Source organism: Salmo trutta, chromosome 18, assembly GCF_901001165.1.
Source record: "Salmo trutta chromosome 18, fSalTru1.1, whole genome shotgun sequence".
In the NCBI taxonomy this organism is placed as follows: domain Eukaryota; kingdom Metazoa; phylum Chordata; class Actinopteri; order Salmoniformes; family Salmonidae; genus Salmo; species Salmo trutta.
In genome coordinates, this window is record NC_042974.1 from 28,339,636 (window position 1) to 28,483,814 (window position 144,179).

The 144,179-nt window shown below is 43.9% G+C and overlaps 2 protein-coding genes across 7 annotated transcripts in view; both read right to left on the reverse strand.

Annotated features, from left to right (window-relative positions):
- Positions 1-1,026: 1,026 nt before the first annotated feature.
- On the reverse strand, positions 1,027-72,437 carry opn4a (opsin 4a (melanopsin)). Its single transcript, XM_029698219.1, has 10 exons — positions 72,190-72,437; positions 51,770-51,915; positions 50,942-51,075; positions 35,731-35,934; positions 33,859-34,030; positions 33,528-33,692; positions 28,995-29,102; positions 14,731-14,926; positions 14,468-14,638; positions 1,027-1,551 (listed from the first exon to the last, which is right to left on the reverse strand). Exons 1-10 carry the CDS (start codon positions 72,376-72,378, stop codon positions 1,303-1,305), a joined length of 1,734 nt encoding a protein of 577 aa, XP_029554079.1. The 5' UTR covers positions 72,379-72,437; the 3' UTR covers positions 1,027-1,302.
- Positions 72,438-88,985: 16,548 nt separating this feature from the next.
- Positions 88,986-144,179, reverse strand: part of usp54a (ubiquitin specific peptidase 54a) — a 61,868-nt gene continuing 6,674 nt past the window's right edge. The window contains exons 1-21 of one of the 6 annotated variants that reach the window (XM_029698224.1): positions 132,096-132,127; positions 131,668-131,760; positions 125,685-125,819; positions 124,261-124,374; positions 124,021-124,103; positions 118,833-118,938; positions 115,966-116,112; positions 115,253-115,402; positions 113,130-113,298; positions 112,670-112,849; positions 110,057-110,233; positions 108,985-109,579; positions 108,708-108,841; positions 106,938-107,099; positions 106,181-106,300; positions 104,094-104,301; positions 102,190-103,169; positions 101,927-102,048; positions 93,478-93,609; positions 92,493-92,724; positions 88,986-92,156 (exon numbers count right to left, since the gene is read on the reverse strand). In XM_029698224.1, coding sequence (XP_029554084.1) covers positions 91,528-92,156; positions 92,493-92,724; positions 93,478-93,609; positions 101,927-102,048; positions 102,190-103,169; positions 104,094-104,301; positions 106,181-106,300; positions 106,938-107,099; positions 108,708-108,841; positions 108,985-109,579; positions 110,057-110,233; positions 112,670-112,849; positions 113,130-113,298; positions 115,253-115,402; positions 115,966-116,112; positions 118,833-118,938; positions 124,021-124,103; positions 124,261-124,374; positions 125,685-125,819; positions 131,668-131,700 — 4,608 coding nt within the window. In that variant the 5' untranslated portion in view covers positions 131,701-131,760; positions 132,096-132,127 and the 3' untranslated portion in view covers positions 88,986-91,527. Of the gene's footprint in view, positions 92,157-92,492; positions 92,725-93,477; positions 93,610-101,926; positions 102,049-102,189; positions 103,170-104,093; positions 104,302-106,180; positions 106,301-106,937; positions 107,100-108,707; positions 108,842-108,984; positions 109,580-110,056; positions 110,234-112,669; positions 112,850-113,129; positions 113,299-115,252; positions 115,403-115,965; positions 116,113-118,832; positions 118,939-124,020; positions 124,104-124,260; positions 124,375-125,684; positions 125,820-131,667; positions 131,761-131,842; positions 132,032-132,095; positions 132,128-144,179 lie in introns of those variants that run through there. The other 5 variants (XM_029698223.1, XM_029698220.1, XM_029698222.1 and 2 more) reach the window with 5 other exon arrangements.

Here is a 144,179-nt window from a genome sequence, read left to right on the forward strand (position 1 = left end):
TATTTTTGGTTCACCTTCTTTGCCAACTAAATAAAAAATAAGTTGAGTGCACATTTCCCCGCTGCGTCTTGGTCCGCTTTATCCGACAACTGTGACAAGAATACTTTATTACCATCAAGAAGGAATTTGTCTTGCACAATTAAATTGCAGGTTCTATCAAATTCAGCCCTGAGTTGTGGATTTATTGTGCAGCGTCCTACACATTCTAATGCTCAAGATATTTAAGGCCAGGGTATTGATGGAAGTTCTTAATGTGGGTCCAGGTTGTAGTCAGCCCAGATTCTGTCACACAGGCCAGGGGCCTCGAGAAAGAATCTGGGCTGACTACAGCCTGGACCCACATTAAGGACTTCAATCAATACCCTGGACCAGTGGTTCTCAAACCTCTCCTCGGAGAACACCAGACTCTTCACAATTTTGTTGTAGCCCTGAACTACTGTAACTCACCAGGTTCACATAGTCAAGGGCTTGATGATTAATTGACTATTTGAATCAGGTGTGCTAGCTGTGGAATAGTTAAAATACATTGAACAGCTGGGGGTCCCCGATGAGAGGTTGGAGAACCCCTGCCCTAGACAGCCTGACATTTCCACCAACCACTGGCAGTGTCTCCCAGCTAAGATAGATCCCTCAGATAGCCATTTCCAGCTCAGCCTTTTTTAGTCATGTCTGCATTACTTCACACAATAGTTCTATTTAATCGGTTTCAGCCTTTAGCAGATCTTAGATGAGGGGTCTTGGGCTAGGGGAAATGTTTGAAATGGGTTTGAAACAGTTGGGCTGCTGTCTGATTTTACAGACTTCCTTACGATTGTAGCTCACTCAAGAGGACCAGGTGAAAGCTTAGCAGACAACACAACCAATCTCATTTCTGTACTTTGTCTGGTACCCAGGGCCGGCTCTAGCCTTTTGGGGGCCCTAAGTGGGATTTCGTCGTCCCCCCCCCCCCCCCCCCACCCACTGTGGCCTCCCTGTTGATGGCAGAGATACATTGATTTAGTTTTATGGTACTTTTCCTAGACATTTTGCAATGTGGTGTAGAGAACAGTATGTTGAGACCTGAAATTAGTTCCTGGTTCGGGGGCCCCATGGCGGCCGGAGCCCCAAAGCGACCGCTTACGTCGCTTATGCTTGGAGCCGGCCCTGGTTGTACCACATTAACAAAGAGACAAAACAAAACCTTTTCAGTAGAGAACATACAGCAAGAGTATTCACATGGGGGTTAACTTGACTTGCAGAAAAGTTTCATGTTGAGTACAGACCCTGGCATTTGTTATAATTTATCATGTACTGTGGTTGTGATCAGATGAGTGGTGTAGAGGCGTCACTGTTAGAGGAGTTAGAGGGAAGTGTTGACCTCTGCTGGACACTCTCCTGTGGCTCCTTAGTAACAGACCCCACATCTATTCTGCCATTGGATGGCCTTGTACTGGAACCACGGGAACTGGTCCTAAGGACAGGTAAGAAAGGGCTGGTCTCGGAGGTGATGACGATGCTGGGAATCTGGCCAATCATTCCTCTCGTTACGATGGCTTCTGACGAATCACCAGCCTGTCGAAGTCAAACAAAAGGTGAGATGAGAAACAATGAACATAAGATGCCAAATGATAGATTTTTGCACCCAATTATCTATGCAACATGGCAATTTGGATTCCTGGTTTAATATTATTTTCCCTAAAAGATGGTCTTGTATCCTTCGAAGCAAATCTCAAAGATCTCTTTTCCTTTGTCTCCAGCCAGGTCATGTTTTTGGGGTATGGGAGAAAAGGGACAAAAGATAGAGCTAGAGACCCCATATTTTATGACAAACAATTTATATACAGTATGTCCTCTACTATTAGCAACTGTAATTTCCTTTCTAGGGTAAATTAGTTGTAATTAAATACACAGAGAACAGAACGACCGGAACATTACTTTTGTGCCTGACGGTGGGGCGAGAGTTAAAGGCGCTGCATGGTCAATCCGACATCTGCATTGGCCATGCAGCATTTACGGTGATGCAGCCTCTACAGAAGTCAGGGCATTCATACTTATTGCGCTGCGCGGCGCAGCGCAGAGCTGTGGAGTAGAACTGTTGTCAAGGAAGTGAGTTCGTGTTTATATAGTACCACCCACCCCCACCTACCGTCAACCAATCATGTCAATGAAGAGCAATACGGAGCCCTCCGCATTGTTACAACACTTGTGAGACGCACAGGGATACGTTACCGAGTTCAATTTGGCCTCTGCATGCCTCCAGAGGCTCCTCAACTCCTCAACCTTCTATAAGGAGCGTCAGACCACATTTTCGGATCAAGCTTAAATTGGCTTTAACACAGCTTTGGGACGGAAGTAACAGCTGTCAAGAAGTGCACAATATCTGTCTTATCTCCATGTTTGTGATTTGTAATGCTCATTACTTTCAACAAATGTACTATTAGCAATCATTTCATGTTTGTGTCGATTTGAATAATTCATGCTGTAGGTTAGAAATGTTAATTTAAAATAAACCATGTGTCAACATCGCCTTACAATATTAATTGGACTGAAATTAATCACATCATCTCACTTCAATGGGAATGTAGTAAGAGATGTTTTTCACCATTTTCAATTACTATTCATGCTTAGCCCTACCAATCAGGTGCCCTCCAGTTGTCCTTGCCCATGCGCGTTACTCATGTCTTGATAGAATAAACGTTTTTATACTTTTCACAAACGGCAAACTCATCATGCTTATCACATTTCTATGGTTTGACCCCCAGAATCATAATGAAATATATTTTTAACCACTAACCTGTCCATAAAAGCTTATGTGAGAAGCTGATCGATCAAGTCAATTGATTAAGGCATTATTCTAATGATGCCATATATCATTTTCAAACATTCAGTCACTTGTTGATATTTTGCTAACTATACAAAAGGAATATGAACTAGAGGAGACAATGGCCTGTGCTTAAATGTTATTTTATTCCAGGTCATCAGTTAACATTGTGTTACTTTCGTCCCACCCGCATCTCCTGTAACTTCTACCAGGCTAACACCCAAGAATAACTATTATAATACTTGAAACCTATGCTGTCATTTAGTTAAGAAAATTACATAAGAAAATGTCAGTTTTGTCAACAACTCTACAACCAAAAAACCCTTCCAAGTCCGTTTTGTAAACTTTTTTTAAACTCGCTCATAACCACCTTTTGTTGATCATTTGGCGATACATGGGTGGACTGGGCTGTTTTTTTTTGCAGGGACCTCGTCCTCCACATTAGGAAGGGGCTGACTTCACTATGTCATTCTAGCTTCTATGTTATTTGAGAAAAGTGTTATTTTCGCCCGTGTTACTTTCATCACGACTCTCCTCTACCTACAATCTGTATATGTAATAATGCTCTGGTTACTTAAAGGGATACTTTGGCAATGAAGCCCTTTGTCTACTTCCCCAGAGTCAAATGAACACATAGATACTATTTTTATGTCTCTGCATCCAGTATGAAGGAAGTTAGAGGTAGTTTGACGAGCCAATGCTAACTGGAAGCCAGTCATTGTACTAACAGTATTTAGCAATTGCGTAACACTAGTTAGAAACTTTTAAAATAAAATGTAACCCCTATTTTACCAGGTAAGTTGACTGAGAACAGATTCTCATTTACAGCAACGACCTGGGGAATAGTTACATGGATGAATGAGCTAATTGTAAGCTGGGGATGATTAGGTGACCATGATGGTATGTGGGTCAGATTGGGAATTTAGCCAGGACACCAGGGTTACCACCCCTACTCTTATAATAAGTGCCATGGGATTTTTAGTGACCACAGAAAGTCAGGACACCCGTTTTAACATCCCATCCGAAAAACAGCACCCTACACAGTGCAATATTCCCAATCACTGCCCTGGGGAATTGGGATATTATTTTTATTTTTTTTGACCTGAGGAAAAGGTGCCTCCTACTGGCCCTCCAACACCACTTCCAGCAGCATCTGGTCTCCCATCGAGGACCAACCCTGCTTAGCTTCAGAAGCAAGCAGTGGGATGCAGGGTGGTATGCTTCTGGTAAAGCAGAGACATACAAGTGGTATCCATGAGTTCATCTGACTCTGGGATAGTAGGAAAAGGGCTTCATTGCCAATATCCCGAAGTATCCATTTAAGACAGAAGGTTACTTAATACAGAAACAACAGTAGGGAGGTTGGTCGGGGTGAATGGGTGGGCACATAATGCAAACTTCTAGCAACCCAAAGGTTGCATGTTCGAATCGTGTCAGGGACAACTTAAGTGTCTTAGCTAATAAACAACTTGAGCTAACCACAACCATAACTATTTGCAACTACTTAGCATGTTAACTAACCCTTACACCTAACGTATCTAATGTTAGCCACCTAGCTAACATTAGCCACAAATGCTAACGCAACAATTATACTGTATGACTACTAAGACGTATGATACTGTAAGACTGCTAAGACGTATGAGACTGTAAGACTGCTAAGACGTATGATACTGTAAGACTGCTAAGACGTATGATACTGTGAGACTGCTTTTCCACCACCGGACCATTCGTAACATATCATACAGTTGAAGGAAGTACTGTAATATATCATAAGAAATGGAGGGACACAAAAAAAACCATAATATAATGCGAATGAGTGTGAGAAAGTATTGTTGTCTCTGCAGCTCAGAGTGAAAGTCTGTCTTAATTATAATCTGCCACTGCCGTTCCTGCTCTGACATTATCAGCACTGACTATAAATTAAAGCGCAAGCGGCAATATTTCTCCCCCTGTAGGCCTAGCCTGCCATGAGGCATGTCACAGAACAGTTAATTATGTCTCTCATTGATAAGGCTGGTTAATCTGCTGTGACATTTGAGATTAAACTGCAGTGATTTAATAAGGCCGTGCCATCCACATGCCTGCTGACTGCTCATGGCCAAACCCTGCCAGACCTCACAGGAATGCATTAGCATCCGTCAACACACTGAGGCTAGGGCGGAAATAAAAATGATGAATCGTCTTTGGCTAAGGAAGACACTATGGAAGTCCATTACCTAGCTGGGCTAAAGAGGGTAAAAAAACAGGGAAGACATGTAATGTTGTACTGCAGACTCAGCCAAGGTTTAGTAGGGCACTAGTGCTGCTCTTTTGTCTATTGGAGGTAGGTAATGGCCACACTGGTCGATACAAAACAAGCGGAATTGAATGACACTTTTGACTCATTATGAGTACTTACAGCTAGAGGCAAGCTGCAGTCCCTGTGGCCCTATACCTGTCATGGAAATGTCATTCAGAGCTCTAGAAGATACACATTTCAGGACTTTGAGGTTGGTTCCTGCTATCATAATGAGTGACAAATTGTAATTATGCTGTTAGTCACTTCAATGTTACACTCAATTAAATACCAGTCACATGTAAGTAAAGAGTTTCTAACACAATTTAGCCTTCATCAAATGTTTGATCTTGAATGGGGGGATGGCGACCACAACAATCAGTCCGTGTGACACGGTATTACGCATCTCCAAACATCTATCAAGTCACACCACAGATCACTTGTTACCAAGGCCCAAAGCTTTTAGTCCATCTAAAAACACTCAGGTTTACCTCAACCATTAAATTAAGAGGCAAAAATGATTTTCTAATTCAACCTGAAAGAGCGAATGTCCCTAAAAACCAACTAATCCCTTTGAAAATGGCCTATGTGGCATCAATATGAGTCCGAAACATTTATTCTGGTGTAAATATTGACTACAAAGTGTACTGTAAATAGGATCATTTTGGTCATAAAGTCGTTCTCGTCTAAAACAGAGTTTGGAACGAGTAAATGAAGGTTGGTTTTGGATTACAATTATGTCAACAAATCATGCCCCCTTTTGCCAAGCACAAATCGCCACTTCACTTCCCTTCATTGAATTGGGCTCCGTTGATTCACCGCCCCCAACGTGTTCAAAGGATCATGGCCGTTTTAGACTGAAAGCCCTATACCGAATGACCATGCAATGCAGGATTTTGATTATCATTATCACTATCATCGCTAGCATGGCTGAAGTTCGCTATCTAGTTAGCTAGCTGGCTAATGTTAGCCTACCTCAACACAACTCAGATTTTGCTTGGAAACATGATAACATTTCAAAATAATAATGTTTTGTTATGATTGTGATGTGGCCAGATTGACTTTAGATGCACTATAACTTTAGCCAGCTAACTAAGATTGAGGGGACCACTGTATTTTAGCTAGCTAACATTAGTATTGCTAGATATTTTTGACTAACTTTGCTAGTAAGAGTAATGGCAAAGTTGTTTCCTACTAATTTGCCTACTTTAGCAATATCATCGTACTTCCATGTCACTAAGTTAGTGTAATTTAGACGAAACAGTCACATTAGCCACCGAGGTGCAACCCATGTGAAGGGCAGAAATAAATATTGAATGCAGCCATGTTGCCACTAGTTAACTCATGTCTGACTACAACAGTTGACTAACTAGCAGCAACAAACTCAAACCAACCCAGGGCCATAGCAAAATATGTCACAGTTGGTTGCATTGTGTAACGGCTTCACCGGTGGGTATCATAACATGTCTGTCAATGTGATTTCAACCGTTTACCGACCTCCGAAAATCATTTCATTAACTGTTTCACTTGCTATTTTCACAACTTGTCAGAAAAGACCTCAGAATAAAAGTGTGTCATGCGACACAAGTACCCTTGTGACACCTCCTCCGTTGTCTCGTTCGACTCTTATGAAAAGGACACGCCACTATGAGGCCTCTGATAGTGACACCAACAAGGGCAGGTCATTTGTCTTGTGTAAAAAGTTGTATAAAAAATTCCCGGCTTGATTAACTAGTAGGTTCATTCCCCAGCCAAGCAGATACAACTAGTAGAATACTTTTGGTTGTGAAGTGTATTTGCAAAAAGCGTTGTCCTTTCTAAAGAACAAAATGTAATTTACCACTTGGCTGTCTATTTTATCATCCTATCACAGGTCCTCCCAGTCAACCCCACCTCATAAAATTGTCTTCTGCAGTTGTTCGAGAGATGTCCAGTTTGCAGCCGAACATGCAGCATAGAGAAGACCAGCAAGGTGCCCTCATCAGCATCATGCAGACACCCTCTCTGTGAGTACTCTTATGAATGTAACAGTAACCACATGTTGGCAAGTATCCAGCCAGCAACCTTCACCTGTCAGCGGCAACAGCTTTCACAGGGTCAAATACAGAAGGTAACCCACTTAATTTCTTTGATACATTTGATAACCCAATTGTGAAACAATTGTGAAACACAATTTAATCTAAAAAGACGCTATTTGTTTTTACTTGTTAGATGCATATAATGTCCAGGGCATAACCTAGTCTGGTGGAACCAGCCTGATCGTCTGAAGTGAAATAGAAAGGTAAACAAAGCGATCAGGTTGGTTCCACCAGGTTATTCAAAACCACCATTGATAATGTGATCTCTCTGTGTGTGTGTGTGTGTGTGTCACCTATCCCTAACTGCCATTGGTAATAGAACAGTGACTGTGTTCACAGATGCATGAGATGCAGCGAGACCTGGCACTGAACACATCCACAATGAGGTGATTACTAATAATACAGTACAGCACAAATGTCCTGTAATGGCAGCTCCCTTTTTTGTGCGTCACTGCTGAACACTGCCTCAACTCTGACTATTTCTACAGATGGACTGGAGATGCTTTTGCCAGTCGGCAGCCTCAGTTGTTTGATGGGGAGACCATAATTTAATAGGTTTTACCTGTTTTTACAATATGTTTGTGTATCAGATATCACATATCCCTAACTGCCATTGGTAATCCAACAGTATGTGTCAGTGGAGGCTGGTGACTTAAGAAAATTGGAGGATGGGAGACCCACGCTATAAGCACGGACCGCACAGAGACGACAAAGCATGTTTCAAAAATTGTGAAAGACTCATTATTTTAACCTAAAGCATTTAATAAAAACATTTATAGTACCATATTATGGGGAATAGGAATGAGAGGGCTACTTACACTTTGTTGGGAAGGGATCACAGCAGTGATTGTATGAGGGTTTGAGGCATGAGTTGAGGTGTTCAGAGGTGTGATTTCATTTGCAGGACAGGGTTTGAGGTGACCAAAAGTATGTGTACACCTGCTTGTCAAACATCTCATTCCAAAATCATGGGCATTAATATGGAGTTGGTCCCCCCTTTGCAGCCTGCACTCTTCTGGGAAGGCTTTCTACTAGATGTTGGAACATTGCTGCGGGGACTTGCTTCCATTCAGCCACAAGAGCATTAGTGAGGTTGGGCACTTAGTGGGTGATTAAGCCTGGCTCGCAGTCAGCGTTTCATTTCATCCCGAAGGTGTTCGATGGGTTTGAGGTCAGGGTTTTGTGCAGGCCAGTCAAGTTCTTCCCCACCGATCTCGACAAACCGTCTAAAATGTAATTGTATGCTGTAGCGTTAAGATTTCCCTTCAGTGGAACTTAGGGGCCTAGCCCAAACCATGAAAACCAGCCCCAGACCATTATTCCTCCTCTACCAAAACTTTACAGTTGGCACTATGCATTCGGGCAGGTAGCGTTCTCCTGGCATCCGCCAAACCCAGATTCGTCCGCCAGACTGCCAGATGGTAAAGCGTGATTCATCACTCCAGAGAACACGTTTCCACTGCTCCAGAGTCCAATAGAGGCGAGCTTAACACCCCTCTAACCGACGCTTGACATTGCGCATGGTGATCTTAGGCTGGCTGCTCGGCCATGGAAACCCATTTCATGAAGCTCCCGTTATTGTGCTGACGTTGCTTACAGAGGCAGTTTGAAACTTGGTAATGAGTGTTGCAACCAAGGACAGACGATTTTTAGACGCTATGCGCTTCAGCGCTCGGCAGTCCCGTTCTGTGAGCTTGGGTGGCCTACCACCTCGCGGCTGAGTTGTTGTTGTTCCTAGACGTTTCTACTTCACCATAACTGCACTTACAGTTGACTGGAGAAGCTCTAGCATGGCTGTGTGCTCGATTTTAAACACTTGTCAGCAACAGGTATGGCAGAAATAGCAGAGTCCACTAATTTGAAGGGGTGTCCACATACTTTTGTGTGTATAGTGATAGGCTACAAAAGCTATGGGACATTTATTTATACTAGACCTAATAGCCTATTCGGGGAAAGAAGCAGGCTTCCTCTTGCCAATTGCTGAATGTAAAACAGGCCTACAGCAGCATAGAAAATGCATGTCGGGGAAAGTTGAGGAGAGAAAGTGCATTGTTGTGATAACCTTGTACTGATGCATTGCAAATAGTTGCACAGGACATACAGAGATGAGCACAGTGAAAAAGAAGACCCAAAGGAATTGACAAGCTTTAGAAAAATGGAAATCACTTACAAACCACTTAAGCAATGAGGCAACGACATGCTGTGAAAGATGCAGGCTAAATGGCATTTTTTGCTTTTGAATTGTTACATTTATATAAGAGTTACTATATTATTTTTCATTAAGCCTATATGTACATGCATCCTACTGCATTGAAGTATTATTTGCAGTTGTCACTACGACAATGAACACTGAAAGCACTGAATGGTCACTCTGAACCAGTATCTGTGTGTTAAATGCTGACTAGTCCGGGGCCACGCATGCGTCCGCGTGCAGCATCCACACCAGTCGCAATCAGAACATGCAGGTTGAAATATCAAAATGAACACAGAACCAACTATATTAATTTGGGGACAGGTCGAAACACATTAAACATTCATGGACATTTAGCTAGCTAGCTTGCTGTTGCTAGCTAATTTGTCCTGGGACATAAACATTGGGTTGTTCTTTTACCTGAAATGCACAAGGTACTTTTTTTCTGTATCTTTGTAGAATTTTTACCCATTGAGTCAACACAAAATCGTGTGTTCTCTACTCCAACAATGAATCTACAGATAAAGGGGAAACCTAGTTAGTTTCTAGTAATCTCTTCTTCTTCTGTGGACTTTATATGGTGGTTGGCAACCAACTGTAAGGTACATTACCACTACCAACTGGACTGGAGTGTGGACCTCAGTACATATTTCAATCACTCACGTGGGTATATGCTCCTAAAAACCAATGAGGAAATGGCAGAGGTGGGACTTGCAGCACGTAATGCATAAAAAATAGAACCATGTTCTATTTTAGTGCCTGGCTACGCAACCGCACACGAGCAGTTTGGATGAAATGATTGAATAACATGTATTTGTACATTTATTTTGCAATGCTCGCGCACGCAACGTGTTAGAGACCTCATGAATATCTTGTGGTACCACCTTATAGGCAGAGGCAAGTAGGATGCATTGATCAGTTGATTGACAGGTGCAGGACTCTAAAAGGATAAACTTTCCTCTAGTGTGGATGCTCACCAACGTTATATAGTTATGTAGCCTATAGTTTATCATTATCGTTACAGTTATTGGCTTGCTGGATGGCCTGGGCCTTAAAGAACTTTACCACAACACAGCTAACGTTATTATCATAACAGAACTAGCCTACTAGTAGGTTTGTCTAGCTAACGATAGTGAACTTGAATTAAATAAATATAAAATTACACTTATACACTTGTTTATGTGACTTTTATACTTTATAAACGGACTCTCAAATAATTTAATCTGGCAAGTTTGCCACCACCACGCTGCAATAGGGAAGTAAAGTGGAAGTCGAATCCATCATTTCCATTGTTTGGCTGTGCACATAGCACATACAGTAGGATCTGAGGGCCAATGCTGAATCTTTTCAGCCTCCTAAGGTGGAAGGGTGTAATGCAGGTCGTCTAAAGGAGACCAAAATGCGGCGTGTGAAGTGCTCATATTTACTTTTAATGAAAACACTTCGCAAAATAACAGAACAACCAACAACAGTCCCGTCAGGTACAAACAACAAAACGGAAAACAACCACCCACAAAACCCCATGAAAAGCAGGCTGCCTAAGTATGGCTTCCAATCAGAGAGAACGAAAAACACCTGCCTCTGATTGGAAACCATACCCGGTCACAACATAGAAAATACAACATAGAACGACAATCTAGACAACCCACATAGAAAACAGAAAACCCAAAATTCATAGACAAAAACACCCCCCTGTCACGCCCTGACCAATCTACTATGGAAAAATGATCTCATACTAAGGTCAGAAAGGGGCATTGTCGTGACCTCTTCATGACTGTGTTGATGTGTGTAGACCATGATAGCTCCTTAGTGATGTGGACACAGAGGAACTTGAAGCTCTGGACCTGTTCCACAACAGCCCCGTCGATGTGGATGGGGGTGTGCTCGGTCCTCCGTTTCCTGAAGTCCACGATCAGCTCCTTTGCCTTGCTGATGATGTGGAAGAGGTTGTTGTCCTGGCACCACACTGCCAGGTCTCTGACCTCCTCCCTGTAGGCTGTCTCATCGTCATCGGTGATCAGGCCTACCACCGTTGTGCCGTGTGTAAACAATGATTGTATTGGAGTCATGTGCGGCCATGCAGTTGTGGGTAAACAGGGAGTACAGGAGGGGACTAAGCACGCACCCCTGAGGGGCCCCTGTGTTGAGGGTCACCATGGTAAATGTGTTGTTGCCTACCCTCACCACCTGGGGGCGGCCCGTCAGGAAGTCCAGGATCCATTGCAGAGGGAGGTGTTTAATCCCAGGGTCCATATTTTAGAGATGAGCATGGAAGGCACAATGGTGTTGAACGCTGAGCTGTAATCAATGAAAAGCATTCTCACATAGGTGTTTGTACAGGTGGGAAAGGGCAGTGTGGAGTGCAATAGAGATTGTGTCATCTGTGAATCTGTTGGGGAGTTATGCGAATTGGAGTGGGTCCAGAATGTCTGGGATGATGGCGTTGATGTGAGCCATCACCAGCCTTTCAAAGCATTTCATGGCTACAGATGCTTGGGCTATGGGGTGATAGTCATTTAGACAGGTTACCTTGGTGTTTTTGGGCACAGGGACTATGGTGGTCTGCTTGAAACATGTAGGCATTACAGACGGTCAGGGAGAGGTTGAAAATGTCAGTGAAGACACTGGTCAGCGAGGACATGTCCTGGTAATCCGTCTGGCTCTGTGGCCTTGTGAATGTTAACCTGTTTAACTTTTTACTGCAGTGGGCTAAATCAGGGTCACACAGAGTATTTCTTGGTAGTCTTAAACACATTTATTTTGAAACAAAACAAAACACCTCAGACATATGGTTATGGGCTTTAAAAAAAGAAGACACCTGTACCAGATATAGAGTTGAATGTATTACATTTTGAGTTTGCATCCCAATAATACACATCTCAGAAGACTGAAATATAACAACACCGTTTGACATTGAAACACCGGATTTTCAGCAGCTTTTTTGAGAGAACGTTTATTAATTATGAAATTATGAAAAATATTAATAATGTTTCACCCATGAGGCCACTAGGTAATTTTACTGCAGAAAAGGGCTTCGGTGACTGTGATCACACAGTAGTCCGGAACAGCTGGTGCTCTCATGCATAGTTCAGATCGAGCATAAACCAGCATTGGCCGACATCCACTCAGTGGATGTTTTGGCGGTATTTTAGGTGTAACTGCGGTATGGCGCTGACAACTCGATGAGCAGTTGCTCTGGTGTGTCATCAACCACTCCACTCCCTTCCTTCCTTTTTATTCCTACCGCATTAGAAGTTCAAATGGGAGATAGAAAGTGTAGGCTCTATCGATGATAGAAATAATGACAGACTAATGCATGTTGTCGTGTGAATTTGGATGGGGGGGAGCGGTTTATAGCCTATCAGTCTAATCAAAGTGTAGACAATAGAACATCACGCATTTGAGTGTTTGAGTGTATAAAGTCGGCTGTGGCTTCGTTACCTTGTCATGAACACTGCATCCAATGGCAGTGTCTGCGATAAGGAAACGCAAGGAGCCATTTGTGACGGCTCTAACACGGCTCCACCTCCAACACATCAACTGATATGTGGATGTTGGCTAGCGCGGATCTGATAGAATCTAGCCCTAAGTGCCTTGGGGGGTCAAACCTCTGAATACTGTAATAGTGCGGCTCCAACCCAGATGAAAGACAGCTAAAACTGATTCGACTTTTCAGAGTGAGTGAACAAGGGCAAATGCACCAAAGGGGGACAGTTAATTAACAGTGAGATCGAATCTCTATCAATAATTGTATCATCATTTTATAACAATATGTTGTAAAGACATTTGGCATTCCAAGCCAAAATATGGTTTAAAGACGGACCGGTGTGTCAATCTAAGAAACATTATAAAAAATCCCATCAAAATCCATCCGTTTAAGTTAGATAGCTGTTTTTTTTTTGCATGGGCTGCGTCTCAATCCACCACATCCTCCTATGTCGCCCTTCCGCATCTGCTGTGGAAAATGGCAGAGCTACAGCGCTGTTTGTCAGACCAGAAGACATCCCGAAAATCTGTATTCACACGAAAACGTCTGTAGCATTTGAGCGGTTTGGCCTACTAATATGACCACTCTATTGAAAGGGGAGACTCTCACAAACATGGTGGTGTTCGCCGTTTTGTTCTACGATCCCCACAAGCCCTACAGGACTCGTCTGAAGTCGATAACGCTGATGTGCCAACTTTTGTCTGTAGCATCCAAAACATTTGGGCTACAAACTAAAGGTAACCCATACAAATGAATGGAAGTATGGAAATAGTTTTGTGCCAACAAAAAAAAGGGGTTAAATATTTCCTGGGCTTTCTTATATCTCCTAGATATAGGACATACACTTCAAAACCTTATTACTTACGATTTCTTTTTGCCATTTATGAATGTGTTATTCAACACTTTTCTATGGGCTATAGTAGTAAAGGCCAAATTCAATATTTTATAAAGGCCAACAGCTTAGAATTTAGATTTGTGGCGGATTAGAGAGAAATCCTTTCTGATGGAAATTTGGACTTAGTTCTTGCCTAGTCTTATTGCATTACAGTAAAGACAGATTGGTGCAGCTGTTTTCAAGGGTGTTACTGTTTGATTAGGTGTTTCTCAGGTAGAGGCACTGAATATTAGGTACCATTGGTGAGATTAACGTGTATTGATGTTGGGAGTAGAGCATGTGATAGAATTAAAAGTGTCTTAATAATAACAAAATAATAATACAGAATCATAATGTATACCAGTAAGTAATATGCTATTCATTTATCTAAACGTTGATAATATGATCTGTGTGCTCTATTGTCTGATCTGAGTTTGATTGGTTATACCTAGGAATTCATATAGGGGCGCATGGGGCTTCCCAGGTCACTCACTACAAGTGACTTGAAGCCGAAGCTACATCTCTGTGTGATTTATTTCTATACTTCAGGGTTATAACACATAAGTGCAAGTAAGGTGAGATTTTTTTTTTAAACTTGATGTTGACTCTTACTGACCTCTACTGTGTTAGACAACCATTCACACCGTTCTGCCTTTAGAGCCCAAAATATCTTCCATGCATTCAGAACATTGTCAAACATGCGGAAGGGAACAGAGAGTAGACTTGCCGCTTGACTTGCCCTTGCCCTGATGTGTTAGTTACCTTCTCAAAAATGCCAGAGTCGTGGCTCTTCATCTTGGAGTTGAAGCTGGAGGAGCTGTAAGGCTTGAGGGCTGGGAGCTCGGTTGTGTCCTTGCTGATATCACAGGACACCTGGCGGCTAGCCGGCCTGGAGCCCATACTGGAGAGGTCAGCCTCAGTATCTGTCCAGCCCTGGGAGAAGGACCATTACATAACCATCAGACAGACACCTGGACAGACAGACAAACAGACACATACAAGTATCAGGACATATTTCTCCGTACCGATTCGCTGTCGGAGGCGGAGGAGAGGCGGGACTTGACGGTGCTGGTGCGGCGTAAGCGATCGCTGATGTCGGAGGTCTGGCTGGTGACAGTGGAGCGTCTGGTGGACATGAAGCTGCTGTCGGCGGAGCGCAGGTCACGTCTACGTACACACAGCAACACACCCAGACACGGGATGTACTTGGCTATGGCCATCCTGAAGACAGAATGGAGCGGGGAAAATAAGGAGATGCACCCACATGAAAAAATACTACAGTTTACTATCGAATACTACAGTACTTAGTATCCCTCGATCATGTGTAGAACTTTTATTATAGAATTTCAGTATACAGTAGAACAGTGTTTCCCAACCCTGGTCCACAAGTACACCCAACAGTACACATTTTTGTTGTAGCCCTGGTCAAACACACCTCATTAAGCTCATTGAGGGCTTGATGATTAATTGACAAGTTGAATCAGGTGTCCTTGTCCATGGTTGCAATAAAAAAATGTGCTGTTGGGGGTACTCGACGACCGGGGTTTGGAAACACTGCTGTAGAATACTACAGTAAATACTACTGTATTATCCACACAAAAAACACTGTAGTAAATACTACAGTAATGGCCGCAAAAACAGTACACTTTTTAAACTATAGTAAATATTGCAGTATTTTATTTGCAAATACACCCCATAAGTGAGAAACTTACATGCCACTGTACAAAGTGTCGTGGAAATTGCAAGATTATGTTATAATGCTTGTATTGCATTATAATGGTTGTTTTGACAGAATAGAGTATTCTGTTAACTATTGTGTGTGTGTTCTACTGAGGAGGGCCTCTATGAGATAACACTGACAGAGGAGATTTACGATGTCTTTGGGTAATAAAGCCTAAAGAGCATTCCAGAGAACATGAGTTAATGGTTCTGTTCTATACCGTACCAGGGAGAGACGGTTCCAGTTTGGAGTAGGAGGACCAGACACTGGTCTATACAATTAAAACTGTTGACACAGCAGTTGCTGTCTGCTATGTATTATAGATACCTTTCATACAAATCTTAACCTTGTGACCATTCTATGTATCTGTTGTTCGTCATGTAGGTTGAGAGGGGTGTATCTTGGCTATAAAAGATCTTTGTACTTTTGTGTTGTCACTTTTCAGTGGTTCATTAGAAATGGTGCATCATTGAAAGTCAATGCTATTGCAAAGCTCTTATTATAATAAATGTAGTTTAAGTATAACTCTGACTGGTGTGTGAAGTTTGTTTCTCCTCATTTGGTAATACAGAAATTAGCCTCCACAAAAGGTATGAGGTATTTTAGGTAGACACAGTATGTACATGAAGGTATAGTGACTAGGCATCAGGATTAAGGCTGTTGCGGTGACCATATTACTGCCACACCTGCAGTCATGAGTCATGACCGCAGTAAAATTCCACGTGACCGGTGAGTCACTGTAATATCCTTTTATGCACTCTGGGCATGCTTTTGTAGTACCCAACTTGCTAACTACCATCAGTTCCTAATGGGCTGGAACTCAGTTTTCTATTGTCACTCTAACCACTCTGACATCAATGCAAATGCAGTTGAAAATCCCATCAAACACTCATCAACAAAACAGTAGGCGTACAGTACTTTTAAAACTCAGCTCACTGAAGGCTAATCAATTTGAAGAAAGAACTTCAACAGCAGGTTGAAACTGAGTGTAAAACATGGTCATTGTGGATGTTGTTTCAAAGCCTAACAACGAAATGGACAGTGCTTTCTCAGGTGATGATTAATTCAAAACACCCATATGCATATTAGGGCTTATGCACATGGTCAGGATAGATATTAATAAGAGTAAAATAAAGGACAGAGTAGCAGCAGCAGCAGCAAATGATGAGTGTGAAAATGTGTGTGTAATATGTTTACATGTGTGTTCGTCTTGTGTCGGTCTGAGTGTGTGTGTTATGTGTGTGTGTAGGCGTATGTAGTGTATGTGTCAAGTTGTGTATGGTTCACACTGCAGCTCTTTGCCCAAACTTGAAAAAGGCCTTTAAGGACTGAAGGATGCAAGGGACAACTCAATTTTCTTCTGACTTCTTTTATTTCTTTAGTCAGTTAGTTCGTTAATTAGTTTTTTAGTTAGCTAGTTAATTAGTTAGTTAGGTTGATAACCTTTAAAGGCAAAACACAAAAAGAAATATACATTACTTCAAGTAAGGTCATTTCAAATTAAATATATAATCTTAATGTAGTAATATTATCTAAATTATACTATATACTAAATTAGACAATTGGTCTCAATTCTCAACACAAATAAACACCTAACTTGCAACAATTTAACACAACAATGTCCATGTGCCTACCGGTTGAGTCTCCAGAATCCTAAATGAGCTGAATGTGTATGAATGAGAGTCCCCTCTTCCGTGAAGGACTTCCAGTGAAATGCTTTTCCACCAAACATTTCACCACCTGCTATCACAAAGGTGCACCAGTATATATGTTCCCCAGGGAAACACAAGCTAATGATGGGTTCCACAATGCATACACTCTTTCGCCCCCTGCTGGTGTTTTATCTTTCAAATCAGTTGAAAATCTGAACGCCTTGAATATGAATACCTGTCTTTTGACGCAACACCTCCCACTTGATCTCCTGGTTCTTGAACCTAAGGAGGTCACATCGGCTCCATCTTCGATGGCTTTACATCTGGTCTTCTACAGGCAATAACACAACCAAACGCCTGACGTCCCTGTGAAGAATTGTAGCAGGGATTTTGGTTGAACGTTACTTTGCTTTGTCTCCACAAACATGCTTCAAAGTTGAGATAGGATAACTTGGGAAGGTTCGTATATTTGCATCTCTCACAATGCCCTCCTTGTCAGCGTTGACATTGACGACCCTACCAAGCTTATACTGACTCCTCAAAGCGTTCTGGTCTGCAAGCCAGACGACGTCTCCAACGGCCACGTTTCGCTGCTTTGTGTGCCACTTACTCCTCACAAACAGGTTAGGTCCAGCCAACTGACTCCACTTCCTCCAGAACCAGTTCACTTCTGCTTGAATGATTCTTAACCGTTTGTAGGAGTAGTCTTCAAACTCAAAGCTTCCTAAGTCTCCCCTAGGTCCAGTCCTTCCAAGCAGAAGAGAATTAGGGCTGATGTATTCTATGCAGTCCTCCCGGCTCTGAGTCCTGGCATCTATGGGCCTTTCATTGGCAAGGTTAGCAGCCATGAACATAAATGTTTGAAACTCACTCCATGTGAAGAGTCCTTCGCCTCTCATATTGTGCAAGGCCCGCTTCACAGTGCGAACAGCTGCTTCTGCAGCACCATTCCTGTGAGGGGAGTGGGCCTCTTGGGCTAGGAGAGTGGATATCCATGCCTCATATGGTAGAATTGGTACAGCAGTCTCGTCCTCATCAAAGATCTTGAACCTCCCTCCACAAACCAAGAGCCCAGTCTCTTCATCTCTGTAAACAGCGAGTCTGTTGAGAGTGGTGCCTTGAAAGGTTATACCTTCTTGAGCTGCAAGGAACAGGTCTCTTAGTGCATCTTCACACTCCCCAACAGTGAGTACAGCTTGTTTGCCTCTGGACTTCCAGTTTGTTGAAAGAATTTCCTCCCACTTTGGTTTATCTGAGGCTGAATTCCTGGTCAACACTTCTTTCCATTTCGTTGCAGCTCTCCAAACCCAGGCAGTGACTCGGATCAGCCTGGTCAGGCTGCTGAATTTCCTGATGTCAATCAGTTTTGTTACCGCAGAGCCAGCTGGTGGTCTTCGGATCTTAGTCTTAGGTTCATCTGGGTTATTTTGCCTGCTTTGCTGTGCATCACTCTGACTTTCCTTCTGAACTCTCACTTCAGGAAGTACATCATTCTTGTTTCTCTTGGCCTGCGCTCTGGTCAGTGCTGCAGAGAAATATTTCCTTTGAAGTTTGTTTATGCCTTCCTTGGCATAAGCTGCAATTTCTTTGGCTGACTTCTGTGGCCACTCTTCCATGGGTTGCCGCAGGAACGCTGGTCCATTTTGCCACATGGAATCTTCTTGGAGGTCTTCCGGGGCTGCCCCTCTTGTTATGATGTCAGCACTGTTCAGGCCTCCCTGGATCCACCACCAGTCTTCGACGGATGTGGATTTCTGGATCTCTCCAACTCTGTTCGCGAAGAAAGATTGATACCCATAACTGTCTCTCTGGATAGCTCCCACCACAGTTTGACTGTCCAGCAGATGGAGCCACCGTTCAATTTCTATACGACTGTGTTTTTCAACGTACTTTCGAAGTCGTGCTGCGCAGACAGCACTGCAGATTTCAGCTCTCACTACCTCCACCTTTTGGTCCAAAGGTGTGAGTTTTGCTTTGGACTCAACCAACCTGACTTGGATGCCTTGCTCGGTTTCCCATCTGAAGTACACTACGGCTCCATAGCTCTTCTCACTTCCGTCCGAGAATGTTATTCCCCAAGGTTTACCAATCCAGTTGACTGGTGTGAGGCTTCTGTGGAAGGTGATTTGGCTAAGACGTGTGTACTCCTCAAACAGTTTGATGGCTTCTTCTCTCAATTGTTCAGACAGAGGTTTGTCCCACGTGTTTCGGGTCAGAGTTTTGCCTCCAGCTTCTTGAAAACGCCTTTTGTGACAAAAACGGCGCCCTTTTGTTTGGCAGGTGTGACGAGGCCTATTGGGTCATACAGACTAGCTACTTGGCTTAGCAGTTCTCTTCTCGTCAGTGGGTTTGGAGTTTTCCCTCTCACCTCTTCTTCAAGGAGATTTTGTCCGACTCTCGTCTTCTTTTTCCTCTTTGAGAAATTGATTGAAGTCATAAGGTACAGCTTGTCCTCTTCAACAAGGTATCCAACTCCAAGGGCTTTATTGTCTCCTTTCCTCATCTGGTTTGGGAGAATAAGTACTGTCCCTGACACCGCTCCTTGTTCTCCTGGTACGATCTCCTGCCTCCCACTTTGGCCTGACCGGAAGCAGGGTTTGAGGAAGAATCCGCCTGTCCTCAGGATCTCTTCAACTCCTTTGGTGTCCTTGTCCAGCTTTTGTAAGTCATTATGGGAAGTCAGGATGTCATCGACATAGGCATCCTCTTCAAGGATCCTACGTTCCTCCTCCAGGTGAGCGAACATGGGCAGTTTTGCTGTCTCTCTCATGGCCAGTTGTGCAATGCACCCTGCTGGTCGATCGCCAATGTTGACTCTGGTGATGGCATACTCTTCAATCTCTTCCTCCTCAGTGTTTCTCCAGAGAAATCTGTGGAGATGCATCTCCAGGTTTTCTAACCACACCGAATTGTACATCTTCCTGATGTCGCCAAGAGCAGCATGGACACCTCTTCTGAACCTGAGTAGTACTGCTCGGATGGGATTGAGGACATCAGGCCCTTTCAGCAGCAGGTCATTCATACTGACCCCTTTAAACTTCTGGCTGCTGTTCCATACCAGTCGCACAGGTGTTGTGACAGAGTGTGGGTTTGGCGCCACCAAGTGGCTGACATACCATACTGGTCCTTTCCAGCTGGCGATCATCTCTTTGGTGAGTTTCTTTGCTGCTCTTCTCTCCACCATTTCATGCACTTGAGCTGTGTATGCTATTTTCCACTCTGGCTCTTTTTTGAGTTGTTTTTCTGTTCTTAAGAAGGTGGCTTCAACCCCACTCCTGTTGTAGGGAAGGGAACTTGGATCTTGAATCCAGGGGTATTTTGTGTCCCAGTGCAGTTTATCGCTGTGAGCATCTGCTTTGATGTAGGTGAGGCCTTTCCTTATGATCTCCAGCTCCCTTTCCTCTCTGAGTCATTTCCTTGCCTCCTGGTTGACAATTGCCGCACCGGCATCCTCCACACTTCAGTTCGCAAGCTGCTCCAATGCTATCCCATTTCCACCAATCCAAGAACTCTCTGCAAGCAACTGTGCTTTTGGTTTCAGCTGTGAACTCGTGCTTTAGTTATCTCTTGATACTTGACAGCGGTTGCTCTCATGGATCGAGCAAAGTGCGTTCCAGACCTGTGTGCGGCCATATCGACTTCTTCAAACAGATCCGGATGTGCTCCACCAACAGTCTTTCCTAGCGGGCTCTCCCATAAGACAAGGTCTCCAATCACCTTCACTCTTTGCGGAGCAAGTCTTCCTTCGCGGTGGCTTATCAGTAGCTCAATGCTCTCCGGTCTCCTCAGATCTCCTAGACTGACTTCTGGGAAGAACTTCTTGAGTTGCTCAGGTTTGATGACTCTGTGGATGTTGGCAATTTCATTCAAACCATAGCAGACAAGCTCATGGGCTCTTTCTGTGCCTCTAGGCATTTTGACCCTCACTCTGAGGAGATATCTTCTGGTTTTAACCTTCATGGCCATCCCCCCAACTCCATGGACGACTAAAGTGATGTTTTCACTTTGAAGATTTAATCTCCTGGCAGCTCTGTGGGTGATATAATTTGTGTCTGATGCCAAGTCGATCAGGGTTCCATTTTTTTGTCCTGCATTGGCAGTTACCTCGAGCAGCATTAGAATAACTGGCAATTCTTCTACTGCACTTGACACAATCTCTCCAAGCTGGATCTTTTCACCACAGTTTGTCTTTGCGGTGATGTTGGTGAACACTCTCTTGAATTTGTCCGCCATCTCTGGGGAGAGTTTAGATACAAATTCTTCCTGCTCCTCAGTCCGCGTATGCCTTCTCACATTGAATTGTCTTCTTTCTGAGTCACTCCTCCTGAAGTCTCCCTTCAGGCATAGAAAGAAATGGTGGTCTTTTTTACAGTTTCTGTTCCTGCACAGGTATGTCTCTTTGCATTCATCATCTTCTCCATGACAGACCAAGCACCTCTTGCAGGCCTTGAAACGCTTGCAAAAGAATATATTTTCTCTGTGCTTTTCATCACCACACACAACACAGCCTCCTTTCGTTGTGGACCGCGTGGACGCATATTTCCTCTCCATGCAAGCATTTCTCTTTTCTGGCCTTTCACTCACTCCCAGCTGCTCCAGTTTTTCAAGAATTTCCTCTTGTGTTTTCAGGAATTTAAGAAGGTTCTCAAAGTGATTGTCTGGTGTGACATTATTCCTCGGATTAACCATGAAGACAAGCCACTCTCTCTTGATGTCGTCAGGTAACTTGCTTTCTATGGATCTGATCACTAGAGGGTTGTTGATGGCTCCTGTGTTTCCAAGCTCCGTGAGGTCATCCAGGGCCTTCTCTATAGTTTGGATCATGTCGATAACTTTCCTAGGCTGATTTGCCCTTAAAGCAGGAATTTTCTCCAGATCCTCCATTATCTCCAAGGCAATTGTAGACTTGTTTCCATATCTGTTCTACAGCACCCTGAACATGTCCTCAGCAGTGTTGTAGGAAGACAAACGGAGGCCTCTGCATATCCTCTCATCTATACTGTCAATGAGTTGGATCCTCTTTACTTCAACTGAGCCTGTTGGTTCCCCCTGCTTTTGCAGACTCTCCCAGTCCCTTCTCCATCGATGGAAGTTCCTTTTATACCCACTGAACTTGGGTAGACAGATTGGCTTTATCCTCAGTGTCGGTTGTGGAGCTGCCATGGGCACCTGCGGCACTCTCCCTCCGACTCTCTCCTCTTCTGCAATTCTTTGTGCTGTGAGAAATCCTGCCCTACTTGCTTCAAGGTTGTTGCCAAATGCCTTCAGATCCTTCACTCTCCCTCCGAGCCTTTCCTTTTCTGCCACCGGAATCCACATCTCCCACTCTGCTAGGCTTGCGATTGCATTTTGGACTTGTGTTTTCACACTATCCCACCGTAGCTCAAAGCCATCTCTGTTTACAGCGGTAACAGGTATCTGAGCAACTCCATCACAGGCTGTCTCGGCTTCATGGATTGCAGACTTCACCTCATTTTCGCCGTATCTAGGCCACAGATTGGACTGGACCATCTCCCTGACCTCATCCAATCGTGCTTCGCATTCTTGGAACGTCTTCTTAAGTTCAGTCTGCTTCTTCTTGCTCAGTTCAGCTTCTTCACCCTCATCGGTTCCAGCTTCAATGTCTGCCAGAAGCCCAGCCCTGTACTCATCATTTGTCTCACTGACCGTCCTCGCCTCCGACTTGAGCTTCTTGAACTCCTCTTGTAGTTCTCTTTTAGTCATGTGCTTTGCGACTCTGCTGAGGAAGTTTGCTTGCTTGGTAAAAGTGCTTTTAGCTAAAGTTCTTTTTTGCTTCAGCTCCTTCACTGTTATTCCAAGAGCTTCCTCCGCCATGTTGAGATGTCAGTCAATATTCCTCTCTGCGACGACAGCTTTCCTGACTTCAGGCCGTTAATCCTTTTGTCTTCACTGCCACGCGGTTATCAACTGTCAAGTTGTGTATGGTTCACACTGCAGCTCTTTGCCCAAACTTGAAAAAGGCCTTTAAGGACTGAAGGACGCAAGGGACAACTCAATTTTCTTCTGACTTCTTTTATTTCTTTAGTCAGTTAGTTAGTTAATTAGTTCTTTAGTTAGCTAGTTAATTAGTTAGTTAGTTAGGTTGATAACCTTAAAAGGCAAAACACAAAAAGAAATATACATTACTTCAAGTAAGGTCATTTCAAATTAAATATATAATCTTAATGTAGTCATATTATCTAAATTATACTATATACTAAATTAGACAATTGGTCTCAATTCTCAACACAAATAAACACCTAACTTGCAACAATTTAACACAACAATGTCCATGTGCCTACCGGTTGAGTCTCCAGAATCCTAAATGAGCTGAATGTGTATGAATGAGAGTCCCCTCTTCCGTGAAGGACTTCCAGTGAAATGCTTTTCCACCAAACATTTCACCACCTGCTATCACAAAGGTGCACCAGTATATATGTTCCCCAGGGAAACACAAGCTAATGATGGGTTCCACAATGCATACACTCTTTCGCCCCCTGCTGGTGTTTTATCTTTGAAATCAGTTGAAAATCTGAACGCCTTGAATATGAATATCTGTCTTTTGACGCAACAGTATGTGTGTGGGTTTTGTGTGGGAGTGTCAATGTAGTGTGTGTGAGTGTGTATATGGTTTGTATATATAGTCTAGTGAGTGTGCGTATGGTCAGTGACTAGCCAGGGGCCTGATGTATCATGTCAGAGGAAATGATGACTAACACTGAAAACCTCTGGACATTCAGTTCCTACAGTATGACTCTTGGCCTTCCATTCTACCCCACTCTCACCGGCTGTGTATTCATGTTACCTGATGAAATTGCTGTACAGTATAATCTTGTTGCCATCTGACGCACAGTCAAATGCCATAAAAAATCAACACAGAAAAGCTCTCCCTCTCTGCCATGCCCAAATTGTATTACTGCTGATGATATCTGGAAATGTGCATGTACGCTCTGACCTGTCTACTGTTGCTAGCCCCAATTCTGACTTGTTCTCAGATTTCGGCTTCAGTGATTTCTGCCCTCGGAAAACCTTGGGTTTTCTTCAAGTTAACACTAGAAGCTTATTACCTGAAATGGATCAATTGAAAGTCTGGGTTCACAGCTCTAATCCAGATGTGTTGGTCATTACTGAGACGTGGTTAAGAATGAGTGTTCTAAAACACGGATTTGAACGTTTCTGGTTATAACCTTTTTCTGCAGGACAGATCTTCCAAATGTGGTGGAGTGGCAATCTTTACCAAGGAACACTTTCAGTGCTCTCCACCAAGTCTGTCCCCAAACAATTTGATTTGCTGGTTTTAAGCATTCATCTTTCAAATAGCTCTTTGTTGACTGTTGCTGGGTGTTCAAATCAAATTGTATTGGTCACATACACGTGATTAGCAGATGTTAATGCTCTGAGCTCATCAACTTTGTTATCCAAAGACTGAACATTAGCAAGAAATATACTCGGAAGCAGTGGGTGGTGTGCTCACCTCGTAAGAATAAGCTTGATTCCCTTTGTCGAAGATGCTTGGACCTTCTTTTTTTATATTTTCAGTAGTATTGTTAACTAGCATGCCCCCATAAAGAAAATGAGAATTAAAAACAGGTTCAGTTCTTTGTTCAACCGTGATCTGGCAGAGTTACTCTACCTCAAGAACACCATTTGTCGAAAGGCTCGGCACACAAATACTTAGGCTGACTGGCAAATGGGAAATAAGTTCAGGCAAATAGGAAATAAGTGCAGTCAGGCTATCCGAAAGGCCAACGTTGGTTACTGTACTTTAAGGAGCAGTTATCTCTCGGTGGATCTAACGCAAGAACTTCTGGAAAACTGTGAAAGACCTGGAGAATAAACCCTCCTCTTCACAGCTGCCCATGTCCCTTAATGTTGATGATGTGGTTGTTACTGACAAGGAGCGTATGGCTGAGCTCTTTAATCGTCACTTCAAGTCAGGATTCCTATTTGACTCAGCAATGCCTCCTTGCCTGTCCAACACTTCCTCTTCTCCCATTCCTTCTAATGCTACTATCCCTGATGCTCCTCCCTCTTTTTCCCCTGCACCACTACACAGCTTCTCCCTGCAGGCAGTCACTGAGTTTGAGGTGCTAAAAGAGCTCCATAAACTTGACCCCAAAAAACATCTGGGTCAGATGGTTTAGAACTTTTCTTCTTTAAGGTTGCAGCCCCTACCATTGCCGAGCCTGTCTCTCCTCTCTGGGGAGGCTCCTAGTGCTTGGAAGGCAGCCACGGTGCATCCTTTATTTAAAGGGGGCGATCAAGCTGATCGTAATGGTTATATACCCAATTTCTATCTTGCCTTGTTTATCAAAAGTGTTGGGACAAAAGTGTCAATAATCAACGGACTGGCTCAGCCACTACCTGTCACCAAGGGAGTACCCCAAGGCTAGATCCTAGGCCCCACACTCTAATCAATTTACATCAACAACATAGCTCAGACAGTAGGAAGCGCTCAACAAAGCTTTCTTAGTGTTCAACAAATTTTCTCTGCCCTTAACCTTGTTCTGAACATATCCAAAACAATGGTCACGTGATTCGGTAAGAACTACCTCTGAGGGTTCAGAGCTTGAGGTAGTAACCTCACACAAGTACTTGGGAGTATGGCTAAATGGTACACTGCCCTTCTCTCAGCATATATCCAAGCTGCAGGCTAAGGTTGCATCTAGACTTGGTTTCCTCTATCGTAATCGCACCTCTTTCACTCCAGCTGCCAAACTAACCCTGATTCAGATGACTATCCTACCCATGCTACATTACGGAGATGTAATTTATAGATCAGTAGGTAAGGGTGCTTTCGAGCGGCTAGATGTTCTTTACCATTCGGCCATCAGATTATCCACCAATGCTCCTTATAGGATACATCACTGCACTCTATACCCCTCTGTAAACTGGCCATCTCTGAATACCTGACACAAGACCCACTGGTGGATGATTATTTATAAAACCTTCTGAGGCCTCACGCCCCCCTATCTGAGATACCTACTACAACTCTCATCCTCCATATACAACACCCGTTCTGCCAGTCACATTCTGTTAAATGTCCTCAAAGCACACACGTCCCTGGGTCACGTCTCTTTTCAGTTCGCTGCATCTAGCAACTGGAATGAGCTGCAAAAAAACACTCAAACTGGACAGTTTTATCTCCATCTCTACATTCAAAGACTCAATCATGGACACCTTTACTGACACTTGTGGCTGCATCTCGTGATCTACTGTTGTCTCTACCTTCTTGCCCTTTGTGCTGCTGTCTGTGCCTAACAATGTTTGTACCATGTTTGTGCTGCTACCATGTTGTGCTGCTGCCATGTTGTGTTGCTTCTGTATTGTTGTCATGTTGTGTTGCTAACATGGTGTGTTGTCATGTGTTGCTGCCATGCTGTGTTGTTGTCTTTATGTAGTGTTGTGGTGTTGCTCTTGTCGTGATGTGTGTTTTGTCCTACATTTTTATTTGTAATCCCCCATTCCCTGCAGGAGGCCTTTCGCCTCTTGGTAGGCAGTCATTGTATATAAGAATTTGTTCTTAATTGACTTGCCTAGTAAATCAAAGTTAAATAAAAATACTGTATGTACACTACCGGTCAAAAGCCTTAGAACACCTACTCATTCAAGGGTTTTTCGTAATTTCTTGCTATTTTCTACATTGTAGAATAATAGTGAAAACATCAAAACCATTAAATAACACATATGGAATCATGTAGTAACCAAAAAAGTGTTAAACAAATCAAAATATATTTTATATTTGAGATTCTTCAAATAGCCACCCTTTGCCTTGATGACAGCTTTGCACACTCTTGGCATTCTCTCAACCAGCTTCACCTGGAATGTCTTTAAGGAGTCTTTAAGGAGTTCCCACATATGCTGAGCACTTGTTGGCTGCTTTTCCTTCACTCCGCGGTCCAACTGTCACGACTTCTGCCGAAGTTGGTTGCTCTCCTTGTTCGGGCGGTGTCGGCGGTCGGCGTCGCCGGTCTTCTAGCCACTTTTCATTTTTCCATTTCTTTTGTCTTGTCTTCACACACACCTGGTTTCAATTCCATCATTACATGTTGTGTATTTAACCCTCTGTTCCCCCCATGTCCTTGTCCGGAATTGTTTATTGTAGTGCTTGTGCACGTTATGCTGGTGTGTGAAAGGGTTTTGTTACCCATTGATTTATTGTTCTGTTTATGGTGGTATTATTTATTATCAGTTTTTGCTCTCCTGCACCTGACTTCTCTGCCGCCAGTACGCACCCCCTACACCGACTCACCCTAAACCATCTCAATTTGGTTGAGGTCTGGGTATTGTGTAGCCCAGGTCATCTGATGCAGCACTCCGTCAGTCTCCTTTTTAGTAAAATAGCCCTTACACAGCCTGGAGGTGTATTGGGTCATTGTCTTGTTGAAAAACAAATGATAGTGGGACTAAGCCCAAACCAGATGGGAAGGCATATCGCTGCAGAATGCTGTGGTAGCCATGCTGGTTAAGTGTGCCTGAATTCTAAATAAATCACTGACAGCGTCACCAGCAAAGCACCCCTACACAATAACACCTCCTCCTCCATGCTTTACGGTGGGGAAATACACATGCAGAGATCATCCGTTCACCCACATCGCATCTCACAAAGACATGGCGGTTGGAACCAAAAATCTCCAATTTGGACTCCAGACCAAAAGACAAATTTCCACCGGTCTGATGTCCATTGCTCGTGTTTCTTGGCCGCTAGCAAGTCTCTTCTTCTTATTGGTGTTCTTTAGTAGTGGTTTCTTTGCAGCTATTTGACCATGAAGGCCTGATTCACACAGTCTCCTCTGAACAGTTGATGTTGAGATGTGTCTGTACTTGAACTCTGTGAAGCATTTATTTGGGCTGCAATTTCTGAGGCTGGTAACTCTAATGAACTGAGTCTTCCATTCCTATGGCGGTCCTCATGAGAACTAGTTTCATCATAGCGCTTGATGGATTTTGCGACTGCACTTGAAGAAACTTTCAAAGCTCTTGAAATGTTCCATATTGACTGACCTTCATGTTTTAAAGTAATGATGGACTGTCGTTTCTCTTTGCTTATTTGAGCAGTTCTTGCCATAATGTGGATTTAGTATTTTACCAAATATAGCTATCTTCTGTATACCCTCTACCTTGCCACAACACAACTGATTGGCTCAAATGCATTAAGGAAATAAATTCCACAAATGAACTTCTAAGATGGCACAACTGTTAATTGAAATGCATTCCAGGGGACTACCTCATGAAGCTGGTTGAGAGAGAATGCCAAGAGTGTGCAAAGCTGTCATCAAGGCAAATGGTGGCTATTTGAAGAATCTCAAATATATTTTGATTTGTTTAAGACTTTTTTTATATGATTCCATATGTGTTATTTCATAGTTTCGATGTCTTCACTATTATTCTACAATGGAGAAAATAGTAAAAAAATAAGAAAAACCCTTGAATGAGTTGGTTTTCTAAAACTTTTGACCAGTAGTGTATATCCAACATGCAAGCAATAATTTACCTTGAGCAGTGAACCTAGATTACTAAAATACAAAAAGTACACCGCGGTAAAGAATCTAGGTTCCCTATATATTAATTCTTAGAATCCTTCCTTTGTGGTGAGAATATTATAATGATGTCCATTTGAGTTAATATCCAGGTTTATGAGTGATTGTAGAGTGGAGAGTTTAGTCTGATCGCTAGCTAACAAGGACTATACCCTTCCTGTCTCTCAGATTTGATAGATTCTCATGGGATGGAATGAAATGGTTCACTGGTGTAGTATCACATTAGTGTAATAAAAAACAGCAAAAGAATAGCTCTTTGACTTTGTTGCTCAACGGAATTCCCAAATGGGGTTCGGCTGCGTAAGATTTGACTCATAATGCAACAATAGAAACAATAGGTTTGATCTTTAATTTTTGTGGCAACAAGAATACGGTACCTGTACTTTGGGTGGGTGATGGCATAGATAATGGGGTTGTGAATGGCTGAAGCCTTGGCAATCACAGCAGGAACTGAGTTCATGTATGGGGTCAGAAAATCTGCATACCTACAGGAGACATGGAGAAGCCAGGGAGAGAAGGCTGTTAAGTTGTGAGGCAGAATTATACAATATATAAAGTACCTGAATGGTCAAGGTTTGAAAATGTTGCTGTGGCATCGTAGTATTTGTATAGAAAGAATACAAAGTGATTTTATAAGTGGGTGTATACAGATGTAGGATATTAATTTTCTACAGCATGAAAACAATCCTGCAGCAATAGGAAATGATTAATTATAATCCACTTAATAATTTACAACATATTTTTAGAGGTTACTACATTTTCCATAATGGAAAATCGAGTCAGAAATTTCAAAGTGTAAATTACAAACTTCAGAAGCCTTTTTAAACCTCAAACACATGACAAGTTGTGCATTTCCTGTGTCTTTGCACTGTGACAGGAGAGCTCACGGACATACACACTATACAGATGTAGGATCTTAATTTCATCACCATTTTGCAGGAGAACTTTCCTGCAACACATTACATTTTTAACTTGAAGTGTATTTGAGGTTTAAAAAGCTTCTGAAGTTTGTAATTTCCACTGACATTTCTGACTTGATTTTCCCTTACGAAAAATGTAGTAACTCTTACAAAAATGTTGATTAATTATAATCCACATAATAAATCACATTTCCTACTGCTGCAGGATTTTTTTCATGCTGTCGAAAACTGCCTCAAATTAAGATCCTACAATGTCTTGGTGGAGCAAGAGCTCCGGTCGGCCGATATTCAAGATGACCACATCCTAGGGTTGGATTTCCTCAGTCAAGTGGGAGCATGCCTAGATGTTGGAACGCTTAAACCCCAGACGAAAGACTCTGTTATGGGACTGCAGAGCAGTGGAAAAAGGCAACGGCAGCCGCAGGTGACTAGGTAGGAATTTGTGACAGACAGCCCCATAAAGATCCTTCCCCACATGAGAAGGAGCCGCTAAAGAGGTGTGTGTGCCCCAGCAGGTGACCAGTTACACGATGGACGTACCTTCGGAAGCTACCCAACAAGCTGTGCGGGAACTAGGGAAGAGGTGTTCGGGAAGGGCTGGTGTCTGAGCAGTGCGATAAGTTGGAAGTACTGCTTGCAGAGTTGGTGGATGTCTTTGCACCACGAGACAAAGAATGCCAGAGAACCAGTCTGGTCCAGCACTCTATCGATACTGGCAACGCAGCGCCTATCCGTTTGCGGCCCCATCACTTGCCACTGGCGAAGAGAGCGATAGCGAAGCAGAAGATCCGGGAGATGGAGGAGACAGGATTCATCAAGCCATCCAACAGCTCTTGGGCAGCCCCTGTAGTTCTTGTCATTGAAGATGGACGGCTCATGGTGCTTCTGTGCAGATTACAGGTAGTTGAACCATGTGACCAGGAAGGATTCCTATCCCCTCCCGCACATAGATGATGCACTGAATTAAATCATAGGTTTATGGTTCAGTACCCTCAACCTACGCAATGGTTATTGGCCAGTGGAGCTTGCCCCTGAAGCCAGGCCGAAGACTACCTTCTCAATTGGACAAGGACTGTGGCAGTTCACCGTGATGCCCTTCGGGCTCTGCAATCCTCCGCCAACCTTCGAGCATTTTACGGAGCAAGTGCTGGCCACAATCCCCTGCAACAGGTGTGTGATCTACCTGACGACCTCCTTGTGCATGCCGTATGGATCTCTGGCAAATCTGAGTGAGGTACTACTTTCCATTCGGCACGCAGGATTCAAGCTCCACCCCAAGAAGTGTTATCGGGGCAGACGGAGTTGCAACTGATCCAGCCAAGGTGGTGGCAGTTCAGCACTGGGCGAACCATAAGGATCTCTCTGAGTAAAGAAGCTTTGTTGGCCTAGCTTCTTAATACCAGAGGTTCATCAAGGACTTTGCAACAGTAGCCCGCCCTCTACACCGCCTTACAAACAAGGATCAGCGGTTCGACTGGCATGATGACTGCATAGCAGTATTTGCTAAACTGTGTCAGGCCCTTTTCAAGGCTCCAGTTCTGGCATACCGCAAACCCCAACACACATTTATTGTGGACACAGATGCCAGCAATGTGGGCATTGGGGCCATTCTTTCGCTGGCCGGATGGGGAACGTGTGGTGGCCTTCTACAGTCAAAGCCTAAACCATACTGAGCACAACAACTGTGTCACCCGGCGAGGGCTGGTCGTCTCCACACAAACATTGGTGCGTTGTCTCGCCAGTCGTGTGAAGAGGAAGACTGCAAGCACTGCCCACACTTGGAACAAAAGGAGGGTCTCCTGCCTGCAGGGGCGTTAATTCAAGAAGCAGACTGGAGCTCAGCACCCTTGGAGAGCTGGAATGACCAAGACCTGAAGAGGGAGCAGGAAGGTGTCACGGTGTTAGCAACTGTTCGGGGCTGGTTGGAGCTCAGCCAGTAGCCTGCCTGGAACAGAGTCTTACCCTGTCCCCCGAAACCAAGGCCTACTACTTCCAGTGGGACAACCTTGCCATTCACAAAGGGGTGTTGTTTCAAAGATGGATGGAACTAACACACAACACAACTCTGTGAAGTGGCAGTTGCTGGTGCCTCATTCCATGTGTACCCATGCCCTCAGAGCTGTCCATGGATCGGTGTGGGGAGGCCCCTTCGGGTACACAAAGACCCTCCAACTCCTACGAAGGAAACTCTACTGGGCTGGCTGCCGCCAAGACACGGAACAGTATGTGCATGTCTGTGACACCTGTATGCGCCCATGCCACGTTGCCACAATATCAGGTGGGGGGCCCCCATGGGGCAGGTTGGTGTGGAATCCTGGGTCCTTTTCCCGTGACAGAGGCAGGCAATCGATACGTACTTGTATCTGTCGACTATTTTACCAAGTCGCCAGAGGCCTACGCGGTCCCCGACCAGGGCACCACAACCACTGCCAACAAGCTGGTGGAGGAGATGTTCTGCCAGTTTGGAGCACCGGAAGAACTCCACAGTGATCAGGGATGACATTTTGAAGCTAAGGTGTTGGCGATATGGACTTTGGTGATACAGCTGGCCACTCTCACCTTCAACGACCAGAAAGACTGGGACCGACATCTGCCATTGGTCTTGTGGGCCTATCATTCAGCAGTGCAGGAGTTTACTGGATGCACCCCAGCAGTTCTGATGTTTGTCTGAAAACTACGAACTCCAGTAGATTAGTCCTTTGAAAGACCTCCGGAGCACGAGGTTCCAGGGGTAAAGCAGAAGAAGGTATACAACACTCTCTGTCGAGGTCAGCCTTTTCAGACTGGCCAAGAAGTGTGGGTATACAGCCCCCGGCGCAAGCGTGGTCTGAGCTCGAAACAAATGAGTCACTGGGAAGGCCCATGCATGGTTCCGGAGTGACTTTCTGACATGGTGTATCGCAGCCAGCTTTGAACTCATGGACGAGTGGTGGTCCTCCATCAGGATCGTCTGGCGACTTACCAACCTCATATATCTCATGAAGTGGAAAGAGAGGGTGAGATGGTGGTTACTCCTCACAGCCCTGGACCATTGGACAAGGGCTGTGAGGTCAGAATGGGACACCCCCACGGCCACCAGGGCGCCGCTTCCGCAGGCTCCCGTCTTGAGGTCAGGATGGCAACCCCACGGCAATCACAACGCTGCCACTGAAGACCCATTTCCAGGTTTCAGGACTTTGTGTTGGATTTCGGGGTTGTCAGGGACAACTGACCCCTTAGGTGGGGGAAATGTAGCGGCGGCAGCCTATTAGACTGCCGCTAGCGACAGGAACGAGCTGCACAAAACACTCAAACTGGACAGTTTTCTCTCCATCTCGTCATTCAAAGACTCAATCATGGACACTCTTACTGACACTTGTGGCTGCTTCACGTGATGTATTGTTGTCTCTACCTTCTTGCCCTTTGTGCTGTTGTCTGTGCCCAATAATGTTTGTACTATGTTTTGTGCTGCTATAATGTTGTGCTGCTGCCATGTTGTGTTGCTACCATATTGTTGTCATGTTCTGTTGCTACCATGCTGTGTTGGCATGTGTTGCTGCCATGCTGTGTTGTTGTCTTGAGTCTCTCTTTATGTAGTATTGTGGTGTCTCTTTTGTCGTGATGTGTGTTTTGTCCTACATTTAATTTTTTTATCCCAGCCCCTGTCCCCAAAGGAGGCCTTTTGGTAGGCCGTCATTATAAATAAGAATTTGTTCTTAACTGACTTGCCTAGTTAAATAAAGAAAAAAAAGAAAAAAAGAGGATCTGGAGGTGTGGCTTGTTGGAGGCGTGGCCTTAAGTTAGCTCTCTTTGGACAAACCATGGGTAAAAGTGTCATTCTTGTTAATTGATTATGTTGTACTCTCTTAATAAGCACTAAGCTTGTATGTTGCGCAGTTCTGTGGATGCAATATAACTGATACAAGTGCATGTGATACCAAATGGCCTTCTAGAGTTCCATTAAGACTGGTACCGTTTTGTTAAAATACAGTACATATCAAAAGCACTCACCCTGCAAATGCAGTCAGGGCCACAACAGAGTATGGGGACCAAGAGATTACATAGAGGAGGATGACTATCAGAGCAATCTTAGCCATCTTCCACTCATTTTTCAGCCGACGGAAACTCTTAATTGAGTCTCTGGTGCTCCCATTGCAGTTGATCTTGGTTACAGCCCTATGAGACACACACACACAGAAAAATAAATGCGAAATGTTAGAAATTTGAAATGCTTCAGAGAATCCAATTTCAGTAACTTACAACACACTTTCTTAATTTAATTTAATTGGACACACATTCAGTGATATCTCTAGAGCAGCTCTCTGGTATCCAATCCACTTACTTGTTAGTTGTACGTATGGCTCTGAAGATGAAGAAGTAGCAGTACATGATGACGATGAGGGGGATGAAGAAGACAAAGGTGAAGAGCAGCATGGTGTAGGCACGCACTGATGGGGTAAAGGTCACATAGTCCCATGAACAGGAGGTCAACAGGCCCTCTGGAACATAGGCGCCTGGGGGAGGTAAAGGGGAGGGGGGTAAGGGAGAGGATGGGGAAGAAGTGCGAAAGTGGTAGAGAAAGGAGGAAAAGAGAGATGGAACATAGAAAGTCGGAAAAGGAAAAGGGGGAAAAGGGCAGAAAATATGTAGTGGGATACGACATTGTCAAAACCTTTCTTCTTCAACACAGCTTCTAAGTCTTCTACAAGTTGTCCTTTATGCGTCATCTATTGAAGCCCTGCTATGGTAAAACTGTCAGAGTGCCAGGGAAAGTTAAGGATACTCACATCAATAGGAAGACGCAGGAACATCAAAGCTTGCATCAAGGAAGCACTTCTGATGATCTAAACGCTCTGGACGATCAAAGCCTCAAATGGTGCAATTTTGTTAAGCTTTTATGTTATTGATGTTATTGCCCCTGAATGACATGATAATCAGCGGAGATGAGGCAGAAATCGGGCCGTCAGATGGGTTTAAGGGGACAGACGCCCTGTGTGTGGTCGGACAGGACACGCGGGCTGCGGAACAATGTCTGGGGTGGCATGCCTGCTCGCAGACCCCAGCCACAGATGGCTGCAGGGGGTAGGCAGGCCATGATCTACTACCTCTCTCCCCAAATCCCCTCCACCCTCCACATTGTCTGAGTTAGTGTGTCGCTCTTAAGGCCCATACCAGCATGTCACCCATTAGCGTGCTAGACAGAAGAGTGTTGTCAATTTGGAGCTGCTGGATCAATTTGTTATTTGCCAGAGATTTGCAGTCATGGGGTGTAAGTCATTCTGAGTACAGTATACTGTAAGGCCAGGCCAATGTGAGGCTTATGAGGAGCCCATTCCAACCAGTTCGTCCGCTAGTTTCATTCTCTTTCTTCTCACTGAGAGATCTCAGGCAGCTCAGCATATCTGATCCAATGCCCATATCCCCATGCTTAAACTAAGCTACTGCAGACTGGAGTTCAAAGAGAGAACACAGAGCCAAGGGGAACACTCTCTCCTGCTGTCTTTCTCTCTCTCTTGCGGTCTTTCTCTCTCTCCTGCGGTCTTTCTCTCTCTCCTGCGGTCTTTCTCTCCTGCGGTCTTTCCCTCTCTCTCCTGCGGTCTTTCCCTCTCTCTCCTGCGGTCTTTCCCTCGCTCTCCTGCGGTCTTTCCCTCGCTCTCCTGCGGTCTTTCCCTCGCTCTCCTGCGGTCTTTTTGCTCTCCTGCTGTCTTTCTCTCTCTCCTGCGGTCTTTCTCTCTCTCCTGCGGTCTTTCTCTCTCTCCTGCTGTCTTACTCTCTCTTGCTGCTGTCTTTCTCTCTCTTGCTGCTGTCTTTCTCTCTCTTGCTGTCTTTCTCTCTCTTGCTGTCTTTCTCTCTCTTGCTGCTGTCTTTCTCTCGCATATATAGCACATGGGGATGTGTGAAACGTACTCCTCATCTGAAATGTTCCCACTTGCGCCAGCGAACAACTAGCTTTTCACGTGGTGCCCACTGGTAAGACGCTTCAGGAGGGTGGTCACGTGTTCTAGCAAGGCAGAGGTACCGAGTTCGCGCCAGGTATGGGCCGAATCGTGAGGAAGTGGTACTCACTAAGCAAGCAGTGTGACATCCTTTACACATATACTGACACAATCACAACTCTTCCATACAGTGGCATCCTACAACCTCATCCCAAGCTTGGCTCATGACCCAGGATTATGCTCTCTCTCTCTCTGTGTGCATGTGTGTGTGGACTTACTCCAGCCAAAGAAAGGGGGCAGGCTCCATCCCAATGAGTAGACCCAGGCAGCCATGAGGACGAGCAGGGCTCGTTTCTTGGACAGCACCCCGATGGAGGCCAGTGGACGTGTAATCACAAAGTAGCGGTCCACTGCTATCACCATCAGTGTGATCATAGAGCAGATCCCAAATAGAGCCCCACAGAACGCATAGAGCTCACAGCCTAGAGGACACAGAGACAGCACAGTTAATTACTGAGATAAAGAAAGATAAGAGAGAGTCAGAGTACAGTTAATGACTGAGAGAAAAATAGACAGAGAGGGTGAAAGAGAAACAGTATGTCGGTTGGTGTGTTGTAATGCCCCCTGTGGGTGATAGTCCACTCCATAGCCTGGATAATGATCAGAAAAGAACCAGGTCACAGAAGGAAGAGACAGTTGGAGCTGCAGAGGGTAATACTGACCTTATCTCAGATTCACTCATTCTGTTTTGGATTTAACTGCAAGGCCATAAGGTTTACTTAGTTAAAATGATCAGTTATCATTTGATAAACTTCCCAATTACAACAGAATGAGATGTATTTTTTTCAAATAGAGAACAATATAGCTGAGTTATGCCGTTGCGGACTTGATTTGGAAAGTGTTGAAAAAGCACTATAATTGATAACTTTGATTGGTGTGATGGTGATTACGCAATACTGTGAGACAACTGTACTTCTTAGAAAATAATATATTTAATGTTTATGCACATGAAAAATGTACAGTTCATTCGGAAAAAGTATTCAGATCCCTTCCATTATGCCACATTTTGTTACGTTACAGCCTTATTCTAAACGTTTTTTTCTCCCTCATCAATCATCAATTTGCTATGAGACTCATAATTGAGCTCAGGTGCATCCTGTTTCCATTGATCATCCTTGAGATGTTTCTACAACTTGATTGGAGTCCAACTGTGGTAAATTAAATTGATTGGACATGATTTCGAAAGGCACACACCTGTCTATATAAGGTCCCACAGTTGACAGTGCATGTCAGAGCAAAAACCAAGCCATGAGGTCGAAGGAAATGTCCGTAGAGCTCCGAGACAGGATTGTGGCGAGGCACAGATCTGGGGAAGGTTACCAAAACATTTCTCCAGCATTGAAGATACCCGAGAACACAGTGGCCTCCATCATTCTTAAATGGAAGTAGTTTGGAACCATCAAGACTCTTCCTAGAGCTGGCTGCCCGGCCAAACTGAGCAATCGGGGGAGAAGGGCTTTTGTCAGGGAGGTGAACAAGAACCCGATGGTCACTCTGACAGGGCTATAGAGTTTCTCTGTGGAGATGGGATAAACTTCCAGAAGGCCAACCATCTCTGCAGCACTTCCCCAATCAGGCCTTTATGGTAGAGTGGCGGAAGCCGCTCCTCAGTAAAAGGCACATGACAGCCCGCTTGAAGTTGCCAAAAGGCACCTAAAGGACTCTCAGACCATGAGAAACAAGATTCTCCGGTCAGAGAGAGGGAAAATGAATGGACAAAGATCCTTGATGACAACCTGCTCCAGAGCTCTCAGGACCTCAGACTGGGGTGAAGGTTCACATTCCAACAGGACAATGACACTAAGCACACAGCCACAGGAGTGGCTTCGGGACAAGTCTGAATGTCCTTGAGTGGCCCAGCCAGAACCCGGACATGAACCCGATTGAACATCTCTGGAGAGACCTGAAAAAGCTGTGCAGTGACGCTCCCCATCCAACCTGACAGAGCTTGAGAGGATCTGCAGAGAAGAATGGGAGAAACTCCCCAAATACAGGCGTGCCAAGCTTGTAGCGTCATATCCAAAAAGACTCGGCTGTAATCGCTACCAAAGGGTCTTCAACAAAGTACTGAGTAAATGGTCTGAATTTTGCAAAAATCTCTAAACCTGTTTTTGCTTTGTCATTATTGTCACGCCCTGATCTGTTTCACCTGTCTTTGTGCTTGTCTCCACCCCCCTCCAGGTGTTGCCCATCTTCCCAATTATCCCCTGGGTACTTATACCTAAGTTCTCTGTTTGTCTGTTGCCAGTTCGTCTTGTTTGTCAAGTTAGCCAGCGTTTTCTCAGCTCCTGCTTTTCCATAGTCTCTCTTTTTCTCGCCCTACTGGTTTTGACCCTTGTCTGTCCTGACTCTGAGCCCGCCTGCCTGACCACTCTGTCTGACCTGAGCCTGCCTTCCTGTACCTTTGTCCCACTACTCTCGATTACTGACCCCTGCCTGCCTTGACCTGTCGTTTGCCTGCCCCTGTTGCTGTTATAAACATTGTTACTTCAACACAGTCTGCATTTGGGTCTTACCTGAGACGTGATAATTATGGGGTGTGTGTAGATTGAGGGGAAAAAACAATTGAATCCCTTTTATAATAAAGGCTGTAACGTAAGAAAATGTGGAATGTTTTCAATCTCTTACCAGATTTATCAACCACACATTTAATTACAGGCGGCGATATGAACTGCATTTTGGATCTTTATATGGATAGGCTTCCTGCTCGCCCCACCACTTCACTGAATTCCACCACTGTATTGCGTTATTTAATTGGAACAAGGAAACTTGTCGATGTTTGGCGATTACAACACCCTACGGGGATAAGGATTATTATTTCTTCTCACATGTGCATAAATCATTAACAGACTCAAAAGTTACCTGTACCAAGTAATGTTACCACAATATAATTTACGATCACAGTCCCGTTTCATTTGGCAGAACAAAGCCTCAATTCAGTTGGTGATTTAATACAACATTAATCAATGATGAACAATTTCACCAACAAACAGCCAATTTAATTACAGACTATATGTCCCAGAATGATAGTGCTGATGTATCCTACTCCACTTTGTGAGAGGCATTTAAGGCTGTTATGCGTGGGCATGTAATATCATGAAGCTACCATGAAAAAAATGTAGGCAGAGAAGATTATTAGAAAGCGAGGCCCAGCTCCCGGTGCTTCATAGAGTTTATATGGAAGCGCCCTTATCTTCCAAGTTGAATTACTTAAAACTCAAATATGAATACAATACTATTCTCTTTAATCAAACAAACACAATGCTAATAAAGATTAGACAAAAACACTTTGAGTTAGGTGACAAGCCGGATAAACTACTGCCGCGCCAGATGAGGTATACAGGCCAAATCTAGTACAGGAGCTGTTACTACAGACCCAAAATAAATAAATGCATGTTTCAAAGTTTTATCAAGACATCTACACTTAAAAGACTACTGTAGATACCGCACAAATTTCTGATTTCCTCCATTCGCGTAGCCTACCTAAACTACGCGCTGCTGCTCAACGGGAATTAAATGCAGAGAGAACTTTAGAAGAGATTGTCTCCACAGTACATTCCTTCCCTAACGGTAAAGCTCATGACCCTGATAGCTTTGGTTAAGAGTTTTACAAAGCACATTCAGAAAAGGTTACTATTGTTGAGGATGTTTAAACATTCTGTTGAAACTCGCAGACTCCCGGAGTCTTTATACTCTGCCAATACAGCGCCTTGCAAAAGTATTCATCCCCCTTGGCGTTTTTTCCTATTTTGTTGCATTACAACCTGTAATTTAAATAGATTTTTATTTGGATTTCATGTAATGGACATACACAAAATAGTCTAAATTGGTGAAGTGAAATGAAAAAAATTACTTGTTTCAAAAACAAATTTAAAATTAAAAACGGAAAAGTGTTGTGTGCATACAGCATGTATTCACCCCCTTTGCTATGAAGCCCCTAAATAAGATCTGGTGCAATCAATTACCTTCAGAAGTCACACAATTAGTTCAATAAAGTCCACCTGTTTGAAATCTAAGTGTCACATGATCTGTCACATGATCTCAGTATATATATACACCTGTTCTGAAAGGCCCCAGAGTCTGCAACACCACGAAGCAAGGGACACCACCAAGCAAGCGGTACCACGAAGACCAATGAGCTCTCCAAACAGGTCAGGGACAAGGTTGTGCAGAAGTACAGATCAGGGTTGGGTTATAAAAAAATATCCAAAACTCTGAACATCCCACGGAACACCATTAAATCCATTATTAAAAAATGGAAAGAATATGGCACCACAACAAACCAGCCAAGAGAGGGCCGCCCACCAAAACTCATGGACCAGGCAAGGAGGGCATTAATCAGAGAGGCAACAAAGAGACCAAACATAACCCTGAAGGAGCTGCAAAGCTCCACAGCGGAGATTGGAGTATCTGTCCATAGCTGTATACTCCACAGAGCTGGGCTTTACAGAAGAGTGGCCAGAAAAAAACATTGCTTAAAGAAAGAAATAAGCAAACACTTTTGGTGTTCACCAAAAGGCATGTGGGAGACTCCCCAAACATATGGAAGAAGGTACTCTGGTCAGAGACTAAAATCGAGCTTTTTGGCCATCAAGGAAAACGCTATGTCTGGTGCAAACCCAACACCTCTCATCACCCGAGATCACCATCCCCACAGTGAAGCATGGTGGTGGCAGCATCATGCTGTGGGGATGTTTTTCATTGTCAGGGACTGGGAAACTGGTCAGAATTGAAGGAATGATGAATGGCGCTAAATACAGGGAAATTCTTGAGGGAAACCTGTTTCAGTCTTCCAGAGATTTGAGACTGGGATGGAGGTTCACCTTTTAATGACAATTAGGTACTTTTTCCACCACTGTCTGGGTATACTATAAACTGGGAGAAAAGTTAATTAATGCCAATACTTTTCTATTATGGAAGAGAAAGGACATTACTATTGCAGACCCTTACATCAATAATACTTTTGCCACATTCGCACAGTTGAGCGAAGTGTACAAACTCCCTGCATCTAATTTATTCTGATATCTTCAGATAAGAAATTAAGTCCACTTAAATACACCAAATTTTGAGGCAATTACACCTGCCCGCAAACTGTATATTTTCATGAACCTTGCCCCTGACTCTAAGTTTGAGCTCCAGATTTGTAGATCACTTTACAGCATATTACTTTGTATCCACACAACATTTGAAGGAGACCTGGAAGGAACAGTTGGGCTGATTGCCTTCGAGATATTAACTTCACAGACTACACTATTCCTGTTGGAAATTACACTCTTTTTACCCCTCGGCCTCGCCGATATGCCCTTAGTGCAAGTCTGCCGAGGGTACCGTAGGTCGCCTCTCCTGGTCATGCCCCAAACTGCACAGACACTGGCAGGATATTTTGAAGTGTTACTCAGAAGTATACAGCTGTAACCTCATACCAGCCCAGGACACTGCTGTTTTAGGTAGGTCACATCACCTAACGACTTTAACCTATTGAGAACAGAAGACTGTACAAAATGGCATGGTTATTGCAACAACAACAAAAAATTAAGCCTTTGGATTAAGGAGACTGTGCCTGATTTTAAAACCTGGTTAGCTGAAGTCACCAGATTGATGCATAAATAAAGGATTCCATCTCTGGCAAATCTAATACATTCATTAAGATATGGCAGTCAGTGGAGGCTCCTCAGAGAAGGAAGGGGAGAACCATCCTCCTCAAAAATGTAATATTATATTATATATTTACGTCACCAAATAATTGATTAAAACACACTGTTTTGCAATGAAGGTCTACAGTAGCCTCAACAGCACTGTAGGGTAGCACCACGGTGTAGCCGGAGGACAGCTAGCTTCCGTCCTCCTCTTGGTACATTGACTTCAATGCAAAACCTAGGAGGCTTTTGGTTCTCACCCCCTTCCATAGACTTACACAATAACTATGACAACTTCCTTCAACCTATCAGATCTCTTGCAGCATGAACTGACATGTTGTCCACCAAATCAAAGGATCAGAGAATGAATCTAGTACTGAAAGCATTAGCTACAGCTAACTAGCACTGTAGTGCATACAATGTGGTGAGTAGTTGACTCAAAGAGAGAGAAAGACAATAGTTGAACAATTCATTTCTTCAAAAATGAAGGAGAAGTAAGAGCGAGAGAGCGAGAGAGACAGCGATTTCATTTTTTTTAACTTTCAGTTTCACTTACTTAGCTAGCAAATGCAGCTGGCTAGTTTAGTTACTCAAACACCCGGCTCAAATAGAGGGACACTATGTTAGCTAGCTGGCTATAACTATCCAACACAACACTGGAACTCTTCAAAGTCAAGGTAAGCTTTTGGTTTTATTAATTTATTGCCACCGGGGCCCGCCAGTGTAACTGCTTACTGACTATACACTAACTTTACTAGTAGCGGGTGTACTAACACATTAGTTCTATTAGCTATGTTGACTAAGACGTTACTTTAGCTAATATGTGGACAACGATGTAGGCTGTGTGTAGCGGTTATGACATGGTTTGGCTTGGAAAGGTTTTTCGCCTGGTCACATACAGCTGATGTGTTGTTGATTGAAGTCCACAACGAAGGGAAAAGGTGAGAGGAGTAGAGTTCATAGAGGATAGAAGGAATACAACGTGGCTGCTATGAAAGTGAACTGTGTTTATGTGGGATCAGGGGTGTATTCATTCCGCCGATTCTGTTGAAAAACGTTTCTTAAACGGAAGCAAACAAAACGGGGATAAATATACTTGAATTTATCCAATAGAAACTCTTGTTTGCAAATGTTGGACTAATGATTACACCCTAGATAAGCTAGATGCAGGCAAGACTGTGCAAGGCGGTATTGAATGTGTCACTGTCTGTCCATGTGTCACTGTCTGTCATCTCAAATTTCTCTCGACCTGTGTGCACCTACGTTGTAAACTTTCATTCATAGGCTTGGTTGTAGCAACTTCATGATGGGTATAGGGAAAATATGAGGATAATGTAGCAGCCTAAACTTGCCGATGTTACATTAAACTGGGTGAATGGAATATGAATTACAGTCGTCCAACATGCTGTAATAGAAATAAGGCCATGCTCATGAAAAAAATTGTCCTCCCTCATCATTAAAAAAAATATATATTTCACCTTTATTTAATCAGATAGGCCAGTTGAGAACAAGTTCTCATTTACAACTGCGACCTGGCCAAGATAAAGCAAAGCAGAGCGACAAAAACAACAACACAGAGTTGCACATGAACAAACGTACAGTCAATAACACAATAGAAAAATCTATGAACAGTGTGTGCAAATGTAGAAGAGTAGGGAGGTAGGCAATAAATAGGCTATAGAGGCGAAATAATTACAATTTAGCATTAACACTGGAGTGATAGATGTGCAGATGATGATGTGCAAGTAGAGATACTGGGGTGCAAAAGAGCAAGAGGGTAAGTAATAATATGGGGATGAGGTAGTTGGGTGTGCTATTTACAGATGGGCTGTGTACAGGTACAGTGATCGGTAAGCTGCTCTGACAGCTGATGCAGAGGGAAGTTAAAGAGGGAGATATAAGACTCCAGCATCAGTGATTTTTGCAATTTGTTCCAGTCATTGGTAGCAGAAAACTGTAAGGAAAGGCGGCCAAAGGATGTGTTGGCTTTGGTGATGACCAGTGAAATATACCTGCTGAAGAGCGTGCTACGGGTGGGTGTTGGTATGGTGACCAGTGAGCTGAGGGTGGTATATGGGGCTATATGGGGCTCAGTGAGCTGAGGGTGGTATATGTGGGTGGTATATGGGGCTTTGGTGACAAAACGGATGGCACTGTGATAGACTACATCCAGTTTGCTGAGTAGAGTGTTGGGGGCTATTTTGTAAATGACATCGCCGAAGTCAAGGATTGGTAGGATAGTCAGTTTTACGAGGGTATGTTTGGCAGCATGAGTGAAGGAGGCTTTGTTGCGAAATAGGAAGCCGATTCTAGATTAATTTTAGATTGGAGATGCATAATGTGAGTCTGGAAGGAGAGTTTACAGTCTAACCAGACACCTAGGTGTTTGTAGTTGCCCCTATATTCTAGGTCAGAACCATCCAGAGAAGTGATGCTAGTCGGGCGGGAGGGTGCGGGCAGCAATCGGTTGAAGAGAATGCACTTAGTTTTACTAGCATTTAAAAGCAGTTGGAGGCCACGGAAGGAGTGTTGTATGGCGTTGAAGCTTGTTTGGAGGTTTGTTAGCACGGTGTCCAAAGAAGGGCCAGATGTATACAGAATGGTGTCGTTTGCGTAGAGGTGGATCAGAGAATCACCAGCAGCAAGAGCGACATCATTGATATATACAGAGAAAAGAGTCTGCCCGAGAATTGAACCCTGTGGCACCCCGATAGAGACTGCCAGAGGTCGACAACAGGCCCTCCAATTTGACACACTGAACTCTATCTGAGAAGCAGTTGGTGAGCAAGGCGAGGCAGTCATTTGAGAAGCCAAGGCTATTGAGTCTGCCGATAAGAATACGGTCATTGACAGAGTCGAAAGCCTTGGCCAGGTCGATGAAGACGGCTGCACAGTACTGTCGTTTATCGATGGCGGTTATGATATCGTTTAGGACCTTGAGCGTGGCTGAGGTGCACCCATGACCAGCTCGGAAACCAGATTGCATAGTGGAGAAGGTACGGTGGGATTCAAAATGGTTGGTGATCTCTTTGTTAACTTGGCTTTCGAAGATTTTAGAACGGCAGGGCAGGATGGATATAGGTCTATAACAGTTTGGGTCTAGAGTGTCTCCTCCCCCTTTGAAGAGGGGGATGACCGCGGCAGCTTTCCAATCTTTGGGGATCTCAAATGATACGAAAGAGAGGTTGAATATGCCAGTAATAGGGGTTGCAACAATTTTGGCAGATAATTTTAGAAAGAGAAGGGCCAGATTGTCTAGCCCAGCTGATTTGAAGGGATCCAGGTTTTGCAGCTCTTTCAGAACATCAGCTGTCTGGATTTGGGTGAAGGAGAAGCGGGGGGGGGGGGGGGGCTTGGGCAAGTTTCTGCTGGGGGTGCTGAGATGTTGGCCGGGGTAGGGGTATCCAGGTGGAAAGCATGGCCAGTCGTAGAAAAATGCTTATTGAAATGATCGATTATTGTAGATTTATCAGTGATGACAATGTTTCTTATCCGCAGTGCGGTGGGCAGCTGGGAGGAGGTGCTCTTATTCTCCATGGACTTTACAGTGTCCCAAAACTTTTTGGAATTAGTGCTACAGGAAGCAAATTTCTGTTTGAAAATGCTAGCCTTAGCTTTCCTAACTGACTGAGTATATTGGTTCCTGACTTCCTTGAAAAGTTGCATAACGGCACTGACCGCCACTGAAGGCAACACTTTTTAGCATATCTTTCGCGTGATGATGGGCAACACAACATACAACATGCAACCCACCTTGATCCAAAGTTATTATTGTTAATGCCGAGCATAATCCTTATACAGTATGTCAAATATCAATGAAGCAAGGTGCCAATTCCTTGTGTTCTGTTTTTTTCTTTCTGTTTTTGTTTTTCTGTTGAGGGTTGGGTGTTGGGGGGTATTCTCTATGTATTATTTGCTGTCATTATCTGTCTGTTTGTAAAACTGAAAATTCATCAATAAAATATATATATAAAAATTAAACTCAGACATTTCTCTCAAAACATAGAGGTGTCTGTTGGCACGGGACTAATATTATCAGAGGACCTTGGAGTTTAGGGAGCAGTCAAAATGTACATAATTGTAACCAGGAGGAAAATTGGGGAGGGTCATGCTTTTTCAATTTCAGTCAGGGGGAGAGTTTAATATTTTTTTGGTTTAGTCCAGGGGAGGGCCATGTAATTTGTAATTGATTAATACACCTAATGCAATGGTACAATTAAGCACTGGAGGTGGTGCTATAGGTTTAATAAAATGTAACGAAAAACAAGCAATTTTTTTGTTTTTTTTCAACAACAGTAAATACATGTAAAATGTAATGATATCATAAAATCGCCAGGACACAACGCAAAATGACAACGCATTGCTGTTGAACCAGCCTTCATTATAGTAGACCTAGGGTAAGGGTAGCCTATGGAGAGATTTGGGTTTTAAAGATGTGAAAGGATGGGAAACAAGTAATTGTTACAGGAAAATAACTTCTAAATATGAGGTTTCCCGGTATTCACAGAGGTTCTCATCTCTCGTTTCATGATGGGCATGGACACATGTAGCCTACATCATGGAGGGGGTTTTACACACCTCCAAAGCATGGTTAAAATAATGAAGGCCTGCCTACAATACATAGATAAAAAGGGAATGTCAGCTCACTGTTTTGCTCCTTTCAAATTTGATATTTTAATAAAGCTATGGTGATTAAGATTTAGTTCCAAGCAGTCTCACGAGCCAAACCCTTTATCAATGGTTTTGACTCCCATCTGAGCGCAAGCAAGCTGATGTAAGACAGGTAAATTACCCATCCTTCCGCAACAGTTTGAAAATAGCAGAGCGCTGGCTTTAACAGGTTGAAATTGCAAACGAACGGGTGTTTGACACTAGTGCCACCTTAAGGTCAGACAAAAATAGAGCCATGATGTCATCTTGCTCAGTGTTTCAGAATTAGTTGCTTATTATATGCTGCCCCTTATCCCTGATTCTTTACTGGATGTGCAATATCAAGTGTGCCTATTGTGGTCCCAATCAAATGATCCATAGCCTATACTCTTAGCTATAGGCCTAGGCTATACGAAGAGCATGCTCGGAGAAGCACAGGGCAAAGTTGTATTTCTAAGAAAATGCACTTCCTTTCAAGCAGTTTTTGCGCTGCTGGGATGGTGTGTATAAAACGAGGCTACACGCCATTACACACTGCAATGGAAACGCTATGCCAATCATAAGCCCTGGCCAAAAAATGTAATATCTGTGTGCGCTGACTAGGCCTACTTATGTCCTGTTCAGTTTGAGAGGGATAGCGCAAAGATGAGAAGGAGGACTGGAGCTAAGCTTGCTACTGTTATAATTGATTTGAATAAAAACAATATGTTTCATTGCCCATAATGCTATTTATCAGAATTATTGACCTCGCAATAAGCCATATTCAAGTAATTTACATAATTTACATTACTTTTAAGCGGCAGCAGCGGAGATGGACAGCGCATGGGTGCTGAAAGTAGGCTACTTCTAGAAGTACTAATTCATATAAACAGTCTTCGGGCCTCCCGAGTGGCACAGCGGTCTAAGGCACTTCATCGCAGTGCTTGAGGTGTCACTACAGACCCGGGTTCGATCCCAGGCTGTGTCGCAGCCAGCCGCAACAGGGAGACCCATTAGGCGGCGCACAATTGGCTCAGCGTTGTCCAGGTTAGGGAAAAGTTTGGCCAACCAGGATGTCCTTGTCCCATTGCGCTCTAGCGACTCCTTGTGGCAGGCTGGGCACATGCACGCTGACTTCGGCCGCCAGTTGTACAATGTTTCCTCTGACACATTGGTGCAGCTGGCTTCCAGGTTAAGTGAGCAGTGTGTCAAGAAGCAGTGCAGCTTGGCAGGGTTGTTTTTCGGAGGATGCATGACTCGTGACCTTCACCTCTCCCGAGTTCGTACGGGAGTTGCAGTGATGGGACAAGACTAACTACCAATTGGGGAGAAAAAGGGTAGGATTTTTTTCCCCCCTTCATTTTAATTTGACTTTAGGCTTCTAACAACAAGATGGCTTTGTTTTGGAGCTTATTTCTTCTGATTCAAGAAATAAGAGACACAATTCTAGTCTACTATCCATAGATTTTATCAGCCAATTCCTTCAGTCACCATGCACTCCTTAAATATCTATGTTAGTGAGTGAAGGGCTTGGTGTGTTAAGTTAAAACTAGGGCTAGAAACAAGCTGTAGAATTCTGGGCAAAGACATGACTGCGATGCATATGGGATATCGTTGGTTTGTCTATGGAATTCAGAGGCTGCGCTACAACCTTCTATAGACGAGAAAAACAAAAATTTACTTCGCTTGGAAAGTAATGTGTGATTCTGTCGCTATCAATTGACGTTCAACATTTCAACCATCTATTGAACAACATACTAACTCTAAATCAGTCAGGAGGAAGCAGGGTAGCCTAGGAAGGCCCGAAAATGTGTTATTTAGGCTATATTATTATCATTTCCCGGCTATAGCCTGCCATTTAAGAAATAAATTATGAAGCATTTGTGACGCGCTACAGGCTGGCAGGAGCACTCAGCATTTCAACAACACATCAATAACAGCACTTCAACAACATGCCTATACATTCTGCATTAAGGGTGTCTAAAATTCAATTTAAAAAATGTATTACTTAGAATTAAATAATAATGAAACAAAAAAATGCCTTATTACGCTATACAGTCATTCTACAGTGCCTTTAAATTCACTTTTAGAAACAAGTTTGGCCAGTCTTTGGTTTGAGGATCATGCGGTGAGCTATTCATGCCTAGTTTGTTCATTTAGCCTAGCAGATGCTCTTATAAGTTAGATGACAGTTCCCGAATGAAAAAATATAGGCCTACTTGATGATATGCAGCTGCTGTATTAAGAAACAAATGGCTTTTTCTCAAATTAATTGATTATCAGACACTTCAGTTGTAACTGGTTCAGTTGCACAACATTTTTACAGTTGATAGACTGTACCAAACTTAGACTATCCTTTTTTTTAACAATAGCCTGCATAGAAATCAAAACCTCTCTGGTGCTGCAGCATGCGCTCATTCGTTGTCATGCTCTGTTGTCATACTAAAAGATTCTGCTTGTCTCCAGTCATGTAAAATAACGTAGAATTGCATTTATAAAAGGCAATTTCTTCTCAGACCACAAATAAGATGACAGATTCAATTCATGCAGTGCTTTCAATATAATGGAGATCTTTACACCCTTACCCTTGTCGCGGTGGAATGTGAATCCACAACCTTCTGGCTACTTTGCCATGTAGGCTAATGCTAACAAAACGAAGAACAAAACTGCATATCTAAAGGGTCTGGTCTGTCCTAGGAGTGAGGGTAATGGGTTTTCTGCTATTTCATTTATATGTTTGAATTATTATTTTGGTTATAAGGGAGGGACACCCTTTTTCAAGCATTCAGGGAGTGTCGAGTAAAATATATATTTTACTGAAGGGAGGGCCATCCATTTTCATTTCAGAGAGCTCGGTTTTTCTCCAGGTATCCCTCATTATAAATAATGTACAGTCCCTTAGTTTGAGTTTTGAGTTTATTTTATTTTTACAGGGACAGTGCACATTAATCAACGTTTCAGTAAAAGTGCCGGTTTTAGCCAGCCGGCTAATTTTCAACCGCAGTCCCTGGGCAGGTTATTAAAAACAATTACAATATAGACAATCATAGAACAGTGAGCACACGCAGAGTAACATAGGACAAGCAAGACATAGCATACAGACAGAGCAACATAGGACAAGCAAGATGTAGCATACAGACAGAGCAACATAAAACAAAAAGCAACAAGACAAAATCCATAAAAACAAAGTGTTTCCACACCTCACAAGCTACAGACAACAGACAACATGGAAAGCGGCAATACACAGCTAGGGATTATGTTCACAAATCTGGTTGACCTTTAGCCATGTCTTCATGCATTTTGTGAAAGTGTGATATGTGGTGCAGTTATGTGTGTCTGATGGCAGTGTATTCCAGACATGGGACGCTCTCACAGAGAAAGCGGATTTACTAAAGGTGCTTTTCCTTAAGGGAACTATACAGTCACCTCTCATGGCAGACCTTGTGGATCTGCTGCCATATGTTTGGATTTTCTGTTTAACAAAAATACTGAGTGGAGGGGGAGCCAGGCCATTTAGGATCTTGAATACAAGACATGCGTCGGTGTATTGCACCAGATTTTCCCAACTCAGGAGCTCATGCTTTCTAAGGATGTAACAGTGATGATGGCTATTGGGCTTCCTATCGAGCACTTTGAGAGCCTGTTTGTAGACAGACTGAATAGGTTTTAATGTTGTATAGCAAGCTTGGGTCCAACTAGTCAAGCAGTATGTTAAGTGGGGGAGTATCATCGATTTGAAGTACAGTCTTGCTACCTCTGTGGTCAAACAATTTCGTATAAATCGGAAATTAGCTAGGTTGAATTTGGTTATTTGAATTACCTTTTTCACATGCTTTTTAAAAGAGAGGTTGGAATCAAGTATGATTCCAAGGTACTTAAAATCAGATACCACCTGGAGCTTCTCCCCTGACACATAGACATCTGGCTCAGTAGCATCTGTTGAAAAACAGTAGTTGGAATTATTACTCTCCTGCGATGCAAAAATGGCCGACATGGCAGATTCGGACGGGATTTAAATTACAGATGTTGTGATTTGTGCTAGTGCACATAATTACATAAAACCTATCTCCCCCAGTAAAATGAAACCTTGCGAGTAGGGTTTTAGTTTTCACCCAAAGCCGTCTTTGATTGAAATGGATGCAGATAAAAAGCCTCAAGGTCTGCCTTATTTGTCTGTATCTCTAGGCAACAACTAATTAACTAGGCTTCCATTCACCTTTGAAAGATTGGAAGCCTAGTTATCAAATATTTGCAGAAAAAGACATGCACATTTGAATGGGTAGGCCTGTTTCCATTAAACTGGCATGTTGCGATTGAAAAGCTGTGTATCATGGAGTAATGCATATAAAAAGCACTTTTTCACAGAAGTTTCCATGAAATTAATAATAAACAGAAGTTCAATGTGTTCCCATCACATTCAATAGTATAGGTTACATGTTGAGATAAGAGCAAAATCCTTTTTATTTGATAATTGGCAGCCAAGCACCGATCATCACGTCACCAGCATACAAATAATGCCTTCGATGTGTATTGGAAATGTGCATCAAGCTCATCAACGTGCACTTAACCACCATATGTGTGTTCATCATAACTTAATCCATCTGCCTAATAAACTCTTCATGCTTTCTTCACGTTGTGGTGGGAGGACAACACAACGTATCATTGTGACTAAGTTTACTTTGACACGATGCTAATTATATCAATATTTGCACGTAAAAGCATTTTCCACCGCAATTTTCACATAATCTATTTCACAGACAAAGAAATGATCCACCCTTGTGTAGCGTATTTTGTTTTGTCGACATTAGGACGTTTTTACCAAAAAATGTGCTGTTTCCATCCTGGCCTGTCGTGAGTTTTTTTATGCTTCAGTTAATTCCTCTGCATAAAATGGTTGGAAGGAAACATGGTTTACGGTAAAAAATAAACACATTCTCCTCTTTCTCTCTTATCATAGACTTCTACCTCTTGCCATTCCCCACCTTTTCTGTTCAACTTAATTACCTTGGAATCAATTCCTTCATTCCACCTCCTTCCAGAAACAAGCTAGGTTTCCATCTATGTTCTGTCTTTCAAGTAATGTATAGATTTTGTCAGTTTTTCTCAGAAAAGTCTGATTGGAAAAGAATTGACCTCAGATGAGTTAGTAGGCGGTGTGGAGTACCTTTCTCTCCGAAGATCCATCTCTTATGCATGGAGGTGGTGAAGAAGATGGGTGCCTGTGTGAGGCACATCAGGAGGTCAGTGATGGCCAGGTTAATGATGAACATGTTGGCCGGAGTCCTCAGTGACCTGCTCCTGTAGAACACAGCACATACAGCACAGGGAAAGGCAGGATACAGTATTCTGATCCAATTTGACACACACACACACACACACACACACACACACACACACACACACACACACACACACACACACACATAAACCGTGTGTGTGTGTGTGTGTGTGTCTGTGTGTGTGTGTGTGTGTGTGTGTGCATCTGTGCGTGTCTATATACACAATGAGTTATCATAGTGGGAGAGAAATGGCATCTCCACACAAAGCATTGAAAGCGAAGCGCGTTACACACACCCCAGAGCAAAGTAATGTCAAGCCAAGTAGTGTGTTTGGGATGAAGGAAAGGCAACTATGAATGTGAAAACATTTGCAATTGCAGCTTGTGCGACAGATTCTTTTATTTTGCACAATGCGGATCAACTGAGACACACCAATGAACAACTGAGACTACAGAGCCACATATGACAGATGGAGGGATAGTGAGAAAGTAAGACGACAAACCTCAGCATTAACTCCACATTCTCTTGCTGCAAGAAACTGCCACAGAATTCTAATTGATCAAATTATAGGTGTGTGAGAGAGAGAGAGAGAGAGAGAGAGAGAGAGAGAGAGAGAGAGAGAGAGAGAGAGAGAGAGAGAGAGAGAGAGAGAGAGAGAGAGAGAGAGAGAGAGAGGTATAGTTACGGTACAATGGGAAGCTCCTGTCCCTTACCTGCTGAAGGCATAGATAACCAGGAAGTTGCCCACCATGCCGGTGATGCCGATAGCCAGAATGACTACCCCTATGGTGTAATGGACATGGTCAGGTACATCCACAGTGGGGAAGGGGTGGCGAGAGGCTTCCTGCACCATGGCCACCTACAGGTAAAACAAATAATGGTATTTAAACAGGAGCCTGGTGGCATAACAAAACTGTGAGAAATTAACCATATCCACGTATTAATAATGTAGGAAGAGGAATGCATAGAATAACCCAAAAATGTTGGTAGGTTGTAAGTAAGTCTATTTGTTAGCAATGTTTTCAAATTACTGTTCTGTACTGAAATATACACTACCGGTCAAAAGGTTTAGAATACCTATTCATTCAAGGGTTTTTCTTTATTTGTACTATTTTCAACATTGTAGAATAATAGTGAAGACATCAAAACTATGAAATAACACATATGGAATCATGTAATAACCAAAAAAGTGTTATAAAATATATTTTGATTTGTTTATTTGAGATTCTTCAAATAGCCACCCTTTGCCTTGATGACAGCTTTGCACACTCTTGGCATTCTCTCAACCAGCTTCATCTGGAATGCTTTTCCAACAGTCTTGAAGGAGTTCCCACATATGCTGAGCACTTGTCTGCTTTTCCTTCACACTGCGGTACGACTCATCCCAAACCATCTCAATTTGGTTGAGGTCGGGGAATTGTGGAGGGCAGGTCATCTGATGAAGCACTCCATCACTCTCCTTCTTGGTAAAATAGCCCTTACACAGCCCGGAGGTGTGTTGGGTCATTGTCCTGTTGAAAAACAAATGATAGTCCCACTAAGCCCAAACCAGATGGGATGGTGTATTGCTGCAGAATGCTGTGGTAGCCATGCTGGTTAAGAGTGCCTTGAATTCTAAATAAATCACTGACAGTGTCACCAGCAAAGCACCCCCACCCCATCACACCTCCTCCTCCATGCTTTTCGTTGGGAAATACACATGCAGAGATTCTCCATTCACCCACACAGCAAAAATCTCCAATTTCTACTCCAGACCAAAGGACAAATTTCCACCGGTCTAATGTCCAATGCTCGTGTTTCTTGGCCCAAGCAAGTCTCTTCTTATTGTGGTCCTTTAGTAGTGGTTTTGTGCAGCAATTCGACCATGAAGGCCTGATTCACACAGTCTCCTCTGAACAATTGATGTTGAGATGTGTCTGTTACTTGAACTCTGTGAAGCATTTACTTGGGCTGCAATTTGAGGCTGGTAACGAATGAACTTATCCTCTGCAGCAGAGGTAACTCTGGGTCTTCCATTTCTGTGGTGGTCCTTATGAGAGCCTGTTTCATCATAGCGCTTGATGGTTTTGGCGACTGCACTAGAAACTTTCAAAGTTCTTAGAAATGTTCAATATTGACTGACCTTGAAGTCTTAAAGTAATGATAGACTGCTGTTTCTCTGCTTATTTGAGCTGTTCTTGCCATAATATGGACTTTGTCTTTTACCAAATAGGGCTATCATCTGTATACATCTGTATATATCATCTATCTTGTCACAACACAAATATCAGGAATCGAGGTAAGACCCAGATGCAGACTGTCAAAGTAACAATGTTTATTGTAGCAACAGCGGCAGGCAAAGACAAGTCAAGGCAGGCAGGGGTTGATAATCCAGGGTAAGGCAAAGGTACCGGACGGCAGGCGGACTCAGGGTCAGGCAGAGTTCAGTAATCCAGAGGTGGAGCAAAGTTGCAGCACGGCAGACAGGCTCAGGGACAGGCAGAGAGGACAGACAGAGAGGTCAGGCGGGCTGGTACAGGGTCCGGACAGTAAAGGTCAAAAACCAGGAGGAAGAGAAAAGAGAGGCTGGGAAAAGCTAGGCGCTGACAGGAAAACCTCTGATAAGCTTGAACAAACAAGACGAACTGGCAACAAACAGACAGAGAGCACATGTACAAGTAGACAGGGGACAATTGGGAAGATGGGCGACACCTGGAAGGGGGTGGAGACAAGCACAAGGACAGGTGAAACAGATCAGGGCGTGACAACAAATGATTGGCTCAAACGCATTAAGAAGGAAAGAAATTCCACAAATGTACTTTTAAGAAGGCACACCTGTTAATTGAAATGCATTCCAGGTGACTACCTCAGGAATCTGGTTGAGAGAATGCCAAGAGTGTGCAAAGCTGTCATCAAGGCAAAGGGTGGCTAGTTTGAAGAATCTCAAATATAAAATATATTTTTATTCGTTTAACCCTTTTTTGGTTACTACATGATTCCATGTGTTATTTCATAGTTTTAATGTCTTCACTATTATTCTACAATGTAGAAAATAGTAAAAATGAAGAAAACCCCTTTAATGAGTAGGTGTGACCAAACTTTTGGCTGGTGCTATTTGTTAGCAAAAACCTCCAGAGAACTTACTTTTTTTTTAAATTGTAAATGTAAATGTAAATGAATAAAAAAACTTACTTAGCATGTTTTGGCGTTAGAGTTAGGCGAACATTCCCTTAATATCAAACAGAACTTACCCAGAATGTAGTCACCATGTTCTCTGAATTTCCAATATTAATGTTCTAGACACATTTCATGGGACGTTGCAACAACATTCATGTCCAGTTTTCTGAAGGGTTAGGGGAATATTCCATCAACATCACAACAAACATACACAGAACATGGTTGCCATGTTCTCAGAATATAAGATATGTTCTGGACACGTTTCATGGGAACATTACAAGAGCATTCACGTGTCAAGTTTTCTGAGGTTAAGGGACAGATCGCAATTTACTGGGATAGGGGAGGGTTGACAAACTTTCTTTTGCTTTGAGGAGGGTTGTGTGGTTTTTTAATGGTCACAGTGGAGAGTAGTGCATTTTCTTCCTTGGTTTACATTCATGGTTTACTATATAATTTCTTCCATCCTCGCCAAATTTACTCATCTGCTTGCGTGCTCCTCCCCTATATCAAGGTGTTTTGGTACTTTTCTGTGTGCTAACTTTTACTATACCATAGGTCAGTATAGTCTACCAGTCTAACGGTCCATCCTGCCCTCTGTCCACCATCCATAGTGACAATAGTGCAAGGTGGATCGTTTGTGCAGATCTGCAATAGGCTAATTAGCAATCATACCACACATAAAAGCATTCCATTTTTTGTTGCAATTTCCAATATGAATCCACAAGTACAAATAGGAATAGCTGATAGGTAGCGGAGAGGCCATGTGCGCATGAAAGAACAGTGAAGACATGACACACAGCTCAAAAAGCTCCCCTATTGATCTTGTTTAGGGACAATACAATTATCCTACCTGGACTAGCCTACAACACCACAATGCAATGAATAATTGAATGATTGGTTTCAAGCTCAAAATTCTACTCTAGCGAAAATGTAATCGGAATAATGGCGCAAAACCTGTAACGCGGGTCGTATAAAGGAGACCAAGGCGCAGCGTGTAGAGTGCTCATAATTTTACTTTTAATGACGACACTTGAACAAAACGACCGACAACAGTTCCGTAAGGTACACTTTGACAAAACGGAAAACAACTACCCACACCCACACATGAAAAACAGACTGCCTAAGTATGGCTTCCAATCAGAGACAACGATAGACAGCTGCCTCTGATTGGAAACCATACCTGGCCAAAACATACAAAACAAAAACATAGAAATAGAAATCTAGAAAACCCCACATAGAAACAGAAAACCAAAACCACCCAAAACACCCACCTGTCACGCCCTGACCACTCTACTATGGAAAAGGACCTCTTACAAGGGTCAGGACGTGACAGTACCCACTACCCCCTCCTGTATGTCTAAATGCCACCGGCATATCTGTATATGGGGTGGCAGGTAGCCTAGTGGTTAGTGTTGCACTAGTAACCGGAAGGTTGCAAGATCGAATCCCTGAGCTGACAAGGTAAAAAACTGTCGTTCTACCCCTGAACAAGGCAGTTAACCCACTGTTCCTAGGCTGTCATTGTAAATAAGAATTTGTTCTCAACTGACTTGCCTAGTTAAATAAAGATTTTAAAAAAAAATATCTCTCTGGGGCTAAGCTTCTCTTCTTGAATTTAGACAATTATTGCTTTATGAAAGTTGCCTAAACCCCCCCCCCCCCCAAAAAAAAAATAGGCTATAAACGTTGACATACAGTGAGGGAAAAAAGTATTTGATCCCCTGCTGATTTTGTATGTTTGCTCACTGACAAAGAAATGATCAGTCTATAATTTTAATGGTAGGTTTATTTGAACAGTGAGAGACAGAATAACAACAAAGAAATCCAGAAAAACGCATGTCAAAAATGTTATAAATTGATTTGCATTTTAATGAGGGAAATAAGTATTTGACCCCTCTGCAAAACATGACTTAGTACTTGGTGGCAAAACCCTTGTTGGCAATCACAGAGGCCAGTAGTTTCTTGTAGTTGGCCACCAGGTTTGCACACATCTCAGGAGGGAGGTATTTTGTCCCACTCCTCTTTGCAGATCTTCTCCAAGTCATTAAGGTTACGAGGCTGACGTTTGGCAACTCGAACCTTCAGCTCCCTCCACAGATTTTCTATGGGATTAAGGTCTGGAGACTGTCTAGGCCACTCCAGGACCTTAATGTGCTGGAGTGGAGCCTGAACCCATGAAGGTAGGGGCTGAGCGACACCGTCGGAGACAGTTGGGGCTCTGTCCCCATTGTGGTCAGGAGGGGCAGTGGCTCCAGCGGTGTCTGGTGTGTCCCAACCTGAGGTCCATTAGATGATCATCCGATCATCCGTCTTCCAGGGTAGGCGTGAGTATTCCTTCATCATCGTTTTCCACCAAACCCTTCCTGGTTTCTATTTCACTGGCTGGCTGTCCCTGTGTTCTCCACAGCTCTAGTGGACTCCGGCGCCGCAGGGAATTTTATTGACCAGTCCCTCGTCTCCTCCCTGAACATCACCACATACCTGATCTCCTCTCCTTTTCCAGTCTGAGCCCTGGATAAACAACCATTGGGATCTGGCACCAAAACGCACATCACAGCACCACTCAGCCTCACCATGGGACCCATGCACCAAGAAAGCCTTCCCTTCCTCATCATCACTGCCCCCATACACAAAGTCATCCTCCCGTGGTTCAAACGTCATGACCTCACCATCTCCTGGTCAAGGATGGAAATTACCGCCTGGGCACCCGGATGTCGGGAGGACCTGATTTCCCTTACCTTGTGGTTCCATGTCAGTTGAGAGTCCTGTGAGTGTCCTCCAGCCCATCAGTCCGTCCCCTCATATCGTTTTCCTCGTGTTTTGGTACGTAGATGGTGGTTGGGACTGGCCATGACCTGACCACATCTACCTTCTTGTCGTACATCCTTACTCCCTGCGGGCTGATTGGGTAGCCTAAGGAGACAGTCTTCTAATGAAATTGGCACTTCTCAGCCTTGACGAACAGGTGGTTAGCCAGGAGGCGTCCAGGACTGCTCAAACATGAGTGATGTGATCCTCCAGGGTAGCTGAGTAGACCAGGATGTCATCGATATACACGACCATCTGGTGTCCGAGCATGTCCCTGAAAACCTTGTTAACAAATGCCTGGAACACTGACGGAGCATTGGCTAAACCAAATAGCATCACCAAGTACTCGTAGTGACCAGACATCGTGCTAAACGCAGTCTTCCACTCATCCCCCTCCTGGATGCACATAAGATTGTAAGCACTCCACGGGTCCAGTTTGGTAAAGAACTGGGCCCCACGGATCTTTTCAATGGCTGCTGGCACCAATGGGAGAGGGTAACGGTACTATGTGGTGATTTCATTGAGTCCTCTGTAATAAATGCATGGACGTAACCCTCCATCCTTCTTGTCCACGAAGAAGAAACCAGCCGACGCAGGAGAAGTGAGCGTGCGGATGAAACCTTGTTGGAGTGCCTCTTGGATGTAATCCTCCATGGCCTGGGTCTCAATCACCGACAGAGGGTAGATGCGTCTGCGCGGAGGCGCAGACCCTGCCAGCAGGTCGATGGCACAGTCCCAGGGGCGATGAGGGGGAAGACAGGTGGTGCGGATCTTGGAGAATACCTCCCGCAGGTCCTGGTATACCCTCAAGGATGTTAGGCTGAAGGGAAAGCACAGGACTCACAACTGACGTAGAACCACAGGGGATGGGGAAGCAGGTCCTCCGTCATTCGGGTGTCCAGTCTGATTCTCATCCTCGACCATGAGCTGGTGGAATTATGGAGTTGAAGCCAAGGGAGGCTGAGGATGATCTTGTGAGGAATGGGCTCCACAGTGAGGGTGAGTGGTTGGGTGATGTGTGTGATGGTTCCGGATCCTAGTAGCTGATTATCAAGGGCTTGAACTGGCAAAGGAGAGGAGAGTGGGTATGAGATGATGTTAAGAGAGAAGGCAAGGGTCTGGTCAATAAAGTATCAAGCGGGCCCGGAATCCACTAACGCTGTTGACATAGTACATGAGGCACAGTCAACTAGTGTGATGGACACCAAAAAGAGTTTAGCAGAAAGTGAGGAAGATGGAATACTCACTCCTGCCCTATGAGGTGGAAGACCACGTGATCGTCCATCTGCTCTTGTGGAGCCCCTATTAGGAAGTTCCGGACACCGCTGGAACTGGTGCCCTCCTTGACCACAATACAGACCAAGCCCCAGCTGTCTCCGTCTGCGTCATTCCACCGCGGGGAGGTGTGAGACCCCTACCTCCATGGGTTCAGGCTCTGATCCAGAGTGTTCCCTGAGGGAGGGAGAGAAGTGATGAGTACCGACGCTCCCGTAGTAGGTTATCCAGATAGATGGCCATTGCAATGAGTGCGTCCAAAGAGAGGTTGTCGTCTCGACAGGCCAATTCTGTCTGGACCTCCTCGCGCAGACCTCTTCGGAATAGCGTGCGAAGCGCCGGCTCGTTCCATCTGCTGGATGCTGCTACTGTCCGGAAGGTGAGCGTGTACTCGGCAGCCATCTGGTCCCCCTGCCATAATAGGAGTAAGCGCTCACCCCCCTCTCTGCCCTCCGGGGGATGATCGAAGATGCATTTGAACAGAGCCATGAACCCCTCATATGAAGCTAGCTCCTCTTCTCCTCTCTCCCAGACAGCCATGGCCCATTCCAAAGCCCACACAGTCAGCAGAGAAATCACCTTGGCAACCTTGGACCTCTCGTGGTGGGGGCTCCCCTCTGGTGCGTAAAGTAGAGGGAGCACTAAAATAGGAAGCCACGGCATATAGATGGGGTGCCGTCATATTTATCCGGGAGGGACAAACGGGCATCACTGACCTGAGCGGGTTGCTGAATGGGCTGTTGTGCTGCAAAGAACCTCTCCCATAGCCGTCCCAAGTTGTGCCAGCTGGTCCTGGTGTTGACGTAGAAGGTATCCCTGCTCATTGACCATCTGGGAGATATTTTGTTCTCCTGCTGCTTCCATGGTGTGAGTCAGTATTCTGTAACGAAGACGCTGTGAGTTGAGAAGCAGGTGAAACGTTTAATACAACAACAAACATGGAAGGAGACAACATAACAGTAGCATCTTTGCATGAACACAGGATCAATACTTACTAGGGAAGGAACCTAAGGGAGTGCCAGATATAGGGGAGGTAATAAGTGAGGTAATGGAGTCCTGGTGTGCCTCATGATGACGTACAGGTGCGTGTAATGATTGATGCCAGGTGTGTGTAATGATGGATCCCAGGACCGGTGGTTAGTATACAGGCGACGTCGAACGCCGGAGGGGAGGAGCAGGAGAAGGCGTGACACTACATTAATGTGGATGCTATCATGATTATGGATAATCCTGAATGAATCGTGAATAAGGATGAGTGAGAAAGTTAGACGCACAAATATCAATATCTGTAATCATGGTAGCATCCACATTAATGTAGAAGTGTTTAGAAACATTATATTCTTATTTACAATAAAGGTGATTCCAAAATGACACAATACTTTATTTACCATTAATTTCTATTGTGCACAAAATTTGTAGAGTCACAAGCTTGATATAATCATTGCGTGCTAGGAATATGGGACTATGTACAAAAAATGCTGTAATTTCTAAATGGTTCACTCGTTATGGATGAAAATACCCTTGAATGAAAGCTGACAATCTGCACTTCGTCCTCATAGTCATTGTATAATTTCAAATCCAAAGTGCTGGAGTACAGAGCCAAAACAAAAATAATGCCATGTCCCAATACTTTTTGAGCTCATTGTATGTAATTGGAAAACACTGTATGTTAAAAGCATTGTTTGTGTGTGTCCCTAATCTTGTAACAGACAAAGAACTGTGAATGGAGTGGTTCACCAATCATGGCCTTGATGGGCTCAGCAACAGTAACAAGGGGTGGTGTGTAAACACATTTTTGGGGGGAGAACGTTTCTTTAAGACCATCAGGTGACGTCCTAAAAACGTCTTTAGGGATGTCCCTGGAACAAGCTTTGAACTAGACACAAACCTCAAGGGGACCATGATGGAACGTCCTATGTTTTAAACGTCATTGGACACATGAACGTTCTTGCATGGTTCCCATGAAAAGTTTCTAGGACATTAATATCTTATATTCAGAGAACATGGCAACCACATTCTGGGTAAGTTCTATTTGACATTAAGGGAATGGTCTCTTGAAAACAGTCCTTGCACATCACTGGAACGTTCCTATAAAAATCGTAGGTAATGAACAAATGAGACTCTTAAGGGAACGTCTCTAAAGTTGCGGGAGTGTTTGTTGTTAGTGCATGCTGGTTTCCGCTCTTGCCATTTTAATCAGTGGCTAATTTTGACTTGGGCAGTCAGTGACATTAATTCATCAACTAGGCTCCAGGGGAAAACAAAAACTAGCAGGACTGTGACTGTAGACCACTGGAAAGTTATACCCCCCCCCCCCCCGATTTAGACCATGACACTGTTTTCATTCTTTTCCTTTTCCCTACAAGACTGAAAAAAGATAATAATAATTATTAAGTGATTATCCAGCCTTAAAGCACTAAGCAGACTAACTCTGCAAATAATCATCTGGAGGCGTTTTCCTCCACTGTGAATAATTACTGTCACATTCACTGGCCATCTGAGTCGCACGTTTAAATGAACTTCTCTGAGCTTCAATACGAATGAAGAGCCGTTTGGATTGAAAGACTTGAAGGACAGTTTCCCTATTCACTCTCACAAATTAAAATCAATACAAAAACATCACAGTTTTTTAATCCTTCTCCATCCGGAGTGTCTCCGGAATGAAGAGAGCATTTGGTTGAGTTAGTAGCGCAGGGCATGCAGGGTCAACTTCCTGCTCGACTGCTCTGAAGCCGCCGCGAGAGAACACAAATCAACAGGGATAAATGTCCCCACCAACACAGGCGTGATGGAATAAATAAGACCAGGCGAAATCTCCCTCTGTCATTTCAAGTCTCAGTCACCTCAGACTGAGTGGAATGTACGCATATGTATGGTGGTCTCACACTACCCCACTCACAGAGTCTAACAGGGAGAAGGGGGCGCAGGTAAGAACATTGTGAAATAAAATGATGGGGATGAGGAGGAGGAGGAAAAAGAGGAAGAGGAGGGGTAAGAACAGGAGGAGAAGGGGTAGCAGAGGAAATGGAGGTCAATTATGAGGAGAAAAGGGAGGAGATGGAAGAAGAGGAAGAGGACAATCGTTATGACAAGGAGAAGGAGGACAATTATGAGGACAACAATGATGATAATGGCCCACACAGAAATACACCTGGACAAATAGTCCAAGCCCTGTAGACAAAGACCTTAAATTCCTTTGATAACTTCAGATGAACCACACCTCTCTGTGATGCATCCCCCAGGTGGCAGTGTTTGACAACCACTGTGAGAAGTGTTTGAACTGGGTTTAGATAAAAGCCCCCAAACTTTGCCTGTCCACAGATCAAACAGGAAGAAGAGTCAGAGGTGTTACATCAGACAGTCAGACAGGGTGGTTTAATGGAAAAGATATGTCCTGGACAGAATACCAGCATATGTCAAGGGTGATAAGGGAGATATGTCTGGGATAGTGTGGGCTTCTCCAGCGAACTTCCACAACTTTCAAAGGAAACAATGGGTTCCACACTGAACTCTCGGAGCCAATGTTAAGCTGAAGATCTCAACGTTTATGGCAGTCAATAATCTTACTCTGTCATCATCACACCACTATTTGATCCACTGACACCTTGGATAAGTCTGCTGGAATGATTTTACCAGGAGTGATTACTAGGGGCATTACAACTTGTTTTCTATTATGACTATGCACTGTAAAAAAACAAATAGTTGTTTTACTAAATATTATTAAGCAATTGGTTTCACAGCATTTTTTTTTTTCACCTTTTTGGTCAAAGTGTTACCTGAACTTAGAATGTTTAGTTCGCCCAAACTTAGCTCCAACATGAGAAAACTTGTGCAAAAATGATCTCAACTTAAAATGATGTGTTTGCTCAAATTGTCTCATGTTCATTCAACACAACATTTTTATTTGGGCATCTTACCTAAAACTAGTTGCACAGTGAGTGCTTTTAACATACAATGTTTTCAACTTACATATTTGACACACATGATGAATGTTCATTTATACAGTAATTCATCTTCAACATCCTCCCCTAGGGATTTGAACTCTAAACCTGTTGGTTCACAACATTTCAATCTTCCTGCTGCGCCATCACGTCTGTGTCTGTCATGCCCTGACCAGGTGAACTCGGGTATATTGGGTCAGGGTGTGTCATGTTAGGTATTTTTTCTTGGTTTGTGTTTTGTTTACGTTTTAGCCTTGTGTAGGCTCTAGGTGGGTTATTTCTATGTTGGGTTCTGTCAATTCCCAATCAGAGACAGCTGTCGCTAATTGTCTCTGATTGGGATCACATTTAAGTTGCTGTTTTCCCCACGCTGTTTGTGGGGTGTTGTCTCTTTGTTTGAGCATGTAACGTATCAGCATTTTTCTTGATGTTTGTGTACATGTTTAATTCCAGTGTGTTGAATAAACATGTGTTCGCTCCCAGCTGCGTTTTGGTCCGCTTCCTCTTCACCAGGCGACGAACGTTACAGTGTCGAAAATTGAGTTAATCTGTATTGCCACACCTTGCACTTCAAAGTAAACCTCAACTCTGTTAACAGTACACTCAAGAAAAACTATTTTATTTATCATAGTGATTAAGGAGTAACATTAAAATAGAGTAATATGCCCCACTAACATTAGATAATTAGGTATCTTAAACAAAAAGATGCTTAAATAAGTAAATCAAATATGAGAGAATATTCAGATGAACTGATAACTGACATAGACATGGTGGCGTAGCAGGAAGATCAGAATGCCATGCGTCAAGAGGTAGAGTTTAAATCACAGGTGAGGATATGTTGAATAGTAATTACTGTATAGATGAACAAACACAATATGTTGAAAACATTGTATGTGAAAAACACCGTGTGTGTAACCAGTAACACAGCTTTTGTTTTGTTTAAATGCCACAATAAATGTTCATACTGTAGTTAAATGCACACATGAGACAAGTTCAGCAAACACAATTTTTGCTAAAGTTTTCTCAAGTTTGGGCCAACTAAATGTTTTAGTTCAGATGAGTAAACAAACCAGTAACTTTATAATAGTTAGTTGAAACAACTAGATTTGTGGGTGTTTTTTTTTTTACAGGTATTGGATGACTTTCGACTTTTGCTTTCAAAAGCAGCTCTAACTTAGAACATGTAAGAATGAACTATAGCCATTGAATTCTACCGTACAAATATGCTGTTCATTATAGGGAAATAATGCACGCTTTGTAATGCCCTTCAAGCCAATTATAAACAAGTATTCAACAATGCTGTGGTATAAATTGGAAATATATTTTTTTAACTGCACATCTGGCCAGCACTTTATTTCTCCATTTCATTTTATTTCACTTAGCCGAGACAGTTTCCATCATTCATGTTATTATATGCGACAGATGACTCTCATGATATTAACTGTCTCTGGCTACACATTTTTTTGAAATGTTTTTCTATGGAAGACACCCTGATTCAACAAAAAATGTATTTGGGCCAGCCAGGAGGTTCAGTCAATGTGGGTATTCTTCCGCATGATATCAAAGTGCGCTGGATCACAGGAAGGGCTGAAAAAAAAGGTAAAAGCTTTGCCCTTTCAATGAACAAATAAGCAGTGATACATCAAGCGTGAAAAAAATAAACTTTGAAGAAAATACCCAACATGGTTTTTCAAAAGGCACCTGTTTATATCTTCTGCTTTCTGAGCTGTAAAATTCTCTCTGCCCATATGTAGGTGCATGCAGGTCAGCTATGAGACCACTAGGTACCAATACACAGTGCAAAACTGATCATAATCTGATGCTAATGGTTTGAAAAGAGATCGGAGCACTGGTCATTATCCCCAAAACCGGGCTGCCATTTCCGAACAAAAAGGTACAGCACTCAAATGACAGTTAGAAATCTCAAAAGCTTTTTAAACATTCTGGCTGATGAACATGTTCCAGATTGCCTGCTTACTACATATAGCCCAGGAGGAGGACTTCTGTCATAGTGCCACTCAAGACCAACTGAGATCTGTCTGACTGACTAAAGAGTTCCTTCCTGGCACCACTATTCTGCAGAGGTTCATTAAAAGGTTTTGTTGAGTTTGATCATATCTGAATAGTTTTGCTTATTAAAAAGCATCCCTCTACAAGGGGATGACAATACTCCTGTTGTAACATTGAGATGCTCAGGGACTCTTTTCTCTTTTCATTAGTGAAGCAGCAGCCGTGATTTCTTCCCACACAAGATCAGACTACAGTGCTGCATCACACACACAGTAACGGGAAATTTTTGCTGTGTGATTGTGTGTGCGTGTGTGTGTGTGCTAAAAGCAGTCAAACATTGAGTCTTACAAAATACAGTGAGGGAAAAAAAGTATTTGATCCCCTGCTGATTTTGTACGTTTGCCCACTGACAAAGAAATGATCAGTCAATCATTTTAATGTTAGGTTTATTTGAACAGTGAGCGAAAGAATAACAACAAAAAAATCCAGAAAAACGCATGTCAAAAATATTATAAAATGATTTGCATTTTAATGAGGGAAATAAGTATTTGACCCCCTCTCAATCAGAAAGATTTCTGGCTCCCAGGTGTCTTTTATACAGGTAACGAGCTGAGATTAGGAGCACACTCTTAAAGGGAGTGCTCCTAATCTCAGCTTGTTACCTGTATAAAAGACACCTGTCCACAGAAGCAATCAATCAATCAGATTCCAGACTCTCCACCATGGCCAAGACCAAAGAGCTCTCCAAGGATGTCAGGGACAAGATTGTAGACTTACACAAGGCTGGAATGGGCTACAAGACCATCGCCAAGCAGCTTGGTGAGAAGGTGAACACAGTTGGTGCGATTATTCGCAAATGGAAGAAACACAAAAGAACTGTCAATCTCACCTCGTGGAGTTGCAATGATCATGAGAACGGTGAGGAATCAGCCCAGAACTAGGATCTTGTCAATGATCTCAAGGCAGCTGGGACCATAGTCACCAAGAAAACAATTGGTAACACACTACGCCGTGAAGGACTGAAATTCTGCAGCGCCAGCAAGGTCCCCCTGCTCAAGAAAGCACATATATATGCACGTCTGAAGTTTGCCAATGAACATCTGAATGATTCAGAGGACAACTGGGTGAAAGTGTTGCGGTCAGATGAGACCAAAATGGAGCACTTTGGCATCAACTCAACTCGCCGTGTTTGGAGGTGGAGGAATGCTGCCTATAACCCCAAGAACACCATCCACACCGTCAAACATGGAGGTGGAAACATTACACTTTGGGGGTGTTTTTCTGCTAAGGGGACAGGACAACTTCACCGCATCAAAGGGACGATGGACGGGGCCATATACCGTCAGATCTTGGGTGAGAACCTCCTTCCCTCAGCCAGTGCATTGAAAATGGGTCGTGGATGGATATTCCAGCATGACAATGACCCAAAACACACGGCCAAGGCAACAAGGAGTGGCTCAAGAAGAAGCACATTAAGGTCCTGGAGTGGCCTAGCCAGTCTCCAGACCTTAATCCCATAGAAAATCTGTGGAGGGAGCTGAAGGTTCGAGTTGCCAAACGTCAGCCACGAAACCTTAATGACTTGGAGAAGATCTGCAAAGAGGAGTGGGACAAAATCCCTCCTGGGATGTGTGCAAACCTGGTGGCCAACTACAAGAAACGTCTGACCTCTGTGATTGCCAACAAGGGTTTTGCCACCAAGTACTAAGTCATGTTTTGCAGAGGGGTCAAATACTTATTTCCTTCATTAAAATGCTAATCATTTTATAACATTTTTGACATGCGTTTTTCTGGATTTTTTTGTTGTTATTCTGTCTCTCACTGTTCAAATAAACCTACCATTAAAATTATAGACTGATCATTTCTTCATCAGTGGGCAAACGTACAAAATCAGCAGGGGATCAAATACCTTTTTCCCCCACTGTACATCAGGGTATACAGTATTTAGGTTATTTTGTCTCTATAGTTTAATCTTTTCTAACAGCATCAATTACATCATGGAATCCTTTTCGTTTAATCCTTTAATGCACTTGTACAGTCTAATTGTCAGTTCTAATGTACAATACCAGAGTGTGCAAAGCTGTCATCAAGGCAAAGGGTGGCTACTTTGAATCTAAGAATCTAAAATCTAAAATATATTTTCATTTGTTAAACACTTTTTTTGGTTACTACATGATTCCATAATGGTTACTTCATAGTTTTGATGTCTTCACTACTTTTCTACAATGTAGAACATAGTAATAATATATAAAAACCCTTGAATAAGTAGCTGTCCAAACTCTCTTTCTGTCTAGCTTGTGGAGGATATAATTGCGCTCTTGTGCTCTCTGACCTTATAATTGTCCCTGAGGGAATTAATAATAAAGCAATATCGATTTTAACTGATTCAGTGTTGACTCTAATGCTACGTTCGAAAACTTGCTGATGCCAACAACATCTGATTACCATTTGCATGAATTGACAGCTTGAAAGCTACTGAAGTCCTGCCATCCTCATATACGAGGTCAATTCATTTAATTTGCCGTTAATTAGGAGCAGAGACAGTTAAGGTCTCCCTCTTTAGAATAGTAATTACAAGTTGTCGCTATCAGAGCCAGTGATCAGTGCCATGGTGGGTGGTAATGAGTGGGAGAGGCATGTGAGAGTCAGTGGGAGACTGTTTTCAAGGCCACCTATTCCAGAAAGGAAACAGATTGGACAGTTATTAAACAATCTTCCCCCAACTCCTCCTCCTCCACACGTGAATTCCAATGTTTTTCAGACAAGCCTTACTACAGTAGTCAGCTCAAAATCACGAGGGAGGTATGGGAACAATTCTCTATCACATTTCTCTTCTTGTTTTTCTGTAGGCCTAATTATTATCAACGTAAATCAAGTGAGTGATTTGTAATGACCAAGGCAAGGCAGTAATTGTTCTCTCTTTAGTTGAGTTTGCCTGTTGGGTGATAAAACAGCGGCCCTAACCCATCAGACAGTCTAACCCAGAGTTCTTATTACACAGCTATTACAGCTATTAAACAGTTATTACATCATCATTACACAGCCACAGTGGTACAGTCCCACTCAGAGGCACTCCACACAGCGTGATTAGGATTTCTATCAACTTCATATGAAAGGCACCTTCAAAAAACAATTTCTAAACACTGAGATACATACAGAAGGATGACCGTCGCTGTAGAGTCACGATGCATTTATGTGTGGACACGTTTGCCTGTCTGCCTCACTGTCCGACCAGCATCTGAGCCTCTATCCTCTCACGTCTTTCAGTGCTGTACAAACACACTCTGATAGAGATAAGACATACAGGTATACAGTTGAAGTCGGAAGTTTACATACACTTAGGTTGATGTCATTAAAACTCGTTTTTCAACCACTAGACAAATTTCTTGTTAACAAACTATAGCTTTGGCAAGTCGGTTAGGACATCTACTTTGTGCATGACACAAGTCATTTTTCCAACAACTGTTTACAGACAGATTATTTCACTTATAATTCACTTTATCACAATTCCAGTGGGTCAGAAGTTTACATACACTAAGTTGACTGTGCCTTTAAACAGCTTGGAAAATTCCAGAAAAGGATGGCATGCCTTTAGAAGCTTCTGATAGGCTAATTGACATCATTTGAGTCAATTGGAGGTGTACCTGTGGATGTATTTCAAGGCCTACCTTCAAACTCAGTGCCTCTTTGCTTGACATCATGGGAAAATCAAAAGAAATTATCTAAGACCTCATAAAAAAATTATAGACTTCCACAAGTCTGGTTCATCCTTGTGAGCAATTTCCAAATGCCTGAAAGTACCACGTTCATCTGTACAAACAATAGTACGCAAGTATAAACACCATGGGCCCACACAGCCGTCATACCGCTCAGGAAGGAGACAACTGCACATGGGGACAAAGATCGTACTTTTTGGAGAAATGTCCTCTGGTCTGATGAAACAAAAATAGAACTGTTTGGCCATAATGACCATCGTTATGTTTGGAGGAAAAAGGGGGAGGCTTACAAGCAGAAGAACACCATCCCAACCGTGAAGCACGGGGTGGCAGCATCATGTTGTGGGGGTGCTTTGCTGCACTTCACAAAATAGATGTCATCATGAGGGAAGAAATAGTATGTGCATATATTGAAGCAACATCTCAAGACATCAGTCATGATGTTAAAGCTTGGTTGCAAATGGGTCTTCCAAATGGACAATGACCCCAAGCATAATTCCAAAGTTGTGGCAAAATGGCTTAAGGACAACAAAGTCAAGGTATTGGAGTGGCCATCACAAAGCCCTGACCTCAATCCTATAGAAAATGTGTGGGCAGAACTTAAAAAGCATGTGCGAGCAAGGAGGCCTACAAACCTGACTCATTTACACCAGCTCTGTCAGGAGGAATGGGACAAAATTCACCCAACTTATTGTGGGAAGCTTGTGGAAGGCTACCTGAAACATTTGACCCAAGTTAAACAATTTAAAGGCAAAGCTACCAAATACTAATTGAGTGTATGTATACTTCTGACACACTGGAAATGTGATGAAAGAAATAAAAGCTTAAATAAATCATTCTCTCTACTATTATTCTGACATTTCACATTCTGAAAATAAAGTGGTGATCCTAACTCACCTAATACAGGCAATTTTTATTAGGATTAAATGTCAGGAATTGTAAAAAACGGAGTTTAAATGTATTTGTCTAAGGTGTATGTAAACTTCGACTTCAACTGTATGTTCATACACACAACCTTTCATGCTGAGAATGTGTGGGACACAGTCTGACAGGCTAATCATCTGTTATAGGAGTAGGATACTTTGTGGACACAGTGTCCGTATGTAGATCTCCACAATCCCATTTCTCGATGGACCTCCATGCTTCTAATCAGGGAGATTTGAATTGGAAAACCACCATTTGAAGTGGTTGTGCGTGGTGTAGAAATAAGAATCTCAGTGAGCCAGAGCCTGACTAGCTTTGCTTGCCAGGCTTATAGTATAACAGTCTACACATGGCTGGGGATGAGATGAACATGACTTTTGTGAAATGTTTTCCTTTGTTTCTGAATTGATCTTTCACCTCCGATACATATATAATGATTGATGGTAAACTTGGGGAGTTTTCTGAATTTATCTCTTTTTTTCCCCCTCTGTCGTGCTGAAGGCCTCTGGCTGGATTACCTGGGCGATTGGTTTTTCTGTCATGTGCGTGTACAGCTTAGTGGAGGAGAATCGATCGAGACAGTTTACCTGCATGTAAACACAACGCCCCCAGCATCAGAGTTATTGATGTGCTGAAGACAGTCACGGTGCCTCCTCTGTGGGAACATCTGTTGATATGGGGATTTAATTAAGGCCATTTTTTGGACCGCTCCTCATGTCATCATGGTCTTTCAAATGTAAAGGCTTAAATACCACACAACAACCGGGCGGGGTTTTGGGTAATGCTTGAATTAATTACTAAATGGAACAGCTAACTGAGTATTTAGAGTGTGAAGAAGGCACGTGAGGCTGATATTAAGAGCCAATACCGGTATAGCGTTACAAGGACAATGTCGGCCGATAATATCGGTAAACCAATATATCAGTTGGGCTATAGTAATCACCTGTCAACTCTTCAGATAGATATGCTATTGGGGATTAAGAGAGGAGTTTTGGGGAAAGGCCACAGGACTACATGTCAAGTGGCGCAGCGGTCTCAGTGCAAGAGGCGTCACTACAGTCCCTGGTATGAATCCATGCTGTATCACATCTGGCTGTGATCGGGAGTCCCATAGGGCGGCTTGCAATTGCCCCAGCGTCGTCCAGATTTGGCCCGGGGTAGGCCGTCATTATCAATAAGAATTTGTTCATGACTGACTTGCCTAGTTAAATTAAAAAAAAAACATATCTGAAGGTCAGCGACCAATCAGCCATTATGAGGAGGCAGTGTGCCACCTGCTGCTCCAGCTGTGTCATTAAAGCACTGTAACACAAGGTGACTAAAAGGATTGGGTCATTGCATTCCAGAGGGTGGCATTACACTGGCTTCATTTCATCTCTGGAAGGCCTGTTTTATGAATCAACAACCCTAGTCACTCTGGTGTAAGTGGATTCATATTTTTTTATTCATGATAATATGAATCACGCACAATAGACAGTGCCACTTACCCATTTTTTAACAGCCTCTGGCAATCTCATTATGTCTGGCTACAGATGCAGAAGTGCCACGAGAAATCAGGCATGTCAAGTGCCTATGGGACATACGGAATGGATCTCTGTCTATTAATATACATTTCATGTTTTTTGTATTGCACAAATTGTCAACCTTCTGCAGTGCCTCGTTTCCTTCAGCAATGAAGATGAATTGGTACATTTTCCCAAGTGCACATCTAATCACAAACTGACAGTCCTGCTATTGTTCCACAATATCAATGAAGTGCTCTTTCTATGCAAAACCCAACAATGTATTGCAATGCTCGAGCCACTCGGCGTCTGTGTATACCATGGAGACTTCTCTCTCGAAAGTTGACGGCGGCGGTTTGAGTGAGTGTGGAAAAAATGAAAACCATAAACCCCAAAATTAACGGACCAACAAACAATATCTGGAAATGCAGGGGTCTGCATTTTTGGAATTTTGTGAAGGGATTTGATGCAATTCTGTATGTTTAGCTAAGAAAGGGATAGAGGAGGGAAAGCAGGAGTGCGCAGCTAAAATGAGTCAGCTATCACTGAGTGAAAACATTCACATCAAAATCCAGCATGAAAGTAGAACACAAATATTCTGGATTTGTTTTATTATTATTTTGAATTAGACTCAGTTTGTTTCAAACCTTTCTATGCTGACAGGATGGTTCTGATTGAAGTTGTGCAGTCTAATTGTGATACTCAGGCATCCCTTATCTGAATGCAATCCCTCACAGCTGTGTCAACTCATGGACAGGGACAGACTAACAACAACAGGGAAATGCCATCAGAATGTACAGAAAGACATCCTGATATTTAATCAAAGGTGGCAGGTGATATTTACCCAACAAAAGGGCTCTGCACCTCATCTACCCTTTGATAAAAAAGCTCAGCATTAGTATTTACACTGTGGGTAACATTCTTTAAGAACAATTTAGTAAGACAGATGAGAATGCAAGCTAGACAGTTACATTAAAGACCTCACAAATAACTATGAAACACACAAACACAGAGCGATAACGACAGACAGAGACAGACAGAGAGACGGACAGAGAGAGAGAGACAGACAGACAGACAGACCGGCAGAAAGAGAGAGAGAGAGCAAAAGATAGAAACATGGACATGGGCCATCAATAAAGGTTTGCAAATAGGTGAGAAATCAATAGCCTTGGGTAGGCACTATACAGTACAGACAAAGAGTGAGGCTGAAGAATGTGAGTCCATTCTGAATCATTGCTGTAAGTTATTATTGATGGACAGTCTAACCAAACCACAAATGTTTGATGCACATAATACTATTTGACTATAAGTGTAATGAACATCTTGCTTACTTTTCATTCTCTAGTCAGATCTGCTCTGTAGAACACAACACTCTGTATTGCAGGGTGACTGGATAAGCATTTTTGATATGTCAGATCTGCACCCAGAGAAGAATGGTATTCATGCATTTCATAACAGCTGTCAAGAGAGCTTTTTTGCTGAGAGTAGATTTTCTGTAGGTCTAAAGCGCCTATCATGCAAAAATATCCGTTATTTTTTATCTATGTCCATCTGAATTGTTGATCAACTTAGATAAAGATTTCTGAACAAGACAAGGCAATGACATTCAGAAATTATAGCTGCATCAGTCATTGAAATAAATTATTTGACATGAGGAACAGCATGCACAATCATAGCAAATTCTTACAACCATACTCAAAGCAAACCACTCAACCAAAACGTATGTCCTGCATGAATGATCAGGCTACTTCGACTATTTATTTCATTTCCCTGGGACAGAATACACAAGTGAAACACTTACAGAGGTGACAGAAGGCAGATCCCCCAGCTGGTAGTCACTGACCACGGTGTCATTCCAGGAGGAAAGCGTCTCCACGATGCGCGTGCAGTTCGTGTCCTGGAAGCGAAACGAGATGCCCTTCCGAACCGAGCGCAGGGGGCCGTTCATAGCTCCTCCGGTGCCCTCCAGGACGGACCGGCCACTCGACATGGGTTGTAGATGGGAAAATAGAAAATAGCCCGGAGTACTGACACAATCCGAAAGCTGTCCGGTCCGTGTTCCAGCAATAGGCAAATACACTCAGGAAATTAGAACTTCTCTTTGGCTCCAGAGTGGGAATCTGTTTTGGAAAGTTATCAATTCTCGATATGAATGTTGACTAACAGTTTACGTTGGTTATGGTCTTGATATTGGTAGTCTGTGAGACACAGTGGTATAAAACAGTTTGACAATCACAGAAGAGGATGGAGCGGCATACGCGGTTGCGCGCGAGCCACGCAACCCTAATAGCACAGTTTTGTACATGGATATATTTACGTAAGTGAGAAAGCCGCACATGCTCTCTCTTTTCTCCATGTGCTCGCTCTGAGTTGCCACTCTCCACCCCTGTACTGTAATGATGGCACGCGTTCTCATAATGTAGGGCAATAGAGCACTCTGCACTAACATTAGTCATTATGTTGAAAGCTACTTTTAAAGAGAATGATCGGTGTGCCAGACCATTTGGGAGAGTTAATAGTACATGTACATGGACAAAAGCTGAAGAACATATTCACATCTAGATACTTTTTTACAGGTGCTGGACACTGGCGAACTCCTGAAAAATAAAAAGGAAAACGCAGCACACTGCTGTTCATGCTCCCAGCTGATTTTATTGATACATTTCGACCCTTAAGTCTTCACTGCCTGATGAAGATCTAAGGGCCAACACATATCAATAAAATCACCTGGGAGCATGAACAGCAGAGTACAGAGAGTATTCACACCAGATCAGGGTGTAACAGTAGCCCCCCCTCTAGGGACGCCACCTGGCGTCCTACCTGGACGCATACCTGGTTGAGCAGGGTGTCAGCGTTGGAATTCAGAGATGGGTCCAGGATGTCCCTAGCGGAGACCCAGCACCTGTCCTCCGGGCCATAACCGTCCCAGTCATCCAGGTACTGGAATCCCCTGACCCGATGTTGAACTTTCAGGAGGCGTCTCACCCTGTATGCCGGTTGGCCGTCGATGAGACGGGGGAGAGGGGTGGGCCTGGAAACAGGAGACAAAGGGCAGTGAGACATGGGTTTTGCTCTAGACACATGAAAATTAGGAAGTATACGGAGCACCAGAGGACGAACAGCAGAGGGGCTATTGATTTTGGAGCAGGGGGGAAAGGTCTCGGCTTCCGGGGGTGTAGCCGTGGGGCTATAGCGGCGTGCCAGTGCATCTGGTTTAACCTCCTTTGGGTACCGGTCAGTGTTGTGGAAGCGAAGTGGCCCGGGCCTTACTGAACCCCTCCCGGAGGTCCTGGTACTCCACTGGAATGGCGGAGAGGTTCGGGGCAATTTCCAAGCCCCCAGGAAGACAGCCAGGGGCAGGCAGAGCTGATTTCAGGCAATGGGCGTGGCAGAACGGGCTCCAGCCCCCAATGGCACCAGTAGACCAGTCAATCGAGGGATTGTGTTGCTGGAGCCAAGAGAATGCCAATGCCACAGGAACCTGCGGAGAATCAATTAGCAGGAATCGGATCATCTCGCTGTGGTTCCCCAACACTCGTAGGTTGATGGGGGTGGTATGGTGGGTGACCCGGCCTATAGAGTGCCCGTCCAGCGCTCTAACATCCATGGGAATGGAGAGGGGTTGAGTGGGGATGCCCAGCTCGGACGCCAGGGTAACGTCCATAACACTCATATGAAATGTGACACTCATAAAAAATATATTACTGCAAAAGTGGTTAAATGAATAAATATTGTGACAGACACCCTTAACTCAAACAGTGCAGAATAATGCCTGGCTGGAGGGGGTGTGCTCAGGGCCGGCCCTCCCATTAGACAAGATTAGGCGGTCGCCTATGGCGGCACTTGAATTTGTGGCGCCATTTTGGAAATTGTCTGCCGCCCTCAAGCGCCCCTTATCGTCTACTACACCGCCGGCAATGTCCCAGCCACCAGCTCATAACCATTGCTGCAGTTCCCACCTCTACCCCATTTCCGCTTCTCCTGAAGTTCACTTCCACTTTCCTTGGTAGCTATGGTGATATGTGTGTTTTTTCATGGGATTATCAAATTGTGAAACATTAATTAAAAGGAATCTGCCATTTAAACTATTGTATTGTTTTTTTAATGTTTGTGTGTGATGAAGATGATTAGTGATTAAGGCAGTAGCTTAACCTAGCCTGTTAACGTTAGCTAGCTACTAGTGGAAACCATTTCAGCTAAAAAATAAGCTATAGAGATTTGCAACCATATATGCTACCATCTCTAAGAGACAAAAATGATCAGGAAGCGAATATATATATATTTCTAAACTAATAAGAAAAGATGCACAACCTCTAAACCAAAGAGATTCGCTAGTGAAATTTATCAGCATGCAGCAATGTCCATCCATCAGGAGAACAACAAGCCTCCAAGGACATAAATTCACAGAGACAGACAAGCACCCGTTCACTGGTTCTAGCAGAGAAGAGAGCAAACCGGAGGAGTCGGAGCCATCCACTTCCACCGATGACGACATCTCTCTGGGGGGACAAGAACAGGTTGTAGCACCAGTCTAGCCACACCTCCAAACAATGCTGGTGGAGACCTTACTATCTGGCACCCGGACTGTGTGTCGCCCCATGTCCTGGATGATGCTACTAAATCTGACTCCATGACAAAAGACATGGATCTTTACGGGATATGTTAGTGCAGGCTGGGCCACATCAGGATAAGGAGGTCAATTTCCCAAGAGATGAGGGGCAACGAATATTTTCGGTGGCCCACTACAATAGGAGGATGGCGAACGGGGAGAGACCATGGCTTGTTAATTCCAAGCAAAACAATGTAGCTTTGTGTTTTTGCTGCAAATCTGCACTCGTGTGAGATGTATAAACGTGTTATTTTTATTCTAATTGTAACAATTGTGAGGTCATGCCATGTGTGATAACAGGTGGCATATTATTAGTAAGAAACTCGGTTTTCTACTATAGGCTGTTGGCTGCATAGTGATTGCGACATTGTAACTCTCCGATGCAGGGGTTAAAGTAAAATTCCTTTCTGCCCGGTAAGGGACTTCATATATGTGCACGCATGCACCAACATTTTTTATGGGCCTACTCATAGAATTGCATATATAATTGGAGCCTATTTCGTCTTGTTCAAAAACGTGGTAGGCCTACCTGTTTGACAAACACAATTATGCATAGATGTCGGTATAGCCAAATCCTCCAATACTGTCACATGTGCTTCTTAAATACCTCTGTGTCTGGGAAGGGCTTGGTGTGTTTGGGTGTTTGGGCTCAAATCGAGTGAGGGTATGCCATGCCCTTTGTTAAAGAAAAGGGCAAAAAGGATATCTATTGTTTGCTTTATATTTAGAAATAAATACATGAAAAGTATCCAGATTATATATCCAGGTTGTATAACAATGCTTAACTCTGTGATGCCTTATGGTAGAAACAAGCTTTAAAATGCCCGCAAAAGACATGATTCTGATCCCTATGACATTCTGAAGCTGAGCTGCGGCCTATAATATTCAAAACCAATTGACGTTGCTATTCTGTCTCTTAAGTCTGTCCCTATTAATTGAGCTTTTCACTTTCTGAAAAGAGAAGATGTTAGTTTAAACCAAAGCAGCTTTTAGGGAAGAACTTCTGTTTTTGGGTTATGCAATGAACGAGTTAATACATCAGCTCCTGCCATGCTCTCTACTTCTCATCCTGCCACTCCCCCAGTACTCTCTCCCTCTTCCTCTGTGTGTGTGTGATTGTGTGGGCGGAGACAGGTGTGCTGGAGGCAGAGCAGATCCCAACCAGCTGCAACCTGTTCCATAATCAAGAACTCTACAAATACTCAGTCCTGCCATTTCCACACTGCCAGATCGTAACCTCTGCTTAGTCAGTCTGCATTTTTTTAACAGTTTGTTCTGGCTTAGATCCTGTTTTCATGTTATGCCTGTTTTCCCTTGCCTGACGTGGTTTTCCTCTCCGGTACAGTTCTGCCCGCTCTGACTTTGTCCCCCGTCTCCAGTCCCACATCTCGTCAGTCCTGCTAATCTGTCCTGGACGCCCCCCACTCCACTACGTCCTTGGATTCCACTCCAAACCTGCTTACCCAGTCCCAACTCCCCTCGCTCCAGCCTCAGCCTCCGCACCGGGCTTCCTGTAACCCACCCAAGCTTCCCCTGGCTTGCACCCCATCTTCCCCCTGTTTCAATAAATACCTTGGTTACCTCATCCCAGTCTCATCGTCTGCATCTGCTCTTGGGTTCACCTGTTCCACTTCGCATGACATGAGTAGCCAGCAGTTGAAGCTTACATTTTTCTGCATAGGTAGAGCGTCTGTCTGGGTGGAAAGGTAACTTTTGAAAGTGCCATGCTTAGATTCATAAGGATGTCTAAGATTTAATTATTTGCAAACAGTGGTTTGACATTGAAGAAATATGGTAAGAATGTCTATTTCTCTGTCCATTCTTCCTTGAAACTTCTATTTTCATTATCCTCTTTTTTCAGCCCAACAATTTATTTTGATTGCAATATTTCTTTCCCCAATCAAAGTACACAGAAATATAAAAAATTAATTTAATAGAGACATTCGTGATTTTATCAATGTAATCTTATAAGGCTATGTTATTGACATTGAACTGATTATATACCCAACTAACCAGATGTGCTAAAAATGGTGTTTAATTTGTAGTGTAGGCATATGAATTGGGTTGCTATTATGTTCTGTTCCTCTGACTTTCAGGTGAGATTTTTTTTTGCCCAACCTATTGCCGACCCCTGCTGTACATAGTTTAGCGGGGATAGGAGGGGGGGGGGCAGATGTTTGTCTCGTCTAGGGCCGGCCCTGGGTGTGCCACAATAGCTCATGTAATCCAAAATATTGAAAAACAAGCAGTCAGTTATCTGCCCTGCTGTCACGTTCGTGTGTATAGACGGACCAAGGCGCAGTGTGAGTAGCGTTCCACATCTTTATTAGAAAGTGAAACTTAGCAAAATACAAAACAATAAAGAATAAACGAACCGTGACGACAATGCAGTGCTAACAGGCAACTAAACATAAACAATATCCCATAACCCACAGGTGGAAAAATGCTACTTAAGTATGATCCCCAATTAGACACAACGATAACCAGCTGCCTCTAATTGGGAATCATACAAATCACCAACATAGAAAAATGAACCTAGAACCCCACATAGAAAATATAAACTAGAACAACCCCCCAGTCACGCCCTGACCTACTCTACCATAGAAAATAAAAGCTTTCTATGGTCACCCTCTAGATCCACCCTCTTTGGAGGTGGCTCTGGTGCGGGCCGAAGAACCCGCTCATCCCGCAGATCCAGCCATGGACCCAGGCTAGACGCCGTGTCAGGACTGGACATCGACTCAAGGGAAAGCTCCCGCCATGGAGCCGGACTGGACATTGTGCCTGGACTGGGCATCAACGCAGAAGAAGACTCTGGCCTTGGAGCTGGACTGAACGCCGTGCATCGGCGCAGAGGAAGGCTCCGACCATGGAGCTGGAGGTTCCGGACCGTTGACCGTCGCAGGAGGTTCCGGACCGTGGGCCGTCTCAGGAGGTTCCGGACCGTGGACCGCCGCCGGAAGCTCTGGACTGGAAACCGTCGCCGGAAGCGCTGGACTGGGTACTGTCGCCGGAAGCGCTGGACTGGGTACTGTCGCTGGAAGCTCTGGACTGGAAAGGCGCACTGGAGGCCTGGTGCGTGGAGCTGGAACAGGACGACACGGGGCTGTGAAGGCGCACTGGAGACCTGGTGCATAGAGCTGGTACAACGTGACCTGGACAGATGACCACCTTCGCACGGAAAGTGCGGGGAGCTAGCACAGGACGTACTGGGCTGTGAAGGTGCACTGGAGACCTGGTGCATATAGCCGGCACAGGTGGTGCCAGACTGGTGACACGCACTTCAGGGCAAGTGCGGGGAGCAAGTACAGGACATACCTGACTGGGAACACGCACTTTAGGGAGAGTGTGAGGAGCAGGCACAGGACGTACCTGACTGGGAACACGCACTTCAGGGAGAGTGCGAGGAGCAGGCACAGGACGTACCTGACTGGGAAGGTGCACTTGAGGGAGAGTGCGAGGAGCAGGCACAGGACGTACTGGGCTGTGGAGGCGCACTTGAGGGAAAGTGCGAGGAACAGGCATATGACGTACCGGACTGGAGAGGTGCCCTTGAGGCCAGAAACGTGGAACCGGCACAGGTTGCACCAGACTGCTAACCGGATCCACTGGTCGGATGTTGAGAAGAACACACTTGCACAACATCTCTCTCATCTCACTCTCTCCCAACTTCGCAATTGCCTCCCTGACAGTCTTTGGCTCCTTCCTCTGCTCAGTCGCCAGCTCCATGTAACCCCCCTAACCCCAAAAAATCTTGGGGTTGTCCTTGGGCTTTCTGTAGGCGCGAACCCTGTCGTCGTCGCTGTCCTCCATTATCTCCTTCCCATGTCCATAAATCCTTCACCTGGTGAACCCGCTGCTTGGTCCTGGTTTGATGGGATATTCTGTCACGTTCGTGTGTGTAGATGGACCAAGGCGCAGCGTGAGTAGCGTTCCACATCTTTATTAGAAAGTGAAACTTAGCAAAATACAAAACAATAAAGAATAAACGAACCGTGACGACAATGCAGTGCTAACAGGCAACTAAACATAAACAATATCCCATAACCCACAGGTGGAAAAAATGCTACTTAAGTATGATCCCCAATTAGAGACAACAATAACCAGCTGCCTCTAATTGGGAATCATACAACTCACCAACATAGAAAAATGAACCTAGAACCCCACATAGAAAATATAAACTAGAACAACCCCCCAGTCACGCCCTGACCTACTCTGCCATAGAAAATAAAAGCTTTCTATGGTCAGGACGTGACACCTGCATACAGAAACAAACAACCTGTAAACACAGACACAATAGGCAGAAATATCAACAATATGACTTCACGTTTTGGTAGATGTTCAATAGACAACTTTCCAAGTCAAATTTGTTATCCTTCAGTGCTATATGGTCCTACCTGACAAAAATGCATACAGTAACATGTTTTGATGTTGTTGCTATTATAATTGTTCTAAGGAAAACAAGTGGGCTCAGACATTTAAATTACATTTGCTGGGATCCTAGATTCCTTAAAGGATTATGTATCTTTGCCCCCAGTCTAGCAACAAAGTCAGAGGGCCATCACAGATCATCTTTATAGTTTACCTCAAATCCAATATGGCGTCCAAAATCCAATATGGCTGCCATAATATTTGATGGAAGTTAAATCACCTGTAAATATGCATTTTGTAAATGAGAGCCATTTTTCTGAATTGTGTACAACAGTCATGCCTATAAAGACTGTTTGTGTGAATCAATTTTATTCTGAATCCAATATGGCCAACATGATTACACTCAAACACCTTTTCCTGCATATAAGTAGCCCTTGTTAATTTTGTACTGTGTTATTCTGTCTTTAAAATGCTTTCGTAAGGCTCTTGGTATATCTAGGTCTATGAGTGGCACTGCCATGCCTCTGTTGTGTTTGAATAGCCAAAGCCAACAAATTTTTGTGTTCATTTTTTAAAATGTAATTTGCTAGGTTTCCATCCAATTGGTGACATATTTGTTTGTGTAATTTTCAATATTATAAAATCGGAATAAAGTAAATATGCACCACCAGTGGTGTGTTTCAACCAAACTGATTTGTAGCAGATCAAAATCAGTGCGTGATGACGTAGTGCACACAACATTTACTTTTTCACTTCAGTTTTCATATACTGAATAAAAATGGAATGTTTAATGTGCTTCTATCGCATTTTCAGCTCTACCGATAGTTTTGTCACAAAAACATGGGCTCTAGCCAACAGCTAGCAGATACAGTGTGGATAGGCTCTCGGGTAGGTTAGTCTACATGATGAGAATGAAAATCGTTAAGAGTGAGAATACTTTTATTTGTCAAACATCAGTCAAGCATCAGTCGGTCACCATGTCACCAGAATAAGACCCTTAACATTTATTGGGACCTCCCGAGTGGCACAGCGTTCTAAGGCACTGCATCGCCGTGCTTGAAGCGTCACTACAGACCTGGGTTGGATACCAGGCTGGGTCACAGCCGGCCGTGACCGGGAGATCCATGAGGCGGCGCACAATTGGCCCAGTGTCGCCCAGGTTAGGGGAGGGTTTGGCCGGCCGGGATTTCCTTGTCCCATTGTGCTCTAGTGACTCCTTGTGGCGGGCTGGGCGCCTTCAAGCTGACTTTGGACGCCAGCTGGTCGGTGTTTCCTCCAACACATTGGTGCAGCTGTGTGCGGCTGGGTTAAGCGAGCAGTGTGTCAAGAAGCAGTGCTGCTTGGCAGTGTTGCGTTTCAGAGGACGGATGGCTCTCGACCTTCGCCTCTCCCGAGTCCGTAGGGGAGTTGCAGCAATGGGACATGACCTAACAATTGGATATTGAAATTGGGGATAAAAAAAGGGGTCAAAAAAAATAACACAAATAAAAAAGATATTGGAAAGGAGCATCAAGCTCATACTTTCACCACCCTGTGAAGTTCATCATAACTTATTTAATCTGTAGCCTAATAAACTGCATGGTTTCCCAAGTCGTAGTGGGAGGAGCATACACAATGTCATCGCGTGACTCCAAGTTTACTTCGATAAGATTTTTAATTTTTTTTATTTAACTAGGCAAGTCAGTTAAAAACAAATTCATATTTACAATGATGGCCTACCAGAAGGAAAAAAGGCCTCCTGCGGATGATGGTTATTACATCAATATTCGCACATAAAAGCATTTCCACTGCTATTTCTCATATAATACATTTTACAGACACATAAAGAATCTACCATGTCGAACATAAATATTATCCACCGGCATTTATAAAATTGAACTTCCTGTTTCCATCACAGCTGTCGGGATTTTTTTATATACGGTATGACTTTACTCACATAAAAACTGAATGGAAATGTGGTTTGTTACACACAGCATTTTAACAATAGGCAATTCCACAAATTTGAATAACAAACACACAGTAGTGTAACCAAGTTACAGGAAAGAAACTGTAATACAAGAGTCAGCTACTCTAGTAGTGTGTATGTACAGCCCTCTTTTCCCCAATATACAGTGAGGGAAAAAAGTATTTGATCCCGTGCTGATTTTGTACGTTTACAAATCAGCAGGGGATCAAATACTTTTTTTCTACATGTACCTCAATCAGCCTGACTAACCAGTGTCTGTATGTAGCCTCGCTACTTTTATAGCCTCTCTATAGCCTGTCTTTTTACTGTTGTTTTTATTTCTTTACCTACCTATTGTTCACCTAATACCTTTTTTGCACTATTGGTTAGAGCCTGTAAGTAAGCATTTCACTGTAAGGTCTACACCTGTTGTATTCGGCGCACGTGACAAATGCACTTTGATTTGATTTATTGACTGACCTTCATGTCTTAAAGTAAATATGGACTGTCATTTCTCTTTGCTTATTTGAGCTGTTTTTGCCATAATATGGACTTGGTCTTTTACCAAATAGGGCTATCTTCTGTATACCACCCCTACCTTGTCACAACACAACTGATCGGCTCAAACGCATTAAGAAGGAAAGACATTTCACAAATTAACTTTAAACAAGGCACAACTGTTAATTGAAATGCATTCCAGCTGACTAATTCATGAAGCTGGTTGAGAGAATGCCAAGAGTGTGCAAAGCTGTCTCAAGGCAAAGGGTGGCTACTTTGAAGAATCTCAAATATAAAATATATTTTGATTTGTTTAACACTTTTTTGGGTTACTACATTATTCCATATGTGTTATTTAATAGTTTAGATGTCTTCACTATCATTCTACAATGTAGAAAACAGTGAAAATAAAGAGAACCCCAGGAATGAGTAGGTGTGTCCAAACTTTTGACTGGTACTGTATATATATATATATATATATACACTGCTCAAAAAAATAAAGGGAACACTTAAACAACACATCCTTGATCTGAATGAAAGAAATTATCTTATTAAATACTTATTTTCCACCATAATTTGCAAATAAATTCATAAAAAATCCTACAATGTGATTTTCTGGATTTTTTTTCTTCTCATTTTCATAGTTGAAGTGTACCTATGATGAAAATTACAGGCCTCTCTCATCTTTTTAAGTGGGAGAACTTGCACAATTGGTGGCTGACTAAATACTTTTTTGCCCCACTGTACATACTGTACTGTTGAGGAAGAACTTGCAAGTAACCATTTCACTGTATCATTTACACCTGCTGTATACTGTGCATGTGACAAATAAACGTTTAATTCAACCACACACACACACACACACACACACACACACACACACACACACACACACACACACACACACACACACACACACACACACACACACACACACACACACACACACACACACACACACAGAGAGTTAGACAATCAGCAGACAGAATCTGAGGTATGTCAGTGTCTAGCAGGAAGATTTTGCATCTAATATTTCCCCCCAAAATGCCAGTATTCTGTAGCCTGGTCCAAGATCTGTTTGTGCTCTTTCGAACTCAATTTCTATCATTGTCAAGCCAAGATTAAGAGCAGCTCTCCAGTCAGGCTGGTCTGTGACTCACTGACACCTTTTCCGGGTAAAGGAATAAGGCAATCTCACAGAGAGTTAGACATAAGATGGAACTTCATTTCTAGAGGACATAATGAGATGGATGTGGTTTTGTACAAAGAGAGATGAGTGAATATATAAAGATAGCAATACAACGCTATTGAACAGTGAATAGCAAACTAGATCAATCTATAAGCACATGACTTTATACAGTAAATATGAGCGCTACCTGCGCATGTTAACAACAATGCCATCATAAGAACTAGCAATAATAACTAAAACCAATAACTAGCATAAGTACACAACAAGTTACAATAGTCACACTCACTTCTGTCCACACACTCCATCACACATGTCCACTTGGACAGAGACTGAGGCGGCCTGCAGCCCAGAGCCTCCAGCGATGATCCACGGTCCGGTGGTACTGAAGCAGAGGGATCAGCGGGTGGAGCGAGGCTTACGCACCGGAGCCGCCTCCTCTGCTGGAGGATCCGCTGGAGGATAAGGTTATGTGGACTGCACTAGAGCTGCCATAGACAGGAGTTACCCACCCTACCCTCCCTTTTGTTTTTTTAGTGGCATTCAGAGTCTGCACCTTTGGGGGGGGAGGGGGTACTGTCACGTCCTGACCATAGTAATATGTTATTTTCTATGGTAGAGTAGGTCAGGGTGTGACAGGGGGTGTTTTGTGTTTTTATGTTTTGTATTTCTATGTTTAGTTTCTAGTTTTCTATTTCTATGTTAATTTTTGGGGGGATGCTCTCCAATTAGAGGCAGCTGGTCCTTGGAGATCATACTTAAGTAGGGTTTTTTTCCACCTGTGTTGTGGGTAGTTGTCTTCTGTTTAGTTTTCTGTACCTGACAGAACTGTTGGCTGTTTGTTTGTTATTTTTTCTTTAGTGTTCTGAGTTCAAATAAATATTCATCATGAGCACTCAACACGCTGGGCTTTGGTCCCCTCTCTACGACAGCCGTTACAACATCACTATTAGTGAGCAATTCTCCTTTGCCAAGATAATCCATCCACCTGACAGGTGTAGCATATCAAGAAGCTGATTAAACAGCATGATCATCACAAAGGTGCACCTTGTGCTAGGGCCAATAAAAGGCCACTTTTGTCACACAACACAATGCCAAGTTTTGAGGGAGCATGCAATTGACATGCTGACTACAGGAATGTCCACCAGAGCTGTTGCCAGAGAAATGAATGTTAATTTCTCTTCCTTAAGCTGCCTCCAATGTCGTTTTAGAGAATTTGGCAGTACGTCCAACCAGCCTCACAACTGCAGACCACGTGTAACCATGCCAGCCCAGGACCTCCACATCCGGCTTCTTAACCTGCACGATCATCTGAAGGGGGGTGTGGAGGGTGCTGCGGAGTATTTCTGTCTGTAATAAATCCCTTTTGTGGGGGAAAACTCATTCTGATTGGCTGCGCCTGGCTGTTAAGTGGGTATGCCCTTCAAGCCCCACCCATGACTGCACCCATGCCCAGTCATGTGAAATCCATAGATTAAAACCTGTTTAGGATAGGGGGCAGTATTTTCATGGCCGGATGAAAAAACGTACCCGATTTAAACAGGTTACCACTCTTACCCAGAAACGAGAATATGCATATTATTAGTAGATTTGGATAGAAAACACTCTGAAGTTTCTAAAACTGTTTGAATGGTGTCTGTGAGTATAACAGAACTCATATGGTAGGCAAAAACCTGAGAAAATTCCAAGCAGGAAGTGGACTGTCTGAGAATTGTAGTTCTTCTTTTGATTCTCTATCAAAACTACAGTATCTGTGGGGTTACGTTGCACTTTCTAAGGCTTCCATTGGCTGTCTAAAGCCTTCAGAAAGTGGATTGAGCCTTCTCCTGTCTCTGGGCAGAGTATAGTAGCTCAGTTTCTCAGTGGTCTGCCTGGGGACAAAGAGATTGGATATGCGCGTTCCCGCGAGCACGTTGTTTTTTCTTTTCCTCCTTGAATGAATACACTATTGTCCAGTTGGAATATTATCGCTATTTTACGAGAAAAATACCATAAAAATTGATTTTAAACAGCGTTTGACATGCTTCTAAGTACGGTAATGGAACATTTGGACTTTTTTTGTCTCGAAATGCGCTCGTGCGTTACATTTTGGATAGTGACCTGAACGCACGAACAAAATGGAGGTATTTGGACATAACTATGGATTATTTGGAACAAAAACAACATTTCTTGTGGAAGTAGCTGTCCTGGGAGTGCATTCTGACGAAGATCAGCAAAGGTAATATGTAACGCCCTGGCCATAGAGAGGGGTTTTTTGTTCTTTATTTTGGTTAGGCCAGGGTGTTACATTGGGTGGGCGTTCTATGTTCTGTTTCTATGTATTTGCACTGCTGTTTGTCTAGCCTGCAAATCTGTTTGCTGTCGTTTTTGTTCATTTTGGTAGTGTTCTCTTGTTTTTAATTAAAACCTTTTATGATGAACACTAACTCCGCTGCACCTTGGTCCCCTCTTCCAGACAGCCGTTACATAATACAATATTTCTAATACTAATTCTGAGTTTATGTTGCCCCGAACTTGGCGGGTGTCAAAATAGCTCGCCGTGATGGAGGAGTTCTGTATCTAGAATTCTTAAAATAATTGGTATATATTTTGTTAACGTTTTTGAGTATTTTTGTAAATTCACCAGAAGTTTTTGGTGGGAATACATGTTCTGAACATCACACGCCAATGTAAAAAGCTGTTTTTGGATATAAATATGAACTTGATTGAACAAAACATAGATGTATTGTATAACATAATGTCCTAGGAGTGTCATCTGATGAAGATCATCAAAGGTTAGTGCTTCATTTAGCTGTGGTTTTGGGTTTTATTGACATATATGCTTGCTTGGAAAATGGCTGTGTGATTATTTTGGTCTATGTACTCTCCTAACATAATCTAATGTTTTGCTTTCGCTGTAAAGCCTTTTTGAAATTGGACAATGTGGTTACATCAAGAACAAGTGTATCTTTACAATGGTGTAAAATAGTCATATGCTTGAGAAATTGAAATTATTTGATTTTTGAGGTTTTGTGTTTTGCGCCACGCTGTTCCATTGGATATTGGCTAGACGTTCCGCTAGCGGAACGCCTAGATGCAACAGGTTTAAAGCCTAATTTATTTATATTGTCTGATTTCCCTATATGAACTGTAACTCAGTAAAATCTTTGAAATTGTTGCATGTTGCATTTACATTTTTGTTCAGTATGAAAAAAACAAGACTAAACATGACTACACATTTTTAATTAAAGCCACTGAACAACTGCTGATTGTCATGGTTTAGTTATATTTACCTTTGAAGAGGAGTGTGCCGGCTTACAGTCCCTGGGGCCACAGGCACGATGTGCTTACCGTAAGATATTTAATTATGTGGTGTAACAGTGGTGTAATAGGGTGATGTTAGAAAGAGGTGTAGCCACAATTATTGTCAGCCCATGTCATACCACATCAAATAATAAGTGCTGTACATCACCAATGACAGCATCATCATCATCATCATGCACTAATAACAGCATCATCATCATGCACTAATAACAGCATCATCATTCATCATGCACTAATAACAGCATCATCATCATGCACTAATAACAGCATCATCATCATGCACTAATAACAGCATCATCATCATCATGCACTAATAACATCAGGTATCATCATCATCATCATGCACTAATAACAGCATCATCATCATGCACTAATAACAGCATCATCATCATCATGCACTAATAACATCAGGTATCATCATCATCATCATGCACTAATAACAGCATCATTATCATGCACTAATAACAGCATCATCATCATCATGCACTAATAACAGCATCATCATCATCATGCACTAATAACAGCATCATCATCATCATGCACTAATAACAGCATCATCATCATCATCCTCATCATGCACTAATAACAGCATCATCATCATCATCATGCACTAATAACAGCATCATCATCATCATCATCATGCACTAATAACAGCATCATCATCATGCACTAATAACAGCATCATCATTATGCACTAATAACAGCATCATCATCATGCACTAATAACAGCATCATCATCATGCACTAATAACAGCATCATCATCATCATGCACTAATAACAGCATCATCATCATCATGCACTAATAACAGCATCATCATCATCATCATGCACTAATAACAGCATCATCATCATGCACTAATAACAGCATCATCATCATGCACTAATAACATCATCATCATCATCATGCACTAATAACATCATCATCATCATCATCATGCACTAATAACAGCATCATCATCATGCAATAATAACAGCAGCAGCATCATCATCATGCACTAATAACATCATCATCATCATCATCATCATCATGCACTAATAACAGCAGCATCATCATCATCATCATCATGCACTAATAACATCATCATCATCATCATGCACTAATAACATCATCATCATCATCATGCACTAATAACAGCATCATCATCATCATGCACTAATAACAGCATCATCAGGTGGTACTGATCTTCCTTCTCAATGGGACTGCTTCCACCCCAGTGGACTCAGGGCTTCAGCATGACTGGCGTCTGACACAAACACCACCAGGGAGGCCGACTGTCCTGACCCACTTGACCCAGAACTGTTGGTGCACAACTCTATTGGCCAATAAGCCTCACTGGGAGAGGGGAACATACTGTATCCCTAGAATAACCTGATTTTACACATCTTCAAAAGCAAAATGGGAGAGATGAAAGGGGCGATTCGGCATTTGGAAAAACAAAGTGGTCACCCCACCCCACCAGCCAAGAGATGGTTCTGGAGAAATAAAACCCCTCTCAAATTCATAAACAGAGCTGTGAAGGTGGATGTACCGATGGAGGTACCAATCCTGGATTGATGACTGTTTTTGACTGGGCTACTACAGGTGACCTCTCTTTACCCTTTTTTTTATTTTACATGTGAACTTGTATTTATAGGGTTATTTGCAGGAAGATACAATGAAAATAAACTTTATGATTGAGGGTCTTTCTTTCGTCTAACACCCTGCTTCATCCGCCACCTTGCCTCAACTTAGACAATGGCTGATTAGCTGTGGAGTAGAACGTCTCTTAAATAGGTATGAAGAACTGATTTCAAGGAAATAGTGTTACCCGTATAGACAATGTAAAAGGCCAGGGTCACCATGGAGTCGAGCAAGAGAAGAAGGCCCCAGAGTGCAATCTGCAATGGCTCCCAAATGCCAATGTGGGCCAAACAGTATTTACCAGGTGACCCTGGCATTTCAGGAGAGAAATGGCCTCCTTCAAGAAGACTACAGTTCCGCCTGAGAACCAACCCTCTCTATCATCCAGCTGACCCTAAATGAGTTATTCAAGGACACGTGGAGTTTTTCCGCCATGAAGTACTCACTCACGCATTCTACATGAGAGCATGGTGGAGCAAATTCTTAATGAGGGAGGTCCTCCTCTCGTATCTAAACACGTTTCTAGAGGTCTGCAAGCTTGTGTGGCTAGATGTCTAGCCACAAGCTTGAGGACTATGGTAGGACTATGGTATTATGAGGACTACTGCAGGAGCTTTAGTGCATCTGATGTGCTCAGGACAATGCTGCAGGTGCACCTGGAGGAAGGAGGAGAGCAGAGGTGTGAGGACAAGGAACTGCCAAAGCTCTCTGAGCCAAATGTTGCAGTCATGCAAAAACTGCCATTCACACATGGGCTGTTATCCGAGGTACAAGTCAGCTAGCGCTAAGTTAGTTTTTCTTCCTATTGACCTTTTCCAAAATTCTCAAATTGGGGTGCTTTAGGTTGTTGTTTTTACAAAGGGAGGAAGCAGGATGTTGTTGTACATTCCTTATCACCCTTACTGGCCGCAAGTAGAAACTGAAAATAATTTTAACACTGACTTATGGTCAGTGTCTGGGAAGAACTCTTGGTTTTAGTTGTAACGTACAACTGCCTTAAATAAAAAATGTTGAGTGCAAGGGATTAGAGCAGCATAGCAAAGTCACAAAGAAACAGACAATCTTCATACTGTGCTCCTGTTTGGAGCAATTTATAACAACTTTATTGCAAAAATACAAGTTCCATCTGCTAGCACAGCATTTACAAACAAAGTCCAAAAATGGAAATCGGTCAACCCTTCCTTTATAACACACAGTTACACTGTTCAGCTTTTGCAGTATCTGTTGATTAGCATGTTCAACAAAAAAAAAAGGACACATCAGTTACCTTCTGTTCTACTGGCAATCCACGAGGGGGGAAGTGTTGCTTAATGTACACAAACAAAGGATTCATTCCTTTCCATTGAAATGACTCTCACTTGGTTAAGTGTTTAACATCTGCAACAGTGTAGTTACAGTTCAGTTACAGAGACTGTTTTCCCTAAAGAAGGACAACACCGCTCACACCTGATGAATTGCACAGCAGTTGTGCATCCTAAATTCTGTATTAACCATATGATTTTAGAAGTTGTTTTATCTTAAGATACTCAAACCCTTTCTTCCATGAGCTCCATTCTCTTCCTATTCCCTCAGTCATATCTACAGTGTAGAAAAATAAGTGTAAAAATATTCCAAAACAAATCAGCAATATCATAGATAGCAACAAAACATAATTTTGTAATTTCCTTCATTTCAGATTGTAGATAAGTGTATTTTGTAAGGCTGTAGCTTTCCTTTCCTCACAAGTCAAAAAAGCAACGTCATTCTAATTGGGACTCTAATGATCCATAAGTTTACATCATCAGATCTAAAATCTGCCTCAAAAAACGAGGCAAAGTTGGCTTTTGTTGTATTCCAGAGCTTAGTGATGTCCGGGTTGAGATTTGAAATAGGAACATTAAACTAACCATCTCCAGTGATAGCGCATCACAAAAATAAAAGATCAAGAAAAATGGCTCGATAAATGGCTCTAGCATCAAGATTCAACTAGTAAGATTTGTTAAAAGCCATTGAATTGACCGTTTTATAGTCAGTTCCTATTTTGTTCTCTGTAAAGTATCCTAAAATACAGATGTGTACACTGTCATTACGTTTTCTCTAAGAGTGTAAACCTCTGTATGGGACCTCCTTAGCACTCAGGATCACCATCTAACTTACACAAGTACAAAAATAGGCTAACATTGAGAGTCTCCCGTAACAACGGGAGAAATGTCAATAGAATTAAAACAGCAACCGATACAATTATCTTAACACTTCTGAAGTGCACTAAACTTGTGTTAACGCAGTTAGGTAAATTCACTGCACTAAATCTCATATATACTTAATATATTGTACAATAAGCTCCGAGTGATTCCCTCAGTCATAGATCTGCTGAACAACCATGGGTAGCTGCAGGGCTGTGAAAAGCCTCAAGAGAAATGTCTCGGGTCTTTAGCCCACACACAGGCCCATTCTGCAAGAGGGCTCTAGTCACCAGACAGTGCTAGCAAGTTGAGAGAATACAGCAGGTCTATGTCAGAGTATATACAGGTTAGGCCTGTAGATTAGTTTGATCATCTATACACTACTTACCCAGAGCTCCCTAAAAATGATAAATAGAGTAATACAGTCAGTAAATAGTGTCAGTATACATTGAGGAGAGGGTGTTGTATCTTTCTATGCAGACCGAGATGGGTTGGTGTGAGAAAGCAGCCTTATGACCCATCCATTTCACTGTCTCACACCTGTTAAGAGTTTTGATGACTGACAATAAAACGTGTACAACTTCCAACTGTATCTCTCACTCCGCCTTGCCCTCATCCCCACCATGTAACTCAACTTCCATCTTCATTCTTCGTCTGTAACAGGCTTCCTCAAACAATGGGTTAATTTGTGACCCCTGGGAACATCAGTGTAACCCTAAACTCCAGCTGTGTTGGTGCTGATGTGTTTATGGGGGAATGAGGGGTGTCCTAACCTCCTAGAAGCACAGTGCCTTAATGGCCGTGTACTCTTATAATCGCCACCGGGCACAGCCAGAAGAGGACTGGCCACCCCTCAGAGCCTGGTTCTTCCTAGGTTCCTACCTTTCTATGGATTTTTTTTCTCGAGACAACTTGCTTCTACATCTGCATCGCTTGCTGTTTGGGGTTTTAGGCTGAGTTTCTGTATAAGCACTTTGTGACACTCTGCTGATGTAAAAAGGGCTTTAGAAATACATTTGATTGACTGATTGAGTGCCTCTTGCCATCCACCTCAGTGGACACTACACAGCCCCGCTTCTACCCAGCCTGGACTCTGTGACCTTCCAATGCTGGATCACATCATCTTTAAATAACCTTAGATGACGAGCAGCCATAAAGACTAAATATAAACTCTATAGAAATATACCAGGTTAAGTACCAGATATAGTGGTTGTCCTGTCTGGTTAAAGAGGGTTGAGGTGGGATGGGGGCTGGGGTTATACTATAGACATTAATTGATGGGAAACGAAAGGGCCACAATCTGCTAGAACAATGTATCTCCTTAACTGCATTCTACAACAGCAGAGTCTGACGTCTAGAGCCCAATGGGGAACAGAGAGAGAAAGAGGGTGTGTGTGTGTTGGGAGTAAACTGGGTCCGTTTGCAAGGTGACGGTGAGCTGGATCAGCTAGTAGGCCGGAAACGGGCCATGTAGACCCCACAGGACTGGCAGTAGTGACGGGAGGGCTCGGTGGGCAGCTGTTGGCACAGGGAACAGAGCTGGACACTACCGGGGCCACGGGACGATGCCATCATACGGGGGTGGTCATGCCTCTGGGTGGGCTGATGGAGGGGGTGGGCATGCCGCATGGGCATGGACGGCGGTACCATCCTGTAGTCGGGGGTCCTCCAGTCATCATCCGGGGGTACGTCCAGGCGGAGGGGCTGGTTGGAGGTCTCGCTGGAAAGCCGGTGTTGGGCTGGGTGGTGTTGTGGTTGTAGAGGGGAAGGTAGGGTTCCATTGGTCCTTCTGGATTGAAGAGGCTGCCTGTAGCCATTGATGGCACCACTAGGGGGGGCAGAGCGGCGGGGGTGGGAGAGGGTGGCATAGCCCATGTCTGGGCGGCTGTAGTACCCAGGGCCCGGGTTGGGTCCTTTCCTGGGCCGGGGGAGAGAGGAGGACCAGGAAGGAGGTGCCCTGGGAGGTGCCCGCGGCAGCGTGCCGTAGCTCAGTGCAACACTGTGGTAGTTTTCACGGGAGAAAGCTTCACCCCGGTCAAACACAGCCAGAAACTGGTCTCCCTTCTGATCTCCTGTGGGGGCAGAAAATCATTAGAACACAGCAGAGGACTACCACAGTAGAGGCACACCGAGAAACTCACTGGACAATCAAAGTTCTGCTAATGTGTTCCTATCGCCTGTCGCATTGTTTTGTGCCATATTCTACTGTTCTACCCCTACAGAACAAATATACTTCATTATTGTTAATGGCACATAAACCCTGTAGTATGACCAGACATACAGAGACAACGGGAGGTATAACAGTCAAAGTGAGTGTCATGTGATCCACTTCCCATGGCTGGTAGGGCCAGCATGGTGCTGTGGTCTGATGACTGGAGGTGGTGGAGGTTGAGGAGGCTGATGGTTACCTGAGCGTCCCAGATAGGGCCCCGTGGAGGGGGACCGTGCTGCCTGCTGAGGGGGGTGCTGGGGCAGTGCTGGGGGGCTGTAGTGGTGGTGGTTGTTGTGGAGGTATTGGTGTTGGGGTTCGGGTGGAGTGAGGTGGGTGGAGGAGGGAGGGGGGTGCAGGGAGGACGTGCTAGGATGACGTGCGGGGACTCGGGAGTCCGCATGCTTTGGCATCCTGGTAACTGGGGGCTCCTTTTTATTTTGTAAAAGTCCAGGGTGAGAGAGAGCGAGAGAGAGAGAGAGCGAGAGAGAGCGAGAGAGAGCGCGAGCGAGAGAGAGAGAAGAGAGAGAGAGAGAAATCCACCACAAGGTGAGAATACCCAGTAGTTGTGAGGCAGGAAGGAGATGGGGATAAGAGGAAGACAGATGAGTTAAAACAGGTTGACAAGGGACCGCTGACCCACACTTCAGTGAAAACACAAAAACAACAGTCAGGAGTTCAATGGCAGTACAAACCTCACCATCTATTCATATAATGCAACAGTGCCATGTCTAGTGCTGTTCTTTGTTCTTCAGCCAAAGAATGTAAGCTGAACACAAGGTTAAAAGCTTATTGGATTAACTAAATGAACTAAATCAGCTTCGAGCATTTTGCTGAGTGAAGATCACGCCACTAGGGGCTCTATCGCAGCACAACATGGCAGTTGCATTATGTGAACACCAGATGGCATTATGACATTATGAAACCATCACATTCACTGGGAGGGAGGTGTGATGATGATGATGATGAGGTACATTGATGGTACATGACATGATGATGTAATGATGTGCTCACCCAAGGTAACACAGACAGCACTGAGTGGGATTGACAGCTGTGGCCTTTCCCAGTCAGGAACTGAGGCTCACGTGTGAGGCTCTGTGTTTGTGTGTATGACATATGCACACTGTGTGTGTATATGTGTGTGTGAGAGAGAGAGAAAGTGTGTGTGTGTATGTGTGACTCACAAAGCTACGGGAGGGGGCGAGGAGTTCGGGTCGGCCCCCTATGACGGTGCCACTCAGACTGCGGGCGATGCGGCGGAGGTTCTCAGCACTGTAGTTCTCCTCATCTCCCAGTGGTCGCTCACATGACCCAGGCTACAGGGACACAACAAACACATTGTGTCAAACACACTCCTACACACACACACACGCATGCACAACAGGGCTCAACATTCAGGGCTGCCCGCTGGCCTGGCACGTTCTGCCGTGCTCACCGGGCCAGTTAATCAAGCTTTCATATGGCCTGCTTGGGCCAGTACATTTTCAAACTCCAAAACAGACAAATAATATTGTATAGTTATATTTAATCCCTGACAATCTTCCCGACGTCAGACACTCCACACTTGCTTTCAGTCAGCATTCGGTTTCCAAGCGGAGGCATGAATGTCAAACTCTCCCTCTCCGTCTCGAGCGACCTAGGCTACGTCCAGGCTACTCGCATCAGACCAATTTCAGCAGAGGCAGGAAGCCTGTCAATGCAGTCGTTAACCTGCTTCTCAGTCTTTGACAATATAAGACATCCTACACAGCGATGTCACTATTAGCAAAGAAAGGTTTACGTAGGCCTAGGCCTACACTATGGAGCTGCTTGTCATGACACGACAATTATTTACACAGCTCACTTGTTGGCTAAATACAGGAAGAAATAAAAGTGCATTAGGCATAAATAAATAAAATATAGGTGTGGGTTCAAAACATTCAAATTTGTGTCAAATAGCCTACATATCTGATAAATAGCCCATTAAGAAATAGATGTGGGATTCAGTCCAGTCAGGATCCGAATCAGAGCGTGCCAATCATGGTCCGTGCTATACGGGATCCTGCCCCAATGGTAAAGGTAAGGGTTAAAGTTCGGGTTACGGTTTGGGTTTGGGTAAGGGTTAAAGTTAGGGTTACGGTTTGGGTCATGGTTAGAGTAAGGGTTAAAGTTAGGGTTACGGTTTGGGTTAGGGTAAGGGTTAAAGTTAGGGTTACGGTTTAGGTTAGGGTAAGGGTTAAAGTTAGGGTTACGGTTTGGGTTAGGGTTAAAGTTAGGGTTACGGTTTGGGTTAGGGTAAGGGTTAAAGTTAGGGTTACGGTTTGGGTTAGGGTAAGGGTTAAAGTTAGGGTTACGGTTTGGGTTAGGGTAAGGGTTAAAGTTAGGGTTACGGTTTAGGTTAGGGTAAGGGTTAAAGTTAGGGTTACGGTTTGGGTTAGGGTAAGGGTTAAAGTTAGGGTTACGGTTTGGGTTAGGGTAAGGGTTAAAGTTAGGGTTACGGTTTGGGTTAGGGTAAGGGTTAAAGTTAGGGTTACGGTTTAGGTTAGGGTAAGGGTTAAAGTTAGGGTTACGGTTTGGGTTAGGGTTAAAGTTAGGGTTACGGTTTGGGTTAGGGTAAGGGTTAAAGTTAGGGTTACGGTTTGGGTTAGGGTAAGGGTTAAAGTTAGGGTTACGGTTTGGGTTAGGGTAAGGGTTAAAGTTAGGGTTACGGTTTGGGTTAGGGTAAGGGTTAAAGTTAGGGTTACGGTTTAGGTTAGGGTAAGGGTTAAAGTTAGGGTTACGGTTTGGGTTAGGGTAAGGGTTAAAGTTAGGGTTACGGTTTGGGTTAGGGTAAGGGTTAAAGTTAGGGTTACGGTTTGGGTTAGGGTAAGGGTTAAAGTTAGGGTTACGGTTTGGGTTAGGGTAAGGGTTAAAGTTAGGGTTACGGTTTGGGTTAGGGTAAGGGTTAAAGTTAGGGTTACGGTTTGGGTTAGGGTAAGGGTTAAAGTTAGGGTTACGGTTTGGGTTAGGGTAAGGGTTAAAGTTAGGGTTACGGTTTGGGTTAGGGTAAGGGTTAAAGTTAGGGTTACGGTTTGGGTTAGGGTAAGGGTTAAAGTTAGGGTTACGGTTTGGGTTAGGGTAAGGGTTAAAGTTAGGGTTACGGTTTGGGTTAGGGTAAGGGTTAAAGTTAGGGTTACGGTTTGGGTTAGGGTAAGGGTTAGGGTTACGGTTTGGGTTAGGGTAAGGGTTAAAGTTAGGGTTACGGTTTGGGTTAGGGTAAGGGTTAAAGTTAGGGTTACGGTTTGGGTTAGGGGTAAGGGTTAAAGTTAGGGTTACGGTTTGGGTTAGGGTAAGGGTTAAAGTTAGGGTTACGGTTTGGGTTAGGGTAAGGGTTAAAGTTAGGGTTACGGTTTGGGTTAGGGTAAGGGTTAAAGTTAGGGTTACGGTTTGGGTTAGGGTAAGGGTTAAAGTTAGGGTTACGGTTTGGGTTAGGGTAAGGGTTAAAGTTAGGGTTACGGTTTGGGTTAGGGTAAGGGTTAAAGTTAGGGTTACGGTTTGGGTTAGGGTTAAAGTTAGGGTTACGGTTTGGGTTAGGGTTAAAGTTAGGGTTACGGTTTGGGTTAGGGTTAAAGTTAGGGTTACGGTTTGGGTTAGGGTAAGGGTTAAGTTAGGGTTACGGTTTGGGTTAGGGTAAGGGTTAAAGTTAGGGTTACGGTTTGGTTTGGGTTAGGGTTAAAGTTAGGGTTACGGTTTGGGTTAGGGTAAGGGTTAAAGTTAGGGTTACGGTTTGGGTTAGGGTAAGGGTTAAAGTTAGGGTTACGGTTTGGGTTAGGGTAAGGGTTAAAGTTAGGGTTACGGTTTGGGTTAGGGTAAGGGTTAAAGTTAGGGTTACGGTTTGGGTTAGGGTAAGGGTTAAAGTTAGGGTTACGGTTTGGGTTAGGGTAAGGGTTAAAGTTAGGGTTACGGTTTGGGTTAGGGTAAGGGTTAAAGTTAGGGTTACGGTTTGGGTTAGGGTAAGGGTTAAAGTTAGGGTTACGGTTTGGGTTAGGGTAAGGGTTAAAGTTAGGGTTACGGTTTGGGTTAGGGTAAGGGTTAAAGTTAGGGTTACGGTTTGGGTTAGGGTAAGGGTTAAAGTTAGGGTTACGGTTTGTGGGTTAGGGTAAGGGTTAAAGTTAGGGTTACGGTTTGGGTTAGGGTAAGGGTTAAAGTTAGGGTTACGGTTTGGGTTAGGGTAAGGGTTAAAGTTAGGGTTACGGTTTGGGTTAGGGTAAGGGTTAAAGTTAGGGTTACGGTTTGGGTTAGGGTAAGGGTTAAAGTTAGGGTTACGGTTTGGGTTAGGGTAAGGGTTAAAGTTAGGGTTACGGTTTGGGTTAGGGTAAGGGTTAAAGTTAGGGTTACGGTTTGGGTTAGGGTAAGGGTTAAAGTTAGGGTTACGGTTTGGGTTAGGGTAAGGGTTAAAGTTAGGGTTACGGTTTGGGTTAGGGTAAGGGTTAAAGTTAGGGTTACGGTTTGGGTTAGGGTAAGGGTTAAAGTTAGGGTTACGGTTTGGGTTAGGGTTAGGGTTAGGGTTAGGGTTAGGGTTAGGGTTAGGGTTAGGGTTAGGGTTAGGGTTTGGGTTAGGGGGGTAAGGGTTAAAGTTAGGGTTACGGTTTGGGTTAGGGTAAGGGTTAAAGTTAGGGTTACGGTTTGGGTTAGGGTAAGGGTTAAAGTTAGGGTTACGGTTTGGGTTAGGGTAAGGGTTAAAGTTAGGGTTACGGTTTGGGTTAGGGTAAGGGTTAAAGTTAGGGTTACGGTTTGGGTTAGGGTAAGGGTTAAGCGTTTGTCAGCTTGTCAGATGACATTGAAAAAAATGTAAGCGCACAAACTAGGCTATGAGGGAAAGGCGAACATTAAATAATTAGTGTATCATAGTAGAACATAGAGAGGGAGAACGAATAGAGACCGAAACAATGTTTCTTATCCGTGCCAAGTGCCTGGTAAAAAAAGAGAAAAGCAGGACGATGGAGGATGAGCTAAAAGGAAAATGACAGGGAGCAAAAAAAGAGTGAGGAAATTTCAGCCTCTAACCACATTTCCCTCCATAGTTTTTATGGGTGTAAAGTCATACCATATATATATATATATATATATTTAAATCACGACAGCTGTAATGGAAACAGGAAGTTTCGGTACAATTTCATGAATGCCTAGTGATAAATTGTTTGTTCGACATGACGGGATCTTTTTGTAAAAAATAATTCATGCGAAAAATGGTAATGGGAATGCCTTTATGTGCTAATATTTATATAATAGGCCTAACCATCTTGTCAACATAAACTTGGAGTCACGTGATGATATGGTGTGTGGTCCTTCCACTATGACTTGGGAAACCACTTTATTAGGCTACAGATTATTAAATAAACGATGATGAACTACACATGATGCTCCTTTCCAATGACTATCGAGGGTCTTATTCTGGAAACATGATGATTGATGCTTGGTAGAGTTGAAAATGCAACGGAAACGCATTTCGGTACATGAAAACGTGCGCGAAAAAGTACAATTTGTGTGCACGATGTAATCACGCACTGATTTTTGTCCATTTGTTGGAAACACCACTAGCTAGGTTTCCATACAATTTGAGACAGATTTTAATCTGCTTAAAACAATATCCACATTTTCCCACCAGAGACTTATTGTGGATAAAACTCTGTGCGTAATGATGTAACGCACATCAAAATATCTTTTGCGGTTAAATTTCTATGTACTGAATGAAAAATACAACTTAAATGGGTTTCCATCACATTTTCTACACTACTGATGGTTTTGTCACAAAAACTGTTGTGTTATCGGTGGCGTGTATTCATAGATGCCAAGGGAAGCCAGGCTTCCCCAAAAAGTTGTCCAAATAAACATACAATAATTGATATTTTGTCTCTCTATGTTTCATCATTTTCCTTCAATTCGCAAGAGGCTGAATGTATCTCACATGAGAAAGCATCCAAGCGAGTGAAACAGGGGCGCTGTTTCACTCGCTTGGATGCTTTCTCAAGGGTGCGTGCTTATTTCTATGTATAGGCCATCTATCTGATGCTGTCTGGTCCAAACGAGTATGACATTGTTGCCGCCCGTAGCATTGAATGGAATGCAAGGGAAACCAGCGAGCATTTGGCCTCCCTTGATAAAAAAGTATACCAAATTTGCCAATCAGCGTTGAGCTAAACTGAGCGAGCTCAGCTAAATGGTCCTGACGCACCAAAAAAAAGTGTCAAGAGAAGCCAGCTTGGATTTTGACGTCACTCCTATAATATCGCATTGAGAGCATGCGTCATTGACAGAAACAACTTGAATTGTTGCATCTCGTTGTGTTGTTGTCCTCCGGTGTCTAGCTAGCTAGCTAAAGTTGGCCCTTTCCTAAATTAGCCATGGATGGAGATTGGGATTTGGACTTGTGGTTTTACTAAATTCTCCGTAATTCATTACTTAATTCTCCGTAATACATGAATTTCCATTAATTAATACATTGCTGTGCCCCTGGTCTGAGAGGATGGAAGTTCAATATGTAGAAGGCTAACGTTAACTAGCTAACGTTAGCCTTCCAGCGAGCAAGCATTTTAGCCAGGTAGCCTAGGACAACAAAAAATAAAACATGTACTGTATGACAGAGTGATAGACCGTTTCATCAACATGAAAGAGAGGAGGATGGTATTGGCGTTTCTCTACAAGTAGGGTGAGTCAACATAATGTTCTACTTGCCCAAACGTGCACACACACACACAAATCAAAAGCATGGACAGCCACATCATATTTAGCTCACGTTGATTGGACTAAATTGTTTGTGGTATCTTTTAGTTGTCACTGTAATAGACTAAGCAGAGGTGATTTGATGATGTTGAAATGTTGAAGTTGAAATGGTGCTGGAATAGTTGAGGCAGACCATTTTTTATTGGTGTTCCTGTCGCTGTTAACATGCCCAACTGTGATGTACTGAAATCATGAATTACTCCAAATGCATACCGAGAATTAGTGTATATTGTTACATTCTCTTCTGGGACTAAACACCTCCCTCTGCAACTGAATCCTGGAATTCCTGACGGGCCGCCCCCAGGTGGTTAGGGTAGGCAACAACACATCTGCCACGCTGATCCTCAACACGGGGGCCCCTCAAGGGTGCGTGCTTATTCGCCTCCTTTACTCTCTGTTCACCCATGGCTGCTTAGCCAAGCACGACTCCATAAAGTTTGCTGACGACACAACGGTGGTAGGCCTGATCACTGACAACGATGAGACAGCCTATAGGGAGGAGGTCAGAGACCTGGCAGTGTGGTGCCAGGAAAAGATAACCTATCCATCAACATGAGCAAGACAAAGGAGATGATCATGGACAACAGGAAAAGGAGGGCCGAACATGCCCCCATTCACATCGACAGGATTGTAGTGGAGCGGGTCGAGAGTTTCAAGTTCCTTGGTATCCACATCACAACAAACTATCATGGTCCAAACACACCAAGAAAGTCGTGAAGAGGGCACGACAATGCCTTTTCCCCCTCAGGAGACTGAAAAGATTTGGCATGGGTCCCCAGATGGAGAGCATCCTGACCGGTTGCATCACCGCCTGGTATGGCAACTGCTCGGCATCCGTAAGGCGCTACAGAGGATAGTGCGTACAGCCCAGTACATCACTGGGGCCAAGCTTCCTGCCATTCAGGACCTATATACTAGTCTCAGAGGAAGGCCCCAAAAGTTGTCAAAGACTCCACTCATAGACTGTTCTCTCTGCTACCATGCGGCAAGTGGTACCAAAGCACCAAGTCTAGGTCCAAAAGGCTCCTCAACAGCTTCTACCCCCAAGCCATAAGACTGCTGAACAATTAATCAAATTGCCACCCAAACTATTTACATTGACCCCCCCAGTGTTTTTACACCGCTGCTTATTATCTATGCCTAGTCACTTTAACCCTACCTACATGTACAAATTACCTCGACTAACCTGTACCCCCGCACATTGACTCTGTACCGGTAACCCCTGCATATAGCCTCGTTATTGCTATTTTATTGTGTAACATTTTATTATATTTTTTTACTTTTGTTTATTTAGTAAATATTTTCTTAACTCTATTTCTTGAACTGCATTGTTGGTTAAGGGCTTGTAAGTAAGCATTTTACGGTAAGTAAGCATTTTACGCTACAAAATTTGATTTTATAAAAGTCACCAAGTCGGGCCTTCCGAGTGGCGTAGTTGTCTAAGCCGCTGCATCGCTGTGCTAGCTGTGCCACTAGAGATTCTGGGTTCGAGTCCAGGCTCTGTCGCAGCCAGCCACGACCGGGAGACCCATGAGGTGGCGCACAATTGGCCCAGCGTCATCCGGGTTAGGGGAGGGTTTGGCCGGCAGGGATGTCCTTGTCCCATTGTGGACTAGCGACTCCTGTGGTGGGCCGGGTGCAGTGCACGTTGACACGGTCGCCAGGTGCACAGTGTTTCCTCCGACATATTGGTGCGGCTGGCTTCCAGGTTAAGTGGGCATTGTGTCAAGAAGCAGTGCGGCTTGGTTGGGTTGTGTTTCGGAGGACGTACGGCTCTTGACCTTCGCCTCTCCCGAGTCCGTACGGGAGATGCAGCAATGAGACAAGACTGTAACTACCAATTGGATACCACGAAATTGGAGAGAAAAAGGAGGTAAAAAAAATAATTATAAAGAAATATATATAAAATATATTTTTTAAAGTCACCAGTTTCCCAATTAGCTCACTATCTCGCAATGGCCATCAGCACAGCTGTCTGCGAAAGGGGATTGTTCTGCATGTAAAGTATCACAACCGACTGGAGTTCCTCTCTGGCGACAACTCTACTCAGCCACCTCATCAGAATTTAGGGACCAGACCTTGATGAATTCAACGCAGGGCAAGCTGTTCTGAGGTGGTGGGGGTCTGGGTCTGCCAGCTAGACGCCCAGGGTTCACTGCTTGGGGCGGAAGACAAAACCAGCCAACAGAAGAGGCTCTGGAGAGAGAGCTTGAGGAGTTTGAGACGAATGGGGGGGAGGAAATGAAGCATGGGGGGATGAGGCTATCAAATTCACACAATGACATGCTTTTCATAAAATTATTCCTTTCAACAAAATGTTGTTTCAGTGTCTTTTTTTCAGTTATCACAGGGCATCATGTTGAGTCCGGGTCATCCTCTGACAAAACAAGACTGCAGTCTGACCTCCATTCAATGATAGTCAGAGCCTAGCATCTAATCAAAACAGTTATGAATATGCGTTTTTGTTATGCTGCACCACCACACCAATACAATATGGGCCAGTGGTTACAATGTTGGAGCCAGTAACTTTGAAAAGCCACTGACCCGGTGTGCCACTAGCAAATGTATCTGAATGTCAAGCCCTGCAAAAAAATATGCATGCACAGACACAGGGACTGACGCAAACACATGCCAGTCCACCCACACACGTCACTAAGATACAACCTTCACACATCCGCACCAAATCACCAAGCAGCCTCAACACACACAGCTTTGAACATGCATCACCACACACAGCCCTGAAACTCACAATCAGCCACATGTAGGACCATGCACGCATGCACACGCACACGCGCACACACACACACACACACACACACACACACACACACACACACACACACACACACACACACACACACACACACACACACACACACAGTGGATGCCAACCTTGTTGTGTTGTGTGGGGCTGCTGGTGTAGCCTGGCGTTCTGTAAGCACATCTCTCTAACTCGGCTGTGGGAGTCTTGGAGCGGCCAGGTGCAGCCAGCCCAGACAACAGCTTCCTAGCCGCTGCAGATACAACACAGAGACACAGTATTAGTCGTGGACAGCTCTCACCCACTTACATTTTTATCCCTCATCATATCTACCTTTTCTAATATTTTTTTTTTACAGTTGTACCATACATCACTGGTCAGTGAGTATACTTACGTTGCTTGTTGGCAGTGGGCTGGGGGCTGACTCCGCGTGGGGCCCGGGGCAGGCTGGTGGCCTGAAGGCTCGCCTGGTACAGAGAGTCTAGCTCCGACAGCTCCTCACAGGGCGACCCAACCACAGGGGCAGCCTGGGAGTTGTAATAGCGGGTCACATTCTCTGCCCAGCGCTCCACTGGCATGGCGGCACCTGGCCTGTAGTTTCCAGATGCTGGGGAAGGGGTCCGCCCTGGTCTGATGGGAGCGGATGGGGGACAGTGGGAGTCTGTAGGAGGGGTGTAGAAGGGGGAGTCGAAGGCGGCCAGCTGGTCCAGGCTCCAGCCGGACCAGTTACAGGTGGGAGGAGGTGGTGGAGGGCCGAGCCTGGAGGTGTTGGAGGAGATGGGGACAGGGGAGCTGTGGTTCTGATGGGCTGGAGGAGGCTGAGAGGGGCCCAGGGCTGGCCATCTGGAATAGGCATCCTCCATGTTGGCGTCGCCCCTTTCCTCTGAGGTGTGGCTGACTGGAGAGGGTGTCCTGGAGTGCGGGCGTGGGGTGGGCAGAGTCTGGGCTGGGGGGTTACTGTTCCAGTGTGAGGGTGCAGCTGGCTGGTGGTTGGGCAGGGCTGGGGTCTGGTCATGGCCTCCCTCAGTAAAGCTCTCGTCCCGGCCGTCCACACACAGGGCAGGCAGGGACACGGCAGCGTGCTTGTGGAGGGGTCTCACATGAGTGCAGGAGTTATCTAGCACGCCTGACATCTCCAGTCCTTCCCGGCGCCCCCACGCCTCCGCTATGAACCCCCCCGTGGGTGACCCTGTGTGAGGGCTCGGGGGCATAGCAACAGGGGGGTGGCTCAGGGGCTCAGGGAGTGAGTTTGTGCTGGAGGGGAGGGGCTTAACATAGAGAGGAGAAGGTGTGTTTCTGGTGGCTTCTGGGACTGCTTGTGGTTGGTCCTCCTGGGCATCTGTCAACAGTATTTGGATTGGGACAGGCTGTTCACTAGGAAGGAGGAGGAAAGAGGCTCATGTTATGGGCTGGTTAGTGAATGATGGCGAGGCATCTCTCGCATGTCTTTGCTCTGAAACAGAGCAGGATTTTGTATTGTTTACTATACATTACTAAATACTACTTTGTATACTATACACATGTTCTAGGTCTAAAATGTTAGTGGGTGTGTGTGTGTGTGCGCATGTCAGTGTGTCCATGGGAGTCCGTGTGTGCGGGTATGTGAGTTGACTGTGCATGCGTGCGAGTTAACTGTGTGTGTGTGTGTGTGTGTGTGTGTGTGTGTGTGTGTGTGTGTGTGTGTGTGTGTGTGTGTGATGTTCCTGTAACAGATGGACATTTTAGAGCTTTGGCACAGGTGAGCCACGGGGATGGCGGGGGTGGCTCAGAACCGGACCCCTGGAAGAGGCACTCGTGTCTGTGGACCCCCTAGGACCTGGACTCACAGCAACCTCCACAATAACTAAAGAGTAAACACCCACAAACAACCCTCCAAACAACACAGCAGCACTGGCTACACTGAATAAGAGATGGCATTAGCAAATATTTGAAAATCTTAAAACACAAGGATAAAATTGTGTGTTAGGAAAAAATGATGCTGTATTTATGGTTAGATGTAGGAATCTGATTAGCACACATAGGCCTACTGTAAAGAACCTAGGTTAAAGAAAATAAAACAGCCTTTCTCCCTTTGTTTGTATGCACATTGAACACACCTTCTACATACAAATCAATGGTGTTTTTCCTATACTACCTGCAAAGCATTTTGCATGTTAAAGAATAAACCAGGACTGTGTGATCCCTTGTTCCACTCCTTCCAGAGTCACATGAGGAGCTCAGCCACCGGTTTGGGCTGAACAAGTGAGGTCAGCTGGGGGATGGGAGTCACAGGACACAGACAGGAGACAGTGCTGGTACCTGGGGGGCCCCTGGGGAGAGGGACAAGGCTGATCCTGCTTCTCTGTCTGCTCCAAATCCTGTTGCTGGGGTCTGTCTTCCTGCTGCTGCTGTTGCATGCGCTGCTGCAGGCCCCGCGCTCTCCTCATGCACTTTTGCAGCCGGGCCTCAGCCAATGTCCTGCTATGGGTGTTAGCGCCACCCTCATGCATGGGAAGCCTGAGTTTAGCTACAGTGCGAAAAAAAGGGAAGGAAAGCAGAAAAGAAAAAAATATAGAAAAATGCAGAAAATAAAGAGCTGCGTTATGGGGATGCATGCAAAAACACTTGGCACAAAATCAAATCATAGGATTAGACTGTTGAAATAATGACGTGGGTTTGGGAGGGGTGGGTGGGTGGGTGGATGGATGGCTTTTGGGGTGGGGGAGGACACAAACAGGCACCACGCTTGGTGAGTAAAATGGATGTGTGTGTGTTGTAAATTAAAATGGACAAAGGCTGATGATACACACTGGGGAAATTAAGATCCACAGTGACTCTTAACAAAATATTCTGTTCATACGGCAAATGGTTAAATCATATAGAATAACGTTAAATTAATCAAATCAAAGTGAACTGTGTTAAGGCAAAACAATTCAATTGATAGTTTTAAGCTGAGCCCTTCCCTCGGCCCAATATATCCAACCAGACTGAGAAGAAAATAAAGGCTGTCCTCGGTATTTCGACTCATGTCACGGCGGCTGAACTGAGAAATATAGCGGCTATTTTTCAAACTCTTTGTCTTGGATAGCGGGCGAAATATCTTTAGTTCAGACGTTTTTAGTAATCGACTTGACTTGCTGTAGATCTTAAAGGGAGAAATGGAGGAATGGGCTTTGTGAGACGAGGGGATAGTGGGGTGCCTGACAAGGGAAATTGTGTGTGTGTGTGTGTGTGTGTGTGTGTGTGTGTGTGTGTGTGTGTGTGAGCATTCCTCAGTGGACAAGTCAGGAGTATCAAGCACACATTCAAGACGCTCACGACAGAGACAGTGAAACTGTGAAAGTCACATCAAAACACAGAGACATTAGGAAACGAGGACAAACACAGACAGAGAGACCACACTAACAACAGACTCACTACCATGTTGACATAACAGACCCAGGCCACATTGTCCTAAATGAGCCTTGGGAAGACTTGGTTGTCATAGCGCTGGGTTCCCCAACCCCACAACCCCCCCCCCCCCACCCTGACCCCTCCCTCTCTGTGCTACCAGGCAGGCTAGTAACCACGGTGATGGGTAAACATCCCGGCGACTCGCCTCGTTTCATTATCATCAGACAGGGATGGTTGGTAGGCAGAGGGCTGCTGACCTTATCAGCCGTCCCAAACTTGTGTTTAGACAGACCAAATTGTCTCTTCCCCTAGTCATTACTCATTCAAGACTCTTATTGTAAGTCTGACTGGACAGAAAGCACAAATGTCAAGATATTTGGATAAAACAAGAGCTATAGTTGCGGGCACTAAAAGGGTTTTGCAACAAACTATCGCTAGGAGACGATAGAGCACCGTGTTGCACGCGCATTGCAGCAAGTATTCTGCCAATACCATAAAGTGGCACTGGTGGGGTGGGCCTTCTCTCTTTTGCTCTCTATTGCTCCTCAAGCAAAGGGAGAGGCCGGTGAAATCACAACTTCCCATCAGACCAACTCCTTGAATGCCCTACTCCTTGAACTTTACAGTTGTGTCTACCCTTTAGTGTGTGTACTTTACTGTATTTATACTTGGGATATCGCTTTTCAACAGTAAACGTTTTTTTTTTTTTAAATCACTGGAGGTCATCTTTAACCTTTTGTGTATAGATAGTCAGATGACTGGTTCAAACCAAGTGACTCTGTGGCCTGAAAGTAGGTCTTTGTCATATAGGACCCTCCAGTCCACACCAAAGGTCAAATGACCACACCCTTCTTGTAGCATAGCCGTCTTATGCACAATAGTGGTAAGGACTACAGGTGAAAGCAACAGAGACACACATGGACAGACATACAGGTAGGTAGGTGGTGGTATGGTGTTCTAGCGGGTCGGCTGGGCTGGCAGCAGGCACAGGGAGGCAGGTCAGGGCTACTTACATACAGCTTCATTAACCACAGACAGAGCGGCGGCCACCTCGCCAGCCTGCTCCAGTCGCAGAGACTGTTCTAGCAGTAGCTCAGCGTCCGACACGCACCGTTCATAGCCGTCCCCTTTGCCTAAGAAACACAGATATGCACACACATCAAAAGCAAAGATCTTTAAACACACCCAGAAATATATTTAAAACAAAAAAGGCACACCGTGGGGGGGTTGAGTTAATTATATGTCTTTGAAACCCTTTAAAGATGGAGGACTTATTGTTCACTTCAGAATCGCATCAGGATCGTCTGACCTAAATCCGTGAATACTGCTACAAGCCCCTCTAGTTCAATCCAATTTCTCTCCACTACAAAACGCAGCGAACATTCAAACACTCTTTTTAACCCTTGTACGCTGTGACTGGGCCACTGGCCGGCCACACATTCTAACCATCTGAATGAGGAAACTTCCAATTGTGTGGGTGGGGGAACAATGCTCTTTTTTGTTAGACAACAGCAGTCCCATTAGTCAGCCCACTCAGTGTGCTTTCAACATGGAGCACTCAGACACCTGCTACATAAAGAGACACACACCCAAACCCAGGCAGTGTGGGGCAGGGCTGCCTCCGGAGAACAACTGATACAGCTCCCTGTTCTCTTCTGATTTCCACATGCTCTACTACAGTGGTCACCAACCCTGTTACTCATGGGCTTCAGAGTGGAACTCCTCTAGCTGAGCAACCAGGCTGGGGTTGGGTCTGGTCTGGGGCCTTACCCTGGTTCTGTAACTCGTCCAGGTCCATGAACTTGCTGGGTCTGGGGTTGAACCCCAAGGCGGCCTCTTTTTCCTTCTCCTTCCTCCTCTGTAACTCCTGCTCCTTCGCTCGCTTGGCCACCTCCTCCTGCAGCTCGTCCAGTTCGCTGCGGCCTTCTCCCGCTATGTGACACAAACACACACGTTAATATCGTAGCTTTCTATAATGGTTCAATAGCGTTACAAGACAAGGCAGGGGGAAGAGGTGTGAGGAGTGACAGTGTGTACACTTCATCACACTTTGAGCACACTGAGATACAGAGATGAATTAACATAAACCATCTGCTCAGAGTTTATAATGCATATACAGTGCATTCGGAACGTATTCAGACCCCTTGACTTTTTCCACATTTTGTTACGTTACAGCCTTATTCTAAAATGGATTAAATGTTTTTTCCCCCCAAATCAATCAACACACAATACCCCATAATGACAAAGCAAAAACAGTTTTTTTGAAATTTTAGCAAATTTCATTAAAAAAAACACAGAAATCTTACATATTACAATTACTCAATACTTTGTTGAAGCACCTTTGGCAGCGATTAGAGCCTCGAGTCTTCTTGGGTATGACGCTACAAAGGTTGGCACACCTGTATTTGGGGAGTTTCTCCCATTCTTCTCTGCAGATCCTCTCAAGCTCTGTCAGGTTGGATGGGGATCGTCTCTGCACAGCTATTGTCAGGTCTCTCCAGAGATATTCGACCGGGTTCAATTTCAGGCTCTGGCTGGGCCACTCAAAGACATTCAGAGACTTGTCCCGAAGCCACTCCTGCGTTGTCTTGGCTGTGTGCTTAGGGTTGTTGTCCTGGAAGGTGAACCTTCGCCCCAGTCTAAGGTCCTGAGCGCTCTGGAGCAGGTTTTCATCAAAGATCTCTCTGTACTTTACTCCGTTCATCTTTCCCTCGATCCTGACTAGTCTCCCAGTCCCTGCAGCTGAAAAACATCCCCACAGCATGATGCTGCCACCACCATGCTTCACTGTAGGGATGGTGCCAGGTTTCCTCCATACGTGACGCTTGGCATTCAGACCAAAGAGTTCCATCTTGATTTCATCAGACCAGAGAATCTTGTTTCTCATGGTCTGAGTCCTTTAGGTGCCTTTTGGCAAACTCCAAGTGTGCTGTCATGTGCCTTTTACTGAGGAGTGGCTTTCGTCTGGCCACTCTACCATAAAGGTGTGATTGGTGGAGTACTGCAGGGATGGTTGTCCTTCTGGAAGGTTCTCCCATCTCCACAGAGAAACTCTGGAGCTCTGTCAGAGCTCATGGCTTGGTTTTTCCTCTGACATGGACTGTCAACTGTGGGACATTGTTTATATAGACAGGTGTGTGCCTTTCCAAATCATGTCCAATCAATTGAATTTACCACAAATGGACTCTAATCAAGTTAAAGAAACATCTCAAGGATGATCAATGGAAACAGGATGCACCTGAGCTCAATTTCGAGTCTCATAGCAAAAGGTCTGAAAACTTATGTAAATAAGGTATTTCTGTTTTTTATTTGTAATAAATGAGCAAACATTTCTAAAAACCTGTTTCGCTTTGTCATTATGGAGTATTGTGTGTAGATTGATGAGGGAAATAAACGATTTAATCCATTTTAGAATGAGGCTGTATCAAACGTGGAAAAAGAGAAGTCTGAATACTTTCCGAATGCACTGTATACACCCCAAAACAGACACAACTCCACACACATTGTGGGAAATGCACTGACACACAGACTCAGACCTACCCAGGCTTATGTGGCTGTTGCCCCTGCATGCAGCCTTGACGTCCTGCAGGAGAGCACTGCTGCTCTTAGACTTGGGCACGGAGCGCCATGATGGACCTGAGCTGGAGCTGGAAGGCTTCTTCAGACCGGTGTCCCTAAGAGAGACAGACAGAGAAGTCAGTCATACAATACACAGTTCATCATGTAGCTATCGATATTTGTGAGTCTAGCTTTTTCGGATATGTGAATTACTATCATCCAGAATCGTTCCAAGCAGTTTGTATATACTCTACTGTACCCATGTGTATTAGCAGCATTGGGTCCCTCGCTGAGAGGCATGTCCAGGCTAACAGGACTGTTACTGTTCCTCTCGCTGCTCTCATAGCCACTCTCCATCCTCTGGATGAGCCTGGGGGGCTGCTGCTCCATGTTATGGCCCCTGGTGGTTGGCAGGGTCCAGGAGGAGGCCATATTACCAAAGGGCCCCTGTCCTTGTCCAGTGACTGACCCTGTGGGGCCCTCAGCTGGGGCCCCACTGTCTTCAGGCAGAGTGGCCCCTAGGGGACTATACCCAGCCTGTCTACGTCTCTCCCTACTGAAGATACTGTCTATATTGAGGGCCTCTCTCCGGGGCCTCCAGGCCGGTCTGTATCGTCCCCCGGAGGAGCTGGACTTGGACTCACTGCTGGTGCTGTCGGCCTCCCAGTCTCTGGCCTTGGTGGTGGCCCCTGACTCGGCCCCTAGACCCCCAAGGGCCCCGGAGCCCGAGGAGGAGGCGGAGAGGGGGCGACTGTGGATGATGTTGCTCATGGTCTCCTTGAAATCCCTCAGTCGACTGGAGGAGGAGGACTTGGGTGCGGTGCGAGGTGCTTGTTGCTCCTTCAGAGTCTCCCCTATAGAAGCCAGGGAGACAGGAGAGAGAAGAGGAGGGAGATGAAGGGAGGGAGACGGAGTGAAATGGAGGGAGGGAGACAGAGAGTGGGAGATAAATACATTAGTGGTGTGATGTCATGTGTCGATGGGGAGGGGTGGAAAAAGCAAGAAAATAATAGGATGAAAGTGCACCGCGAGTGACAACTTTGGTGATAACGGCTAACTGGACAGAACAAGAGAAAATGGTAAAGACACACAGATTACAGTACACTACAAGATACCCTACTCCTGTACCTGATCTTCTTGTTAAATATGTAAAACCCAAATACTATGAACTACCTGCGAAAGACTAGAAGCACTGATTCTGATGAGCTGCAAGATACAGTATAGTCTCCTGAGTCATCATGCTCTTCTGTCATAGATCACTTGTCCCCTGGCTCTGCCGTGTGATTGGTCCCTAGTCTCTTGGCTCTGCCGTGTGATTGGTTCCTTCGTACCCTCGCTGTGGTAACCTGCCGACGAGGCTTCGTCAGTCTTAGAGCCCCGGCTCCTCTCCTCAAGTCGCCTCGGACGACTAGAGCTCCGCTTCCTGTCACTGGCCCCGCCCTTCCTGTCCACTGTCCCGCCTTTCCTCAGAGAGTGGCACTGCACTGGCCCACTGTTCGTCACTTGGCCTTAGCAACAACGAGAAGCGAGGGAGGAGATTTTTGATGACCGTTTACATGGTTACGACATGCGAGAAATGATGACACATAATCCATGATCAACATGATTGGGTAATGGCTGTGGATTTAATCCTCTGTACACATCTGTCTTGAGTATGTTTGGGTGAGCATTACATGCTAAAACCTAGGTAGTTGCATGTGTGCATACATGCAAGGTAAAAGCATGAATTAATACACAGTTTAGTCTGTGTATATAAGAGGAGGCTGGTGGGAAGAGCTATAGGAGGACGGGCTCATTGTAATGGCTGGAATGGATTCAATGGAACGTGGTTTCCATGTGTTTGATACCATTCCAATCTACCACTCCAATCTTTACAATGAGCCCATCCTCCTACAGCTTCTCCCACCAGCCTCCTCTGGTGCAACGGCCTGGGAGTATGCTCTGTGTGTGTGTGTGTGTGTGCCTGCGTGCATGTATGCGACTGTGTGTGTCTGTGCATACTTATGTGTTTGAGTGAGCTACAGACCCTATTTATGTTTGAGTGTGCATATATATCTACCCTAACTGTATGTGTGCATATATATCTACCCTGTCTGTGTGTGTGCATATATATCTACCCTGTCTGTGTGTGTGCATATATTTCTACCCTGTCTGTGTGTGTGCATATATATCTACCCTGTCTGTGTGTGTGCATATATATCTACCCTGTCTGTGTGTGTGCATTTATTTCTACCCTGTCTGTGTGTGTGCATATATATCTACCCTGACTGTCTGTGTGCATATATCTACCCTGTCTGTGTGTGTGCATATATATCTACCCTGTCTGTGTGTGTGCATAAATATATACCCTGTCTGTGTGTGTGCGCATAAATATATACCCTGTCTGTGTGTGTGTGCATATATATCTACCCTGTCTGTGTGTGTGCATATAAATCTACCCTGTCTGTGTGTGTGTGCATAAATATATACCCTGTCTGTGTGTGTGTGCATATATATCTACCCTGTCTGTGTGTGTGTGCATATATATCTACCCTGTCTGTGTGTGTGCATATATATCTACCCTGTCTGTGTGTGTGCATATATATCTACCCTGTCTGTGTGTGTGCATATATATCTACCCTGTCTGTGTGTGTGCATATATATCTACCCTGTCTGTGTGTGTGCATATATATCTACCCTGTCTGTGTGTGTGCGCATAAATATATACCCTGTCTGTGTGTGTGCGCATAAATATATACCCTGTCTGTGTGTGTGCGCATAAATATATACCCTGTCTGTGTGTGTGCGCATAAATATATACCCTGTCTGTGTGTGTGCGCATAAATATCTACCCTGTCTGTGTGTGTGCATATATATCTACCCTGTCTGTGTGTGTGTGCATATATATCTACCCTGTCTGTGTGTGTGCATATATATATTTCTACCCTGTCTGTGTGTGTGCATATATATATTTCTACCCTGTCTGTGTGTGTGCATATATATATTTCTACCCTGTCTGTGTGTGTGCATATATATATTTCTACCCTGTCTGTGTGTGTGCATATATATATTTCTACCCTGTCTGTGTGTGTGCATATATATATTTCTACCCTGTCTGTGTGTGTGCATATATATATTTCTACCCTGTCTGTGTGTGTGCATATATATATTTCTACCCTGTCTGTGTGTGTACATATATATTTCTACCCTGTCTGTGTGTGTGCATATATATCTACCCTGTCTGTGTGTGTGCATATATATCTACCCTGTCTGTGTGTGTGCATATATATCTACCCTGTCTGTGTGTGTGCATATATATATTTCTACCCTGTCTGTGTGTGTGCATATATATATTTCTACCCTGTCTGTGTGTGTGCATATATATATTTCTACCCTGTCTGTGTGTGTGCGCATAAATATCTACCCTGTCTGTGTGTGTGCATATATATCTACCCTGTCTGTGTGTGTGTGCATATATATCTACCCTGTCTGTGTGTGTGCATATATATCTACCCTGTCTGTGTGTGTGCATATATATATTTCTACCCTGTCTGTGTGTGTGCATATATATATTTCTACCCTGTCTGTGTGTGTGCATATATATATTTCTACCCTGTCTGTGTGTGTGCATATATATATTTCTACCCTGTCTGTGTGTGTGCATATATATATTTCTACCCTGTCTGTGTGTGTGCATATATATATTTCTACCCTGTCTGTGTGTGTGCATATATATTTCTACCCTGTCTGTGTGTGTACATATATATTTCTACCCTGTCTGTGTGTGTGCATATATATCTACCCTGTCTGTGTGTGTGCATATATATCTACCCTGTCTGTGTGTGTGCATATATATCTACCCTGTCTGTGTGTGTGCATATATATCTACCCTGTCTGTGTGTGTGCATATATATCTACCCTGTCTGTGTGTGTGCATGCTATTCCTGAACTCCTCCTCCTACTACCTGTGGTCTCCAGGCTGCTGCGGGAGGCTGTGTCGTTGTCTGGGTTACAGATGATGGTTCCCTGGGAATCAGAGGAGAAGTGGCTGGCCATGGACTCATGGTGAGAGTGGGAGTGCTTGTAGGAGTAACTGTCTGTCGACGAGTCGGTGCGCGTGTCACTGGAGATGGACGGCTCGCGGCCTGAAAACAACAGCGTGACAGCGGAACAGACGCAGACAGCCATCAGAGATAATAACGAGAACACACAAGCCAGGACTTAATCAGAACAGCACAGAGAGCAGGAAACAACCGCTTCAAGAAGGAGCAATACATGGTGTTTAAATTGCATTTGTTTTACTTTAAATTCTAGTTCCATTTGAAAGAAGAAGAAAAAAATACTATTTGAACACAGGTCGTAGTAATGCAACAGCCATTCTGTGCGTGTAGCAAGTGATCTCGTGTGACGCGAGGCGTCTCGTACCCGAGTCCTCGCTGTCGTAGTAGGACCTGTTGAAGTGGTGCAGGTCCAGGCGGGAGGGCAGGTCCTGCACTGACACGGGCGTCCCCCGGGGGTCAGCGTAGAGCAGTAGCAGGGGCTGGTAGTGGCCCTTGATGCACCGAGACACCACGTCCTTCCACTTGGGCCCGATCTGCCAGGAAGAGAGGAAACTATGTCACGACTTTCCAGGGAACTCAAAAAAAGTGGTTAGACCTGAGCATTCAGGCCCATCCCTGAAGTGAAATCTCAAACTGTTCGGAAAGAGTAGAAAAGACAGACTAGTACACACAGAATAGTACACACAGAGCGAAGTGAGTGAGCCCCCAAAAGAATGAGAGTTAGTCAAGACCACAGTTACAGTACAATAGCTACTGCTAACATTAACTGACTCTGTAAGGGCCAGAGGGGCCATTTTCCAACCCCTCTTACCCCAACCTGGTTTTCCCGAATGCACAACGAACGCTCTGCCCTCGCTCAGCACAGGAATATGTGACAGGAAGTCCCGATAGCCCTATCGTATCAGCAAAATGTGTGTGTGCGTATGAGTTTGTCAGCGCAAATGTGTGCGTGGGTCTACAGAGGTGGCCGCTGTGCTCTAGCTCTCTATTGGCCACACCCTCCCATCCAGATAAACAATAGAGGGATATCCTTGTTTTCAGGCCACTTTTGTCCAAACCCTCACTGGCTCACGTGCTGGCTTTACAGACAGAGACACAGAGACAGAGACACAGAGACAGAGACAGACAGAGAGAGAGAGAGAGAGAGAGAGAGAAGCTGCTTTGTATGCAACTGTCCAGGAATGAACGTACAGCACAGACATTTATGTGACTAAAGCCATGATAGGAGAGAGGGGAGAGAGGAGAGAGAGAGAAAGGAAAGGGGAGTAAAGGGAGAGACGAAAAGGATAGAGGAGTTGGAAGAGTGGAGACATTTTTTTAAGAAAGGGGGTGGACGGAAGGAGAAAGAGCCATACCACTGGGGGAGGGAGGGACCTGGTAGAAAGATAGAGAGGAAAAGAGAGAGATGGGAGAAAGGATAGGTGTGAGCCAGAGCAGTGAGAGAAGGCCCGGTGCCCTCAGAGCTGTGTGTCATTTCCTTCCCTCCGCCCCCCCAGGAGAGGGGGCGAGAGACACACAGCACAGTTGGGCCAGCAGGCCAGGCATGTGGAACTAACTAACTAACGCCTCTGCTCAATGCTCCCACACCTCGTCACACAGAGAGGGGGACCTGACCTGGAACTAAAGGAGAAGCCAATCAGAACTTGCACCCATGACTGGTCACAACACTGCCGCAGTGTGAACCACCAATCACAGTTCATCCAGATTACCTCATGTGATAGACTTTGGGGTCCTCAGCAACTCTGCAGACCTCTCATTGTCCATGATAAGGACTGTGGCAGGTTACGTGTGTCTCTCCATGAATTATTGTACATACATGCTGATTGTTGTTTTTGATGTAAATTCTGTCTGGCGTAAATATTCCCAGTAGGATAATAAGGTAAACTAAACTATTCCTATGACAACTGTCCCTCCTTGGGCTGTGATGACAACGTAGCCTGTGTCATCGATTAAAAATGGAGCAAAAACAACCCCAGCTCGCCAGTGAGTCAACGAGCGGGTGAATAATGTAAACTAATGGCGCTGGGGTGAAATTCGCGACAAACAGAGAGAGAGGGCTTTGAATAGAGCCGACGGGCCAAGCCTCTGTTTAGCAATGAAAGAAAACATCAGGTATTTTGTTGTTAGAAGATGAATATCCTCTCCCTCTTGACACAGCAACGGGAGAGAGAGACGGAGACAAAGACAATAAGATGTAAAGTGGAGGACTCTCATCTGTGAGGATTCCAAAAACACTTGTATGGCTCATGTTCTTCTCACAGTAACATCACCCAAGTGAGGAGCAATGTATAGCCAAACATAGCCTGTATGAGTTTCAACTACAAATGACCAGAGGAAGAATAAAACACAGCAACTACACAGGAAAAACAAATGGTTCATGTTTATGGTTAGGATTAGGGGTAAAGGAATGCCATCCTACATCGGTGGATAAGGGCAACTTCTCTAACCATTCACCTGGATGGATTTATAGATTTTTTTTTTTTTTACCTCTTTGACATGTGCGTCGTCAAAGTACATCCACTTGCGTATCTTGGTCTGGAAGAAGAAGGTGGAGTAGTGCTTGCCGTAGTAACACACCATGCCCACCAGGTAGAGCTCTGCCTGCTTGGCCTTATCATCTGTTACTCTGTAGAAGAGCTGAGGAGGACAGCGGAGAGGACGCATGTTCAGCCCCATAGGGAAATGAAAAATACACTGTCCTGCAATACTGTATATCTAAATCCTATCCCCCCCCGTCAAGTCAAGTGGTCAGGAAGAAATCTGGACCTTACAGTAAGTAATCCATCATTCATTTAACCTGTCACATATTTCCATGAATCGAGGCCCAGGGTACCCAAACAGACATTGGGAATATTGGTATCGGATCATTACACAACTCGCAGAAGTACTACTTCAGAAACGCTCCAGAGGTTCTCAAAGGTTAGCTCGCTTTTACAGCAGGTAAACACCATGAAAAATTCATTAGCAAGGGAAATGGTGCCTGACTGTGTGTGTTGTGTCAGAGTATAGAGACATCAGACTGCTTTCTATCCACTCTGGTGTCGGTGGCTAGAAACATTACAGCACACACAACCCAGTATGGCATAACTTAGTGGTATCTTATGAAGAAAACTGTAAGAGTGAGTGTGTGTGTGTGTGTGTGTGTGTGTGTGTGTGTGTGTGTGTGTGTGTGTGTGTGTGTGTGTGTGTGTGCGTCTTACATCCCCCAGGCGCAGGCAGGTGCCCAGGCTGTGGATGACGTCCTCTGCCAGGTCTGAGTGGTCAGAGTCCCACACCAGACCGATGGTGATGATCTCTGGAGAGTTCATCAGCACCCGACGGATACGCAGCTTCTCCCCACAGTTACTCTGAGGTACGGAGAGAGAGGGGGGGGGGGCGAGAGGGAAGAAGAGAGAGTGTGAAGAGGAGGGGGGGAAGAAAGGTAGGGGGCAAGAGATGGAGTGGGAGAGACAGAAGGGGGAAGTGAAAGAGGGGGACAAAAAGGAGAGATAAATTGAGCGTAATAAATCACAAACCCAAAATCCTCAAACAAACTAAAAAATCCTCAAACAAAGTCTACCATGACTCATTACGTACTGAGTTGACAGTGATCTTCATCCATTTAGCTATTTCAGTGTTGACTATGGTTAAATTCAGGGCACCCCTCATAGTGTGCTGTGTCTGAAAAGGTCAGCTGGCTGTAGGCCAATGACAACCCCCAATTCAAGTGTCACTTCTATGCCCATCACAGAGAGACAGCCTTCCTTTAGACATAAATACCCACACACTGGGCCCAACAGCATGTGGGGTTACCACAGGACTCCTTTCACAGAGCTGATTTGGGCCAGAGCGGTACAGTGTGTGTGTGTGTGTGTGTGTTTGTTTGTTTGTTTGTGTGTGTTTGCGAGGGAGAAGGACGCATGTCACCACATGCACCTACCATCTTGACCTCCTTTGCCAGAGAGGGGCAAAATTCCCTCCTCTTTTGTGCGTTTCCCAGAAGTGAGGCTGGAAACAAGCGGGCGGCAGGCCCCCTGAAGGGCAACGATTGTGCACGCGCCAAATTTGACATAAACAGAGGAGACTTTCTCACAGCACAGGCGAGCACTAGGGTTTCTCACACACAGACCAGCGGGAGAAGCATCAAAGTCAGCCTATACTTAGCGAATACAAACATATTTCTGAAAAATGCCTGTAATTGCCTGTAAAAATGCCTGTAATCACATCCTGACCATAGTAAGAGGTTATTGTCTATGGTAGAGTAGGTCAGGGCGTGACAGGGGGTGTTTTGTGTTTTTCTATGTTTTCTATTTCTATGTTTTAGTTCTAGTTTTTCTATTTCTATGTTGTTGTTTTTTGGGTTGATCTCCAATTGGAGGCAGCTGGTCCTCGTTACCTCTGATTGGAGATCATATTTAAGTAGGGGTTTTTCTTCCTGGGTTTTGTGGGTGATTATCTTTTGAGTAGTATTTGTTTCTGCGTCCCGATTTGTTGTTGTGTAAATTCAGTTATTTATGTTTTGCAAAGTTTCACGGATTTAATAAAATGTGGAACTACAACCACGCTGCACTTTGGTCCGATCCTTCGACAGCCGTGACATTGTACAATACTGGGGCAGCTCATTATGATTATGCAGACTCTAGAGTTTACCTTCAGAATGACTAGAGGCTTTAATGTTTGATAAGATAAAGCTGGGAGGGAGTATCAGAATTCTAAGAGTCATGTTTGACTGGGAGATTTCACATGATTTAAATTTTAAAACGCTAATACTATGAGCTGCTCATGTTGATCCACCCTGGTCCTTTCAGTTCCGTTTCTGACCCAGAGATATTACAGTCGAAGCACTGAGGACTCCGTGGTGAGCTTGGCTGACCTCAGAATGGTGTTTACTGCCCATGTGACGCCATGAAGTCCCTCTGAACCAGTCCGCCCACACTCAACACAAGCCTCGGAGTTTGTGTGTGTGTGCGCGTACGCAAGCGTGAGAGTCATAATATATATTTTTTATTTTATTTATTTATTTCACCTTTATTTAACCAGGTAGGCAAGTTGAGAACAAGTTCTCATTTACAATTGCGACCTGGCCAAGATAAAGCAAAGCAGTTCGACAACATACAAAAACACAGAGTTACACATGGAGTAAAACAACATACAATCAATGATGCAGTAGAAAAAAATAAGACTATATACAATGTGAGCAAATGATGTGAGATAATGGAGGTAAAGGCAAAAAAATGCCATGGTGGCAAAGTAAATAAAGTATGGCAAGAAAAAACACTGGAATGGTAGATTTGTAGTTTGAAGAAAGTTAAAAGTTAAAATATAAATAATATGGTGCAAAGGAGCAAAATAAATAAAATAAATAAATACAGTAGGGGAAAAGGTAGTAGTTTGGGCTCAATTAAAGATGGGCTATGTACAGGTGCAGAGATCTGTGAGCTGCTCTGACAGCTGGTGCTTAAAGCTAGTGAGGGAGATAAGTGTTTCCAGTTTTAGAGATTTTTGTAGTTCGTTCCAATCATTGGCAGCTGAGAACTGGAAGGAGAGACGACCAAAGGAGGAGTTGGCTTTAGGGGTGACCAGAGAGATATACCTTATATCTTGACTAAAGAATCCTACAGACATGAATATTTAACTTTTTTTCACCATCAGAAGTAAGAATATTTCTGGTGGGAGTGTAATATCTATTGTGGCTGTAATATAGTGGCTATCACAGTTGTCATACGGTCCATGGTGTAGAACAAGCTTTCCCCTAACAGCATGACAGCGGAGTCCCTGTTCATCTTACAAAACACTTCAGAAACTCTACCTCTTCAAAGAGTATCTTAAATAAACCCCACGGCACCCCCACGCAAAAATACTTTTTACCTGCACTTGTCTTTTCCTACTAGTACTGACTTTATTGATAACTACTTTATTGTAGGGAAAATGTACTTACTACGACTGATATCTGGTTGTCCCACCAAGGTATATTAAGATGAATGCACTAATTGTAAGTCGCTCTGGATAAGAACGCCGGCTAAATGACAAAAATGTAAATGTACTTTTATGGTAAGGTGTGGTAAAGTGTGCTTGTACACTAACTCACCGGACAGTTGCGTAGGTCTCCCATAGTGCTGGCGTTGCGGAGCAGCTCTCCAAACATGTCTGGTGTGGGCTTGTCTCTACACTCCAGCATCCTCACCGCCTGGTTACTGTAACACAGGGAATACACAGAACACACACTCAGACATCTACAGTGGGAGACAACACACACTCAGACATCTACAGTGGGAGACAACACACACTCAGACATCTACAGTGGGAGACAACACACACTCAGACATCTAGTCCTTGCAACACCAGGGTTGTGGGTATGATCTGTGGGCCACATATATTGTAGGGGAGAGTGGGGTAAGTTGAGCCAAAGGGTTAGTTGAGCCACCCTTGTTTCTAGGAAACCATACACAAAATGAATCATGTGACCAAATATTTAGTAAGAGGTCATCATTTCATGTGAAGGAAAAAAAACACATGGAAAAAAGTGTCAAGCATGTTTGGTCCAAAAATCTGATTTTCACAAAGTCAAGTTAATGCAATGTGTTATATCTAAACCAAAGTAGAGTTTTAATATTGTTTTATACATCAGTTGGGGTCTCTATAAGCTACAATATGCGGTTCTAAACATAGCACGGAAAGTGCATCCTTGTAGCTGTGTGAGCTAATATAGTCTAAATGTTTGCCTTGGGGTAAGTTGAGCCAATGGCAATGGGGTAAGTTGAGCCAATGGCCGCCATACCCCGCACAAATGATGATTACATATTTTTGCAATGTGTCTTGAACTCAAGTGCATTTTTATTGCTACAGAGCAGACATCATCATGCATACAAATGTAAAACAAGCAGGGGTCTACCCCCCTTGAGGTTCTTGAGAGAGCAGTCAAGGAAGTGAGAGAAGGGAAGAAGTCCATTCAAGCAGCAGCAAGGGATGAAACAATGGACTGAATGACACTGAAGAGGTACAGTGCATTCTGGAAGTATTCAGACCCCTTGACTTTTTCCACATTTTGTTACGTTACAGCCTTATTCTAAAATGGATTTAAAAAAAATTCTCATCAATCTACACACAATACCCCATAATGACAAAGCAAAAACTATTTTATAGAAATTCTTGCAAATGTAAAGAAATATCACATCTACATAAGTATTCAGACCCTTTACTCAGTACTTTGTTGAAGAACCATTGGCAGCGATTAAAGCCTCGAGTCTTCTTGGGTATGACGCTACAAGCTTGGCACACCTGTATTTGGAGAGTTTCTCCCATTCTTCTTTGCAGATCCTCTCAAGCGCTGTTGAGTTGGATGGGGAGCGTCGCTGCACAGCTTTTTCAGGTCTCTCCAGAGATGTTCGGTCGGGTTCAAGTCCGGGCTCTGGTTGGGCCTCCCAAGGACATTCAGAGACTTGTCCTAAAGTCACTCCTGCTTAGGGTCATTGTCCTGTTGGAAGGTGAACCTTCACCCCAGTCTGAGGTCCTGAGCTCTCTGGAGCAGGCTTTCATCAAGGAACTCTCTGTACTTTGCTCTGTTTATCTTTCCCTCAATCCTGACTAGTCTCCCAATCCCTGCCGCTAAAAAACATTCCCACAGCATGATGCTACCACCACCATGCTTCACTGTAGGGATGGTACCAGGTCTCCTCCAGACGTGACGCTTGGCATTCAGGCCAAAGAGTTCAATCAGGAGGCAAAAGAAAAGCACACCTGTTTAGGTTAGGTGCTGGCTAGTGGAGGAGAACACTTGATAATTAAAGGAGAGCCACACACTCTAGGAGCTCAGATGCAATAATTTAATAACCTAATATCCAACGTTTCGACAGACAAGCTGTCCCTGATGAAGACAGCTTGTCTGTCGAAACCTTGGATATTAGGTTATTAAATTATTGCATCTGAGCTCCTAGAGTGTGTGGCTCTCCTTTCATTTTTAAAGAGTTCAATCAGACCAGAGAATCTTGTTTCTCAGAGAGTCCTTTAGGTGCCTTTTGGCAAACTCCAAGCAGGATGTCATGTTCCTTTTTCTGAGGAGTGGCTTCCGTCTGGCCACTCTACCTTAAAGGCCTGATGGGTGGAGTGCTGCAGAGACGGTTGTCCTTCTGGAATGTTCTCCCATCTCCACAGAGGAACTCTGGAGCTCTGTCAGAGTGACCATCAGGTTCTTGTTCACCTCCCTGACCAAGGCCCTTCTCCCCCGATTGCTCAGTTTGGCCAGGCGGCCAGCTCTAGGAAGAGTCTTGGTGGTTCCAAACTACTTCCATTTAAGAATGATGGAGGCCACTGTGTTCTTGGGGACCTTCAATGCCACAGACATTTTTTGGTACCTTTCCCCAGATCTGTGCTTTGACACAATCCTGTCGCGGAGCTCTATGGACAATTCCTTCAACCTTATTGCTTGGTTTTTGCTCTGACATGCACTGTCAACTGTGGGACCTTATATAGACAGCTGTGTGCCTTTCCAATCATGTCTAATCAATTGAATTTACCACAGGTGGACTCCAATCAAGCTGTAGAAACATCTCAAGGATGATGAATGGAAACAGGATGTACCTGAGTTTAGTTTTGAGTTTCATAGCAAAGGGTTTGAATACTAACGTAAATAAGGTATATATATATATATATATATATATATATATATATATATATATATATATATTATTAGCAAAATGTATAAAAAACTGTTTTCACTTTGTCATTATGGGGTATTGTGTGTAGATTGATGAGGATTTTTATTTATCTATGTCACGCCCTGACCATAGAGCCCTCGGGGTTCTCTATGGTGTTTTAGGTCAGGGTGTGACTAGGGGGGATTATCTAGTATTTTGTTTTCTAAGTTTGTTTGTGAGTGTAGTTCCCAATTAGAGGAAGCTGTTTATAGTTGTCTCTAATTGGGGATCATACTTAAGTTGTCATTTGTTCCCACCTGCTTTGTGGGATATTGTTTTGTGTGTGTGCATGTTGCACCACGTAGTTCACGTTTTGTTGTTTGTTTATTTTTTTAATGTTTCACTTAAAAGATGTGGAACTCAACACACGCTGCGCCTTGGTCCGTCCTTTCCGACGAGCGTGACAATCTAATCAATTTCAGAATAAGTCTGTAACGTAACAAAATGTGGAAAAAGTGAGGGGTTCTGAATACTTTCCGAATGCACTGTACATTGACAACAACAAAATGACGAACAAGAAGCTGTGCGAAAGAGAGGCTATGATATTGTAGCAGCGGGACACAGTGTCTTATCTTATGACATGGAGTCTGAGCTTGCTAAACATATCAAGAATTTTGCAGCTCAGTTTCATGGGCTTAGTAGCCTCAAATGCATGAATTGGCACATCGAAACAACATCCCTGTCCCATACAACTGGTTGAGAAATGGAAGGGTAAGTGATAGTGAACAGAGAGATCTACATGTATATCTGAATGTAGGCATACATTTAAGATATACAATATACCACACCTCACATTCCATGAATTCAACTTTGACCTATCAACACCATCAACCCCTGTCAAAGGACACTATCACCCACTTACCCCAAGGTGGCTCAAATGTAGATATCTTTTGTTAGAAATAACACTATTTCCCTTGACGTAGTGATGCTGAATGTAATAAATGGCTCAACTTACCCCAATCCCCCCTACAGACTGTGTTAAATGTACCGTAATTTCCGGACTATAAGCCGCTACTTTTTTCCCATGCTTTGAACCTCGCGGCTTAAACAATGACGCGGCTAATATATGGATTTTTCCCTCTTTCAAATAAAATTACAAAAAAAAACACATTCTGTGACGTGCTCAGTTTTTTGGTGGCATTAAGCTTTCATTAGACCAATGAAATTGCCGAACGGGTTAAGGTCAAACAACTTTTTTGTTTACTGTTTAGATTAAATCAAGCGCGCTCAAACATCCCATCATTCTGATTACGGTAGTCATTTTGTCACCCTTATCATGGCAAAGACACGGAGAAATGCATATGATGCAGCTTTCAAGTTGAAGGCGATTGATCTGGCTGTTGGAAAAGGAAATAGAGCTGCTGCACGGGAGCTTGGTCTGGAGCAATGACTTTCTTGGTAGGCTACTGTTAATTTTGTATTTTTTGTTACAAGCCATGTTTCGTTAAAGCCTATTTATTTTTGTTACAAGCCGTGTTTCGTTAAAGCCTATTTATTTTTGTTACAAGCCGTATTTCGTTAAAGCCTGTGTAAAGTTCATTTGTTTCAATGTACCGGTAGGCACCTGCGGCTTAAAGACATGTGCAGCTTATTTATGTTAAAAATAATATATTTTTTTAAATTCAGTGGGTGCGGCTTATATTCAGGTGCGCTTAATAGTCCGGAATTTACGGTAAGTCTCTTTCAGATAAAAACATCCTTCTAAAATAGAGAGCACTACAGCTATAGCCTTAACACTGGTGCTACTGATCATGTGACTGCAGGGCCTTAGACCAGTCCTTTGTCTACAAGGTGACTCTTTGTTCCGTTCCCATTTTCTCCAGGTCTCTCTGGAGCTCTGTCCACCTATAGAGGTGCACGCCTCAAAGACACTCCAGGGTTATACTGTAACTCTGTGCTCTGGTGCAGGAGAGAGGTCTGTTATTGGCATATAAACCGTTGTCAGGATACAACATACTCCTCTGAGGGTTAGGGGGGAGTGGGTGCTTGTGTCTGTGTGTGTGTGCGCAGAAGAAGAGGCTGAGGTGGTGCTGGGCTCTCCTGAGGGCTTCGCTGCAGACATCACCACAGCTGGAGACGCAGGCAGGCAGCCCCTGGCTCACTACAGCTAGTCCGCAGCCTAACGAAGGGAAGGCAAGTGATTCATCCCTCCTTCCTCCTCCCACAGCCCAGAGAGGTTTTGTTGACAGCTCATAATGCCACAATGAAGGAAGCTATTACCCGTTCCTAGGCGACCTGATATCTAGCCTAGCGGGTTACTTCTCTTTAGAGGAGGAGAGAGAAAGCACGTTCGGTCACCATGGTGTCTCTAGGCCGAGAGAGCGCAGATTTTGTTTTTTGCTCTGCTCCGTGGCAAAGAGACCGGAAAAGCTTTTCATTCTATCATCTGTTTGTGGAGTGAATGGAGCAAAATTCAATTGGAGAGCAGTGCCCATAAATTTTCACTTTTGTATAAAATGTGCGCCTATGTATGGTGTTAGTCAACTAGTCAGAACTGGTCAGAACTGGTCAGAAGGAACCCCCTCAGATCTAGGCAGAACCAGTCAACTCAATGCTGTTTTCCCAAGTCAAAGCATTACTCACCAGAGGGATGTGGTGGAGATGTAGTGCACCATTTGAATGAATGGCAGCGGGTCAGAGGAGGCCCCACAGCTGCTGCACACACACTGAAAACATACAAAGAGTTACACGACTAAGATAAGCACAGCTGGCTTGACTTGAGTTAATGACATAGAAATGGATGGGGGGGTCAATTCTGAGATGAAAAGAAAACGGATTGACTGATCCTCTAAATAAGTTACTGAGGCTTGTGTTTGTGCTGACCTGTTCGAAAAGCGTCATGGCAAACTTCTGGTGTGGGATGCAGTGCTTGGCTGTGCAGATGTCCTCTTTGGTCTCGTCTGAGATGTGGAAATGAATCCGCATTAGGATGTTCTCCTGTGGGGGCAACAGTTAGAGACAGTCATGTTAGCTTTATTCCTGTTTGTGTTTGTGTTAAGCAAGTGTGCATGCGCTTTCCCACATGTGTTTTTAACTGAATCACATTACTACGTTGTGACAAAACCAACACACAAAGAAAATATCCTCTTGAGAAAACTTATAGTGCTTAAAGGAATAATCCACTTAAAAACTATCTTTGATATTTTTTTTTAATTAGTCCACTGTTGATAGTCTCAAAATGTTTTGCACATCAGCAATCATGTCTTCAAGACATTGGACTTTCAAAATGCTAATTGTAACTTGCCACATCCTCATGATGATGCATCTACAATTAGATTTTTGAAAGTCCTATATCTTGAAAACTTGATCACTGACATGGAACACATTTTGGGACTGCATCAATAGTGGACAAAAAAATATAGTTTTTGAGTGGATTACTGTTTTAAATTCAGTGAAGCAGCAAGGTGCTGCACTACAAAACACACAGAGGCTCTGGTTGGCCACACTGAGCTAATTTACTGGGTGATTTATCACTCTAACTGCAGGCGGGAGCCCTCTGAGCAGTGGGAGTTCTGTAGCACTGCAGAGAGAGGGTCACCACGGGGAGCTTCCAATGTACACTTAGCATCTGCCTCAGCCCACCATCCCACCGCCTCCGAAATGCAGCCGCAGCCAAATACCCAGAATAATACTAATAAAAAACAACCCAAGTTGCAGTTTCCGTATGTTCTCGCTTGTCAGCAGAACATAAAGAGAAGTGGAGAGAGAGGTAGAGAGGAGAGAATAGGCCCAGAGAGGATACAGGGTATGGAACAATCCTCTGGCTGGCTGCCTAGCTGCGTTGCTTATAAAATGAGCCAGTCAGGGGGGGAAAATGGCTAAGTTTGTTTCTTTGCGGTAGTGTGGTAGAGGCTGGGTGGACTGCTTACTGTCAGTGGGATCAGGGTAAAGGCCTTGTAGAGAGCTCTGCATTGCGACTTCCCAGAGACAAAAACACTTCCCACACTTTTCCTTTGTTCTCCCAAAGTAAATAGTGTCCCCAGCCATTGTTATCTAAATGTTATGGCACTGCGAAAGTCCGATTTTTAACATGGAACATTTTGTTATGAGATCACTTTTAGCTGATCTCTTAGCTCTGTTCTGTTTGCTAAGCGTGAAGGTGTATTAGAAGAGAGAGAACAGGAGTGGAAGAATGAAGGGTAATGGACGTGAGGGATGAGGTAAGTAATGGAGGAATAAGTGAGCTGAGAGAGTAATAGTGAGGGGGTAAAGTAGGAAGAAGTAGAGGAGGGAGGGTTGTCTCTTACGAAGCACTCTGCGGCGTCGTCCATGATGCCCAGCTGGAAGCGCTGTTCGTCCTGGAAGGTCTTGGCCAGCGCGCTGCGGAGCGCGTCAGATGGCAGCACCTTCTCACTGCTGAACTGGAACTGAGCAAAGATACTCTAGAAACAACAAGAGACACAATAACACAGCAGGGTCAATAACAGTGTAACACTCTCTGGAATAACAGGAATGGACTCAACAGAAAATATTAACGGATTGTACAAAGAAATTATACATTCACAGGTTTCACACAGGGTTCACCGCAACTGGAAGGTGGTCAATATCGTTTATATCAAGTTAACACTAATTTCACCTCTTCACTGTTGACGTCGAGACTGGTGTTTGCGGATACTATTTAAAGAAGCTGCCAGTTGAGGACTTTTCGTCTGTTTCTGTTTCTCAAACTAGACACTCTAATGTACTTGTCCTCTTGCTCAGTTGTGCACCAGGGCCTCCCAATCCTCTTTCTATTCTGGTTAGAGCCAGTTTGCACTGTTCTGTGAAGGGAGTAGTACACAGCGCTGTAAGAGATATTCAGTTTCTTGACAATTTCTCACATGGAATAGCCTTCATTTCTCAGAACAAGAATAGACTGACGAGTTTCAGAAGAAAGGTATTTGTTTCTGGCCATTTTGAGCCTGTAATCAAACCTACAAATGCTGATGCTCCAGATACTCAACTAGTCTAAAGAAGGCCAGTTTTATTGCTTCTTTAATTAGAACAACAGTTTTCAGCTGTGCTAACATAATTGCAAAAGGGTTTTCTAATGATCAATTAGCCTTTTAAAAAGCTAAACTTTGATTAGCTAACACAACGTGCCCTTGGAACACAGGAGTGATGATTGCTGATAATGAGCCTCTGTACGCCTATGTAGATATTCCACAAAAAATCTGCCGTTTCCAGCTACAATAGTCATTTACAACATTAACAATGTCTATACTGTATTTCTGATCAATTTGATGTTATTTTAATGGACAAAAATGTTGCTTTCTTTCAAAAACAAGGATATTTCGAAGTGACCCCAAACTTTTGAACGGTAGTGTATACAGTTGAAGTCAGAAGTTTACATACACCTTAGCCAAATACAATTCACAATTCCTGACATTTAATCCTAGTAACAGGTCAGTTAGGATCACCACTTTATTTTCAGAATGTGAAATGTCAGGATAATAGTAGAGAGAATGATTTATTTCAGCTTTTATTTGTTTCATCACATTCCTAGTGGGTCAGAAGTTTACATACACTCAAGTAGTATTTGGTAGCATTGCCTTTAAATTGTTTAACTTGGGTCAAATGTTTCGGGTAGCCTTGCACAAGCTTCCCACGATAAGTTGGGTGAATTTTGGCCCATTCCTCCTGACAGAGCTGGTGTAACTGAGTCAGGTTTGTATGCCTCCTTGCTCGCACATGCTTTTTCAGTTCTGCCCACACATTTTCTATGGGATTGAGGTCAGGGCTTTGTGATGGCCACTCCAGTACCTTGAGTTTGTTGTCCTTAAGCCATTTTGCCACAACTTTGGAAGTATGCTTGGGGTCATTGTCCATTTGGAAGACCCATTGCGACCAAGCTTTAACTTCCTGACTGATGTCTTGAGACGCTGCTTCAATATTTTCCATCCTCATGATGCCATCTATTTTGTGAAGTGCACCAGTCCCTCCTGCAGCAAAGCACCCCCACAACATGATGCTGCCACCCCCGTGCTTCACGATTGGGATGGTGTTCTTCGGCTTGCAAGCCTCCCCCTTTTTTCTCCAAACATAATGATGGTCATTATGGCCAAACAGTTCTATTTTTATTTCATCAGACCAGAGGACATTTCTCAAAAAAGTACGATCTTTGTCCCCATGTGCAGTTGCAAACCATAGTCTGGCTTTTATATGGCGGTTTTGGAGCAGTGGCTTCTCACTTGCTGAGCGGCCTTTCAGGTTATGTTGATATAGGACTCGTTTTACTGTGGATATAGATACTTTTGTACCTGTTTCCTCTAGCATCTTCACAAGATCCTTTGCTGTTGTTCTGGGATTGATTTGCACTTTTCGCACCAAACTACGTTCATCTCTAGGAGACAGAACGCGTCTCCTTCCTGAGCGGTATGATGGCTGCGTGGTCCCATGTGGTTTAGATGTCCTAACCGGCTTGCCAAAACTATAGGTTGTTTACAAGAAATTTGTGGAGTGGTTGAAAAACGAGTTTTAATGACTCCAACCTAAGTGTATGCAAACTTCGGACTACAACTGTATATATATATATATATATATATATATATATATATATATATATATATATATATATATATATACTGCTCAAAAAAATAAAGGGAACACTTAAACAACACATCCTAGATCTAAATGAAAGAAATAATCTTATTAAATACTTTTTTCTTTACATAGTTGAATGTGCTGACAACAAAATCACACCAAAATAATCAATGGAAATCCAATTTATCAACCCATGGAGGTCTGGATTTGGAGTCACACTCAAAATTAAAGTGGAAAACCACACTACAGGCTGATCCAACTTTGATGTAATGTCCTTAAAACAAGTCAAAATGAGGCTCAGTAGTGTGTGTGGCCTCCACGTGCCTGTATGACCTCCCTACAACGCCTGGGCATGCTCCTGATGAGGTGGTGGATGGTCTCCTGAGGGATCTCCTCCCAGACCTGGACTAAAGCATCCGCCAACTCCTGGACAGTCTGTGGTGCAATGTGGCGTTGGTGGATGGAGCGAGACATGATGTCCCAGATGTGCTCAATTGGATTCAGGTCTGGGGAGCGGGTGGGCCAGTCCATAGCATCAATGCCTTCCTCTTGCAGGAACTGCTGACACACTCCAGCCACATGAGGTCTAGCATTGTCTTGCATTAGGAGGAACCCAGGGCCAACCGCACCAGCATATGGTCTCACAAGGGGTCTGAGGATCTCATCTCGGTACCTAATGGCAGTCAGGCTACCTCTGGCGAGCACATGGAGGGCTGTGCGGCCCCCCAAAGAAATGCCACCCCACACCATGACTGACCCACCGCCAAACCGGTCATGCTGGAGGATGTTGCAAGCAGCAGAACGTTCTCCACGGCGTCTCCAGACTCTGTCACGTTTGTCACATGTGCTCAGTGTGAACCTGCTTTCATCTGTGAAGAGCACAGGGCGCCAGTGGCGAATTTGCCAATCTTGGTGTTCTCTGGCAACTGCCAAACGTCCTGCACGGTGTTGGGCACAACCCCCACCTGTGGACGCCGGGCCCTCATACCACCCTCATGGAGTCTGTTTCTGACCGTTTGAGCAGACACATGCACATTTGTGGCCTGCTGGAGGTCATTTTGCAGGGCTCTGGCAGTGCTTCTCCTGCTCCTCCTTGCACAAAGGCGGAGGTAGCGGTCCTGCTGCTGGGTTGTTGCCCTCCTACGGCCTCCTCCACGTCTCCTGATGTACTGGCCTGTCTCCTGGTAGCGCCTCCATGCTCTGGACACTACGCTGACAGACACAGCAAACCTTCTTGCCACAGCTCGCATTGATGTGCCATCCTGGATGAGCTGCACTACCTGAGCCACTTGTGTGGGTTGTAGACTCCGTCTCATGCTACCACTAGAGTGAAAGCACCGCCAGCATTCAAAAGTGACCAAAACATCACCCAGGAAGCATAGGAACTGAGAAGTGGTCTGTGGTCCCCACCTGCAGAACCACTCCTTTATTGGGGGTGTCTTGCTAATTGTCTATAATTTCCACCTGTTGTCTATTCCATTTGCACAACAGCATGTGAACTTTATTGTCAATCAGTGTTGCTTCCTAAGTGGACAGTTTGATTTCACAGAAGTGTGATTGACTTGGAGTTACATTGTGTTGTTTAAGTGTTCCCTTTATTTTTTTGAGCAGTGTATATATATATATACACATACATACACATTTTGGGTATAATGTCTATATTTCTGTTGCATTATACAGGGCGCATTTGAAAAATAGACCTAGGTCTCAATATTTTTTCCATGTTTTTTTATATCATGTATTTCCATTTTCTCAGACAAAAACACCCTGAACAAGGTGAGTGTTTATTGGGCAAGCAGACACAAACACACATAAAGGCACACAAACATGTGAAAACACAAACACTCGCATACACACACACACACACACACACACACACACACACACACACACACACACACACACACACACACACACACACACACACACACACACACACACACACACACACCTGCCCTGCCGCTGCACCTCAACACATCTTGCGTAAGGAAGAGAGAGAGAGAGGGAGAAGAGTTGGGTGAGGTGAGCTGAGGGAGAGGCAGAAAAGGAGGTGGGGAGAGGATAAATTATCATAGCCTTATAATTCTGCTCAAATTAAATGCCTGGCCAAAATGCCCTGTAATCGACCCTTCAAATGAGCCCTGGTGAATTCTGATAAGGCTGAGACGGGGGGGATGCAAGGGGAGGGACCAAAGGCAGGAAGGGAGGGAGAGGAAGACGGAGGCAAGGGGAAAGAGCACAGGGAGAGATGGAGAGAGCAGAGGGGAGAGAGAATGGTAGGGAGAGAGAGATGGATGGAGAGAATGAAAGAGCAGAGAGAGGGAGAGAGATGGAGTGCAAGAGTGAAAGAGAGAGAGCAAGTGCAGAGGGAGCAACAGAAGTACACTTAGGCCTACATTTCTGACCACGACTCTTGAGGTAGACACTGGTTTGAAATCAAATAACCTGTCACAGTCAAAAGGACCAGACCTAGTCAGTCGGTAGCTAAAAGGATGGCCCCGTTAAACCCACGGGGCTCTTTCGCTCTCCAAGTCCTGCCAGCTGGCCAGATCCAGCTGCTCTTAGCCATGCCTGCCACGCAGACCGTGTGTGAAACAGAGGAATCACACATGCCTTCAAATATCACCATCGAACCCCTCCGATGGGCCATGCAACCCTAAGCATCGCAGATCGTCAAACCACTCAGTTTCACAAGAGCCCATTTAAATCTGCATTTGGGGGGTGAAAATCGCACACAGCTGAGTGTGTGGAGTGCCATCCTACAGCCACTCAAAAGGCATTTCCGCACCCTCGACTGTCTCCTCTGGTACGCATGAGCGTGTGAAACTTGCCTCTTCATTAAAAGATGGAATCGATGACTCAAACCAGGAAAAACAAACCTGCTGGCCCACAGGATGAGTCTTGTGGTGTAATGGAAGTAAGCATAGTGGCAAAGCTAGTCTGGTTCTGCCAGCCAGGCAAAGAGACAGACAATCAGAAATGGATGTGGAATGAATGACAGACAGTCAGTTACAGAGTAAGACTAAAGTTAGAGAGACCACCCTCACACAGACAGACAGACAGACAGACAGACAGACAGACAGACAGACAGACAGACAGACAGATGGTCGCGGTGAGACATATAGTGACTAGGGGTGGCCCAGTTTTGCTATTCGAACGATCATTACGATGACCGCAGTCATTTGGCAAATAACACAAAGCGAGAGAGCGAGAGGGGGTGAGCTGGCTAAAGCCAATGATCTACATTCAGCGGCCTGTCCAGATCAAATCAAATGTATTCACATACACATGTTGAGCAGATGTTATTGCGAAATGCTTGATCAGAGAGAGATCTATGGTCCATAATAATCCATAACCACTAGCCAGACACCCAACCACTGTCTGTCCACACCAGGGGAGATGGCTTAATTACCGACCATTTACATGTTAAGACACAAATGTTCACATCCCAGAACTCCCATTGAAAATCATGGTCATCTCTCAGGGGGCACAGCTATGCTTAAGAACTAAATTCACAAAAGTAACTTGAAAAAAATATAACGTATTTGATCGAAGATTTACTGTTGAAAATAAATTACAACAGTCCAATACCAAAATAACCATCCTCTATCTGCATTCTTTGGTAAGCATTACATGGAAAAGATTCATTAATAAGTTCTCCACCCCCAGGCCTCCCTCTCATCTCTACCCACAGGTCTAGCCTCTTACCTTCAGGGCACAGAAGATACACGAGTCCTCCATGCACTTGTGTGTGGTCAGCTGCCGGAAGCTCCGCCGAAAGATGTCCAGGTGCCACAGAACCTGTGGAAAACGCGAGAAGAAAGAGTGAGACAAAATTACATACAAAATGCTCCTCAAGTCGGACCTCACAACTCCGGATTACCTGATTTCTAAATTGAATCTACTGAGTAAACAACATACAGCTGTTATAAAGGAAATGCTACGGGAGCGTGTGACAAACATTTGCTCCTCTGCGTCGCCTGCTGTTGACTTTCCCACCCTCCATAAGTGCCAACGCTTTGCTCCAAAAGTCTAAGCTTTTCACAGATTCAAAACCCTTAGAGAGAGCACGGCATGTCTATCTGTGGAAATCTAAAGTTCTCTAAAGCCAGTGGAATTCCCTTGCTAACTCATACCTGATGCTAAAGGATGTCCCTCCCTGAGTTTGAGGTTAGTTACACAACCACAGTGGAGCCCACTGCTGTCCTGTCCAATCCCCTGTTGGCTCTGAGAGCCCACCACTGCTGCACTAGCCCAAGCCCATCCAATAGGAACAAGAGCAGGTCCTGTCCAATCAGATCCCTGATGCCTCCCAGGCTCTTAATCCCCTCAGCAGGGGAGGAATCCTGCACGCCTCACCAGGAGTTACGGGAAGAAGATGAAGAAAGAAAGAGAGAGGGGGGAGCTAGACGGACGGAGAGGGAGTCAGAGAAAGAGAGTATGTGATAGACCGCGGGATAAGGGAGAGAAGGTGGAATAGAGAAAGAGAGCGGGAGAGAGAGAGAGAGAGAAAGAGAGAGAGAGAGAGTGTGTGTGTGTGTGAGAGAGCACCAGGCCCATCACTTTGAGGAATGTACGCTTGCCCAGGTCGGGCTGAGATGCTGGGTGTCAGCGGAACAAACGCGGCTCTTGCAGTGTCCCGTGGGGAGGCTCCCTGGCATACCATCTTCCATCTGGCACCCTGCCTGAGCAGCCCAAGGGGAACGGGGTCCAGGGCCCACCCCCACCTGTTCAGTGTCTAACTCGGCCTCACAGCTCCCATGCCATGGTCCTGCTGCCACGTCCACACACCACCGAGCTGAATTATAGACAGGCCTGTCAGTCTCTGTTAACCTAAACTTCCTTCTTCTCTCTCTGTTCCCCCTGTCCCAGACACTACCTATTTAAAGTATCCCTTTGCCTAAAAATGCCTCTCATCTACTCACCTATCATTCCACCAAACAATGCTTGACAATCTTCCCACCAATCACGAGCCACCCAAAATAGTCACCCTATACCGTACAGTACTTCAATAGTTTCTACAGTGGTGGAACAGCTATCTAAACTTTTCCATCAGAATTTTTAACTAAAACACAGTTTCAATCAATTGAAACATCAATCATGATCCACCCAATTGTCACCCTATACTGTGCACCAATACATTTCTGCAGCGATCGAAACAGCTATCCAAACTTTCCCATAAGTATTGAAACTAAAACGTGGCTTCAATTTAAACTCAAACAATATTAGTAGAGATATAGTGAGTGTGGTCAGGCATGTGTAATGTCTCAGCGAGCAGCAAGTCTGGAGCATCTGTTTCAGCACTAGTATGCAGCGAAGCAGGTTAATAGCAATCAACAGCATTGATCGTGACAGGCTCCAAAGGTCAATATAGCTGACCTCTAACAGTTTCTGCAAGGCAAAGGACTCCTCCGGGACTACTCCAGCACAGTGAGAACCAATGACACTTACCGGTGTATGCCTCCTCGGGCATGAATGTACAATCTGTCAAAGTGTGTGATAAAACCCTATCACGGTCACAACATTTTAAAGGACTTCAGCTTTTTACAGCTGGTGTATAAGATGGTTGCCTGGAGAAGTAGTAAAAATATATAAGAAGTACAAAAGCTGTGGAGGTTGAACTATAAAACGAATACATGTTCCTTGATTCACAATTGCCAACAACAATCACAACCTGACTGTAAAAAGGCAATGTGTCAAATACATGATTTAAGCGGCCCAAAAAGTTTTTTTGTTGGCCTATAAATTCAGATTGATTACTAGGCTACGTTCCCAAAATGGTAACCTTCCAGAGCTTTGTCACTATGGACATCAAACATTTTGGCTGGGGGTTGGAAATACCTGAATTGAGATCAAAACATCCCAAAGAGAGGAGGATCCTATGTTGAGAAGAATCTTAAGATGAGAAGTTGCTAGTAATGCTCCTCATGACAGCCATAAGGAGGCTGTCAGCCACACACACACACATTAAAACCTCCAGATTTCAAAAAGTCCTGACTGAGGGAGAAAGAAGCCAGAGGTTTCATAACACCAGACCATCTGCACTGCAGCAGCTTTACAGAAAGTGAAAGGATGCCTCAACACCTGGATCAGGGGTAAATCCATTAGAATTCCATCACTTATTGACAGAACCTCTTTTGATTTGAAAGAAACCTTCCATACATATTAGCTCATTGTAGAAGTGCTCAGAAAGTGACTTTTTGGGCCTGAATGCCAAAACATGAAAAGATAAAGGTGCTCCAAATTGATCTATTTTGCATACCCCACCATACCATGAGACAGACATCCATGTGTCTACATCAATGGAGAAAAAGTACAGTTGAGATTAATATAATTTAAAAGCTTACAAATAGGGTGGTCAAACTATTTTACAATTTATTGAGGAAAACATACAAAATATATTAGGGCTGACCCCAATTAGTCGACTGGTCGATTGTTTGGTCATTAGGCTGTTGGTCGACCGAGATTGTTTTAGTGGAGCAGTAACAAATATATACAGTTGAAGTCGGAAGTTACATACACTTTGATTGGAGTCATTAAAACTCGTTTTTCAACCACTCCAAAAATGTATTGTTAGCAAACTATAGCTTTGGCAAGTCGGTTAGGACATCTACTTTGTGCATGACACAAGTCATTTTTCCAACAATTGTTTACAGACAGATTATTTCACTTATAATTCACTGTATCACAATTCCAGTGGGTCAGAAGTTTACATACACTAAGTTGACTGTGCCTTTAAACAGCTTGGAAAATTCCAGAAAATGATGTCATGGCTTTAGAAGCTTCTGATAGGCTAATTAACATCATTTGAGTCAATCGGAGGTGTACCTGTGGATGTATTTCAAGGCCTACCTTCAAACTCGGTGCCTCTTTGCTTGACATCATGGGAAAATCTAAAGAAATCAGCCAAGACCGCAGAAAAGAAATTGTAGACCTCCACAAGTCTGGTTCATCCTTGGGTGCAATTTCCAAACGCCTGAAGATACCACCTTTATCTGTACAAACAATAGCACGCAAGTATAAACACCATGGGACCACGAATGAAAGGAAACCACTCAGGAAGGAGACGCGTTCTGTCTCCTAGAGATGAACATACTTTGGTGCGAAAAGTGCAAATCAATCCCAGAACAACAGCAAAGGACCTTGTGAAGATGCTGGAGGAAACAGGTACAAAAGTATCTACATCCACATTAAAACGAGCCCTATATCGACATAACCTAAAGGCTGCTCAGCAAGTAAGAAGCCACTGCTCCAAAACCGCCATAAAAAAGACAGACTAAGGTTTGCAACTGCACATGGGGACAAAGATCATACTTTTTGGAGAAATGTCCTCTGGTCTGATGAAACAAAAAAAAACTTTTGGCCATAATGACCATTGTTATGTTTGGAGAAAAAAGGGGGAGGCTTGCAAGCCGAAGAACACCATCCCAACCGTGAAGCACGGGGGTGGCAGCATCATGTTGTGAGGGTGGGTACTTTGTTGCAGGAGGGACTGGTGCACTTCACAAAATAGATGGCATCATGAGGAAGGACAATTATGTGGATATATTGAAGCAACATCTTAAGACATCAGTCAGGAAGTTAAAGCTTGGTCACAAATGGGTCTCCCAAATGGACAATTGACCCCAAGCATACTTCCAAAGTTGTGGCAAAATGGCTTAAAGACAACAAAGTCAAGGTACTGGAGTGGCCATCACAAAGCCCTGACCTCAATCCCATAGAAAATGTGTGGGCAGAACTGAAAAAGCGTCTGCGAGCAAGGAGGCCTACAAACCTGACTCAGTTACACCAGCTCTGTCAGGAGGAATGGGCCAAAATACACCCAACTTATCGTGGGAAGCTTGTGGAAGGCTACCCGAAACATTTGACCCAAGTTAAACAATTTAAAGGCAATGCTACCAAATACTAGTTGAGTGTATGTAAACTTCTGATCCACTGGGAATGTGATGAAAGAAATAAATCATTCTCTACTATTATTCTGACATTTCACATTCTTAAAATAAAGTGGTGTGTAAAGCGTCTGTGTGTAGCTGGTGAGATGAGTCAGGCGCAGGACAGCAGATATGAGTAATGAAAGCAATTTACTCAATAATATCATAATACACGTTGTATAAATACAAGGCCACAAATACGGACCGCAATACAACAAACAATTACTCACAAACAAACATGGGGGAACAGAGGGTTAAATAATGAACAAGTAATTGGGGAATTGAAACCAGGTGTGAAAGACAAAGACAAAACAAATGGAAAATGAAAAGTGGATCGGCGATGGCTAGAAGGCCGGTGACGTCGACCGCCGAATGCCGCCCGAACAAGGAGAGGGACCGACTTCGGCGGAAGTCGTGAGATGGTGATCCTAACTGACCTAAGACAGGGAATTTTTACTATGATTAAAAGTCAGGAATTGTGAAAAACTGAGTTTAAATGTATTTGGCTAAGGTGTATGTAAACTTCTGACTTCAACTGTATACACTACCATTCAAACGTTTGGGGTCACTTAGAAATGTCCTTGTTTTTGAAAGAAGAGCAACATTTTTGTCCATTAAAATAACATCAAATTGATCAGAAATATAGTGTAGACATTGTTAATGTTGTAAATGACTATTGTAGCTGGAAACAGCACGTTTTTTTATGGACAATCTACATAGGTTTACAGAGGCCCATTATCAGCAACCATCACTCCTGTGTTCCAAGGGCATGTTGTGTTAGCTAATACAAGTTTAGCATTTTAAAAGGCTAATTGATCATTCGAAAACACTTTTGCAATTATGTTAGCACAGCTGAAAACTGTCGTTCTAATTAAAGAAGCAATAAAACGGGCATTCTTTAGACTAGTTGAGTATCTGGAGCATCAGCCTTTGTGGGTTCGATTACAAGCTCAAAATGGCCAGAAACAAAGACCTTTCGTCTGAAACTCGTCAGCCTGTTCTTGTTCTGAGAAATGAAGGCTATTCCATGTGAGAAATTGCCAAGAAACTGAAGATCTCTTACAACACTGTGAACAATATTAGCTCCACAATACTTTTGAGCTAATATTCTATAAGAGGAACAGGAGCTCAAGCAGTAGAACATTTGAGGTGCCGGTACTCAACTCCAGTGAGCTCCTGCCCAAGTTAAGCACTGCTTCTTATCCCTTGCACAAACAGCCTACAGCTGTGTCTGCCCTGAGCTCACTGGCGCTGGAAACTAAGGGCCCAGAATATTTTATACAATGTTGCAAGTTCGCTAGCACAAGCTTTGGGCCGGACCCAAGTTTATAGTTGCAGACGGGCCATGTGTAGCCAATGTGATTTATAGGATATGTATTTAGTACCAGTAACTTCAGGACAGTAATGGCAGAATTTACGAAAGCCAGTAGGAGTGGGAGGAGAATAGTTGGGTCAGGTCAACTTTATTTTCTTCTGGTTATCTAGATCTCTGGCACCCTCTTGAGGTATCAAACCGTAAGCTTAAAGCATCAGACAAACTCAATGCACATAGTTGATTTTATTAAAAGACATTTTTCTATATATGGAAAAATACACGTTAAAACATTTCCAGCAATTGATTGGTTGAAAGAACAGACGATTTACAATGAACCAGGATTTATTTATTTGGGGACAGCCCTAAAAATTATATGTGTTGTGCCCGCCATCGGGTGAGACACAACATGCATGAATACAGGGTGGGGTTCATGTTTTGGCTGATGAATGTACTAAAATGGGAATCAAATGGACATTTTGACTGTTAAATGATACCACAAAGATGGTTGGAGGTCCACACATCAGAGAATGTTTACTTGAATGGGAATATCTGTTTTAAAATATACCGTCAATCCTCCATAGGAAACCTATTGAAATCATAGAAATACAGATAATAGAATATACACATCTTTGTGGAAGTAACTAGAAAAAGTAAAAATGTCAATTCAATTTAAATGGCGTACCAGCTAAATTGCAGTGGCCTGAAGGGATAGGTTCAATTTCTATAATTGAAATGACACCCACCCTGTATTCAAAAGCATGTTGTGTTCCAATCGATGACGGGCACAACACAACACGTTTTTAGATCATTGATGCTAAAGTTTGAAAAACATAACTTTATTAAAAAAAACATTTATTTCAAGAAATTATTAAATAGGTTGACAATCCTGTTTGTAAGCATTTAGATTATATTAAACTCAACTGTTTATCTTTGCCAGTGATGAAGACATGGATGTTTCATAGTATGGTGGAGTATGCAAAATGGGTCAACTTTGAGCACCTCTATCTCATTCATATTTTGGCATTCAGGTCCACCTTGACTAAAAGAGCTGTGAGTTGGGGTTCAATGTCCGTCAGATAGACAAAATAAGTACTACACATAAATGTATATTCCAGAACATTCTAGCGTTGCACAAAACATGCCAAACATCAGCAACATAAAAACTAGAAATGGTACTGTGTGTGTGAAATACCCCAGACCTATTTTTCCCGAATTGTTGGAATGTATGATCAGTTTATTTATAAGCCCTCCCTGCTGTGTTGCCACTCTGCGTGACCCTGTCCCTGATAATGCCTTCAATCTGTCAATCATACCAGCCATCACTTGTGATAAAAAGGGTTCCAAGGAACTGATCCAAAAGCGAGAGGCAGGAAAGCGTGATGAAAGGCAGAGATAAGCTGACTGGAAGAGAAGCGAATCGATGATATAACAAAATGAGCACAATTCCAGCCTTAATGCTGCCATGATGACAGCACTCAAGGCAGGATTAGGGCAATTCCACGATAACGGAATTACGCTGAGACTCAGATTTTTCACTTTATAATATATGCCAAACAAAAAACATTGATTTCTAAGTTTAACAAACCATAGACACCTTGAGTTTGAAAAAATCTATTTTGGTTATTGAACTACAGTGAGTGGAGTGGACTTACACCCGATAACAGAATTATGGTAACAGGCATACATCAAGGGTCCCTGATCTGCACTACATCATCATTATGGATATGAATGTCATTTTCTTCATGGTGATGTATCCTGAATTGGTACACAAAGATAGAAATGCGCAATATCATTATTTGCACGTATGGGTATTATTCTATACACTGGCTAATATTCTAATGAACTTCACCCCAAAACAAGACCAAATTTTGTTGGTCCGGACCAGACCAAATCTGAACCAATCATCGACGTCTATGTTTCACAAGTCTGGACATCACAGTACAGTAAAGAAGAGTACAGTATAGTACATTATACTGTACTCTACTCTAGTGTGCTCTACTGTACTGAACTGTAATTTACTTTAATGTACTGTACTGAACTATACTCTACTCTACTTTTCTTTGCTCTACTGTACTCTAGTTGCTTCACTGTACTGTACCATGCTGTCCAAACTTGTGAAACACAGACAATGATTGGTTCAGATTTTGTCCAAGGCCGGTCCGAACTGGCCCAAAAATCAAAATCTGTGGATGTTGAAATCAAGGCCAGGGCGGACTGACCACATTTCAACTACATTCAACCTCCATGGACGTCCGGTGTTGGTCAGTGCTCAGTGTGTGCGGATGCTGGTTACAGTAAATGGAAAGAGAGGGGGCTAATGGGTATGTGTCAGTAAGAGCAGAGAGAGGTAACACTAACTGGAGAGAGATAGAAGAGAGAGCCAGAGAGAGAGAGAGGGAGGGGTTGTCCAGACTGTTTTCACACTCCCGCTTTGACCACTAGATGACAGAAAGAAAACAGTTATGAGCTGAACATAACAGTATGCCAGTAGAAGGGAGGACAGTAGCAGGTGACCCAACTGTGACTTGCGACTACTATGATTCCCCATTGTAGCCAATTCAATTGCAGTCATTCTGTTACTGATTTTTCTGTAATTCTGTTACCGATTTGGAACCTGGAACCAAAAAGGATTCTTATGGGGACGCGGAAGAACCCTTTTGGATTCTATACTGAACAAAAATATAAATGCAGCATGCAACAATTTCAATGATTTTACTGAGTTACAGTTCATATAAAGGAAATCAATCAATTTAAATAAATTCATTAGGCCCTAATCTATGGATTTAACATGACTGGGCAGGGGTGCAGCTATGGGTGCACCCACTGGGGAGCCGGGCCCAGCCAATCAGAATAATTTTTGATTACAGACAGAAATACTCCTCAGTTTCAACAGCTGTCCGGGTGGCTGGTCTCAGTCGATCCCGCAGGTGCAGAAGCCGGATGTGGAGGTCCTGGGCTGGTGTGGTTACACGTGGTCTGCGGTTATGAGGCTGGTTGGACGCACTGCCAAATTCTCTAAAACAACGTTGGAGATGGCTTATGGTAGAGAATTTAACATTCAATTCTCTGGCAGCAACTTTGGTAGACATTCCTGCAGTCAGCATGTCAATTGCACGCTCCCTCAAAACTTCAGACATCTGTGGCATTGGGTTGTGTGACAAAACTGCACATTTTAGAGTGGGTTTTTATTGTCCCCAGCACAAGGTGCACCGTTGTAATGATCATGCTGTTCAATCAGCTTCTTGATATGCCACACCTGTCAGGTAGTGGTAGTCCCGTGTGGCTCAGTTGGTAGAGCATGGTGTTTGCAATGCCAGGGTTGTGGGTTCGATTCCCACGGGGGACCAGTACGGAAGGAAGAAAATGTATGAAAATGTATGCACTCACTACTGTAAGTCGCTCTGGATAAGAGCGTCTGCTAAATGACTAAAATGTAAATGTAGGTAGATGGATTATCATGGAGAAATCACTAACAGGGATGTAAACAAATTGTGCACAAAATATGAGAGAAATAAGGTTTTTGTGCATATGGAACATTTCTGGGATCTTTTATTTTAGCTCATGACACATGGGTCCAACATTTTACATGTTGCGTTTATATTTAGGACAACACCTTTTTTTTTAAGAGTGTACCTTTACTTGTTACTTCTGTGAACTTTCAAAATCCTCCCTTATTAAAAAATATCTTAAAGATTGTCACGGATCCCTCTGGAACTTTCATTGCGCACACCTGGCCCCTATTCCCACTGATTGTACTTGTATATATGTGCCCTTTCTTCACCATGGTGCGGTCGATTATTGTTACAATGTCCGTTGGTGCGTGTGAGTACCTGTGCTGTGTGTTTTGGCTTTCGTGCTATTGTGGATTGCATAGATGATTACGGGTCTCGTCCCGTGTGTTAATCATTGTGCGCGTGTTATTTATTCGAGATACTCCTCGCTCTTTTGTTTGGGTTTCAACCATGTGTTTTTTTTACGTGTTTGTTTGGTCTTCGTCCCCGTGCCCTTACACGGCACGCCGTAATTTGGGGTATAACAAAAAAAACGATTACGCATTCCTGCGCCTGTCTCCCGAATCATTGTTACCAACGTGACAAAGATATGTGGGTCTTTGGTAATGGAATTACAAGGCACAAGGCAATGTTTCGTAAACTTACAGAAGGCAAATAATTTAGTGTTGATATTAGTTAGCAGTGGTCTTTACTTCAACATGATTGTGTTTTGATATATTTCTAATACAGTATCTCACAAAAGTGAGTACACCCCTCACATTTTTGTAAATATTTGAGTATATCTTTTCATGTGACAACACTGAAGAAATGACACTTTGCTACAATGTAAAGTAGTGAGTGTACAGCTTGTATAACAGTATAAATTTGCTGTCCCCTCAAAATAACACAACACACAGCCATTAATGTCTAAACCGCTGGCAACAAAAGTGAGTACACCCCTAAGTGAAAATCTCCAAATTGGGCCCAAAGTGTCAATATTTTGTGTGGCCACCATTTTCCAGCACTGCCTTAACCCTCTTGGGCATGGAGTTCACCAGAGCTTCACAGGTTGCCACTGGAGTCCTCTTCCACTCCTCCATGACGACATCACGGAGCTGGTGGAGCTGGTGGATGTTAGAGACCTTGCACTCCTCCACCTTCCGTTTGAGGATGCAGCATACAGCACTCTGCAAATAATCCCACCCCAGAGACTCAACAGCACTGACAATCAGAGAAGGGTGAGAGTCACAACATCCAGGGAACCAACTCATTCCAGGCCTACCGCTCAGCCAAGATTTAGGACCAAACATGTGGCATGACAGATTTTATACCGAGGCTGGAGGTTTGACTGCAAAACATTTTTAGCCTATGACGGATAGGTGCCTGCCTTACTGGTTTGGTATGGTATCTGTGTCTGTGTGCAAGTAGTATGTGTTACTGCAGTTATTTTTAGAGGGCTAAGTTAAGAATAACAGAAAATATAGCTTTTGAGTGTATTTTGCCTAAAGAGAGAATGGGATAATATGTGCATATTGAGCAATCAGGTACCCTAACAGAGCCGACTAGGTGAAAAATCTGTCGACGTACCCTTGAGCAAAGCACTTAACCTGTAATTGCTCCTGTAAGTCACTCTGGATAAGAGAATCTGCTAAATGACTAAAATGTTAAATATGCAATCAGTACAATTCCTGGTTAGTGGTTTCCTTCTTGTCCTGTGCCCCAGGTCCAATAAGTTGCTTGTTCTCCTGCTGCAGAGTGCAAACCAAGACCATGGCATTTTCCCGACGCAAACAGACACATCCTTCCCAGGTATGTGAACCCTTCTCACTTGGTGGTGATCTTTTGTCTTACAGGCAGCTGGCCAGGATGGAAACCTGTCCAGTTCACAGGTGTCCTGCACAATGCAGAGTGCAGATAATGAAGATATAGTACCTAACCTCTCCATATGGGATTGATAAGAGGGCCAAAGGAAGACAGGTGTCTGTCTGTATGATAACATGGGGCAGAGCTGCTTGTTGCTGCAATGTTCCAGGCCACTCCCTCATCCTGTTCAGATGTCAGAACAACACGACAACTCTACTCCTCATCTGAGCATAGGCCCAACTACTACAATTCACAAACGTGCCATTTCTATTGGCCCTATGGGGCCCTGAGGTATTCCCAGCATACATCCTCTTGATCACTTTTGGTCACAATTATATAACACTTGCATGTCATTCTAAACCGGGCCAGTGAAGCTCAACACATTCGTTCCCAGGTTTGCATGTCCTTGTTGGACTGTGGAGCGGGTTGTTAGGGAGGCACACGGCACAGAAGCTGCTCTCCTATTGGCCTCGAGGCATCTCCCCCGGGCCTGGTTCTGTACATTCTATGGAAATGAGAGAGGCAGGAGAGCATGACAAAGGCATCCCAACTGGACAGCTCTGGAGAAAAGTGATATCCCAGCAGAAAAAAAAGACTTGTCGTTTCTGAATTGTCATGAAGTGCATGTGAAAAAGAGATGGCAGAAAGGAGAGAGGGACTGATGGAAGGAAAGAGAGTGGGAGGGAGGGTAGAGGAAGAAGGGCTCTGTTGAACCCCAGGACATCTGTTTCCTGAGATGGGATGTCAGGTGATATATTACTCATGTTTGGTAACACTTTATTTGGATAGTCCATCTGTAGATGCTCTGCAGACTATCAGTAACATTTCAACTTACTATCTACCAACCCTAACCATAGCTCTAACCATGACCTAACCCTTATCCTAACCCTAAACGTAAGCCTTACCCTAACTATTTTTAACCTAAGCCTAACTGTAACCTTAGCAAGCAGTTGCTTATCAACAGATTGTTTGCTGAAAGTACGACCATCTGTAGAGAAACTACAGATGGAAAATCCAGACCATCCAAATAAAGTGTGACCCTCATGTTTTCCCAACACTTAATCAAAACTACGGACATTCTATCTATCGTTAAAAAGAAGGTGTGCTGCTCAAAGCAACTTTAGGCTAGAAACATGGCGAAATCAGAAAGAGCCATATTGTGCAAGTAATTACTGTAATCAAAACAAGCACCACGAGGCAATTGTGAACAGCTGACAAATGCTCAACTCAAGCTGTTAATTTGAGTCTCCAGGGATGATTAGGTCACAGGAAGTACTGAGCTGCCACCAGGAAGTAGGCATGCTTTGCTTTGTTTGCTTGCATCAGTCGTGAATCGTGATGGGAAATTGGTTAAGTAATAGTTGTTTTTTTCCTTCCTTTCATCTCAAGCCCTAGAACCCATGAAAGACAGATGGCCAAATACCCAACACACAGGACCATTAGATTGGACAGATTTCCATCTGATGAGGTTTTCAATTTTGAAAAACAATCACAGACAGAGGGAAGCCATGGGCTACTTCTTTTCCGATATGGAATATCAGAGAGTATTGTGGAGCTGTCCTTTGGCAAATGGAATTTCCTATTTCAAATGGAACTGTGTCCTTCAGTGCTAAATCTGGA

Excerpts from the sequence above, each read along its gene's own strand:
- opn4a (XM_029698219.1), bottom strand. The coding sequence starts at position 72,378 with ATGTCGAGTGGCCGGTCCGTCCTGGAGGGCACCGGAGGAGCTATGAAC. Across the intron at positions 33,693-33,858 it reads GCCATACGTACAACTAACAA|GGCTGTAACCAAGATCAACT; the intron begins GTAAGTGGATTG and ends TGTGTCTCATAG. Across the intron at positions 29,103-33,527 it reads GCCCTGACTGCATTTGCAGG|GTATGCAGATTTTCTGACCC; the intron begins GTGAGTGCTTTT and ends TGTCTCCTGTAG.